Source organism: Eumetopias jubatus, unplaced genomic scaffold (genome assembly GCF_037043125.1).
Source record: "Eumetopias jubatus isolate StellerSeaLion01/CBP00866 unplaced genomic scaffold, mEumJub1_p1.0 scaffold_10, whole genome shotgun sequence".
Taxonomy (NCBI): domain Eukaryota; kingdom Metazoa; phylum Chordata; class Mammalia; order Carnivora; family Otariidae; genus Eumetopias; species Eumetopias jubatus.
Window position 1 is genome coordinate 47,684,641 of NW_028274816.1, and position 138,403 is coordinate 47,823,043.

The window sequence follows — 138,403 nt, forward strand, 5'->3', positions numbered from 1 at the left end:
CTTCCCATACAACCCAGGAATTTCACACCTTGGTATTTACCCAAAGGAGTTGAAAATTCTTAGGTCCATACAAAAACCTGCACACAGATGTTCATAGCAGCTTTCTTCGTAAGTGCCAACATGTGGAAGCAACCAAGATGTCCTTCAGTAGGTGAATGGATAAACAGTGGAAGAACCAGACAATGGAAGATGATTCAGCGCTAAAAAGAAACGAGGGAGCAAAAGCCATCAAAAGACATGGAGGAGCCTTACATGCATATGGTGACATGAGAGAAGCCAGCCTGAAAATGTGATATACCATACAATTCCAACTATATGACATTCTGGAAAAGGTAAAGTCTGGAGACGGTATAAAAATGAGTGGTTGCCAAGAGTTAGCCGGGAGACAGGGCTGAATGGCAGAGCACTTTAGGTCTTTAGGGCAGCGAAATGACTCTGTTTGATACTACAGTGATGCATATGTGAATCCAAATCCATAGAATGTACACCATCAAGAGTGAATACTAGTGTGAACTGTGGACTTCGGGTGATAATGATGTGCCAATGCAGGCTTATCACTTGTAAGGGACGTACGCTTCGGGTGGCATGTGTGGATGATGGCAGAGGCTGGGCATTCACCAGATGTTGATAATGAGGGGTGAGGGGCAATCTCTGTCCCAACCTCTCGATTTTTCTGTGAACTGCAAATTGCTCGGAAAAAAAAAGCAATGTCTTAAAATTGCCATATGACAAGGAGGGACGCCTGGGGGGCTCAGTCAGTTAAGCATCTGCTTTCGGTTCAGGTCATGACCCAAATCAGACCCATTCTGGACTTCTGACCTCCAGAACTGTAAAACCGTAAATTTGGGTTGTTTTAAGCTTTTCCGTTTGCAGTCATTTTTTATAGCAGCCGTAGGAACCCAATACCCACTGCCTCGAGACCCTTACTTATCTGGCTCTTTCTTGTTGTTCAAGGCTCATCCACAAAGGTGTGGATGCCAAGAGGTGAGAATCGCTTGGGATCACCTGAGGGTCTGACTGTTGCAGTGGGACACCGACCGCCTGGGTTGTGGGCTGTGATCTTTAGGGCTGTGCAGACAGGCCTGGGCTCAGCTCTTGAGAGAAGCTGTCCCTGAATGAATAATCGAAAACAGAAATGTCGATTTGACCCCAATAAAGGTTGAATCAAGAGCCCATAGACAAACACCTGTGGGCTGATGTGTTTTATTTGCCTGGGGCTATGTTTGAAAACTTTTTCGAGCCAATATTTATGGGTTAAAACAGTTTCGCTCAGACATCTCAATTTCCAGAAGCACGTGAAGCTTTCGGAGGAATGAGAGGCCTGCATTCGTGCCTGGCGGAAATCAGCTAGAATTTTCTGACATGGCCCCAGAGTCCCCCCCCCGCCCCAGTATAAAAACTCCTACACCTGCCACAGCCCCCACCATGCTTGCCCCTCGTGTATGGTCTCTGCTTGGCTCAGGCAGGCCACGGAGTTAGCAACCCTGGCATCTCAGCTAGGGTTCCCCTAAATGTAAATATGAAAATAGAAAATAGAAAGTGTCAACCAGGAGGCAGGAGTTAGGTATGAACCATCAGATAGAAATTCGAGAACCACAAAATACATTAACCCAAGTAAAAGGCTCACTGGACAGACTGAAGAGCAGAAGGGAGATGACACAGGAAGGTGTCAGCAAACTCGAGAGATCAATAGACATTCTCCGACCCGCACAGCAGAGAAGATGGGAGGAAAATCACCAGTCTTGGGGACCCGGGGGACAACAACAGCTCTGACATCCATGTCTTTGGCGTCCTGGGAGAGGAGAGGGAAGGTGGGGCAGAGAAAATATTTGAAGAATCTAATCTCGGGGAGCAGAAGTGAGGGAGAGCGAGGCCGGGAAGGAGCTAACCTGATCCACGGTGCCCTAATGAGCCACTCACTGCTGTACCCTCCGGAAGCTCAGTGCCACTGAGGACCCTTGGAGGGAATGTGTCGAATGTAGCCCAGACTTGTAGCTCCCCACTCCCATCCTTTCTGGGTTAGGGTTGCTCCCAGGGGCTCCAAGCGCCCAGCGGCCAGCCTGGCCCACACCTGGTGCAAGGGGCCATCCACGTAACTGCCAAAGCTATAGGGGACCTCAAGGAGGGCTGGGGGCAATGGGTGGGGGGAATGTATTTGTTGCCTACCACTGCATAACAAATTACCAGACATTAAGTGGCTTAAAACAACCCACATGCATGATACCCCGGTGTCTGTGGGTCAGGAGTCCCGTGGTGGCTTGATGGAGTCCTCTGCTCAGGGCCTCCCCAGGCTGCAATCAAAGTGTTGGTCAGGCTGTGTTCTCATCTGGATGCTTGACTGAAGAATCTGCTTCCGACCTTCTCCAAATTGTTGGCAGAGTTCCCTGCCTTGTCGTTGTGTGACCGGAGGCCTGGCGGTGGCCTCAGGTCCGAAAGACCACTTACAGCTCCCAGTCCCCGCCAAGCGGACTTCCTCAACACGGCGGCAGACCTCATCAGGCCAGCAGGCCTCTCTCACTCCAGTAGGCTAAGACAGAGTCTTGTGTGACGTACTCTAATCCAGGGCTGACATTCTGACACCTTCACAGTCGGAAGAGGGATATGGTTGGTAACAAGTCACAGGGGCCATCCACGCTGAAAGGGAAGGGGATTCACACAAAGGTGTGGATGCCAAGAGGCGAGAATCGCTTGGGATCACCTGCCTGTCGCAGTGGGACACCGACCGCCTGGGTTGTGGGCTGTGATCTTTAGGGCTGTGCAGACAGGCCTGGGCTCAGCTCTGGTTCCTCCACCCCGAGCTACCACACAATGTGCCCCTGTGGGTGCAGGACACTGGGGGTTCCTGGGGAGCTGGTCGGGAGGGGCCCAGAGGCCTCCTTCCAAGTTCACTGTGTGACCTCAGGCAGGGTGCTTGAAGCCCCTGGGCCTTGATGTTCTCAACTACAAAACGAGGTTCGTAGGAACCCCTGCCTCATGGGTGGCCGTGAGGACATAATATAATGTTCATGAAGGGTGTGAGTTCTGATCCTGCCAGGAAGTTCACAGGTATTTGCCATTCCTGTCATCGTGATTCTCTGCCTCTGCTTCCCGATGGACCCCATTTAGTTCTCCACGAATGTCCCCCCATTCTGTAGGAATCTTTGCGTTTTGGGCACCGTGTGAAGCCTTAAGGGTTTTGGCAACAGGGTCTGGTAAGTGAGGAGTGAGCTCTGCCCCCTCCTCAGGGGCAGAAGTTCTGTTCTGGAAGTTTCAGATCTGTCCTATCGTGGCTTCACAATGGAATATCAGGGCAATGCATTTTCCAAGGCATTAATATTTTATTTATCACTCTTGCACTCTGCGGAACAGTGTATATAATTTCTGGGAACAGCCAGGCTTGGTGATTCCCGGGGGCCAGCAGGGCCAGGCCTGGCGCCTTGTCCTGGTAGAGGGGGTCTGTCTCTCCTTCCCGGGGCCCGAGGGGGCTCTCTGCACTGCAGGAGCCAGGAAGGGTGACAAGTGTCCAGCAGTCCCGGGCCACCCCCCCGGCAGCACCGTCTGCCTTGGAGAGATGGCTAAGCCCGAAGGCCCTAGGCACCTTGGGCCAGGGTGTGGCAGGTGACAAGCACGGAAAGGCAGCACCCCAGAGCAGATCCACAGCGTCTGGGGGCTCCCCACCCTCATCCCGCCTCAGCCCTTGTCCTTGGGGGGAGTCCGGTCAGGAAGGGGGCAACAGTTTACCAAGTCCCAGGGCCTCACCCTGAAAATGGCCTCATTCCATCCCTCCCTCCTGGTGAGGAACACAAGACTTGAGCCAGGCAACCTGAGTTTGCACAGGAGGACACCCCCCCGCCCCCGCCCCCCCCCACCCCCTGCCAGTCTCTAGACAGTAGTCTTGCCTCAGCTTCCCCATCTCTGGGATGAGGATTGCTAACGAGTTAACAGAAAAGGACCTGGAACAGGGAAGACTCAGCCTCAGCTGTAGCCGTGGGTCCGTCTTGTGCCCCTGCCCGCACCCCACCCCCAAGTGCCGTGGGAAGGACAGCTCAGGGGATGAAGACAAGGGACACCAGGTGTCCTGGGCACCGAGGGCTCGCTTTATTTCACCAGCAGCACCTGGTCGCTTCTTTTGTCCTGGGAAGGATGGAAGAGCTTGAGCAGCTGTGCGAGCAGGCCCAGGACGATGCCCACCAGCAGCATCAGCTTGAGTCCCTTGAGGACGGACCTGGCCCTCCCCTTCCAGGCCTCCCCTGACTCCTGTTGTGGTCCAGCTTCCCTTTGCCTGAGGGTCTCTGGCACATCCGGAAAGGGCTTGGGGTTGAAGCAAGCCACGAGCTCCTGCTTCACGAAGCACTTGTAAATGGCTGGCTCAAAGACCCGAAGCTGCCTGCCACCGTTGGTGGGTTCCAGAATGGTGCTTAAGTCCTGGTTGGAGAGCTGGCCCTGCCAGGTCAGGGGGTTGTCGTTGACTTCCCAGAGGATGGGCCTGCAAAGGAGGACAAGGTGAGCTGCAGCAGCCTGGGGATGCATGGGAGGCGGAGGTCTGGAAGGAGGTGGAGACGGCGGCACCCGCCACCCTGGGGAGCAGCCAACAGGGCACCCCCTCCAAGAGTGCATGGGGAAGGCAGGGCCAGGCTGGCGGGGAGCTCGGAACCCCACCCCGCCCTAAATGGGCAAGGGGCATAGGCTTCTAGCTTTTTGAGCCTCCGCTCTGTCGCCTGAAAACTGGGGGTGTGAAGATTGTACCTGCCTCACAGGGCTATTTGAAGGAATGAGCGAGAGACACTGCCTACGTGATTGCCCCCCACCCCCCACCCCCCACCCCTGCTCTCCCTGCCTGGCCTCATTCTCTCCACTCTCCCTCACTCTCTCTGCCCCAGCCACAGTGCCTCTGAGGTGGTCCTCCAACAAGGCTGGGCCCCATCCTGCCTCAGGGCCTTTGCCCCTCCCTCCGCTGGGAGTGCTTTCCCTCAGCACACAGGGCGCCCTCACCTTTCAGTCTTGGCAACTTCTCAGATGGCTTCCCTGCCCTCTGTATTTAAACCGATCCTCTCCTCCACTCCCATCCCCCATCCCGGCTCCTATCACCATCTAGAATACCGTATGTTTTATTCATAGGCATTTGCCCCCTCAGACATCACACTGACCCCATGAGACCGGGGCCAGCAAGCCCGCCGTACTGAGTTGGATAGTGTCCTCGCCAAACGCATGTTCTAAACCTCGGAAGGTGACCTTTGGAAATGGGGTTGTTGGCGATGTAATTCGTTAAGTTGAGGTCTGACTGAAGTGTCCCCGGGCTCTAAATCCAATATGACCCGTGTCCTTTTAAGAAAAGGAGAGACACACACACAAACACACAGGAAAAAGACCAAGTGATGATGGGCAGATCGGGGGGACGCAGCTACAAGCCAAGGAAGGCCAAGGATTGCCCGCCACTCCCAGAAGGGAGGCGGAAGCAAGGACGGCTTCCACCCACCATCTCAGAGGGCACAGGGCCCTGGGGAAGCTTTGACTTTGGACTTCTGGCCTCCAAAACTATAAGAGACTGCATTTCAGTTGTTTGAAGCCACCCAGTGCATGGTATTTGGTGATGACAGCCCAAGGAAACTCACACAACCCCCATTCAACAGATGGGGAGACTGAGGCCCAGAGAGAAGCCACAGGCCCAAAGTTACACAGCTGGGAAGTGTGGAAACCAGGCCTGGCTGAATCCAGAGTCCAAGACATAAACCTCACATGGAATGCCACTCTACTCAGCTCCCTAGAGACGTGGCAACTCTTGAAGCCTCAGGGACCTCTCTTCTTCTTTTTTTTAAAGTAGGCTCTACACCCAGCATGGAGCCCAGTGCAGGGCTTGAACTCACGGCCCTGAGATCAAGACCTGAGCTGAGATCAAGAGTCGGATGCTTAACCGACTGAGCCGTCCAGGCGCCCCACCTCTCTTGATTCTTCTCTGGGGTTCCTGATGACTGGCACTCGGCAACTGCTTGTCTGGCAAATGACATGGAGCAGGTGTCCCAGGCTCACTAGCAGGGGCTCATGTACTTTCCTGAACTGTGGGGGCTTTGTAGAGACTATGTGCTACTTTTATACTTAAAGGAGGAGGAAAAAAGGAGGAAGGGAGACAAAAGAGATTGTGGGAAAGAGAAGAAGAGAAGTCACAGCGGGAATAAGGAAAAGAACACCAGACGGAGGTGGTGGGACCAGAATTGACAGAGGAGGTGGCTGCAGAGGCCCCAAGAGGTTGCTTGGGCTCCCCCTTTGCAAGGGAGGGGCTTACACAGGCCCATGGGGGAAGGAGGGCGAGGGGGACCCCACAGCCAAGTGGGTAGGATGTAGGGTCACCACGGCTCCCCCTGGACAAGGACTGTGCCCCTCCGAACTGTCGTTTCCCCATCTCTTAAATGGATGCCCGCAGAGTCACCTGTAGATAGATCCCATGGGGCAGGTGAGCCACACAGATCCTGAATCCTCATTGATCTCAAAGTTGTCAAAGGCGACGAAATCCAACGTGGATATTTTACATGGGACCTGGCAGGCCTCCACCTGCATCTCGGGCTGCAAGCGGCTAGACCACAGCTTCAGATGTCCCAGGTAGAGCCAGCAGGGCATGGGCTCCTGCAGGGGCTCCTCAATGTAGCAGTAGCCCAGGCGCTTCCGCTCTCCCGGCTCCCCACAGCGGTTACAGTCCTGCCAGGGATCCCACTGGGTAAAGATGAGCTCCTTACCACCCAGACTCAGGGTCTCGTTCGGCAGGGGCTTTTGGCCCAGGCCTTTGTGCGTAATATGCAGGGTGCTGACATCCTGGAAATCAATCTCATACTGCACCACTTGGACGCCATTCTTGTCCCGGCAATGGTAGAAGCCCGTCTGGGAGGGCAATGGGTTTCGGATGAGAATGCCGATTTCGGGTATTACTTCGATGTTGGAAACACTGGAGACTTTGTTGGACCAGCTGGTCTCGTCTTGCAGGAAGAAGAAGTACCACTGTGCCCCAGAAGAGTTGCAGGGCAAAAAGATGTCATTGTCTGAGAGGAGGGCTTTTTGGCACTGCTTCTTGTTGGGACAGCTGAAGGAAGCATGGGACCCCAGCAAAGGGACAGCGAGGCTGAGCAACAACCACAGGGCGGTGAGCATGATGGACTGGACTGTGGCAGTGGGCAGGGCACTACCCTGGCCATTGTGAAGTCACCCCTGAAACCCAGGCCCCAGTGAGGGTGAGGTGTCCTATGGGCCACCGCAGGGGTGTGTGAGGTCACAATCCCCATTTGACAATTTAACAACTCTATTTCATTTCTATTCCAAGTCCTCCACTCTGCTGGGATAGGAAGAAACTTAATTTGTCTCTTCAGGGTTTTCTCTACCATCCCCGGCTTTGGCATTCAAGCATCACATGTGAGCATTTGATACATTTTTCTCTGAACACTGACTATGTTCTAGGCACGATTCTTAGTGGTGGGCGTGGAGAGGTGAATAAATCCTCTCTGGTTACCATTCTGACTTCCTACCCCAGCCACACTGGCCTCCCTGCCAACTCCTGAAAACATCAGGCAAGCAAAAGGCTCCTCCTGCCTCAGGACCTTTGCACACACTGGCCCCAGACTCTTTCCACAGATAGCTGCATGATTTAATTCATTTTAAACAAATAAATATTTTTCTCAGGTGTCTCCTTCCTAAACCCTTTCCTAAACTTCTTCTCCGTCCTGAAATTAAAAATAATTATTGTGCAGGCTTGATCTGCCATCATTCACTCATTTCACAAATGTTTACTGAAGGCCTACCATGTGCTTGCTGGCTCTTCTTCTAATCAGAGCCCTGAGCAGATTAGATAAAGCCTCTTCCCCACTGGGATTTACCTTCTGGTGGAAGAGAGAGACAATAAGCAAATATATAATACATAATATCAGATACAGTAGATTCTCCTTATTCATAGCAGTTATAAAGGTTCTATAAAGTTGCTGAATTAGCAAATACTGAAACATTGTTCCTAGGAGAAATGCATGCTTAAGGTCCTACAAGCCTTTGGTCATAAGATTTTTGTCAACTGCTCAACACATAACCTTGCTTTATGTGTATTTTTCTTTAAAGACCTCTTATTTAATATATATTGTTCATTCATTAACATTGCCTGAACAAAGCTTATCTAATACACGCGTTTTCTTCGTAAGACACATCGCAGCCTTCTTGTGCTTAGGGACACTGGCCAGGACTTCAGCTCTGCTTGGGAGCCATTTTAAATAGCAGAATCAACAAAAAGTACAAAAATGCAACAACAACAAAAAATGGCCCTAAACAGACCATGAAAAGGATACTTGTTAATAGTAGGAGAGCTGAAACCAGAAGGCAGTGTCATGGTGTTGGACCTTAGCTGGGAATGTGCATTGTTAGGTGGCTCAATTTTTTCCACCACCCTGTCCATGTCTGCAGATGACTATGAAACCACTGTGGGTATTGACCTGGGGGCTACAAATAAATTTTAGCGAGTAGGTGAATTCACAAGTACGGAATCCTCAAATAATGAGGATTACCCAATAATTGCTAAAGATAAGAGCAGGGAAATGGGGATAGAAAGTGAAGGGTTGGTATGTGGGTGTGAGCTATTTGAGGGAGGATGATCAGGCCTGTCTGAGCACTCGCTGAGGAGGGGAAGTTTCACAAACACTTGAATAAAGTGAGATAAAGAGCCACGTGGATATTTGAAGGAAGAATATTCCCAAGAGATGGCTAGACCCTGATATGGCTGCCATATTTAAAGGGCATAGAGGCCAGAGTGACTAAGGAGTAGTGGACAAGGGGGAGAGTGGTGAGTGGGTGAGGTTAGAGGTTCACTTGGGTCTTTGCTAAGACATCCTGCCTTCCTCTCTCCCAGGCTCCTTATGGCTGGGGGCTCTGTTAGTCGTGTCCCTGTCCCACGTGGGGACCTCTACAGGCTGTGTTTGGCATAAGCTGTACGCTTAGACTCTGGAACTGCTGCTTCGATGGCATTTTGCTGCCACCTTCATCCCAGGAGTGGGCCACACATCCCCTCTGTTCTCACATCTATTAAAACCATCTAGAGTTTTTGTCTCTTCTCAGGACCTTATAAAGTCCCTCTACCTGAGACACATTAACATCTACACTTCTGTTGCCTCCCCTCCATCTCCCTGCCTCTCTCTCCTCTGCCCGCCCAGGAATCTTTTCTAAAAAGTAAGCAGGGCTATGCGGAAACTGTGCAATACCCCACTTCTGATTTTCACATTGTCTAGGTGAGAAGTAACAAACTGGCTGGATCCAGCCTGAATAAATGTTTTCATTGGTCTCCCTAGGACGTTTTTAGAATATTTAAATCAGTGACCAACATGTAAAATCCAAGAGATTTCATATGAGAATCCAGATTCCCTGCTATTCTTTAAATAGTGTGGGTGAGGTTTCCGCTTACTGCTACAATTGAGAAGCTTATATCAGACTAACACTCTTCCTAATAACAACTGTAGACTTTAAGATAACTGTGATTAATATGTCCAGGAGATGACAAGATGAGGATTTTGAACCTATATAGAAGAATCAAATGGAAATACTAGAACTAAAAAATAAAATGTCTGACATTGAGAATTCACTAGAAAGGGTAGCAAGCTATTAAACACAACAGAAAAGAGGATTAAGGAAATAAAAGATGGGCCCACAGAAAAATATCTGTACTGATACATGCAAAAAAAAAAAGATAAGAAAATACAGAAAAGAGTGTAAGAGACATATAAGACATGGTGGAAAGTTTTAACATTCATGTAAATGTAGACCCAGAAGCAAAGGAGAGACAGGAACATAAGTAATATTTTAAGACACTGAATGAAAACTTTCCAAAACTGATGAAAGACATCAAGCAACAAATTCAAGATGGCCTTCAAACCCCATGCAGGTTAAATATAAATGAAGCCACACCTAGGCCCGTTATAGGAAAATGCTGCTGAAAACCAAAGAGGAAATAATAAAAATGACCAGAGAGAAAAAGATACCTGCTTTCAAAGTAACAATCATAAGACCCTACACTGACTTTTTAAAATTATTATTATTATTATTAGGTAGGCTCTACACCCAGCATGGAGCCCAGTGCAGGGCTTGACAAAAAACAGGAAGAAGGCCTAAATAATGAATACTAGTAATGAAAAAAGAGACATTACTACAGATCTTACAGGCATAAAAAGATAATCAGATAATATTAAAAACAACTTTTGGCCAAAACTTATACAAATTTAGATAAAAAGGATAAATTCATTGAAAAACTTAACAGCACTGGCACAAGAAAAAATCTGAACTATTCTATATTTACAATGAAAGAAACTGAATCTGTAATTAAAAACCTATGCACAAAAAACCATCTAATGCCAGAAAGCTTTACCACTGAATTCTTCCAAATATTTCTTAACAATTAAGAAACAGCATCAATCTTTCAAAATCTTTCCAGAAATATAAAAAGATGAAACACTTCCAAACTTCTATGAGGCCTGCATCACCTTAATACCAAAACCATATAAGGTTATTACAACTAAGGAAAATATCAGGCCAATCTCTTTCATGAACAAGGACACAATATCCTAAACAAAATATTAGCAAATTTCCTCCAATGATAAACAAAAAGAATTAATATCATGACCACATTGGGTTTATCCCAGGAAGGCAAGGTTGGGTTTACATATGAACACAATAAATGTAATTCACCATATTATCATAATAAAGGAGAAAAACCATATTATCATCTCAGTAGATGTGGAAAATGCATTTGATACAATTCAACACCGGGCGCCTGGGTGGCTCAGTTGGTTAAGCGACTGCCTTCAGCTCAGGTCATGATCCTGGAGTCCCTGGATCGAGTCCCTCATTGGGCTCCCTGCTCAGCAGGGAGTCTGCTTCTCCCTCTGACCCTCCCCCCTCTCATGTGCTCTCTCTGTCAAGTAAATAAATAAAATCCTTAAAAAACAAGCAAACAAACAACAAAAATTCAACACTCATTCATGGATCAAAACTTTCGGAAAACTAGGAATAAAAGGGAATTTTATTAATCTAATAGTTTTTCTATTAAAAACCTAGAGCTGTATTATATTTACTAGTGAAATATTAAGAACAACATAAGCATGTCCGCCATCAGTTTCTCCACTCAGCATTTTACTGGAGGTAAGTGAATTTCGCAAAATAATTTGATACAAAGTCATATACAAATACCAAATACAGGGATGCCTGGGTGGCTCAGTTGGTTAAGCATCTGTCTTTGGCTTAGGTCATGATCCCAGGGTCCTGCGATCGAGTCCTGCATTGGGCTCCTTGCTCAGCGGGGAGCCTGCTTCTCCCTCTGCCTGCCGCTCCCCCTGCTTGTGTGCTCTCTCACTCTGACAAATAAGTAAATAAAATCTTTTATTTTATTTTTTTTAAAGATTTTATTTATTTATTAGAGAGAGAGAATGAGAGATAGCACGAGAGGGAAGAGGGTCAGAGGGAGAAGCAGACTCCCTGCTGAGCAGGGAGCCCGATGTGGGACTCGATCCCGGGACTCCAGGATCATGACCTGAGCCGAAGGCAGTCGCCTAACCAACTGAGCCACCCAGGTGCCCGTAAATAAAATCTTTTAAAAAAAAACCCCAAATACCAAATATATTTTTATAGACCAACAACAAACAATTAGAAGATAAAATATAAAAGATACAATTTGTCTCTCTAGTTGCCCCTCCAATGCTAACAGGCATGTGTCCCAGCCCCGCCCTCACCTGCAACCCTGCCAAATCTAATGGGTGCACCCAGTCCTGTGCTCTTCCCCTGCCCCATGAAAGTTAGCAGGTACACAGAGTTGACACAGGGGATTCCCCTTGATTGCCTGGTACTGGTGGCTGGTTGGGGTGTGTGTGTGTGAGAGAGAGTTTGTGTTTCTGGGTCCCATGGGACTGAAACAATTGGAGAGACAGTTCTTGGCAGGCTACTATCCCCAGGGCACTCCCCAGACAGCAAACACATCGCAGTCTTCCTGTGAAAAAGACCTATTTACTCATCCTAGAGTTTTAGCCTGAGGGCCAGGCTTCTAGCTGGCCACACATCTAGAGGTTGTGAAGGAGTGCTCAGGGCATGTAGGCCAAGGGACACCAACTATGTGCTCTCCCTTGGTCTCACTACAGTTCACGGTTACCTCCAAGAAAGGAGCTTATATACTCACCAGGAGCCCCAATTTTCACTACTCTCACCCAAGGGACACCAGTAGATCACTTAGTCCAGAGGTCAGCAGGGTTTACAACTGCGGTACCATAGGACTATATAAATTTGCATAAATTGAGACCTGCTTCCAGAGGGTCTCGTTTCCAATCAGCCAGAACCTAGGTGCTGATGGAGATTCTTCCCTTTGAAACTCTGACAAGTCTTGGCACACCCTCAACGACGGGGACCTATCGAGGATAAGTCAGGCTGCCTGGACAACCACGAAGGTCTGAGAGAAAACCAAGAACTAAGACAAGGTTGAATGATAAAGGTTCATGTCCTACACAAGGTCATTCCTTCAGGACTGGGACAGGTAACTGTTTCACCGAATACCTAGGAACAAACACAGATAGTTGAGCAAGATGAGGAAACAGAAGAGTTTGTTCCAAATGAAGGAACAAGATACAACTTCAGGGAAAAAAAAATAGAGATAATTAATTTACCTGAGAGAGTTAAGAGTTCAAAGTAATGGTCATAAAGATACTCAGGAGAAGAATGGATGACCACAGTGAGAACTTCAACCCCCACCCCCCAAAATTAATTAATAAAATCTAAGAAAGTACCAAATAGAAGCCACAGAAGTGTAAACAATAACTGAGCTGGAAATACACTACAGGGCCAGAAAGGTTCAACAGCAGACTCGATGAAACAGAAGAAAAGATCAGTGATCTGGAAGACAGGGCAGTGGAACTCACACACAGAGCAGGAAAAAGGGAAAACAAAAGAATTTCCAAAAGTATAAATAGCTTAAGGGACCTATAGGACAATATAAAACAGAATAACATTCACATTATAGGAGTCTCAGAAGGAGAAGAGAGAGAGAGAAGGGAGAACACTTATTTGAAGAAATAATGGCTGAAAACTTCCTTAAACATACATCCAGATCCAGGAATCCCAGAGAGTTCCAAAAAAAAAAAAAGATGAACCCAAAGAGATCCACACCAAGACACATTTATAACTACAATGTCAAAAGTTAAGAATAAAGAGAGAATCTTAAAAGCAGTGAGAGAAAAACAACTTGTTTCATACAAGGGGACCCCCCCAATAAGATTATCAGCAGATTTTTCAGCAGAAATGTTGCAGGACAGAAGGGAGTGGAAAAATATATTCAAAATGCTGAAATGAAAAGACTTCCAACCAAGAATACTCTACCTAGAAAGGTTATCATTTAGAACTGAAGAAAGAAAAAAGTTTTCCAGACAAGCAGAAGTTAAAGAAGTTCATTGCCACTGAACCAGCCTTATGAGAAATGTTAAAAGAACTTCCTAATGCTGAAAAGAAAGGGCACTAATTAGTGACAAGAAGCGAATGAAAGTAAAAATCTCACTGGTAAAGATAAATATACAGTAAAGGTAGTGGATTAATCACAAAGCTAGTGTGAAGGTTAAAAGGCAAAATTAGTAAAAATAACTATACTCATAATAATTAGTTAAGGGATACACAAAAATAAAAAGATGTAGAATGTGATGTCAGAAACATAAAATGGAAGTAAAAATGCAGGTTTTAGAATGTGTTCAACTGGGGCCCCTGGGTGGCTCAGTTGGTTGAGCATCTGCCTTTGGCTCAGGTCATGATCCCAGGGTCCTGGGATCGAATCCTGCATTAGGCTCCCTGCTCAGCGGGGTGTCTGCTTCTCCTCTCTCTCCATGTTCTCTCTCTCTCTCTCTCTCAAATAAATAAATCAATCGGAAAAATTAAAAAAAAAAAGAATGTGTTCAACTTATCTTGCTATCATCTTAAAACAGACTATTATATATATAAGCCATTATATGTGAAGTTCATGGTAACCACAAAACAAAAACCATATACTAGATACACAAAAGATGAGAAAGGAATCTAATCATAACACTAAAGAAAGTCATCAAACCACAAGGGAAGAGAGCAAGAGAAGAATAAAGAAACAGAGAGGAACTACAAAACAGCCAGGAAACAAAGAACAAAATGGGAATAAGTATATACCTATCAATAATTACTTTAAATCATTAAATGGACTAAATTCTCCAGTCACAAGACATAGGGGTGCCTGAGTGGCTCAGTCAGTTAAGCATCCGATTCTTGATTTCAGCTCAGGTCATGATCTCAGGGTTGTGAGATCAAACCCTGTGTTGGGCTCTGCACTGGGCGTGGAGCCTGCTTAAGATTCTCTCTCCTTCACCTTCTGCCCCGCCCCTGCTCTCTCTCTCTCTGTCTCTAAAAAAGAAAAAAAGACGTAGAGTGGCTGCATGGATTTAAAAAAAGAAAAAAAACCCAGACCCATTTATATGCTGCCTATAAGAGATTCACTTCAGGTGTAAAGTTACACACAAACTGAAAGTGAGGGAATAAAAAAAGATGTTTCATGCAAATGAAAATAAACAAACAAAGGGCTGGTAGCTATACTTATATTTATTTATTTGACACAGAGAGAGACAGCAAGAGAGGGAACACAAGCAGGGGGAGTGGGGGAGGGAGAAGCAGACTCCCCGTGGAGCAGGGAGCCCAATGTGGGGCTTGATCCCAGGATGCTGGGATCATGACCTGAGCCAAAGGCAGACACTTAATGACTGAGCCACCCAGGCGCCCAACAAAATAGATTTTAAAATAAAGACTGGGACACCTGGGTGGCTCATGATCCCAAGGTCCTAGGATAGAGCACTGTGCTGGGCTCCCTGCTCAGTGGGAAGTCTGCTTCTCCCTTTCCCTCTCCCCACCCCCATGTTTGTGCTTTCTCTCTCTCAAATAAATAAAATATTTTTTTAAAAAGACTGCAATAAAAGAGAAAGATGGGCATTACATAATGATAAAGAGTTCAATACAACAAGATATAACATCTGTAAATATTAATGCCCTCAATATAGGAGCACCTAAATATGTAAAGCAAATATTAACAGGGAGAAACTGACAGTAAAACAATAGTAGGGGACTTTAATATGCTACTTACATCAATGGATTGATCATCCGGACAGAAAATCAATAAGGAAACATCAGCATTAAGTGACACATTAGACAAGATGGACTTAATAGATATATAACAGAACATTCCATCCAAAGCAGTAGAATACACATTCTTCTTAAGTGCACATGGAACATTCTCTAGGATAGATTAAATGTTAGGTCACAAAACAAGTCTCAATAAATTAAAGAGGATTGAAATCATATCAGGCATCTTTTCCAACTACAATAGTATGAAACTAGAAATCGATTACAAGAAGAAAACTGGAAACAAAAATCACAAATATGTAGAGATTAAACAACATGCTCCTGAACAATCAATGTGTCAATGAAGAAATGAAAGGAGAAATCAAAAACACCTTGAGACAAATGAAAATGGAAACACAACATACCAAAATCTATGGGATATAGAAAGAGCAGTTCTAAGAGGGAAGTTCATAGTGATACAAGTCTACCTCAAGAAAAATCTCAAATAAGCAATCTAACTTTACACCTAAAGAAACTGAAAAAGAAGAACAAATGAAACCCAAAGTTAGTAGAAGGAAGGAACTAATAAGGTTCAGGGCAGAAAGCAATGAAACGGAAACTAAAAAGACAGTGGAAAAGATCAACATAATTAAGAGCTGGTTCTTTGAAAAGATAAACAAAACTGACAAACCTTTAGCTAGACTCACTAAAAAAAAAGTGAAAGGGCTCAAATAAATAAAATCAGAAATGTAAGAGGAGAAGTTACAACTGATACCACAAAAATATAGAGGATCACAGGGCGCCTGGGTGGTATAGTCAGTTAAGCGTCTCACTCTTGGTTTTGGCTCAGGTAATGACCTCAGCGTTGTGAGATTGAGCCCCACACGGTGCTCCACATCCAGCATGGAGTCTGCTGGAGATTCTCTGCCCCTCTCCCTCTGCCCCTCCCCGCTGTGCACACTCTAGCTCTCTAAAATAAATGAATAAATCTTTAAAATTTGTATATAAAGGATCATAAGAGACTATTGTGAACAATTATATGCCAACATATTGGACAACCAAGAAAAAACAGATAAACTTCTAGAAATATAAAATCTTCCAAGACTGGATCATAAAGAAACAGAAAATCCAAAAAGACTGATTACTAGTATGGAGATTGAATCAGGAATCTAAAACCTCCAAAAAAACAAAAGTCCAGGACCAGACAGTTTCGCTGGTGAATTCCACCAAACATTCAAAGAAGATTTAATACTTATCTTTCTCAAACTCTTGAAAATTCAAGAGTAAGAGATGCTTTCAAACTTATTTTTAGGAGAAGAAGAAGGAGGGGAGGGAGAAGGAGAGGGAGGAGGAAGTGGGTGGAGGAGAAGGAGAAGAGAAGGGAAGAGAAGAAGGAAGGAAGGAAGTGGAGAAAGAGAAAGAGGAAGAGGAAGAGGAAGAGGAAGAGGAAGAAAGAAAGAAAGAAAGAAAGAAAGAAAGAAAGAAAGAAAGAAAGAAAGAAAGAAAGAAGGGAGGGAGGGAGGGAGGGAGGAAGGAAGGAAGGAAGGAAAGAAAGAAAAGAAAGAAAGAAAAAGAGAAAGAAAGAAGGAAGGAAGAAAGGAAGAAAAGAAAAGAAAGAAAGAAGAAAGGAAGAAAAGAAAAGAAAGAAGAAAGAGAAAGAAAGAAGAATGGAAGAAAAGAAAAGAAAGAAGAAAGAGAAAGAAAGAAGAAAGGAAGAAAAGAAAAGAAAGAAGAAAGAGAAAGAAAGAGAGAGAAAGAAGAGAGAGAAAGAAAGAAAGAAAGAGAGAAAGAAAGAAAGAGAGAGAGAGAAAGAAAGAGAAAGAAAGAAAGAAAGAAAGAAAAAGAAAGAAAGAAAGAAAGAAAGAAAGAGAAAATAAATTACAGGCTAATCTGATGGACACAGGTGCAAAAATCCTCGACAAATTCAACAATACATTAAGAGGATCATAAACCATGATTGACTGAGATCTATTCCAGGGATGCAAAGATGATTCAACATCCACAAATCAACCAATGCAATATACCACATTAACAAAATGAAGGATAAAAGTCATATGATTATCTCAGTAGATACAGAAAAAGCATTTGACAAAATTCAACATCCATTTATAACAAAAATTCTCAGAGTGTGTATAGAGGGAATGTACCTCAACATAACAAAGACCAGGGCTGCCTGGGTGGCTCAGTCGTTGAACGTCTGCCTTCGGCTCAGGTCATGATCCCAGGGTCCTGGGATTGAGTCCCACATCGGGCTCCTTGCTCAGCAGGGAGCATGCTTCTCCCTCTGCCACTCCCTGCCACTCTGCCTGCTTGTGATTCCTCTCTCTCTCTCTCTCTCTGTGTGTGTCAAATAAATAAAATCTTTAAAAAAAAAAACATAACAAAGACCATATATGACAAACCCACAGTTAACATCATACTCAATGGTGAAAAGTTGAAAGCTTTTCCTCTAAGATCAGGAACAAGACAAAGATGCCCACTCTCACCACTTTTATTCAACATAGTATTGGAAATCCTAGACAGAGCAATTAGACAAGAAAAAAGAAATAAGACATCCGATTTGGAAAGGAAGAAGTAAAACTATCACTACTTGTGGATAATATGGTTTTACATATAGAAAACCCTAAGTACTCCACCAAAAAACTGCTAAAATAAACAAATCCAGTAAAGTTGTAGGATACAAAATCAATGTACAAAAATCAGTTGCCTTTCTATAGATTAACTATTATTAGAGAAATTAAGACGATGACCGTATTTACATTTGCATCAAAAAGAATAAAATATCTAGGAATAAATTTAACCCAGGAGGTGAAAAACTTGTACACTGAAAACTGTAAGTCACTGAAGGAGACACCAATAAATAGATATTCTGCGCTCATGGATTGGAAGAATTAATATCCTTAAAATGTCCATATTACCCAAAGCAATCTATAGATTCAAGGCAATCCCTATTAAAATTCCAATGGCATTTTTTACAGAAATAGAACAAATAATTCTAAAATTTGTGTGGAACCCCAAAGACCCCAAACAACCAAAGCAATCTTGAGAAAGAACAAAGCTGGCATCACACTCCCTGATTTCAAACTATATTACACAGCTATAGTAATCAAAACAGTGTGGTATTGACATAAAAATAGACACATAGATCAATAGAACAGAACAGAGAGCCCAGAAATAAACTCACATGTATATGATTAATTAATTTATGATAAAGGATCAAGAATATGCAATAAGGAGGGGTGCCTGGATGGCTCAGTCAGTTAGACATTTGCCTTTGGCTTGGGTCATGGTCCCAGGGTCCTGGGATCGAGCCCCTCTTTGGGCTCCTTGCTCAGTGGGGAGCCTGCTTCTCCCTCTCCCACTGCCTGCAGCTCCCTCTGCTTGTGCTCTCTCTCTCTGTCAAATAAATAAATAAAATCTTTAAAAAAAGGGGGGGAGCTGATAAACTGGACTTCATCAAAATAAAAAAAAACTTAAAAAAAGAATATACAATGAGGAAAGGACAATCTCTTTAATAAATGGTGTTGGAAAAAACTGGACAGCTACACACAAAAGAATGAAGCTAGACCCCTATGTTACACCATACACAAAAATTAACTCAAATGGATTAAAGACTTAAATATAAGACCTAAAACCATAAAACTCCTAAAAGAAAACATAGGCAGTTAGCTCTTTGACATTAGTCTTGGCAACAAATCTTTGGATTTGACTCCAAAAGCAAAGGCAACAAAAGTAAAAATAAACAAGTGGGATTACATTAAGCTAAAATGCTCTGCCCAGCAAAGAAAACCGTCAATGAGATGAAAAGGCAACCTAACGAATAGGAGCAAATATTTGAAAAATATTTTTTGGATAAGGGGTTAATATCCAAAATATATAAAGAACTTATACAACTCAATACCAAAAACAAAAACAAAAAATGCCAAATAATCCAATTTAAAAATGGACAGAGCATCTGAACAGACATTTTTCCAAAGAAGACATACATATGGCTAACAGGCACGTGAACATGCACAGGCTCGACATCACTATCACCAGGGAAATTCAAATCAAACCCACAATGAGATATCACATTACATCTGTTAGAATGGTTATTATTTAAAAGATAAGAAGTAAGTGTTGACGAGAATGTGGAGATAAAGCAACCCTCGTGCACTGTTGGTGGGAGTGTAAATTGGTGCAGCCACAATGTAAAACAGTATGAAGGTTCATCAAAAAATTAAAAATAGAACTACCATATGATCCAGAATTTCCACCACTGGGAACTTATCTGAAGAAAATGAAAACACTAATTTGAAAAGATGTATGTATCCTTATGGTCACTGCAGCATTATTTACAATGGCCAAGATACAGAAACACCCTAAATGCCCATCAGTGGATGAATGGATAAAGAAGACATAGTATATATGCACAGCAGACTACTATCAGCCATTAAAAAAGAATGAAATCTTACCGTTTGCGACACTATGGGTGGACCTTGACGGCATTATGCTAAGTGAAATAAATCAGAAAGACAAATACCATATGATTCCACCTACACATGGGATCTAAAAAACTAAACAAATGAACAAACAAAATAGATATGAAGAACAGACTGTTGGTTGCCAGAGGGGAGGAAGGTTGAGGGGTGGGTGGAATGGGTGAAGGGAGGCAAGAGGTACAAACTTATAAGTTTGTTATAAAATAAATAAACAGAGATGTAATGCACATGGAGATGTAATGGACAACATGGTGACAAAGGTCAATAATATTTTATTACGTATTTGAAAGTTTTTAAGAGAGTAAATCCTAAAAGTTCTTACGACAAGAAAAAAATTTTTGTGATTTTGTATGGAGATGGATGGTAATTAGACTTGTTGTGGTGATTATTTCAGTGTATAGAAACCTTGAATCATTACGCTGTACACCTGAAACTAATATAATGTCATATTTCAATTATGACATTCTCTCTGTATATGGTGGGGATGTATAATTGAAATATAAGATTATATTAGTTTCAGGTGTACAACATAATATATTTAATAATGTATAATAATATAATAGTATATATAATATATATTGTGTGTCATATTTATAATATATATCTGTGACTTGAATCAGATTTTAATATCAGGTATATTAAAATTTTGTCAATAGTCAAAACACTCTACAACCTTGGATTATTTTATTTCATGTACCAACTTATTAAACCATGCATTATAAATCCGTAAAAGAAGAGGCGCCTGGGTGGCTCAGTCATTAAGCGTCTGCCTTTGGCTCAGGTCATGATCCCAGGGTCCTGGGATCGAGCCCTGCATCGGGCTCCCTGCTCAGCGGGAAGCCTACTTTTCCCTCTCCCTCTCCCTCTGCTTGTGTTCCTGCTCTTGCTAGCTCTCTCTCTGTCAAATAAATAAATAAATAAATAAATAAATAAATAAATAAATAACATCTTTTTTAAAAAATCCATAAAAGAAGACACAATGTGTAATGGCATGAAAAAATCAAGTACTTAGGAATAAATATAATAAAATATATGTAAGATCTCTATATTAATAACTGTACATTCCTGGGAGAAATTAAACAAAGCCTAAATAATGGGAATATTTATGATGTTCATGGATTGGAAGTCTGAATATTGTAATATATTGATTCTACCCAAATTTATCTTTAGGTTCAATGAAGTCCCAGTTTATTAAAAAATAGGATTTGCGGGGGGACAGAAACTACAAGCTGACTCCAAAATATATATACAAACAGCCAAGAACAATCAAGACAATCTTGAAGAACAAAGCTGGAAAATCTATACTACCAGGTATCATGACTTATTATGAAGGTAGAGTAATAAAGAAACTATGGCATTGGTGCAAGGGTGGATAGACAAATTGTATTCGTCAGAGTCCGATGAGGATACAGAAACCACACTAGTGATGATGTTGGCATGAATAAAGACCAAAGTGTCTTCCTGGTCTCTAGGTTTTACATTTGGCCATTCCTGAATATCAGGAGCCTAGGAGGGCAGGGGTTAAGCCTTTTTGGTCACCACTGTGTCCCCAGCATCACCTGCCCAGGGTCTGGCTTGGGAAGGAGCAGAAAAAGTTCCTACCGAATAAACATCTAAACAAGCCAGTGAAGAGACCCCTTCCTAGACTGACCATGAAGGCTTACGGGCTGGGAGACAGAGCCTGCATTCCCACTGGAAGGCAAACCCCAGCCCCCCGTGGGCATAGGAAACAAAGCCTAGGCAAGGATCAAAGGCAGGGCTGATGCCCTGGTCCAGTCACCTGTAGATGGAGGCCAAGGGGCAGGTAAGCCACATGGTGTTGGTCATCTTGCCCAACTGATAAATGTCAAAGATGAAGTATGGCTGGTTGGTTTCCTTGACATGCTCGCAGGGTACAAGGCAGGCTTCCACCTGCAGTTCAGGCCGCAGACGGCTGGAGCGTGCCTTCTCTGCTCTCAGATAGAGCCAACAGGGCATGGCTTTTTCCAGGGGCTCTTCAACGTAGCAGTAGCCCAGGCGCTTCCGCTCCCCCGGCTCCCCACAGCGGTTACAGTCCTGCCAGGGCTCCCACTGGGTGAAGATGAGTACATGGCCACCCAGACTCAGGGTCTCATTCGGCAGGGGTTTTTGGCCCAGGCCTTTGTGTGTAATATGCAGGGTGCTGACATCTTGGAAATCAATCTCATACTCTACCACAAGGGCATTGTCACTGTCCTGGCAGTGATAGAGGCCTGACTGGGACGGCTGAGGGTTGGTCAGTTGAAGGCTGCCCCCAGGCAGTTTCTTTATGTTAGGCATTGAGGAGAGCAGGAAGGGATCTTCCCCCAGAATGGAAGAGAAGTACCAGAGTGACTTGGGATAGTCACACTGCAGGACAACATCGTTGCCCGAGACTAGGGCCTGCTGGCAGAGACTCTTATAGGCACACCTGATTAATATCTGGGCCCACAGAGTGGGGAGAGAAAGGCTAAGCAGCCAAAGGGGGGCCAACATGGTAGTCCGAGACTAAACAAGGATGCTGGGAACCATCCTGGGCATTATGAAGTCACCCACAGAACTCAGGCATCAGCCCCAAGTGGAATGAAACCTGGGCCTGCTGTACGTTCTGTAGTACACAGAAATCACTGGCCTGTGCCATTTCTACAATCACTGAGGAAATACTGCAAGGTCCTCCTGTCTCGTAACTGGGGAGGACTGCTTAATTAGATAGCACCAGATCAGATGATTGAGGTGGGCTGGGGGTGTTTTCTAAATCTTTGTTCCCTGTGGCTCATGTCTCCACTCTCCAGAGAGATGTCTCTTTTTCCATTATTAACCTTGGCTGCATCTGAGGTGGCATTGAAAGATGTGTGTTCTCAGCCTTTTCCCTGTCTTCCAAAGTTTGGGACCTGAGGATTCTTATAAGCCTCCAGCCAACTCCACGTGCAAAAAACCCACATCCACAGTTCTGTTCAAGGTGTTCCCCATCTCTCTGCCTCCCTGTCTCTCTCTCTCTCTCTCTGTCATGACAGAGGCACCGTATCAGGAGATAATGGAGAGCCATATTCTTCATCTCTCTTTCACTGAGCCCTTTTGTCTACCTGGGAGTATCTTAAGGATTTTCTGGGAGTATTTTAATTCATTCAGAGATTTTAACAATGGTTAATAATGATTTAATTAGGGCTGCACCCTTGATTTTATCCTTGGCAGAATCTGAGTGCTAATTGGATTTTGTTTCTCAAAGGTCTTCCCAATTTTTGGCCGACTTTAGTAAATTTTCACTCCTACTCTTCTGTATTTCAACTGCTTCCCCTAAAGCTGCAAGTTCATGAAGTATATTATCTGCCTTTAAAAGTATCTCAGGCAACAGTCTCCATCCCGCTGCTTTCAAATAAATTTTCTTGTTCCCTTTGCCCCGTGTCAAAGCCAATGCCATACATTTTTATTTTTAGTTACAGCAGCACCTCACTCCTGATACTGATTTCTGTATCACTCAAGATAGGCTATTTGCTTCTATAGTAAACTTACTCCGAATCTCAATGACTTACAAAAACAAAGGTTTACTTCTCACTCAAGCTCCATGTCCCTTGTGGGTTGGCATTATAATCACTCAGGGACCCAAGATAATGGAAAGCCATCTCACACATTTCTAGTTTCATGCCAGAGGAGGAAGAAAGAGAGCTCTGTAGGATTTCATGTCTACAATTAAATGCTCTGGCCTTAAATGACACCTGTCACTTGCTCACAAACCACTAGCCACAAACAGTTACATGGCACCACCAATCCATCAACCCAACAAAAGAAATGGAATTCTACTATGCCCAGGAAACACTTGGCAAAAGGAAATCAGTAATGATTACTGCAGTTGATGTTTACTACAAGGAGTGTTCTTTTATATCATAAAGTTGAAATCATTTCCAAAATCATCCCTATCATTCCAGATCTCCTAAGGTTTCATTGGCCAGGATTAGGTCCCATGTGCAGACACAAACCAATCCCTGAGAGACAAGAGAATTTCCATGATTGGCTTAACAATCAGAATGTGTTCTCTAGGACTGGGGAAGTATAACCTTCTCTGACTACAGGAGTCATCTAAGACAAACAAAATCAGGGCTTTGTATATAGGAGAGATGTGGAAGAGAATGCTTATTTGGTGAGAGTAATTCCATATTATCTAGAAGCTGAGAAGAACGCAGCGAAACTAGAGTAGTAGTCACTCATATGACCTGAGAGAGGATGTTTGGTATTTTGTGGCTTGGACAATGTTCTGTCTTGTCTTTTCAGACATGATTATAAATTGATCTCATTTTTGTCTTGGTTCACCATAGTCACAGAGAGGCTTTGTGTGATGTTGGTGTTCTGTGGAATTGTTTATGCTCAACAGCATACCATGATCTAGCTGTGAGTTCTAGGCCAGCTTCTAGTAACACCAACACTGTTATTAGTGTCAGGTCAGCTCCCAGCTATCAGAGGCTGCTTTTTCTCTTTCTCACACATTTAAAGAGCTGCAATGAATCTCTTTCTGCAATGGAAGCGTGATCAAATGGCTTTCTCTTTGGGAACCTGTTTCCTCATTTTCAGAATAGGGATTTTAATGGTTCTGGCTACAAAGGGCACTTATGAAGATTTGATAAGATTTTGTAAATAAAGTGCTCAGCCAGTGTTGTTATTGGAGAATGCACAATAAGGACCTTGTTCTCTAAATATCAGTTTTATATTCTGGTTGCAGATTACTACTTCTGATCACAAAAGTGCAGACACAGAAGCAGACCACCATTGTTTCGACCCTCACTGGCTGAAGCAGCTTCCAGGAGATTTAAAGGGACAGCCTCTGGGTTTTCTCCCTTTTGGAAGCCAGACATTTAGGGATTAGGACATTTGTAAGCAACAATACATACATAAGGTAGGGGAACTTAGAAAGTCATTGCAGAAGCCCAGGGAAAAATGCAAACTCAGAAAAGATCTGAGATGACCCTAAGCTTTCCCCTCAGGCTGATCCCCAGCATAGAGACACCCTACAACAACAACAATTGCTAGCAAGCCCTGGGGGGGTGGGGGTATATGATTTCCAGAGTTACCACATTATAAGATTCAAATGTCTGTTTTCAACAAAAAAATCATAAGGTATAAAGAAACAGAAAAGCATGGCCCATTCAAAGGAAAAAATATCCCCAAGGAAGCCCAGGTGGTAGACATACTAGACAAAGATTTAAACAACGGTCTTAAAATGTTCAAGGAGCTTGAGAAGACATGGTGAAAGACAGGAAAATGATGTATAAACAGAATGAAAATATCACTAGAGACATAGAAAATATAAAAAAGAACCAAAAAGAAATCCCGGAGCCGAAAAATACAATTACTGAGATGAAAAATTCATTCAAGGAGTTCAGAACAGACGTGAAGAGGCAGAAGACACCATCAGTGAACTTGAAGATAGGATAACTGAAAGTACTGAGTTTAAGGATCAGAAGGAAAAAAGATTGAAGAAGAGTGAACAGAACCTAAGGGACCTATGGAGCACGATCGTGCAGACCAACATACATATTGTTAGAGTCCTAGAAGAAGAGAGAAAAGAAAGCTGCTACAAAATTACATTTGAAGAAATATCGGCCAGAGACCGCTCAAATTTCATGAAATACATGAATCTACAAATCACAGAAGCTCACTGAACTTCAAGAGAATTAACCCCAAAAGATCCATACCAACACATACTGTAATCAGACTGGTTAAAGCCACAAAGAAAGAGACAAACTTGAAAGCAGGGAGAGAAGAAACTTGTCACATAAAGGGATCCCCAGTAAGGGTTTCAGCTGATTCCTCATCAGAAACCCTGGAGGCCTGAAGGCAACAGGTTGAAATTTTCAAAGTGCTGAAAGAAAAAAAAAATTCAACCAGGAATTCTATAACTAGCAAAAGCATCCTTCAACAATAAGGGGAAAATTAAACATGCCCAGATAAGCAAAAGCTGAGTTTGTTGCCACTAGACCAATCCTGAAAGAAATAATGAAGGGAGCCCTCCCGATAGCAAGGAAAGGATGTTTGACAGTAACCAGAAGCCATAGGAAGAACTAAAGATCTCCAGCAGAGGTAAATACATGGACGATTATAACAGCTAGTATTATTGTATTAAATTCCACTTTTAATTGTCTATGTGACTTATAAGAAAATCCATAAAAATAATTACTAATCTTTGCTATTGGGAAAATAGTGTATAAAGATGTAATCTGAGACACCAATAACAGAAAGGAGGTGATAGAGATGAACAGGAGCAGTTTTTATATGATACTGACATTAAGCTGGTATAAATTCAAATTGAAGTGTGATAACTTCAGGGGGTTTTACGTGTAATGTAATTCCCAGGGTTACCACAAAGAAAATTGCCGTAGACTACATACAATAGGAAATGAGAAGGGAATAAAAACATTTTATTATAGAAACATTAACTAAGGAGGCCTAGGTGGCTCAGTCGGTTAAGTGTCTGCCTTCAGCTCAGGTCAAAATCCCAGGGTCCTGGGATCGAGCCCCACATGGGGCTCCCTGCTCAGCGGGGAGCCTGCTTCTCCCTCTGCCTGCTGCTCCCCCTGCTTGTGCTCACTTTCTCTGTCAGATAAATAAATAAAATTTTAAAAAGAATAAAATAAAAGCATTAACTAAACACAAAAGAAGGCAGTAATGGAGTAAATGAGGGGCCAAAAAAAGCTATAAGGCATACAGAAAAGAAATAGCAAAGTGGCAAAAATAAGTCCCTCCTTATCAGTAATTTCTTTAAATCAAAAGACAAGAGATTGGTAGAATAGATAAAGAAAAGTTGATCCAACTATAGGCTGTGTACAAGAGACTCACTTTAGACTCAAAGACACAAATAAGTTGAAAGTGAAAGGACAGAAACACAGTAACCAAAGAGATTTGGAACGGCTATGCTAATATCAGACAAAACAGACTTTAAATTGAAATAGGTTTCAAGAGACAAAGAAGGACAGTATTTATTAATAAAATCTTCAACACAGGAAGAAGCTATACCCAAGACATTTATACACCTAATAACAGACCCTCAAAATATGAAGCAAATGTGGATAGAATTGCACAGAGAAATATAGTTCTACAATAACAGTTGGAGACTTCAATACTCCACTTTCAATAATGGATAGAACAAACAGGTAATAAGTAAGGAAATGAAAGACTTGAACAACACAATAAATCAACTAGCCCTGACAGACATATTCAGAACACTCTACCCAACAACAAAATTTAAGTGCACATGAGACATTTTCCAGGATATACCATGTGTTAGGCCACCAACTAAATCTCAGTAGATTTAAAAAATAGATATCATACAAACTATCTTCTCTGATCACAATGGGATTAAGTAAGAAATCAATAATAATAGAAGGAAAAATAGAAAATTTACAACTGTGGAAATTAAACACTCTTAAACAATAAGTCAAAAAAATCACAAGGAAAATTAGAAAATACTTAGAGATAAATGAAAATGCAACATACCAAACTTGTAGAATGCAGCAAAAGCATTGCTCAGAGAGAAATTTATAGCTTTTAATGCCTGTATTTAAAAAAAATCTTAAATTAGTAACCTGACTTTATACCTTAAGGAACTAGAAAAAGAAGAGCAAACTAAACTCACAACTAGCAGAAGGAAGGAAATAATGAAGAGTAGACCAGAGACAAATAAAATAGAGAATAGGGAAAAAGAGAATAGCAATGAAATCATATGTTGTTGGGTTTTTTTAAATATCAACAAAACTGACAAATCTTTGGCTACACTGACAAAGAACAAAGATAGAAGACACAAATAATGAAAATCAGAAATGAAAGTGGGGACATTTCTACTGACCCTACAGAAATAAAAAGGATTACAAGAGAAAACTAGGAGCAACTGGATGCCAAGAAATTAGGCAACCTAGGAGAAATGGACATATTCCTTGAAACATGTATTTACCTAAGCTAACTCAAAAAGAAATAGAAAATCTCACCAGACCTGTAACAAGAGATTGAAGCAGTAATTAAAAACCTCCCAGTGAAGAACAGCCAGGAACAGATGACTTCACAGATTAACCAAATATTTAAAGAAGAATTAACATCAATCCTTCTCAAATTCTTCCAAAAAACTGAAGAGGGGGGAAACCCTAACTGATTCTACGTAGCCCGCACTACCCTGATACCAAAGCCACATAAAAACATCACAAGAAAAGAAAATTACAGACCAATGTCCCTTATGAATATAGATGCAAAAATCACAACAAAATATTAGCAATGCAAATCCAACAGCATATTAAAAGACTACTCAGCATGACCAAGTGGGATTTATCCAAGAATGTAAGGGTGGTTCAACATAAGAAAACTAATCAACCTAATACATCACATTAATAGAATGAAAGGAAAAGAGGGCGCTTGGGTGGCTCAGTCGGTTAAGCATTTGCCTTCGGCTCAGGTCATGATCTCAGGGCTTGGGATCGAGCCCCACATCGGGCTCCCTGCTTGGAGGGGAGTCTGCTTCTCCGTCTCCCTCTGCCCCTCCCGCTCCCCCCACTCGTGCTCTCTTTCTCAAATAAACAAAATCTTTTTTAAAATTTTAAAAAGAATGAAAAGAAACACAACTATCTCAGTTGATGGAGAAAAGGCATTTGACAACATCCAATATCCTTTACCCCGACAAAAACTCTCTGAAAACCAAGAATAGAGGGAAAATTCTCAACCTGATAAAGGGTATTATGGAAAATCCACAGCTAATATCACACTCAATGGTGAAAGATTGAATACTTTCCCTCTAAAGTCAGGAACAAGACAAGGGTGCCTACTTTCACTGCGGCTACTCAACAGTGTACTAGAAATCCTAGGACAGCAATCAGACAAGAAAAAGAAGTAAAAAGCATCCAAATTGGAGAGAGGTAAAGTTAATAAACTTGAGTCCCATGTAGGGCTCCTTGTGCAGCGGGGAGCCTGCTTCTCCCTCTCCCTCTGCCCCTCTCTCTGGCTTGTGCTCTCTTTCTCGGGCATGTGAACTCTCACACTCCCTCTCAAATAAAATCCTTAAAACGACAATAACCACAACCAAAAGATGGAAACAACACAAGTGTCTAACAACAGATAAATGAATATAAAAAATGTGGCCTATACATACAATGAAATAATATTCAGCCATAAAACGGGAGGAAATTTTCATTGTGATATATCCTACAACGTGCATGAACCTCGAAAACATTACGCTTAGTGAATAAGCCAGTGTCTTGAGCACACTAAGAAGGTGCACACACGAGTTGTGTCCTTCCACAACGTCAGCTCTATTCGATCATAAAGCAAAGTTAAATCACAATTATAAAACAGGTGCAGGATTCCAAACTCAGTGACAATTCACCATGCAATTAAACTTGGCTTCTGACGCAGCACACAAAGCAGGACAGAAAACAAGCCTGCATAACGAACAAGGTACCAGAGGGGTGCAGGAAGTGAACAAACCAAATGCTAAGTCAGTGCGTGGGCGCGCAGCTGAGATAAGGCCTCGGTCTGGCCCAGGTCGGCTCTTGGCACTTATTGCTTCTGATGTTCAAGCCGTGAAGGGTCTCGGTTCTGTCTGGAGATCAATCCGGCAGAGCCTTCGGGGGCATTTGCCTTTTTTAAGTGGTCAGACATAGAGGGGTCAGGTCTGAAGAGTCTGAGAGTTTACTGGCCAAAAAATCCTTCCCTTTTTAAAGGGATTTAATCAGTTTTGGGTCTCTGCAGACCTTCTCTGGTTCTGCTCATTATCTCTTCTGGGGTGTCAGCTGACGTTGGTCCCGGGGCTGTCTCCCAGCTGCGGTACCTTACCTGCTCGCGTCATGGCTTGATACAGGCTCCTGCTTGACATGAGAGACTCCATTTTGCTCTCTACAGCCAGACATAACAAATGTTAGATGTTTCCATTAATATGAGGTACTCAGAAGAGGCAATTTGATAAAGTAGAAGAGAGGTCAGCAAGGGCTGTGGGGCAGGTAGGAATGGGGCGTTATTGTTGAATTGATACAGAGCTTACATTGGGGACAGGTAGGCAGCACTGTGAATGTAATTAATGCCACTGAATTGTACACTTACAAATGGCTAAAATGGTAAGTACTATGGTATATTTTACCACACATACACAAAAAATAAAGAGGTGAGGGAGGGACGTGAAAGGGTTGAAATTTTATAAGAAATGACCTTTACGTAAAGCCCTAAAGGAGATGGAAGGCCGCGTGGCCATCTGCAGGAAGGGTGTGCGAGCAGAGCGAGCAGTAGTAAGGGCAGTAGACCCGAGGTGGGAGCCTGAGAGACACATTCCAGAACGGGGCGGAGGGGCCGCCAGTGTGGCTGAAGTTGAATGAGCCAGGGGGAGAGGGGAAGGAGGGGAGGTCAGAGAGGGCTCGGGCCACTACAGTTTGGTTTCTTCTGGGAAGGGGAGCCACAGGAAGGTTTTGAGCAGATAGATGCACGTGATCCAACCAGAATTTTAACAGGATGCAGTCAAACAAAACACCCCTGGGCACTGCACCGGCCAGCCAGTGGCCAGTTCGCGACCTCTGGGGAGTCTCTCCGAGAAAGCGCCAATGCTTCCCAGGAGGCGCTTCCCCTAGCCGCCTTCGGGGGGCAGAAGAGCCGCGCTGAACGCCCCGCGTTCCGGAGCCTCGACACGCCTCGCACTAGGGCGCAGGTGGCTCAGGCCCTGGCGATCCTTAAGCGGAAACCTATCCCTACTTCCGCGCCTCCACTCGGCCCCTTTAAGAGCCAGAGTGTCCAGAGCGAGGGATGCCCGGGGGCTGAACCGCGACTGGGTCGGGGGGGGGGGGAGCGGGAGGAGGCGGGGAAGACTTCCGAAAGAGAATTCCAACTTTTCCTGGACCTGATTCCCCTCGGGCGTCCCTAAGAGGGCAGACCTTCCTTTCCAGAAACTTCAGTCGGTTCTTTAAGTCATCTAAGTGGAAGACACAAGAGGCTCGTAGTGCCCCGTGCCCCCTGGACCGGAGCCTCTCCCTGCCCAAAGCTCCTCGCTTAGACTCGTCCCTCCCCGCAGGGTGTACCTAGGCGGGTCCATCGCCAGCCGGGGAGAGGGGTGTGGGCAGAGCGGGGACAGGTGCAGGGAGGGACCCGCCCCCCTCAACAGGTGAATCACTCCAGCTGGGCCTCGGTTCCCGTGAGTTACACTCTGCTCGGCTCCGCCCGGGGAAGGAGAGGGCGGGACAGGATTCCCAGTCTGCAGGCGCCCTCCCGGCGGACTGGACACTTGGTTCCGACCCTCGGGGCCGGAGCGCACCTGGGTCAGCCCACTTCCGGGGAGGGAGGTGGAGGAGCCCCTCCCCGCCACCCACCCCCTGGCCCAGCCCTCTGTTCTCACCCAGTGTACCTGGGCCGATCCATTCCCTAGAGTGAGCAGGGGGTGGAATGGCTCGGAGAGCCAGAGTGGGTCAGGCAAGTTTCTCCCCGAAAGCTGGAAGCGTGCTCCTCATCCACGTTATTTCCGCTCATTAAAGTCCTGGAACAGGGCAGGGTGGGCTTGGAATAGGGACAAGGAACGGAAGCGGGAAGGGGAGGAGCACGCACCCCTCCCCGCCTTGGTGCGCGCCGCGCCCCCTACCCTCTCGGTACCAAGTAGGGGACGCGCGGGCCGGACGCGCCCAGACGGCCGCGATGGCGCCAATGGCCCGCGGGCTCCCCTGGGGCATGGGCCCCTACCCGGCCTTTCGAGGCTGGGGCGCGGCCGTCTTCGTGTGGCTCTTTCTCAGAACCTTGTGCACAGGTACGGAGAGCGGGGCCTCTGGTGCGGCGGAACCGCGGGAGGGCACTATTAGAAGGGGCATGGATGGAGTTCTACACCGCCGAACAGGCTGGAGAGCTGGGGGAGGGGAAGAGCCGAGACTAGGATCTCCTGATCCCCAGGGTCTCGGGAAATCCCTTGGGTGCCAGAGTGAGAGGAAGTCCCCATTGGAGTCAGGGAGCGCTCCCCCGCCCATGTTCAGAGATAGCAGGAAGTGAAACTCCCCGAACCGCGAGCCCTGGAGCGGCAAGGAGAATGAGACCCTTTGTGGTGTCGGGGTGAAGGACCACCCGATCACTGGGAAAGGCCGGGATGGGGACTTGGGCGCACCCCAAGATTTCTAAGTTTGGGGGTAACGGGGAGCGGGCACTCGAGGGACAGGATCAGACGCTTCCTGGAGAAAGAATTCAAGAAACCGTGCCCAGGCCTCGGGTGGGTGTCGGACTGGGGACTCCCCAGCCCCCAGTCCCACCCATGTCCCGAAGTATCTGCTTAAGAGTCTGGTGGGATGGACGTATGGACTTGGTATGAAATCATCTTCTGCTGGCAAGCTTTCACCTGGATCAGGTGTTTTTTGGGTGGAGGTGTGGAGAGGACTTTCTCTCTCTCCAAGCACTTTTGGTGTATTCCTTTGAGATGGCTTTGGGTAGGGTGAGGTGGGACGCTGATGGAGACATAGTGGGGGCTTTACCTACTCCATAGCAAAATAGCTCAGTGAAAGAACTCCAAAATTCCGTGCCCCCCCCACCTCATCCACAAAGCCCCGTGTTACTTGGCACATGTAGTGGTTGTTTTTGCGGTAGGGTCTTGAGTGTGGTGGCTTTATGGTGGTCATTTGCGCTTTCCTGTATGGGCCACAGAGAGAGGTCCTTTCCCTGAGAGAATGGCTAAGGGAAGAGGGAGCTGGGTTCAGAGGCCACACCCTGGAAAGAGGGATGGATGGGGATGTTCCAAGAAATCTGGCTGTGTGACCTTGTACTTGTCACTTTGGCCCCATGGGTCTAGAAAATGGGCACGATTATCGGAGCTTACCTCTCCGGTCCCGGGATTAAGAAACAATGTGTGCTAGGCACTCTGCAAAGCCATAACACTTGTAAATGTCAAGCGGGTGACAAGTGATGTTGCTCATTCCTGCAGCAGTACTTCCCCGAGTTCGCTCTCTCTGCTAACTCTCCTCTCGTCCTCAGCCCCAGTCAGCGCCATCCAGGTGACGGTGTCAGACCCCTACCACGTGGTGATCCTATTCCAGCCCGTGACCCTGCCCTGCACCTACCAATTGACCACGACCCCTACGGCACCCATCGTCATCTGGAAGTACAAGTCTTTCTGCCGGGACCGCATCGCCGATGCCTTCTCCCCGACCAGTGCTGACAACCAGCTCAATGCCCAGCTAGCAGTGGGTAACCCAGGCTACAACCCCTATGTGGAGTGCCAGGACAGTATGCGCACTGTCAGGGTTGTGGCCACCAAGCAGGGCAACGCTGTGACCCTGGGAGACTACTACCAGGGCCGAAGGATCACCATCACAGGAAGTATGTTGGGCGGGGCAGGGGGGCGGGGCAGGGCTTGCTGGGGTGGTGATGCCGGCTCCCTGTGCCCAGCCTGGTGTCCCCACCTGGCAGCCCTTGAGCACCAGTGCCTGAAATCGATCCTCCCATCCGTCCATCCGTTCATCCATCTATGCTTTATTTAACAACAAAGATTAATTGAGCACCTAAGATACGCAGGCGCTATTTGAAGCTGGAAATAGAGCAGTAAACACATTCATCAAATCCCTTCCTTCCTGGAGCTTGCATTCCAGGGAGGGAGGCGAACAAGATAACACATGCTGGCAAGTGCTTGGAACATAAAATTGGGTAATGAAGAGGAGCAGGGGTTCTTTTTTTTTTTTTTTTTAAGATTTTATTTATTTGACAGAGAGAGAGGCAGTGAGAGAGGGAACACAAGCGGGGGGAGTGGGAGAGGGAGAAGCAGGCCTCCCGCCGAGGAGCAGGGAGCCCGATGCGGGGACCCCGGGATCATGACCTGAGCCGAAGGCAGACGCTTAGGGCCTGAGCCACCCAGATGCCCCAGGTTTTCTATAATAATACAAATACCAGCAACAATAAGTAAAATTTATGTAAGTAACAACTTATAAAGGGCCTCTTATGTGCCAGGCTCAAATCCAGGTTTATATGGATTAACTCATTTAGACCACACAGTAATTGTGGGAGGAGATTCTATTGTTATTTTATAGAGGTCCAGAGAGGTCAAGCAACTTGTGCAGGGTCACAAAGCTGGGAACAGAGCTGGGATTCTAAGTCGGCCACTTTGGGTCTCGTCTCCAAGCTTGTAACCCCTTTACTTGCCTGGGGTGGTCAGCAAAGGGCTTGCCATGGGGGTAACTTGAGTAAACTGACTGGATGAGAGATTTTAATGGATAAAGCCTATGACTTGCCAGGCACCTTAAGCACACTTTATCCCGTGGGGTCCTCACGACCACATTGTACACGCACAGTATCTGGGGCACAGGGAGGTTAAGTGGCCGTCTAGGCACACACCTAGGAAGGGGCTGGAGCTGGGATTTGAACCCAGGCGGCCCTCAGAAGCCTTGTACTTAACCGTAAAGCTGCCAGCTAATAAGATGTGCCTATTGGGACTAAGTTAGGGGAAGGTAGAGAGCCGTTCGTTCATTCTTTTTGGTATTTATCGAGCATCTCCTAAGTGTCAGGCAGTGTTGTTGGTGCTGGGGGTGTAAGTGGTGATCAAGACAGCCAAGGTCCCTGCCCTCGAGAAGGTGACATTCTAGTGAGACAGGTGGTAAACAGGCAGATAAAGAGTAAGAGAATTTCAGGGAGTACTAAGTGCTACAAAGGAAGCCAGCTAGGACCAGGTGCTATATGGAATGACTCAGGGGTGCACACCTTAAAATCTTTTGCGAATGTGATCTTAGAAGGACCAGACCCTAGAGAATCTTGAGGAAGGTGATGGGCTGCAGTGGGCGAGGGATGAACACTCAACCCACTTAACGGATTTAGCCTTTCACTGTCTTAAACAGGGATTAGAGTTTTAATCTTGGGCATGGGGACAGAGCGGGGAAGGGAGCGTCCCTTTGCAGACCCCAAGAGACCAGGCAGGCACACTCAGTCTGTCTAGGGACCCAGCCTTTCAGGCGTATTTGGGGGAGGGACTGGGCCTGCTTGCCCTGAATTTTCCTGAGCAGCTTGGCCTGAAGCATCCTGCTTTTCTGGCGGTGGGAGAGCTTCTTGGGTTCAACCTGCACAGGCCCCTCCCCTATTACCCTGCGCCCTCTCGGGCCCGGACCAGGCATGACGGCCCAGCAGCTCCGTCAGGACAACCCAAAAAACTGAGGGTGCCCTTGAAGGCTGGCTAGAATCATGCTTCCTCTGCTGAGTCTAAAATTCCAGAGTGACCCTCAGGCTCTCCTGGGGGTAGACTCTTCATGTTCCAGAGGCCCCCAGGCTTTGGGTGTTTCAAGCTGCCTTGACGTGCTGTTGTGTTTAATACAGGCCATAATTTGTAAATATCCATTGTGTGTATGTCCTCTCAGGAAGCCCGCGAGCTGCAGGAGCTTCCTCCATTTCAGCTTTGAGGATGGAGAAAAGTGGACCTCCTTCTGGTGCTCTTGGGGTCACCAGCTGTCCAGGTTTTAACCGAAAGTTGTCCTAGGCAAACTATAATGGTGCGCACCCTTGGGGTCCGGCAGCCCGGGGTGGCTCCCACTACCCCTCCATCCATCTCTGCTCTGGCTGATAAAGAGCATCAGGATAGGAGCCTTGTTTCTACCTCGCCAGGCTGCTTGGGCCTCCTGAGACCCCTGAAAAGAGAGCTGCCTCTGCTCTGTGCGGATAAGGAAGCAGAGGCCCAGGGGTATGGAGAAGGCCCGGCTTCTGTTCTCAGCGGAAGACCCAGCATCTTCTCCTGGTACCTGAAACAATGAGGGCAATGCCTAGCCCAGCTGGTGTCAGGACCAGACTCAGAGCGGGAACAGGGTGTGCCTTGCAGGAAGGAGGTGGGCCCAGGCCTTAGAATTGATCAAAAGAAGCTGGAAGGCCTTATTTTTTTGTGGGTTTTGAAAACATTATGCAGGCCAAACAAAACACATTGAGGCCAGGATCTGGCCCCCTGGAGCCCAGATTTCAACTCCCGGCCTGTGAACTTTTGCAGGAGCAGGGGGTTCCCGTCCAGTTCCTCAGCATTGTGCAGGGACCTGCCCCTGAGCTCTGACTGGGGAGAGATGTGGTTGGAGTCTGACTGAAGGATATAGGTGGAAAATCGATGGGCCGACGGGGTGTTACAGAGAATCAGTAAGATTGGGGAGCATGTAGTTCAGCGTTGTATGAGGATTCGATGAAAGCACAGAGAGAGCTCAATACTCTGTGGCTAGATGCGTGACCGCGGAGGGGAGTCATGTCCTCCACCCCTTTCACGGCTCCTCAGAAGGTTACCTTACATGAAGGCCTTCCCCCAGTCCCCCCTGAAATTTGCACAACTCCTGCCTCCACTCTGGTACTTTCCCTGATTGGTTTTCTCCATATTGCTTATCACCATCTGATATGTGATCTATTTACAGTTTTTATTTGTCTTTCTTTCCCAGTTAGGATCTGAGCTCCGTAGGAGCAGGGATTTATATCTGCTCTCTGTCACAGTGCTTCTTAAATGTGTCGGTTGGAGAGCCTCTAGGGTCCTTTTTTTTTTTCCCCTCTTAAATTCTTCCAGGAACCTTGTTTTTATAACTAGCAAGCTGAGAGAAGTTTAAAAAATACTCAAGATGACAATAACAAACTCATTAGCGGTTAACATAAATAACATGCTTTTTATGAAAAATGACCGTATTTTCCAAAACACAGCAAAAAACTTTAATGAAAAGTATGGCATTGCTTTAGCTTTATATTTTTGCACGTCTCCTTCAAGTCTGCCTGAATAGAAGAAGCTGGATTCTCAAAGCTGCTTCTGTATTCAATTTATTATGACAGTACATGGCCGGTAGCCTCTGGAGGACTTCAGGGCACACTCTTGAGAGTTTCCGTGAAAAAGGCAAATAACATCTTAGTATTATTATGATAATAACTTTGACCTCAAGGCTGCCCTGAAAAGATCTGGGGAAACCCCGGGGTTCATAGATCAGACTTCGAGAACATTCGTTCTTTAGTACACCAGGTGCCTCAGATACTGCTGGGAACATAGGGTGCATTCGGGAATTACAGTGTTGAATATTGAAACAGTGTATCAGGTGCCTATTTGAATATAGCCATGTGTCCAGAATGCTGGAATAGATGACAAGAGCTAAGGAAGCGGAGCATGAAGAGGGAAGGGGTTCATTTCCAGGTCCTGGCCAAGGCCCCCGTGTCAAGCACTGGGGACTTGGCAGTGGCCGAGACAAGCCAGATTCTGCGTGCATGGAGCCCCCGTTCTCCTGGGCGTGGGGTCATGGACGGTCAGCCCCTAAGCTGGCTGGCACAGTCCAGCAGTCAGGTGGGGGTTATGCTTGCAGGACAGAACCCGCCCTGTGAGCATCTGGGAGCCCAGTGCCAGCCAGAGGGAGTAGCAGGAGCCCTGGCAGTTAATGGGCCCAGCATCTTGGGGGACAGCGAGGAGGCCAATGTGTCTGGAGTCTGGTGAGCAAAGGAGAACCGCAGGGTTGAGGCTGATGTGGTAATAACCAGTAGCCAGATCTTGCCAGGGGCCTTACAGGCTGGGGTTAGGTGCTTGGAATGGCGTAGGAAGACATCAGCAGGAGAGTTTTTCTTTTTTCTTTTCTTTCTTTTTTTAAGGAAGAGAGCGGGAGTGTGGGGGAGGGGCAGAGGGAGGGAGAGAGAGAATCTCCAGCAGACTCCCTGCTGAGCACGCAGCCTGATCTCAATCTCACGACCCTGAGATCACAACCTGAGTCGAAGTCAGGAGCCCCAGGAGGGTTTTTCTGTAGACATGGGGTCTTCTGAAGAGGGAAGAAGGCTCCCGTTCTTTCATTCCCTCAGCAATGGACTGGTTCCCTGGTGGGTGCCTGGTGGTGTAGCCACCATGGAGCCGCCATGGAGAAGGGCAGTGGGTACGTGGGGCAGGGAGGTAGGCAGGTCGGCAAGAGCCACAGGGGAGCTCTGGGGGTGCTCACCTTGCCTGTTCCGGTCTGCCATCCTCCACGAGTCGCCCGTGGTCTCGCCCTGTCCCACGGGAGTGAATGGCCGAAGGGATTTAACTAATTAGGGCCTGAGGAGCAGAGAGGAAACCGGATGTGCTGAAAGACTTTCATTACTGCCCTAATTGACGGGCTCCTCGCCCGCCTGAGCGTCCCAAGCCCTGGGCCTGACCTGGAATGTGGGGCTGACGACTCAGGAACCGGGGGCGGCCCTCGGCTCTGTCTCACAGCCACCCTTTCTCATGCCTGGGTGGCACCTGATTCTTGAAGCCTGGCCTGTTTGTCTCTGCCTCGCCACCCAGGCCCCTTGCCCCTGGGGCTACACCAGGCCCTGGGCTGGTTCGTGTTGGGGGAGTTACCTTTGCTGTGAGGAGGGGTACCAGGATGGCTGGAGGTCTGCAGCCCAGGCTCCAGAGTCGGCCCGTCCGGCTCCAGCACTGATGACTGTGACAGGGCGGAGTGGGTAATCTTGCCAGGCCTCTTTTCTCATCCACAAGACAGGAAAGGTAACAGGACCCACCTCACAGACTTGTTGAAATAGCCTGTGTTAAGTGTTTACAACAGACCCTAAACAGTAGCACACCCTTGGTACGAATTATCTGATGTTCCCTTGGTCCATCTGCAGCCCTGAGCTCCTGACGTGTGCGTGGGAAGGCTCCGGTCACCCCCCGACGTGTCTTCATCCCTCTCCTGTTGCAGATGCTGACCTGACCTTTGAGCAGACGGGCTGGGGGGACAGTGGCGTGTATTACTGCTCCGTGGTCTCGGCCCAGGACCTCCAGGGGAACAACGAGGCCTATGCAGAGCTCATCGTCCTGGGTGAGTGGGTTGGGCCCTGAGGGCCTGGGAAGGGGTCGGGAACCGGGATCAGGACCTCTTCTTCAGCTGCTTCTGTATGTCTGCCCTCTGCCCTTCAGCTCACTCTCTGGACTCTGTCGCTGCTTCATTCTCTTCTCATGGCACCGCCAGTCACTGGGGCTTCTCTGTGCCCTGCACCCCAGGCAGGGGCCCCTCCCCCCAACATTTCAGATACGCCAGAGCCAAACTTGAGAGTGGAGAGAATTGGGGACTCTACCTCTTCCCGGTCTTTTTTTTAAATCCCCAAGTTTTCAGAGTTAACTGGCAGGGAATGAGGAGGGAAGATGGTGTGTCTCACTGAGGCGAGACTGGACCCACCCCTTGCCACGTCCCCAGGGCCGCCGCTCACCCCGCTTCCCTGGCCAAAGCTCAGGAACCTCACCCTCTGCCCCGCAGGGATGGTGCTGTGTGGCTGACACAGTGAGGCCGCCGCCCCATGCTCAAGGCCAGGGTAGGGTTATCCATCAGCAGCCCTCGTCTGGCCGCGAGGCCCCCCTGCCATGTGTGGAAGGGATGCTGCCATTAGCCGGATGCCCTGTTCTTAGCCAGCACATTCGGGCTCGGGAGGCGTGTGCTGTATGTGTGGCGCTGCCGGACTGAACATTGCCATCATCACCCGCATGATGCAAGGAAACGCATGTGTGAATGAGCACACATGATGGGGGCGTGCCCCAGGGTGTTCCGATCACGACAGCTCGCATGTGGGTGACAGAACGCACGCAGCAGGGACCCGGAGAACTCCGGGTGTCCGTGGGCCAAACGCACAGCCTACATCAGCATTTCTCAAAACGCAGTGTCAGGACCTGCTTAACACCGTAAAAAAAACCCTAGAGGATCTCAAAGAGTTTGTGTGTAAGTTTTTGTGGATGATGATAGTTGCTTAACGTGACAGATTGAGAGCAGGAAGTTTTTAAAGCGCAAGGCACGTGAGCACGCCATCTACTATCACCAGGGCGATGAGGCCACCACTCATCACGGAGCCTCTGGAACACCTGTGGGAGAGCACCTGCCTCGCGAAAAAGGCAAACGAGACTTGGTGTTACTCCGAAAGCGGTCTTGGCCTCATGGGCAGGACCACGCTTTGGGAGCCCCTGCTTTGCATGCTAGAACCTACTTGCGGGGGCAGGTGGCGCAGAGTTTTGCGGACGTAGAGCCGGGTGTGTGGGTGCCCCCGCGATCCGACGCTCGTGGGGCGCAGAGAACCGGCGGCACTTAAGGGGAGTGGGCCTCGGAGTTTGTACAGGGGACAGAATGTGCGAAGTGAGCTGGAACTCTGGGCCATTCTGTGATTTTTATGGGCTGTGGGCACTTCTGCCTTCATGGGCCTCTTCCTTCGTATTAAAAAATTAGACGTCTTATGATTGCATTGCTGTAAAGACAGTTCATTATTATAGATTGGGTGTTACTATTTTTTTTTTCTTCAGATTGTAAAATAAAATGAAAACATCTAGGGCACTGTGCCTACCTTGCCTGATGGAACAGGACTATCCGTCTCGCCAGGAGATGGAACCCTTGGGGGTGATAGGACCCGTGTATGTGGAGCAGATGGGGGACCCACGTTTGAGGTTGAACCTTCAGAACCCATGGGATGTGTTCTGGAACACTTTGGGGCAACAGAATTCCCCATGGCATGCGAGAGTGGGTGAATTATGGGGTGGAAGCCTTCTGGAAAACACTCACATGGTCTGGGGTGGGGGGTTGCAGGAGCCATGGGCTAGGACCCTCCTAGGCCACCAGCCCCTCTGCTGCAGGACATACCTTCACCCCGAAGAGCCTAGAGCGTGGCTTCAGGGTAGGGGCGGGCTGGGCTGGCCCCTGCCAGCATAATCTGTCTCTCTTTTGTCCCTCCAGGCAGGACCTCGGGGGTGGCAGAGCTCTTACCTGGTTTTCAGGCGGGGCCCATGGAAGGTACGGGGTGGAGCCCCCCCATCCTAAACACTGCTCGCTGTGGACCCCCACTAACCCCACCTGACTCCCAACTCCGTGGTGTCTAGTGACCTGGCTCTGGGGTTTGGGGTGGGCCGGGCTGGCTGAGGAGGGGCCTGGGGTGTAGGCAGGGGGCTCTTGTTGACTGGCGCCTGCAGGGATCTTCTAGAGGGTGGCATCCGGGCAGCTGGCTCTCTGTCCCTCCTCTGCAGCTATGTCCTGTTCTTGCTCCGGCCAGGTCACCTCTGGTTTTCTGCCTTGCCAGAGGAGCCCAGTGCAAGTTCCCTGGGGAATTCGGGGCTGGCCCGGGGTGGTAGAGGATGGGCGCCCCTCTGCTGCTGGGGCCCCTGTGTGTGGCTGGAGAATCCAGCAGGGGTCGCAGCTTCCCCAGGAAGCTTCACGAATAGCCTCGCCCTCCCCCTGACTCTGCATCGCCCCCACTGTGCCTGTGTTCCTGTATCCCCGTGTCCCCGTGTCCCCCCCCCCCCCGGGCCTCCTGCTCACGGCCTGTTCTCCTCTCTCTGCAGACTGGCTGTTCGTGGTCATGGTCTGCTTGGCTGCCTTCCTTGTCTTCCTCCTCCTGGGCATCTGCTGGTGTCAGTGCTGTCCGCACACCTGCTGCTGTTATGTCCGGTGCCCCTGCTGCCCGGACAGGTGCTGTTGCCCGGAGGCGCGTAAGTACCCCTCACGTGCCCACCCCTGCACGCCTCCCTCCTGGCTCGCGGGGTGGGAGGTGGCCGTCCGCTGGCTTCCCAGGACAGCGCCGTGGCCTGGAGGGTGGGAGGTGAGCAGTCTGGGAGAAGGTGGGCCAAGGAGGTTCTGCTGTTTGAGATGGCCGGTTACGTGCACTTCCAACTTTGCATTCATTTTAAACTTTCACTTAGAGTTGTTTTGAAAGCATCATTTATGCGCATGGTAAAAAAAAAAGTCAGATAGTACAAAACATCATTCACTGGGAAGTACAGCTTCCTTTTTTTTTTCAAAGATTTTATTTATTTGAGAGCGAGGGAGAAAGAAAGAAAACGGGGGGTGGGGGTGGGGGCGGGGGCGGGATGGGCAGAGGGAGAAGGAGCAGCAGACTCCCTGCTCGGCAGGAGACCTGAGGCCAGGGGGACCGCAACCCAGGACCCTGAGATCATGACCTGAGCCGAAGGCAGGTGCTTAACCGACTGAGCCACCCAAGTGCCCCAGTAAAGCTCCCTTTAAAAATAAAATCTTAAATGAAAAAGGTAAGAAACCAAACAAGGTTTACAGCACTAATATAATTTACACAATTAAAAAAACCCACATCCACACTAGCACACTGGGTTTCACGCAGATACTATGTTTAAGGACATCTAGCACATCCAAGTAGGTACCTGGGGAGCTGGGGGGGGAGTGGGGCCAGAGATGAAGGGGGAAAGAGCAAACAAAACCGGGAAGGGGAAGCAAAGGAGAAGGCGGGGTCTCCCTCTTGCCACCGCCCCATTTCCCCTCCTCAGGGATGGCATTGTTGCCAGTTCCTTCCAGAGTGCCAGGGGATGGCCGCACCTCTGCTCAGTCCAAGAGGCTTTCACGGTGAAATCACCGGCAGTCCTTGTTGGCTTAGGCAGGTGGAGGTTGGAGGCCTGGCTGGATGTGTTACCTGCTCGGAGGCCTAAGGAGTGACTTCCCCTTGTGTGTCCGGCACTTAGTGCAGGGCTCAGCCTACATAAAATGCTCCTTGCCCACTAGCTGTTGGCCATGTTGCTGTCAACACTGGTAACGACCGAGGGCCAGGAAGCACATTGGAGCCGTGCCACGGCCACTGTGACCTCGGACAAGCAGCGCTCACTCTCTGATCTGGTTTCCTTCTTTATAAGGTTCCCATGAGGTGTTGCGAGCATTAAGGGAAGAGTGGGTGTGAGCACCCAGCACAGGGCCGCTGCTCAATCCTTACTGGCTGACTTCCTGATCCTTGAACTCACCAGTGGACAACCTGGACCCTCAAAGTATTGCTGCCCTGAGACAAATCCACTGCTCTCTGGGGGCTGATGCTGGCCGTCCTGTGTCTCTTGTCCTTTCTAGCTGAGGGCCTCAGCCTCAGGCAGTGGGTGTTAGTCCCAATCACAGGTGTGGGGGAACCCCCCCCGGGGGCTGCAACCAAGTTTGCAGTTACTACCCCATTGATTAAGGCTGGGGCCAGGAAGGCCAGTGTCTGTCCCGAGGCCATGCTCCTCCCATCCCGAGTCGCTGATACCTCAAACAGGATCCATTAACTCACTGCCGTGGGCTGCCACTGTGTTACTTTTGCCAGGGCCACAACCCTGCCGAGGCGGCTGGGAACAGCAACTCCCACAGCGAGTTATAAAATGCCCGCTCCCCCGAGCTACTGAGGGGCCTCTCCTGGGGCTGCTGAGCGCTGAGTCTCCTGCTTCCAAACTGAAGCAGAGGAGGGAGCTTGCTGAGCCTCCCATTTCCCTGTCACAATCCCAGGGAGGAAGCGACTTGCTCAGTCAGGCCCAGTGACTTTGAGCAAGCCATCTGAACCCTGCCTCTTGCTTGGGGAGGAAGGCAGCAGGGAGGATTTGCCCTTGAGCTGTCAAGCCTAGCACCAGGCGGGGGCTGGCTGGGGGTGGGTGTGGCCCTGGGGTTGGAAACACTAGAGGTACTTTGAGGAGTTACTTGGCTGCTTGGCCGAGGCAAGTGAACGCTGAGGCTCCCACGCATTTGCCTCAGCATGATTCTCATTGCATCTGGGCCTGCAGAACCCAGCAGCCATGAGAGGGGAGTGGGCATGGGATTCCCCCCCCCACCATGGTGGCTCAGCGGCCAAAGGGGAACACTTGAATCCTGCTAGAGGGTCTGGCACATGGGCCTTATCTAAAGGGGCATCTTTGCCCCCTGTTGCTCTGTAAGAACCCAGGCCCAGGGTGGCCTCATCTCCTGATGAGGCAGCTAGAGAGCTGGGATTTTCAGTAAAACCCCATCAAATGTGGGCAAACCATCATATAGTCAAACAAATGCATTGCCTAGCCAGACGGGGGCTGTGGGCTGCCAGTGTGCACCCCCTCCCCAAAAACCTGTGTGAGGAAACACAAAGGAGGTGTGGATTCAATGAAGCTGATGGCCCGAGTCTCAGGAACCCTGCAGAAACCAATCCAAGTATCTAGGGAAGCCCCACAGCTCGGGGGTTGGGAAGAAGGTCCAGGCACATGTCCCTCCAGACCCTCCAAGCCTGAAGGACAGCCTGGCTCCTGGCTGCCTTCTCATACTGTGTGTCCTCCCCAGTGTATGCTGCAGGCAAAGCAGCCACCTCAGGCGTCCCAAGCATCTACGCCCCCAGCACCTATGCTCACCTCTCCCCTGCCAAGACCCCGCCCCCACCAGCCATGATTCCCATGGGCCCCATCTACAATGGGTACCCTGGAGACTTCGACAGGAATAGCTCAGGTGAGGCCTGGGGGAGCTGGGACCAGCTGGGGCAGGGGTAGGCTGGGCATTTGGGCACTAAGGGGTCTGGGGCTGGAAGAAAGGGGACTGGAGGCTGGGCCTGGAGGGCTTTGTTCCAGGTGGGCGGCCACTGACAGTCGCATCTCCCTCAGTTGGCGGCCACAGCTCCCAGGTACCCCTGCTTCGTGACACAGACAGCAGTATGACCTCTGGTGAGAACCAATTGTTACAAGGTTGGACGTGTCTTTACGGGAGGGGGTGGGGTCAGTGTCTGTTCTCCTAAACTGATCGCCTCCATTTCCTGTCCTTAGAAGTCCGCAGTGGCTACAGGATTCAGGCCAGCCAGCAGGATGACTCCATGCGGGTCCTATACTACATGGAGAAAGAGCTGGCCAACTTTGACCCTTCTCGACCTGGTGCCCCCAATGGCCGTGTAGAGCGGGGTGAGTGGGATCCTTGCAGTTTGAGGGGTGCCTGAGTGGGGAGGGAGAAGCCCCAGGTATGCTTGCTGCAAATCCCGGACATAGTACCGCCTTCCCTACCATGGCTGCAGTGAGAAGTCTAGGGCCCCCTAGAAAGTGTATGAGCCAAGTGGGTGACTCTGCTGGGCCCTGGAGTTCCGGACTTCCCAGCAGTCAGTGACACGCCCCTTCTCTACAGCCATGAGTGAAGTTACCTCCCTCCACGAGGACGACTTGAGATCCCGGCCTTCCCGAGGTCCTGCCCTTACCCCAATCCGGGATGAGGAATGGGGTCGCCACTCCCCTCGAAGTCCCAGACGGTGGGAGCAAGAGCCCCCGGTAGAGCGGCCAGGGAGTGGCTGGGGGGCCGGGCGGCCCCGTGCCCGATCTGTGGATGCTCTGGATGACCTCACCCGGCCGAGCTCCGCCGAATCTGGGAGGAGGTCTCCCCCAAGTAGGGGGAGGAGAGGTCAAGCCTATAGACCGCCCAGAAGCCGAAGCCGAGATGACCTCTATGATCAAGATGACCCAAGGGAATTTCCACACTCCCGGGATTCCCACTACGATGACATCAGATCTAGAGACCGCCCTCATGCTGACCCTAGGTCCCGCCACCACCGCTCCCGGGACCCTCGGGAGGATGGCTCCAGGTCTGAGGACCCCCAATATGATGGGCGGCTACTGGAAGAGGCCTTGAGGAAAAAGGGGCCAACTGAGAGAAGGAGACCTTACAGAGAGGAAGATGAGGAGGAGGCCTACTATCCTCCAGCGCCTCCCCCTTACTCTGAGACGGACTCCCAGGCCTCACGCGAGCGGAGGCTTAAGAAGGTGAGTGAACAATCCTTCCGGGCTTTAAGACCCTTCCTGGACCCTCTCCTCCACTCGTCCCCAGCTCACACCCTTTTTCTTTCTCCCTTGCAGAACTTGGCCCTGAGTCGGGAAAGTTTAATCGTCTGATCTCACTTTTTCTATGTACCTTTTGTACTTTTTTTTTTTTTTTAATTTGAGGGACTTATTGATGATCTTGCCCTCCTAAGTCTAATAAAACGATCACAAGGCCTATGTCTTGAGGGAGGCGTTTCTTTTGCTGCGTGAGGTGGGTAGCCCGGGCAGCTGCTGTGTCTGTGTGTGCGTGCCTGCGAGTCTGCAAAAGACCGCGCGTCCAGCTTTCTCCCAGGACTCGCATCCTGGGCCAGGAAGAAAGCACCGGCTCTGCCTTCCTCCCCGGGCCAGGAGTACGTGCCCCACGCTGACTCCGCCCGGCCCTGCGTGCGCGCCCCGGCCCCGCCCAGTCGTGCGCATGCGCCCCGGACCTCCGCCTTCGCGCACCTCCGACCAGCCGCCGGGAGCGCGCGTGCGCGCTCCTCTCCCCTTCAACCCCGTTCACCTCCCCAACTCCGACCTACTTTACTGTTTCCAAACCCCGCGGCCTGCCTCGTCCCCGGCGACCAGAGTCCCTCCTCCGGGTCCCCCGGCGTTCTATCCGGGGCCGCGTTCCACTCGGGCGGCCTGCCGGCGAGTGCCAGGCGGCCGCCGAGGCGACAACGGCGACCTTGCGCCCCGCCGAGACCCGGCCTCGCGCGCGCCCGCCCGCCATCGGAGACACACAGCGCGCGCGCTCCCCGGGGGCTACCCTCCCCCCGCGCGCGTCGGCCCCGGGCTCGCGCCGCTGCCGCCGCCGCCGCCGCCGCCGCCGCCGCCGCGCGCGCGCAGCTCAAGTAAAGGAGGAAAAAAAAGGGGGAAAAAATAGAAAGCAGCGGCGGCTGCAGCAGTGATCCGCCGCCGAACTGGGCCAGGCCGGGCGGCGGACGCGCGAGCCGGCGATCCAGGGGAGAGGCGGCAGCCACCCAGGGCGGGCCGGGTTAAAAAAAAAGTCGCGGCGGCGGCGGCCGCTGCTCAGGGAAGGAGGCCCGAGGGCCGCGTGCAGCGGGTGGGGGGCGGCCGCGCTGCGTCCCGGAGCCGAGAGCCGCCGGGAGCCGGCGGGCGGGCGGGCGGAGGCGGCGGCGGCGGCTGCAGGAGCAGCAGCGGCGGCGGCGGCGGCGGCGGCATCTCCTCCTCACATGACCCCACTGTTTGTCCCCGTGATCAGCGCGAGCGGCTCCCGTGTCTCCTCCGTCCCCTCCTGCCGCGCGGCGTGAGCGCCGGGCTCGGGGCCCCCCCGGCCGCCCGCCCCCTCCCCTCCCTCCCCTCCCCTCCCCTCCCCCCCCCGGGCCCCGCGCCCCCCCCACCCCCACCCCCCCCATGGACATGCTGGACCCGGGTCTGGATCCCGCTGCCTCGGCCACCGCTGCTGCCGCTGCCAGGTAAGAGTACCCGACCGGCCCGTGCCCCCGCGCGCCCTGGCCCCGGCCCTTCGGCCTGGCGGCCGGGCGGCGGGGCCGCCATGATCCCGAGCGGCCGCTGGGCCCGGCTCAAAATGGAGGCTGCGAGGGAGGGGGGACCCGCGCTAATACCCTCGGCCCCGGGTCCTCGCGGTGCCCCAGCTCCAGACTGGGCCGGGCGGGACGGGGGCCGTGCACCTGGGCAAAGGGGCGGGGGCGCGGGCGGCCCTGACCCCCCTCTTCCCGTCCTCCCCGCAGTCACGACAAGGGACCCGAGGCAGAGGAGGGCGTCGAGCTGCAGGAAGGTGAGTGCTCGCGGGGCTTACCGGGGCCGCGGCCTGCGCCCGGGGAGGGGACTGGGGGCGCCTTGGCCGCGTGACCACTGACCATTCCCACCGCCCCCCCTCCTCCGACCGCAGGCGGGGACGGCCCTGGGGCGGAGGAGCAGACGGCGGTGGCCATCGCCAGCGTCCAGCAGGCGGCGTTTGGCGACCACAACATCCAGTACCAGTTCCGCACAGAGAATAATGGAGGACAGGTGAAGCTGCGGGCCGGGAGCCCGCGGGCAAGTGGAGGGTTGAGCCGAGGGTCGAGCGGGCGGGCTGGGAGGGGCTCAGACCTGGTCCCGGCCGGGACCCCAGAGCCGATCTCGCTGCTCTGCCGCCCCCTGCAGGTGACGTACCGCGTAGTCCAGGTGACTGATGGTCAGCTGGATGGCCAGGGCGACGCGGCTGGCGCCGTCAGCGTTGTGTCTACGGCCGCTTTCGCGGGGGGGCAGCAGGCTGTGACCCAGGTGGGTGTGGACGGGGCAGCCCAGCGTCCTGGCCCCACTGCTGCCTCTGTGCCCCCAGGTCCCGCAGCGCCCTTCCCACTGGTAGGTGCCCACCACCCCTGGGGGGGGGATGGAGAGGGGACTCTGACGCTGCTCTTGGGAATCCCCAGGGGGTGGGGCCGGTGGGAAACCGATGCTGCCTTCAGACCATCGGGCGGTGTGGGTCAGATCCCTGTTCTGCACGGTAAAACCTGGGTCAAGAGCTTTTCTTTCTTTCTTTCTGTCAAATGGGGATGATGGTAGCAGGAAAGGCTCTCAGAGGTGAAAGTGGATCAGCTCATCAGGTGATTGCTGGGCATCTGCTGAGTCCTCGGGCTAGGAGACAGGGCAGAGCGGCACACACGCAGGGGTTTCCCGTCCTCCAGAGGGCGGCGAACGGTCTCCCGGCGAGAAGGGGATGGGTTGGCGAGCCGAGGTGGCTAAGGGTGGCCTCTGTGTCCTACTTCCCAGGCCGTAATCCAAAATCCCTTCAGCAATGGCGGCAGCCCGGCAGCTGAGGCTGTCAGTGGGGAGGCACGGTTTGCCTATTTCCCAGCATCCAGTGTGGGAGATACCACGGCCGTGTCCGTACAGACCACAGACCAGAGCTTGCAGGCCGGAGGTAAAGGGAGGAAGGGGCCAGGGCGGAAGGCAGGGGAGGCAGCAGGCCTAGCAGGGAGGGAAGCCCCCCCCCAACCGGTTCTGATCGTCCCCTTCCCCCCCCCCCAGTTTTTCCACTAACCCCCGCTTTTGCTGCAGGCCAGTTCTATGTCATGATGACACCACAAGATGTGCTTCAGACAGGAACACAGAGGACGATTGCACCCCGGACGCACCCCTACTCCCCGTACGTGTGGGAGACCTGGTCCCGGGAGCAGGGGACCCGGGGAGGGGCTGGTGTGAGGGGGCCGAAGGCAAGGGAAGTTTTTCTGGAATGGGAGCCAGACAGTTGAGCACACAGCAGGCAGTCAGTGTATTTTTTTGGTCTGTTGCTGCTTTTTGGGTATAAGCAAGGGAATTAGTGTGTTTTCTCTTTTTGCGCGGGAGTTTATTTTGCAGAGGTAACTTCCAAGTCTGATTCCTTAATAGGCGTTTATAGACAAGTGGGACCCGAGAGAACACGTGCCCGTCTTTTTCGTCTTCTAGGAAAATTGATGGAACCAGAACACCACGGGATGAAAGAAGGAGGGCCCAACACAATGAAGGTAAGGTCCGGCTGGAGTTTCTGGGCCCCACGGGCACCGCCAGGCCTGGTGCTTGGTGTCGCGGCCCACTGGCTCACCATGAGTGCACAAGAGGTGTCTGGCGAACGCTGGAAAAGTAAAAACAGGTAGAAGTCCGCTGTCAGGAGCAGATAGGCAGGAGCTGTGAACTGGAAGGTGTGTTGTCATGCTGGCTGGTGATCTTGAGTTCATGGTCAACATCTGAAATGGCAAATTTCACTTTCGCATAGGGCTATCCTGCTTCTCTTGAAAATTCGGTTTGATTGGGTTTCCCTAGGACTGCTTTCCATGTGGCAACTGTTAGCACTCTTGGCTCTCATTTCCCCCATTCCCCCGCCCACCTCACTTCTAGAAGCAGCCCTGGTCTGCTGGGGAACGCATCTGAGATTGAAACTCCCTGAAGCTGTGCCCCTGGCTGGCCAAGGTCGAGCGTCGTGCCCTTGCGTTAAACAACAGATTCCACCCTGAGGTCATCTTGGCCCTTAATGCTGTCCCTTAGTCCTCCACCGCATCCCCCCCACCCCCCCCACCGCCCTGGTCATGGTAGCATGCAAGTCCAGGGGGGCGTTTACACCTAGACCGTCCTCTCTCAGCAGATGTTTCCTGAAGGTGGATTCTAGGCTGGGCAGCGTGCGCCCTGGGCCTGGTCTGGAGCCTGGTCTGCGGTGTCAAGGAGGCGGAGTTGAGGCTGGTGTCTTCCCCGGAGAGCTGGCCTTTGGGAGGGCCTGTCAGGTGGAGGGGAGCTCAAGCTGGAGGGGGCCGAGGTTGCTTCGGGCAGTGCTGATGGGGTCGAAGCAGAGGTTCCACGCGGCGTGCTTGGGGGTGGGGGACCAGGGAGGACTAAGGAAGGCGTTGAATGTCGGGGTGAGGCCCTGAGAGTTCTGAAGGTGTTCGGCTGGGTTTGGGCCTTTGCAGCGGTGACCCGAGCGGCTCACTGAGCTCAGCCTTTAGTATATCCATACCCCATGTCTGCCTGGCTTTTAGGCCCTCGGGTCCAGGGGCTGCTAGGACGGACGAGGTCTTGGCTCTCTCAGTGTCCCTTCTGGTGGGAGAGACAGATTACACAAAGCTGCGGTGTGATGTGAGGAGGAGAGAAAGCTTCATGAGAGGCTAGGGAGTCATGGCGGCGGTGTGCTCTGTAGGCCTGTCTGAGGTGATGCTGGAGCAGAGGCCTGAACGGGCTGGCCAGGTCCCCAAAGAAGAGTTCCAGGCAGGGGGCTGAGCAAGTGCAAACACCCAGGCCGGAGCCAGAACAGACTTGGTGTGTCTGAAGAAGAGCAGAATTCAGAGGAGGAAAGAGGAAGTTGGTGGCGTTGTGGGAGGGCTGGCTGGGGCACACGAGGCCTTGTGAGAACAGCATCCCTGCTCCGGGGTTTTTATTCTAGTCAGAGGGGAAGCCGGCAGAGGGCTTCTGTATGGAGGAAATGGGACACCAGAGGCTGGGAACATCGCGGGTGACTGCAAATGTCGGCGTGAGACAGGACAGGGCATGAAGCAGGGGAGCGCCTGGGGGAGAAGATTGCAAGGCTGGAGAATCAGGGTTTCCTGGTGGCGTCAGGTTGGTTTGAAGGGAGGGGGAGAGGCTGAACTTGGTTTGGGGGTGTGGTGTGTTTGAGGGGCCTCCAGTAGGCTACCCAGGCAGTCCCGGCCCTGCTGCTTACTGGCTCTGTGACATCGGGCTGCTTCTCCGTCTCTGCACCTGTTTAGTCGTGTGTGAAATGGCGTTAGCTCGACTACCCTGGTGCAGACGCACGAGCCCCCAGCCGTGCAGTGCGCCACCTGGTAAGGCTGCAGCCCGTGACTCGGGGATACCATCCAGCCACCCTCCACCGTACTCTGCACTCTCCGCCTCTCACCTGCAGAGTCTCGGCTCTTGCTCACCCTGCGGAGAGCAGTCAGCAGTCTTTCTCATAGCCTCGTCCTCACGCTCCGGTGCATCCTGCCCTCCGTCTCCCAACCTGCACAGTCTTTGACCCACGCTCTGCCCACCCTCCCTGTACCCTTTTGCCAGTCTGGCTCATTTCTCTACCAAAGGAGGTCCGTCTGAGGTCACCCATGATGACCTCATTGCCAGATCCACTGGCTTCCTTTCCTGTCTGTGCTCCCAAGCATCTGACCCTGCCTGGTCCCCTTTCGGGAATGTTCTTTTCTGCTCTACGCGCTCCGGTTTTCCTGCACTCTGCTTTTCCTTCCCAGCCTACTCCTCAGAGCAGAGCTTCCCAGTAGCTTTGGGAAGCTTGTTAACAGTCACGATCTCCGGGGCTGTCCTCTCAGGGTTCAGAATGAGTAGGTCAGCGGGAGGCCCAGGAGCCTGTACTTAACTTCAACAAGTTAGCCCCGTGATTCTTCCCATTGGGCAAGGCTGGAAACTGCTTTGACTGTTGGTGTTCCTTAAAGTCTGGCCTGTCTTCCGTTGGCCTCAGGGGAGTTGAAGCCTTCAGCTTAGGGATATTCAATATCCCCCAAACCCTATCCCCAATTGTAGGTATTCATCATTGCTCCAGAAAAGCGTATGTGATTCGGACAAGGTGAGAACCGCTCCTCAGTGTCCTCCCAGGGCTCCCCCCTCCCCCCGGACCCTGGCTGCCTCCAAAGCTGTTTCTATTCCATTCTCTCTTGAACTCCAGAGCCATAGTTTGAACTGTCCCTTCAGAATCTTCATTTCTGGATGTCCTTACTCGACTTGTCCAAAACAGGCTCCCCGCTACCCCTCCCCAAAGGCTCCCATGCAACATTTCCTTTCCCACAGGGCAAAAGGCACCCCTCTTAGAATTACCCAAGCCAGAACCGAAAGCCACGGCCACCCTCGACTCTGCCCCTTCTTCCCTCACGTCCGCGAACCCTGAGATTCTGTGCTGAATTAGACCTCATATCAGCTTCTCTTTCTCCTTTTTCCCTCTTTCCCACCTTTTCTTGGGACTGCGGGAGCCCATCTCCAGGCCGCACGGGGGACTGAAGCCTGCGGGGCCAGCCCATTGCAGCCGGGTCAGAATTTGGGCCCACTGTTACCGGGAACCTCTGAGGAGCCAGAAATCCAGAAATCTTGATTTTTAAATGCCGGATGAGATTGCTTTTTCTATTTCATTAGTTTCTACTCTTAATGTTGTTAATTCATTCCATCTGTTTACTTTGGGTTTAATTAGTTTGGGGGTGTTTCCTGGCCTTTCAAGATGATTTAAACCTTTCTTTTTTCCCAACACAAGCCTTTCTAGGTGCACATTTCATTCCAGTGCTGCTTTAGCTGCATCCCATTTGGATATATTGGTTTTTGTTATCATTCAGTTTAAAATACTTTCCAGTTTTCCTAATGATATCTTCTTTGACCCATGGGTTATTTACAAGTGCATTGCTTAATTTCCAAACATTTGTGTTTTTTGGATTTTTGTTAACTCACTTTTAATTTAGTTCTGTTCTGATCAGAAACATATTGTTAAGTATATAACGTCAGTTCTTTGAAATTTGTTGAGGCTTATTTTATGGCCCTGAATACGGTCTGTCTTGTGGAAGGTTCCACGTGCGCTTAGAATGTGTGTCTCTGCTGCGGTGTGGAGAGTTCCCTCGGGGTCGGCTAGCTCAAGTTGGTTGATGTTCTTCAGGTTTTCTATCCTGACTTTCTTGTCTACGTCTTCTATCGGTTACTGAGAGGAACGTTAACGTCTCCAAGCATGTCTGTGAGTTTGTCCGTTTCTCCCTTCAGTCCTGGCAGATTTTGCTTCTGGATTGTTTTCAGTGTTGTATGGGTGTAACTGAAGCTCTGCTGCGGAGTAGACGTGGCCTTGGTCTTGACCGGGCGTCCTCCCTTTCACATGTGCCAGGATGGTCTTCCTGAGCCACAGGCTTCACCACCTCCCCACCTGCTTGGTGAAAGGGCCTGGGCGCATCAACAAGGCATTCAAGACCTTCACAACCTGGCCTTTCCCTCCACCACCTGCCCCCCCAGAGTATTTCCATGTCCCCATTTCAGCATTTTCCACACCTGTCTGCCTGATGCCCCTCCCCTCAGAAAGCAGCCCAAATGTTCCCTCTCCAAGTCTTTGCCTGAAGGCCCACCGCACCCAGCACCATGCCGAAATCATTGGCCCACCCCGGCATTGCCCAGGCACCTGGTACAACCTTCAGTCATAGCACCTCTACGGGTGTCCATGTCCCCCGTTTGCGCACATCGCACAGAGGTGCCACGCACACCAGCAGGGCAGAGATCGAGTCCTCCACAGACTCTGGACTTGCACGGTGCCCCCCCCCCCACCCCGCACACAGTAGGGCAGGCACTAAGGCTTTTTGGTTTGGGGGCTTTTTTAAATTTTATTTATTTATTTGAGAGCGAGAGCATGAGTGAGCAGGAGGCAGGGCAGAGGGAGAGAATCTCAGGCAGACTCCCTGCTGAGTTCAGAGTTTGACCTGGGGCTCAATCCCATGACCCTTAGATCGTGACCTGATCCGAAACCAAGAGTCGGATGCTCAACCGGCTGAGCCACGCAGGTGCCCCGGGCCGGCAATAAATAAGTTTTAAGTAAACGCAAACTGGAAAAGATGTGCCCGGCGCCCCCATCCCTGCCCTCTGGTGGCTGGAAGGGAGGAGTCCGAGGTAGATCTGGCTGCAGCCCGGTGCCGGGGCTTGAGAATGCCAGACTGCGTGAGGGGAGAGCAGGAAGTGGAGAAGCTGTCTGCTGTTGAGTTCCTCTGCTGAAATCTTGGGAATAGAGCGCACTGCTGGAGGACAGGGTGGCCCGCGCTGCCAGGCCTGGACTAGACTTGGTTCCACTGCAGTTTTTAGCCACAGAGTTTCCAGGTGGTAGGACGTGGCCATCCCCAGTGGGGAGGTGCAGCCCTCCCCGGCAGTAATGAGACCCTGGTGCGCCCTCATCCCAGGGCGACGGGTGGGTAAAGTGCAGTCCTGGAGAGCAAGGGAGGAGGAGAGTCCCAGGAGGAGGGTGTCATAACCCAGGCCAGAGCAGGGGGCACCTGGACGTGGGGAAGGACGGTGGGCAGTGAGCAGACGGAGCCAAGTGCCAGGAGCCAGCAGTGGGTTTGACGATTGGTGGCCAGGCATGTTGTTGGTGAGAGCAGCACGGTCAATGGGAGGTGCCAGCCTCAGAGGCCATGAGGAGTGAGGACTGTGATTCCGGCCCACCTTCCGTTTTCACTCTCACCCAGACCCCTTCTGACAACCGCCATCAGAACTGCCCAGCCCAGAGGAAATACTCCTTTGCCCCACTTTCCAAATCCCACCTATAGGCTTCGTCTTCTCCACAAATGCTGCCTACATCTGCCCATGAGCTGTCCTGGCAGGAGGGATGAGGGCGTGTGTCGGTTGGGCAAGGTGACGGGGCTTTCTTGTGTGTGTCCACACCGATCCCTAGTACTGTGCTTGGAAGGTAAGGAAGATTCTGGCATAGATTTGCTTCCATAGGCCCTGAACCCTGGTCTTGGGCTCCCGTGCAGGCAGACCCCAAGCGGCTGTCATTAGGCCATGGCATGAGCCCGATGAGAAGCCACAGGGGATGGCATAGCCGCCACTCAGGTCAGCGGACAGAGTTTGGGTGAGATTGCTGAGTGTTACGGGAGTAAATCACAAATCTGGAGTTTTCAAGCAAAGTCTTCCATTAGCCTGCCAGCCCTGGCCTTCCAGGTAGGGTTCATGTTGCCCTTGGGTGACCGCCCCCGTGCCTGGTGGGGCCAGGCCCCTGAGAGCCACAAGCGTCAGCCTTGGCAGCTTGGGGACTCGCTGCCCGGGCTCTGGAGAAGGATTTTAACCAGGGGTGAGACATGGTCAGACTGTGATTTTAAAGTTGAATTAAAAAATTTGTGGAGCCCGAACCCCGGGGGGAGGCCTGAGGACTGTGGAAAATCAGAGGCAGCAGCTGTGGAGAACTAGACAGGGGTGCCGGGGTCCTGGGGAAAGGGGGCTCTGGCCCATTTTTGCCTCCCAAGAACACAAGCCACAACTCCCCATTTTTCAGAAGATGCCAATTATTACGTGAAATTTCCTAATTTAAAAGTTGGCTCAGATTTTTAAAAAAATACGCCAGGCAGGTAAACAAAATGAACCCGCCATCCCCAGCTGCTGATTCTGCCCGAAAGGTGTGTGCGTGCGGCCCTTGAGGCCGAGACCTTGTTCCTCTTGAGAAGCAGCGTGAAGCGGGGCGCAGAAGCCGGGTGCCCACATCTGGGCGCTGCCCTCGCGGGCGGCCCCGGTCCCGCGGCGGGTGGGCGCGCCGCGCGGGCGGCTCTGTGCACACGGCGGCCACACGGCTCTTCCTCTTGCAGTGGAGAGGAGGCGGAGGGACAAGATCAACAACTGGATCGTCCAGCTTTCAAAAATCATTCCAGATTGTAACGCAGACAACAGCAAGACGGGAGCGGTAAGTGCCCCCCGGCCACCCCTTCGAGAAAGTCGGCCTGGCGGGGCGGGGGGCGGGCACCGTCCTGGGCGAGCCGGCGGGCAGCGCTCACTGGCACTGTTGCCCACCCCCCCCCAGAGTAAAGGAGGGATCCTGTCAAAGGCCTGTGACTACATCCGGGAGCTGCGCCAGACCAACCAGCGCATGCAGGAGACCTTCAAGGAGGCCGAGCGGCTGCAGATGGACAACGAGCTGCTGAGGCAGCAGGTGAGGGGCGGGGCGGGCTGGGGCCGGGGCGGGGGGAGCCGGCGCAGGTGCGGGCAGCCAGCCCCTGGCTCCTCGTCCCCTGTCGGGTCCCCCTGTCGTGTCGTGTGTGCCAGATCGAGGAGCTGAAGAACGAGAACGCCGTGCTTCGCGCCCAGCTGCAGCAGCACAACCTGGAGATGGTGGGCGAGAGCGCGCGGCAGTGACGCCCACCCCACTGAGCGGCGGGGGCTCCTCCGGCCTCAGCTGCCCCTTCCCCAGCCCTTAGCACAGAGAGGGACAGACGCCCCTCCCCCAGCTGCGTTTTTTTATAGTAGATTTTTAACAAAACGGGGAGAAATAATGCATTTCTGTGGATAAGCGCCCGCCGCTCTCCTCAACTTGGGAAGCGATATCCTCCCCCCCTTTTGTCCGTGCCCCTTCTCCCGGCCCCCACGAAGCCCCGGCACTTCTAGTGGTCTCGCCCGGAGGCAGGAGGGAGGAGCACAGAGGCCCTGCCATATCCCGCTGCCTCCTTGGTCTCTAGAGGTACTGAGACAGGGTGCTTTCGGGAAGGAGGGGAGCCTTTAGGGGGGCCATCCCCGGGGCCTGGACCTAAGCAGGGAGGCCATGTCCCACCCCACCTCTTGTTTCTGGATCCCTGCTCCCCTTTGAGTGTGTGTGTGTGTTTTAATTTTCTTTATGGAAAAGTGGACGAAAAAAATAGAGAAGAGAGAGAGGTATTTAACTGCAATAAACTGGCCCCATGTGGCCCCGCCTTGTCTGTTTGTGTCTCTGTCCATCTCGGGGGTGGGGAGGGGGCCCGGGGACCGTGGGGAGCTCCACGAGGGCAGTGCCTCGGCCGCGGTGTGTGTGGCTGTGTGCCAGTCCCTGCCATCCTTCCTGTACCTCCCGGACCCCGGTCTGTTGGTCGGTCGGATGGGCGGAGAGATTAAGGACTGAATATCCCCTCTGAGGCTCCAGGTGTGCCTATGTGGTGTGAGGGCGTGGGGAGCTGGGGTCAAGGACGTGTCCCATGTTTTCGGAAGAGAGGCTGGGGTCTCTCCTGTCATCTGTTACTAAAAACAGCACTGGCTCCTGACCCTGCCCTTGAGGGTTGAAGCCCTCCCCTCTGCACCAGCCAATGGTGGAGCCTGGCCTTGAGCCCCCCACCCCCAGGAAGGGCAGACAGCCAGGAAGCCGGGCTTGGCCCGTCAGCCTGTCGCCTCACCCCGTGGCCCTGGCGCCTGCACTGTGACCCCTGCCCCGGCTGGTGACGAAACCCGGCCTGAGCTGCGATGCAGTGCTGCCTGGCGGTGCTGGGGGCCGCCGCCGTGTCTCCCTGGGGCTGAGCGCGCGGCCGGCGGCCCCATGCAACTCCCAGGACCGGGGCCTGCCCGCCTGCTCACCTGGCCGAGCTCTCCACCCGGTCCCATCCCAAATGCTCCCAACTGGGCTGCCCTCTGACGGCCCCGTGTCCCTCTCCCCCTCAGTGTGAGGCCGTCTTAGAGCAAAGGTGTGTGCAGCAGGGAGCGGCCTGCACTTCCCGGACCCCACAGCCCCCATTTTTGTGGTTTCGAGTGGGCCTTGGCAGCAGCTCACAGCCAGGAAGAGTGTTCATCCCTTGGCAGCATCGTCCACAGGCCCTTGGGCCGGAGCTGACCCTGCCTGGGTGGTCCGCCAGAGTCAGGGAGGAAACACGGCCAAAGGCCTGTCTGTGGAATCAGGGTTTGTGGTTCCCCGGGCCGTGTGCACCCAAAGATGGCCCAGAGTAGGTGGGAGTGGGGTCACCACGGTCAGGTCACCTGTTTCGTGTCTCTACCCAGTGACCTGCTGGAGAACCAGCCCTCAAGAAAAAAGGCCCAGGTTTGTAGAGTCAGCCGATGTCCGGTTTAAATGCTCCCACCACTGCCGGATTCCAGGTGCCAGTGCGGGCCCAGTCCAGTGCGCTCCCCTGCGGCCTCCTGTGCTTGTGGGGAGACGGGAAAGCCCAGTGGTGCGAACACAGGCCCCAGAGTCTGGTTGCTCGGGCTGGAACCCTAGCTCTTGCCTCTGGGTGAGCTTGGGCAGTGCCCCAATCTCTCCCTGCAGTTGCTCCTATAAAATGAAGAAAAGAAGTCTTGGGGTGGGTGCGGTGCTAAAAGGGAGCAGGGCCTGAGCAGCCAGGCCCCAGGGATTGGGGCGAAGAAGGCAGCCAAGGGCCCCTGAATCCAGAGCAGAGCCCAGCACAGGGCCGGCAGGAGCTGCTCGGACAAGTGGCACGGATGTGGGTCCGTACATCCGGCATAGAAGAGGCAGGCCTCCGGGGTTAGCAGTTACGAACACTGTGGGCTTCAATGGGCAAGAATTCCAGAGACCTTTTCCGATAACTCAGAAAACCACCCGAACTCTGGGGGCTTGTGCCGACGCAAACCCGTGCGTCTGGCTGCACGGACGTTTCCTGCCCGGATCTGTGGCCTGTGTGAAGGGAGCCTGAAGCGAGAGGAATGATGCTGGGCACCCCCGGTGGGGGGGGGGGGGGCGGCGTAAGGGACGGCCAGTCTCCCTGGGGATGAGAACATCAGGAAAGGGTGGGGAATAGGAGGTCACCTCGCTCCTGCTCGTCGACCCGTTCAACTTATGCGGCAAAAAGGGGAATTTTTTTCCAAGGTCAACAGGGTGATGCCATGTCAGGGAAAGTGTTCCCAGGTGGCTGGCTAGAGGCGCGTGTCTGTGGCCCTGACTGCCCCACCCCCTGGACACACCTCTGCTAAGGGTGACATAACACTGTTCCCTGTCACTCTGTTCCCGCTTATCTCCCGTCTTGTCGGCGCCACCACCTTCTTGGAAATGAGTTAGGACAAAGGGGAGGGGGCTTAGCACCCCCGCCTCCTCCAGAAGGACCCATAAAAGCAACTGAAACGGGGCCCCAGACACCACAGCCAGTCCTGAACCCAACAGGACAGCAGGACAGCCAGACAGACGGCACGATGGCAGTGAGCACGCGGATCCAGGCTGCAGGCCTCCTGTCCCTCCTCCTGGCCGGCCTGGCCAGTGGCTGGGTTCTTCCGCACCAGGTGAGAGCCCACAGGGCCTGGGCCCGGCTCGGCGGCCGAGGCCACCGGAGAGCCGGTGTCTGGGAGGGGAGTGCTGAGGGCAGCCGCAGACCCCTTAGCACGGGACAGAGCTCAGGGCGGAGAAGAGGGGCGTACAGAGCCGGGGGCCTGAGTACCAGGGACTGGAGGCCCCGAACGAATTGCACAGTGAGTGGTGCGTCTGCTCCGTGTTCAGTCCTAGTCTGGACAGTGGGGAGCCCACAGGGAGCAAGGTAGATGAGAGGAGTTCCGCTCTCACGGACCTTACATCCCAGTCAGGGAATTCGTCCGGGAAGCCATTAAAACAGAAATAAGATCATCGTGTTTTCGTAAATGCTCTTCATGAACAACGGAAAATGACGATGATACTCGAGGGGCCTCGAGGGCCGGCGGGAGGGCTTCAGATGGGATCAGGAGTTTGGTGAGGGAATGAAATCTGACCTGTAGGAGCCGGAGGGTGAGAGAAGGGGACAGCGAGCAAAGGCCCGGGAGACGGCAAGTGTGGCGAACGTCCCCAAGGATCAGGAGGTGTCGTGAGTGCAGGGGACGGTACTTGGAGAGGAGATTGAGGGGCGGCCGTGCCAAGTCTTGAGGACAACTGTGGAAATACTGATTTTCCTCCACGTGCAAGGGGAGCCCCGCAAGCTTTCAATCCGACTGCTAAGGCACAGGGAACAGAACGGTTGGGGCAAGACGCAGGGAGACGTGTTCCAGGCGGGGGTGGCAGCAGGCTGGGGAGGGCGCTGTCCCCAAGAAGAGTAGCTGTGGAGAGAGAAGGAGACAGATCTGGGATGCCGATGGGAAGAGCTGCGTGAGTGGAGGGGAGAAAAGGCCGGACTGCAGGGCGGCTCCCAGGATCGCCACGGAGCCCCAGGACACCGACCCTTAGGGAGGAGCTGGTGGGTGGGGGCAAGCCTGAGAGCTCCCCTGGGCCCTGGCCTTCCTCACCACCCCTTCTGCTCCCGCAGACAGGACAGCTCGCAGCCCTGCAAGCCCAGGACGCAGCTGGAGCCGAGGCTGGCTTGATGGTGAGAGCACCAGCGACTCCCTCCTGAGCCTGCCCAGCCCTCGCCGGGGCCGAGCTCCGCTCACTCTCCCTTCCTCCCCACAGCCCACGCTCCCGAGGCTGAGGAGGCGAGACGCCCACTTCCCCATCTGCCTGTTCTGCTGTGGCTGCTGTGATAAATCAAGGTGTGGGATATGCTGCAAGACCTAGAGCCTCCCCGGCCTGCCCCCCCACCCCTGCCCCGACGCGGTCCTCCCCGCCCCTTGTATTTATTCCTGCCCTGCCCTCCAACCCTCTGTGACCAGACGCGGAATAAAATGGTTCTGTCTGTTGTTTTCCATATTAGAGTGTCTGTTGCCCTTTCTTCCTGCCCGAGGCCTATGCCAGAGGCTTGTTCTGGCCCCTGTCTGGTACGGGTGTGCGGGGTTGGTACCCACCTGGGTACCCACCAGGGCTGGCACGGAGGTTTGGTGAAGGAAATCTGTTTCCTGCTCTTCCCTTCTTCCTTCCCCTCTTCAGAAGACCTAGAACCTATGTTGCAACAGCAGGCGCTGGAAGTGAAACCGAGTTTCCTCTCCTTGAAGCCTTCTTAAAACAAGGGTAACAAACGCAGAGTCCTCACAAGGGTCTCAAAGCAAGGTCCGGGAACCCCTGGCAGGGCTCCACCAGGCTCATTTGCCTCCCAACGCGGGTGCACAGGCTCTGTGACGTCGGGTCAACCTCATCGCTCCGACGGGAACGGCTTGTGTGTGCTGGTGTGCCTTGGGCTTTCAAAATGTCCCGGTCTCAGTTTCTAAGACATGGAGCAGCTAGAGATGGAACCCACGTAAACAAGTTTTTTTGGGGAGTCCTCGATGATTTTGCAGAGTAGAAAGGGATCCTGCCACCAAAATGTCTGAGAACCACTGGCCTTCCAGGCAGGCACAGTGACCGAGTGAGGGGTGGTGGCTGGGTTTCAGAGAGCACCATAAGTGGTATCCTCTGAGTAAGGACACACTGCCCGGGAGACACGTGGGAGGAGACCGCTCACCTCCACAAGGAGTTAAGTTCCCTCCCATTCTTCTTGAAACTGTGTCCCTCTCACTGTGTCCCATTTCCCCACTTTTTTTTAAATAAAGATTTTTATTTATTTATTTGACAGAGAGAGAGAGCGAGTGAGAGAGGGAACACAAGCAGGGGGAGCGGGAGGGGGAGAAGCAGGCTTCCCGCGGAGCAGGGAGCCCGATGCGGGGCTCAGTCCCAGGACCCCGGGACCATGACCTGAGCCGAAGGCAGACACTTAACCACTGAGCCACCCAGGCACCCCCCCCCATTTCCCCACTTTTGACAGAAACAGAAAAGATGCATTTCAACATCTTCTTAGCCCCTAAGAAAACATCGGCACTAGCACGGTGATAAATGGCCTGGGCTATTTGGCCTCAATGTTGCATATGGATGGGAGGCCTGGGTTAGATCGTTAGGGGGACCGGGAGATGGCTTGTCATGCCCAAAGGCAAGCCAAACATGGCTAGAGCTCCTTTTCAATAGAAGGCGGCCATGCTTATTTTGATGTGAGATTTCCTGGCTTTTAAAATATTGGCAACTGATTAAAGGTATTTTGTTTTTTAAACCAACACTCTGGTAGCCAGAGTGAACTCATCTGGGACCCAGATCAGTCCCGTACACCACCACCTTCCACCTTCTGTCTTGGAAGCCATGAGAGGCTCATCCTCTGGGAGAGGTTTCCCTGAATGGAGGCTGAAGGGTGGGAAGGGGAAGGCAGGCGGACAGCTTGGGCTCCCATGAGCTGTGGGACCTTGCCGTCATGCTCTCTCTGCTCTGCAAGCCCACAGAGTGTAGCTGCTTATGAGTTATGAGTTGAACTGTGTGTGCCCCCACCCTCCCAAATTTAAATGTTGAGGTCCTAACTCACAGAACCTCAGATTGTGACCTGATTTGGAAATAGGGTCTTCCTAGAGATAGTCAAGTTAAAATGAGGTCAGTAGGTTGGACCCTAATCCAAGAGGGCTGGTGTCCTTGTAAAAAGTGAGAATGTGGACACAGAAGCCTGTATGCAGGGAGAAGGCCATGTGAACGTGAAGACCATCATCTAGAAGCCAAGAAGAGAGGCCTAGAACAGATCCTTCCCCCACCCCCCCCACCACCCTGGCGCTCAAAAGGACCAACCCCGCCAACCCCTTGATGTCAGACTGTGGCCTCCAGCACCGTGAGACAATAAATTCTGTTTTTTTAAGCCACCCAGTTTGTGGTGCTCTGTCACAGCAGCCCTATCACACCTGCCTGATTTCAAAGGCTTGGCTGGATCGGAGTGGTGGCTCCCCGTTTGGACAGGCACAGGCTCTCCAGTGCCCTATCCTCCTGTGGCCTGGGGACCCGGGATTGCAGATTTCAGCGATGATTGCCAGTGCCCTCTGTGGACACACTGGCCTGTGCGTCCTGCCCCCCAGGATAGCCTTCAGTTCACACCTAGAGAGGGGATGGACCCCCAAACTGCACAGACACATGACCCCAAGGGGATTGGCGTTGAGGTTGAAGGCTGTGACACAGGAGTACCCCAGGATCTCAGCATCGTCCTCCAAAACCCAGGCACCAGGGCCCTCTCCTCTCTAGGACCCAGGCGTTCAAGACCCACCCCGCTCTCAATGGGCTTTTGTCCCTGTCTGGGAAAGGCACGGGCAGAGTCTGACATCATGAAGCCTGAGGTGGGGGTGGGACTCCCCCTCCCCCTCCATCAGCCTTCTCTGACTCCACACGCCTGGGGCTGAGGGATTTCCCTGCCCCTCACCCTCCCCACCCCAGATGGGTTCTCCCTTGGGAGAAAGGACCCCCCCCCACCCTCACTCTGCTCTGGCCTAAAGGAAGATAGAAGATGCTCCACTGTGACTGAACAGCTCATGGTCAAACCATTACTACACTTAGTCACAGTACCATCAGCTCCCTCCACTGCCCCCCCACACAAGCACCTTGCAAAAGTCATGACCAATGGGCGGGGTTGGGCTGGGAGGAGGGTCACTGTGGAGTCTGGAATCTGCACACAGTGGATCCTCACCCAGCTCAAAGAGTAAGCATGGCGCTAGATAAGCCCCGCTGTGCACCAGGCACTGTTCTAGGGGACAGAGGGCGAAGCGGACAGACAGGCAGAAACCCTGCCCTCTGGGAGCTCCCGTGCTGGTGGGGAAGGAGGCCCCCCCAGAGTGCAGTCGGCAAACGCGCTGAGGGCCATGGAAGGATGGGGCAGCATTTGAATGGAGGGGCTTGGCATGGTGAGAGGGGCAGGGCAGGCTTCCAGAGGAAGTGGCATCCAGGCTGGAAGCCTACAGGATGTGCAGGCTGTGGCCCATGGCACTGGGTAACCAGTGCTACGGGATGGGGTGGGGAGGCCTGTCCAGGAGGAAGGAATGAGTGCAAAGGTCTCTGGTCAGAAGGTGCCGCTGGGTATTTGAGGAACAATGCGTGCACCCACTCCGTGGTTATGAAGCGTAACTCTGTGCCAGGAGCCATTCTACAAACGGGATAGATTAGAAATCAGCGGGCAAAGCCCTTATCTTCCTGGAGATCACGTTCTCCTGAAAGGAGACAATCAATGCATAACGTCATTTCTGACGGCAAGACGAGTCTGGAAAATAGACCAGGATGTGGGCACCAAACGTGACCCAGGGAAGTGATTCAAGAGAAGGTGGAGGTGACGCTGAAGCCAAGAGTGGGCAGGTCCCGTCTCCTGCTCACCCCCTCTGTGGCCTCTTGGGACCGAGGTTATACCTGTCCTGGCCACCAAGATTCCCTAGACACTGAGAACAACGCCTTCTGTTTCTTAGCCTGAGACTTCCAGAGACATTGGAAGACCCTCCCAGGGACCGAGAACCAGGGTGCACAGTTATGGAGGAGGGGGGAGCAAGTGAGGCTGCCTCCCCCCATCCCCTCCAGGAAGGAGCTAGTAGAACCCAGGCGTCAGGCTGCCCAGTTCCAGCAGTGGTGACAAGGGCCCCTTTGTGCCCCCCTCCCTCGGGGGCAGGGAGGAGCTGGGCCCTGGAGGCAGGCGGCCCCTGGCACCCGGGGGGAGGGGACGGGCTGGCAAGTGGGGGCCTGGACCCTGGGAGGCCAGGGGACTGTGAGCAGGGCCGGTGGAGCAGAGGGTGCAGAAGCAAGAGCGTCCAAGTGAGTACTGCAGCCAAGAGGGGCCAGTGATGAGGCGGAGAGCCGAGGACCGGGGCTGAGAGGGTGCAGCAAAGGGTGCCGAGAAGCACGTGCAAGACAAGGTGCTCTGGGCCATGGATGGTCACCGGGAACTGCCCCTCGTTTAGGATGGGGCAGGGTGCTGCTCAGGACGGTTTGGGGAATGGGCTGGGACCGTGGCAGGGACAGTGACTGGGCTTAGGGAAGGAACCACAGAGAGGAAGAACGCAGGGCTCTTCTCAGCATCCCTATGGTGGAAAGTCTGGCAGTAACAGCTGCCCTGGGGCCCCTAAGTTTGGGCCAGACGGCAGGGGTGGGGGTGAGGGAGGCTGGATGAAGAGCAGAGGGATGGGCAGGTGATCAGCCACCTGCATCCTGCCATCTGTGAGGGGTTGGGGGCAGTGAACTGTGTGTGAGTGAGACAGTGTCAGCACCTGGGTGCATGACAGGTGTGTGTGCGTGTGCGCGCACGCGCCTGTGCACACACACACCTCCCCTGGGTGAGCCTCAATCTACATCAGTGCTCCTCAACCTTGTTTTCATTATACCCTGCTAAGGAACCATTTTAGAGCTATTTTTCCTAATCCCATTCCCACCATGAAATTTTACGACCATAGACATACAGTATATATGTTTATGTACTGTGGCCCTGTAGAGAGTCACAGCTCACTGTAACAGCTAAGACTTTCCTGGCCCCCACCCTAAGAACCAATCTCAGCCCCCATTACGAACAGGTGGTCTACCTGCTTGTGTCACAAGTCTGTCAGGGCCCTGTAACCAGCCCTCGCCTGTGTCCCGTACCTTCTTGTTGCAGTGTGTCCATCAGCCCGTGTCTGGGTGGGTCTGTTCTTGGCTACCTCCCAGTGTGTGTATATGCAGGTCCGTGTGTCTTTGTGAGCATGGCCTGCAGGGGGGTCCACGTGTGTGCCTGCATGCCCGTGTCAGCCCTGGGGTGTGGTGGGCGGGAGGCAGAGCAGTGCAGGGACGCTTCTGTGACTGTGTGTGTGTGTGTGTGTGTGTGTGTGTGTGGAGGGTATCCGCAGGTGCAGGGGGCTCGCTGCCCTGCCCAGGTGTGCGCCTGCATCGCTATTGTGTGAGCCTGTTCCTTCTGGTTGGGTCTAGATCTGTCACATTTCAGACCAGCATTTGCATGTGTCTGACTGCATGCGCCCGTGTCCGTGGGAAGAGGGCGGCCAAGGCCAGGGAAGTCAGCCACTTGAAACCCTGGCTTCGACTCTGACGCGACCCACAGAGCAGCCGGGTGCCAGGGACTCACGAACTCCCAACCCCGGGCTCCTTCCTGGCCCCACTCCGGGCCCAGCCAAGAGCGCCCGACTCTTCTTTCATCCCACCTACCCTGAGAAGCCCCCCAGGCTGAGGCACCCTCACCCTGAGGGAACAGGGCTCTTTTGTCCCGGGCCCTGGGCTCTGTTGAGGGTGGGGACAGCAGGGGCTGTCTGTGGGGTGGGAGAGGGCGGCAGGAATTCCCGCGGCATGTTGGGAATGCTGATGCTGTGAAACCCAGTCATTGATGGGCTGGGTCCCTGCCCGCCACCCCCAGGCCTCAGCCGTGGGACATCTGCTCCCTCACCCCACTCACCATACCTCCCCCCACCCCACCCCAATGCTCCGCGGTTCCCCTTTCCTCCCCAAAGTTCTTCGCCATCACGGCTCGGGGCGGGCAGGCTGTGACTGCAGAGTAGCTTCCAGGCTGTGTGGGAGGGTCCCAAGCATCCCCGGGCAGCGGAGACCACGTGGGCAGCCCTACAGCGGGCCACCACTCAGAGCGGACACGGAGAGAGGGCGGCCGGCGCTGCACCTGTCTGGCTCTCATTCCAGGTTGGCTGGCTGACAGCTTCAAGTGAGACCCGAAGGCATTCCCAACTCAGGGAGACTGAGGTGAGGGGCAGGGTTCCAACTTCTCTTTCCCTCTGGCTTCCCCTGCTTCTTGCGGCGGGTCCAGCCCTGGCTCTGTCCTTACTTTCTGGAAACGCCCAGGGGCACGATGGTGATGAAGATAATTATCAGCATGTCACTACGATGTAGAGACAGGGCATTCTGGTGGTTAAGCCTGCAGATGCGGAGCTAGGCAGACTGGCGATGAGCTGTGTGGCCTGGGGCAAATTACTTAATCACTCTGGACTGCAGCTATAACATGTGGGTTCTAACTGCCCCTACCTCAAGGAGACCAAATGAATTAATACAGTGGAGTCAAGTACTGGGGCCTGATGCATGGTCAATGCATTAGAAATGTTTGTAATTCCCAATAATGATACCGGCAGCAGCCAGCCTCTGAACAGGCCCCTTCGGAAGCCTTACCAGAGGCCCCCTTCACCTCTTCCCTGGCCTTTAGTGCTCTCCTCTCCCCTCTCCAGCTGTCACTCACTTGCTGGACAAAATGATATTCCTCACGACACTGCCTCTGTTTTGGATTATGATTTCAGGTAAGGGCTAGGGGTGCGGGGGGATCCTGGCGCCTTGGCCCCCGAGTGGGCTGGGGCTGTTTCTGTGGGTCCCTGCAGCCCCCAGGGGCACGGTGGAAGGTGATGGGAGTGTGTGTGTTGGGGGGGCGTGGTGATCGGGGAAGGACATGCCCCTCCCCTCAGCGGTCCTGCTTGCCCACAGCCTCTCGAGGGGGTCACTGGGGTGCCTGGATGCCCTCCTCCATCTCCGCCTTCGAGGGCACGTGCGTCTCCATCCCCTGCCGCTTCGACTTCCCCGATGAGCTGCGGCCAGCCGTGGTGCATGGCGTCTGGTACTTCAACAGCCCCTACCCGAAAAACTATCCCCCGGTGGTCTTCAAGTCTCGAACCCAAGTCGTGCACGAGAGCTTTCAGGGCCGCAGCCGCCTCCTGGGGGACCTGGGCCTGCGTAACTGCACCCTCCTGCTCAGCAGCCTCAGCCCCGAGCTGGGTGGCAAGTACTACTTCCGCGGGGACCTAGGGGGCTACAACCAGTACACCTTCTCGGAGCACAGTGTCCTGGATATCATCAGTGAGTCCCCAGAGGGCGCGCGCATGCAGTGGGTGGGGGGTTTGGGTGGGGGCGCCAAGTCCTCCCCGGAGCCTTTCCAGGGAGGTCTGGGATGGCCGGGCCAGGGGTTTCTCAGTCTGGCTGGGGGGTGCAAACTCCCATGCCCTCACGGACCAGGCAGATGACAGAAATAGGCAAAGCAGGGCCCCAAACAGGAGGAAAAACGAGGGCTCTTCCTCTTCTAGAAATAACTGGAAGAAAAGCAGTGGGGCCCAGGGGTTAGGGGTAAGGCCTCAGGATCCCTGAGTTAGCTGGGTGACTGTGGGCATGTTACTTAACGTCTCTGGGCCTTGTTTTCCTCTTCTGTAAGATGGGGATAAGAATAGCACTTACAGTTCAAGGAGTGAATCCTTGTGGAGTGTTCAGAGCAATGCCTGGTGCTGGGTAACCAGTGCTGGTGGAGAATGTGGAGATACTGCTCTCAGACAGCCTGAATTTTTAAGAGAAACCAGAACTGTGTCTTTTTCTGTGTAATCTCCTAATTCCTAAACATAGGCTGCTGATTCAGATTTTTAAAAACAAATCCTAAGTTTAGGCCAAATAACACGCAGTTCTGGGCCAGATTTGGCTATCAGAGAGGGGCATGGCGCCTAATTCCTGAGAGGCCCCATAGCATGGAGCCCCTAGATTCGGGTTCCCCATCAGCACGGAGTCCAAATGAGCCAGATTACAGCCCCGATGCAGAAAGAGACCCCAATGGCACAGCTAGACATTTATCTCCAGGGCATACCACACACACACACACACACACACACACACACGTGGAAAATAAACCAAAGCAGACAGGGGAAAGAAGTTTCTTAAGGGTTACAGTGCAGTATCCAGAGCACAGATGATGAAGCCGGAGTGACAGAGTTTGAAGCTCAGTTTTACTCCACATGAGCTGTGGTCTCAGTTTCTTCATCTAAAACATGAGCAAAATAACATTACCCACCTTCTGGCATGGCGGGAAGGACCGGCAAGGGAAACACTGTAAAGTACTCAGCCCATTCTATTGTTATTTTCATTATTACACATCTGAGGTCGGATGGTGGAGGGCCTCTGGGTGAAGGGTAACCAGGAGGAGAGAAGGTTGTAGGGAATTCTGTATGCAAGGATGGGGAGGGGACCAGGAGCCAAGAATGCTTCCTCAACCCTCCTGCTCCCCCCTCTCATCTAGACACTCCCAACATCGTGGTCCCCCCGGAGGTGGTGGTAGGCTCGGAAGTGGAGGTGAGCTGCATGGTGCCTGACAACTGCCCAGAGCTGCGCCCGGAGCTCAGCTGGCTGGGCCACGAAGGGCTGGGGGAGCCCTCCGTGCTGGGTCGGCTGCGCGAGGACGAGGGCACCTGGGTGCAGGTGTCGCTGCTACACTTCGTGCCCACTAGGGAGGCCAACGGCCACCGGCTGGGCTGCCAGGCCTCCTTCCCCAACACCACCCTGCAGTTCGAGGGCTACGCCAGCCTGGACGTCAAGTGTGAGCCTGGGGGCGGGGCGAGGTGGGGGCGGGGTCGGGGCCGGGGGCGGGGTCTGCGGTCCCAGCCCGCTGACCCCCACCCCCCTCCTTGTGTCGCGGACCTCAGACCCCCCCGTGATCGTGGAGATGAACGCCTCGGTGGAAGCCATCGAGGGCTCGCACGTCAGCCTGCTCTGCGGGGCGGACAGCAACCCGCTGCCGCTGCTGACCTGGATGCGGGACGGCACGGTGCTCCGGGAGGCCGTGGCCGAGAGCCTGTTCTTGGATCTGGAAGAGGTGACCCCCGCGGAGGACGGCGTCTACGCCTGCCTGGCAGAGAACGCCTACGGCCAGGACAACCGCACCGTGGGGCTCAGCGTCATGTGTGAGTGGCGCCCGCGCTCCGCACCGGCCCCAGGCGGACAGAGGAGGGGAGACAGGCGGCGGAGCCAGGGAGCTGGCGGAGCTGGGCGGGGGGCGGGCCACCCAGGCCACAAACGAGGTGGAGGCCACGGTGGAGCGGAGGGCTGCGGGTCAAGGCGTTCCTTCCTGCGTCCCACAAGTATCTGATGAACACCTACTGCGCACCACTCTCATCCCCCGAACGAGGTGCGAAGACAGATGGGTCCCTGCCACCCAGGGGAGCCGGTGAAACTCCGTCTCCTCCAGACCAGCCTTGGCTGGTCTAGGAGTAGATCTGGGCCCTGGAAATCCGCATTTCCCAATGAGCCCCAGTGCAGCTGTAGGGGGAGGGACGAAGGGACCCCAGACTTCACCCAGCCCCTTGCGCCCTGTGTACATTCTGGAGTCCCCGGGAGGGGGGGCGACGAGCTGGTCAGATAAGGTTCTTTGTTAGGAACCAAGGAGAGGTCATTCATTCATTCACAAATATTTATTGAGGCAAAATGCCCAGGGCTGTGGATAATAATAATGAGAACTGCGGCCAACATTTACTCAGCAGTTTCCGAGAGCTTTCCACAAATACGCTTCCCCCGGACATCCCCACGGCTGGCCCCGACCCACCTCTTCTCTTCTCAGGGAAGCCTTTCCTCACCATCCTAGTTAACATTCCAACTACCCTGATTTCCCATCACCAGGTTTCCTTTTCTACAAAGCCCTTATCCCCATCTTGCCAACTACATTTATTTACTAACACAGTGTCCACTCAGGTGGTTGGGAATCTTCATCTTACTTTGTTCAGGCTAAAACAGCGCCTGTCCCTTAGGTTCTCAGTGGCTCCTGTGCGGTTGGGACTATAATTAAGCTCACTTTCCAGATATGAGAAATGAGGCACCGAGGGGTTAGGACATGGGTCCACACCCAGCTGGGAAGGGGTAGAGCTGGGATTTGAGCACAAGCGCTCTGACTGCAGAGCTCCTGTTCTTGTAAACAGGATAGCCAGACAGGGGTTACCTGAACCATCCGGAGCCGGTGTGCTCAGATTGGGGTATATGGGGTCACATTGGGGGTGGGAGTTGGCTGGCAGAAGAGGCACCCTTGGCTTCTGACCATTGGCGCCCCCTGTCCTGCCCCCCCCAGATGCACCCCGGAAGCCGATGGTGAACGGGACAATGGTGGCCGTGGAGGGGGAGATGGTCTCCATCTTGTGCTCCACACAGAGCAACCCGGATCCTATTCTCACCATCTTCAAGGAGAAGCAGATTCTGGCCACGGTCATCTACGAGAGCGAGCTGCAGCTTGAGTTGCCTGCCGTCACTCCCGAGGATGACGGAGAGTATTGGTGTGTGGCTGAGAACCAGTATGGCCAGAGGGCCACCACCTTCAACCTATCCGTGGAATGTGAGTACCCCCCACCCCACCCCACCCCGCTCCTCTCCCATTGTCCTGCTGAGAGCCAGCTAGACTTGATCTCCTTCCACATTCCCTATCTCAGTGGATGGTTCAGTGGGGGCACCTGGGTTACTGGGAAGCATTCATTCATCCCAACCAAGGGTCAGCTTTGCACCAGCAGATGAGAATGAGCAAGGGAGGGAAGCTGAATCCACAGCAAGAAATTGGGAGTCCCACCTGAGAGTACTGTGTTCCCACATCCTGGGGTGTGCTTTTGACCAAGGAGATTTCTGGGTCCTGTGGCCTCTGACCCCTTTGCATTCACCAATAACCACGACATCTAACCCTTGAGTTGCATTGCTATGTACCAGGCATTGCTGGAAGCTTTGTACGGGGATCCACTCAATTGATCCACATGACATTCCCAGGAGGGAGGTTCTATTACTGTCTCCAGTTTCCCGAGAAGCAAACTGAGGCCCAGAGAGGTTATGCCATTTACCCAAGGTCACACAGCTAGAGAACAGTTCAAATCCAGAACAGTCTGGCTCCACTGTTCTGTACTGCCATGGCTGACCTCATCCTATGTTATTACCTCAGAATACATTGATCAAGCAGTTGGTCTGTGCCAAGGGCAGGGTGACTCTGGGCGACGTGGGGGAGAGGACCAAGAGGGCACCAAGCTTACTAACAGATGCAGTATAGCCAGATCAGTGGGATGGATGCACATAGAAAGCCTGGAAGTCTTGGAAATGAAGCTCATCCTTCCGCTGGCAACCAGCACCTGTCCCGACCTCCCCACCGGATGACACCGCCAACACCCCCACCCCCATCTCGACCCCAGCCCGGGCGGGGGGCTGTAGCTCCCAGCTCGCGGTTTCCATTCCCTCTCCTGCAGCAACTCCCTTTGGAATGTCACCTCCATGTTGCCATCTCCTCTGCCTCCTCTTCAGCTCCCGCCCGGCCTCTGGCACTAGTCTCCATACTTTACCACTCCCCCGCCTCCATTACTCCACCTACAATACTGTCCCCAGACAGTATTGAGCACCACCTGTACTCAGTACTTTGGATGTGGTAATAATCACTATGTGGTAGGTACAGACTATTTCTGGAGTGCCACCTTGCAAGGCAAAGGGGGGGGGTCATGCATGCTGTGCTAACCTTTCGCCTTGGGGCACATTCCCTCCCAGCCTCTGCTTGCTCGCAGTACCCATGGTGATCATGAGTTGGGGGGCGTTCTGCTTTCTCCATCCTCGCCCTCCTGGGCCCAGCTTCCTCCTTCTGCTACACACCTTTTCCCTGTCACACCCCAAGCCAGTGGCCTCTTAAGACAGAGGGTCAGAGAGTCCCCTGAGAATCGGATGGAAGCCCCCGAGCACACACACCGCAGCGTCTCACGTCCATGGGCAGTCACAGGCTCTCCTGTGCAGCCAAAGGTCGTTCATGGTCGGCTCCAGGCAGGACCCCGAGCTCTGCAGGTGTTCTTCTGCGGAGCCTGTGTGGTCATCCTTTGAGGCAGATATGCATCATCATCATCCCGGCCTCAGGCTGCTGGGCACGGCATCCCTCAGGCTCCTCTCTGTCCCTGAAGTCTGTGTCCCCTCGCTGACAACGGCAGGTGCCCCTAGTGTGGGGCTTCCTTCTTACTCGCTGAACCATCGCTGAGCCAGGGCCCAGCTTGGCGAGGGACATGCAGCAAGGTACTCACCTCTACTGAGTGCTCGTGCGCAGGGGACTAGTCTGAGCCCTTGGCGCATCCTGACCTAGTTTGGTTTCGCCACAACATGACTGTGAGGGACTGTTCTTCACCCCAGTTTAAGAGAAGGAAACTGAAGTGTGAGCTGATGTCCAGCACCAGACAGAGCTGAACTGCCCTGGGTCAGAATCCCCACTCTGTCTTCCATCTTGTTGCATGATCCCAGACAAGCGACTTCACTTTTGCTGAGCCTCTCCACTGACAAATGGGTATATGATAACCATAGCTTACCCCAGAGAAGGTTGTGAAGAGTCTGGACGTTATGCTGAGCACCCACAGCACCTGACCTGTCCTCTGTGCTCCGTAAATAATTTCCCACTAATCTCTCCCTTGGACTCCAGGCTCGGTGCCGGTCCTGAGTGCCTGCGGCCAAGGCTTTGCTCACGTGCTCCCCCTGCTGGAATGGTTTCATTTATCTCATCCTGAATCCTTGGGAGGAATGTTAAGCCTCTATATCACACTTGGTGAGCCTAGCTTCAGAGTTCCCATAAGGCCCTTGCGAGAAAGGACCAATACTCCTGTTTGCACAGATGAAAACTCCACCTTGGAGGCCCAGGGAAGCCTAATGGCCTGATCGGGGCCAGTAAATGACAGAGCTGGACTTCAAGCCAAAGCTGTCCCACCCCAAACTCCCCATTCTTTGTGGGACTGGGGGTTTGTAAAGGGTCAGTTCCCCAGGTCTCCCAGGCCACCTGCAAAGCTGCGGAGATACTAAGCACATGCAGGCAGGGTGGCGGCAAGGGGTCGAGGGCGGACGATCTCACCAGAGCAGTAGGGGTGCAGTCTTGAATGAAAGGGTTTCTAAAAAATATGTTCACAGCTGTTGGTTCGGGCTTGTCATTATTCACTTACTCTGTGGGGTGTTAATTCACTAACACTACAACAAGCCTAGTGCATGTTTGCCTGAACAGATTTCGGGCTATATATTTTTAATTTACTAAATTTAGACGCAAGTACAAATTGAGGTTCCAGTTGGAACCATCTCGAGGTCGAATCTGGCCACGTGACTCCCTGGCTCGTCACTGTTACCTGCATATTCTTTTTTTTTTTTTTTTTTTGCCGGAAATTGAAAGTAAGTGGGGGTAGATGGCCCAAGGAGTCCTTTGGCCGTGTGTAAGTAGGGTTCTGGTCAGAACTGAGAACCAGGGCTCAGTCTAGAGAGAGCAGACTCTGGTGCTGGATTCTTCAGGAGGGAAAGAGAGTCTAGTTTTAAAAACAACATTCGATGTTCTACTATATCATATTTTAGAAAATGAAAGGAACAAACAAAAAAACCCCACAAAGACCAGGCCAGTAGCATTTTTGTAATACAAATGGCAGCAAAGGAGAGCTCAACACAATGATCTTGGGTGGAGGGCGGGGGTTGGTGCCAGCGGCAGTGGAGGATCCCATGAAGGGGGGACAGTCAGGGTGCAAGGGGGCTCGAGGGAGTCAGCAGGGGCATCTGCAGGTGGCCAGTGAGGGGAGCCGGCAGGACTCAATAGCCCATATCAGTCTTCGCAGAGCTCCGCTATGTGAAAGGCGAGTTCTAAGCGTGGGGACAGAGTGGAGGCTGAGCGAGAGCCTGCCTTGACGGAGGCAAGGGCCCAGCCGTATGGGTATCTCACATGGGTAGGGTAAGTGCTGGGAGCAAAACCCAAGCGAGACGGGGAGCGAATGGTTGGTGAAGCGAGGTGCGATTTCCGTGAGTGTTCAGAGAAAGAGATGTCATCTGAATAGAACCAGAGATAGTGCAAAGGGGGAAATGCAGCTCATCTCTGAGAGAGCTACCACCTGCTCCGCCAAGGAGTCCCCTGAGGCTCAGCCTCCAGTTGGCGCCAGTCCCCTGAGTCCTGGTTCTTCTTGCCCGTGCAGTTGCCCCCTTGATCCTCCTGGAGTCCCACTGCGCAGCAGCCCGGGACACAGTGCAGTGCCTGTGCGTGGTGAAATCCAACCCGGAGCCGTCCGTGGCCTTCGAGCTGCCCTCACGCAACGTGACCGTGAATGAGACGGAACGGGAGTTCGTGTACTCGGAGCGCAGCGGCCTCCTGCTCACCAGCATCCTCACGCTGCGGGGCCAGGCCCAGGCCCCGCCCCGGGTCATCTGCACAGCCCACAACCTCTACGGCACCAAGAGCCTGGAGCTGCCCTTCCAGGGAGCCCGTGAGTGCTGTGATCGGGGGCTGGGAGCCACGGGGGTGGAGGGGGCTTCTCTTGCATCCAGGCTTCCCTCCCCGAGGCTGAGCATCAGCCACCAAGCACGGGTCAGGCGACGCAGGTGGATCAAGCAGTAAAGATGCCCTTTCCAGTTGGTAAGGAGAGGCTGCCCTGGGTTGCCTGCGCTTTAATGTTTGCCTGGACGCTCTGGCCACTAAGCACTCCAGGCCAGTCAGGCAGTGCAAGGCCATGCCAGCTATGGAAATGTTTTCACCATCACCTCTGCCCCAGCCCGTCTCCCAAGACCCCGGGGTGTCCTCACTACCACCAGCATTCCTGAGGGTGCCTGGGTCTTCTGTCCTCAGACCGCCTGATGTGGGCCAAGATCGGCCCCGTGGGAGCCGTGGTAGCCTTTGCCATCCTAATTGCCATCGTCTGCTACATTACCCAGACACGCAGAAAGTGAGTGGCCTGTCAGGGCTCGTCGGGGGGGGGGGGGCAGGGAGTCTCCCAGGGCTGGGGAGGCAGGGAGGTCAGTTAGAGGCAGCGGGTGGGTGAGGGAGGGCAACCTGCATGTGTGTGGGAGGGCGATTCTGCTCTGTGGATGTTTGGCTGCATGGAGGAGAGAGGCTCCTGCTAACATGTAAGGGTGGGCCTGTGGCCGGGCCCAGCACTTTCCCCTGTTGGCCACCTTGTCTCCACGTTCTGTGGCCATAGCCTCCTGGCCTCTAGGAACCCTCCTGCACACGCTGCGGTGCAATGCGGGAAAGCCAGCTACCCCTGGCTCGTAGCCACAGGGTCGGTCACAGTCGGTTCCAGGGCCCAGGTCATTACACACACACACACACACACCCACACCATCCCCGGCAACAAACATACTCCCCAGCCCCAAACCACAGCCACCTACCACACCTCTACTATTTTTCCCCCTTGTGGCACACACACATCAGCTGCCCTGAAAACGAATTCATCTTTCTGCTCCACATCCTGGCAGCAAGAGGGGCTGACAGAGCCAGAGCACGTGGAAAGAACCCCAAGAAGCCAGGCTGGGTTCCCCAAAAGTGGCAGAGACCAGGGACTAGATGGAGGGATGGGCAGTGGGGGACAGGAAGAGCCTGGTCATTTTGAAGAGGCCATCTACCCCGTCTTAGAGAGATGGGTGGGAACAGCCCTGGAGTCCCTTGAGCCAAACTCCTACAGTAGATGGGGTGCAGAAAGGGAGCGGAGAGGAAGGCCTGGGACTCCTGCTGGAGCTGACACATCCTACTCTGCAGAAAGAACGTGACAGAGAGCCCCAGCTTCTCGGCGGGGGACAACCCCCCGGTCCTGTTCAGCAGCGACTTCCGCATCTCTGGGGCGCCAGAGAAGTATGAGGTGAGGGCCAGAGGCCTGTGGTTCCAGACTAGCTGGAGAAACTGGGTGCCAAGGACCCGGGGGGCCTGGGAGGGCCTGGAAGGCCAAGGGGCAGACGGGAGGCTGGCCCCTTCAGAAGGGAAAGGGAGGAGGTGCAGAGGGCTGGGAGGGGTGCTCAGGCTGAGGCTGCAAAGGGGGCTGAGGGACTCAGTGGAGGGCAGCCCCCATCCTCTCCACCCGGGTCTATGACTGCATTTCCTTCTCCAATAGTCCAGAGAGGTCTCTACCCTGGAATGAGCGCCCCAGGAGGTAGGTTCCAGGGGCCTCAGTGTGCCCACCTCTGGGCCCTTGTCGGGCCTCGGGGTTGGCGTGCATGTGTGTGCGTTCTCGTCAGGCATCCAGGATGTTCCCTGGTTAAGTCTGACCCTGCCCGGCCCTCCTGGCCTTGTCTATTCTGTGCTGTTGCTGCTCCCTTCTATCTGTGGCCACTGTCCTGTGTCTGTGTCCAAAGGCCCCCTGTAGGGGTGGGGGCGGGGTGGCACACAGGACGGGAAAGCTGAAGGCACCCCTGAAGGATCTCCCAGATTGAGGAGGGGAGCCACCCCAGACCCAAACATAGGGGAAGGCCGTCCAGAGCCAGGCACTTACACACATTTGGAAAGGCCGGGATCCTGACCGGGTGGCTTTAATCTGCAAAGATGCTATGGGTTGAATCGTGTGCTCCCCCAAATTCCTATGTTGAAGAGGGCTTCCTGGACACATTGAATTTGTAGATGACTCTCAGGCTGAGCAAGGAAGAGGCTGTTGTGCATGGGGCACCAGCGAGGACAAAGGCCCCAGGCTGCGCCGGCGTGCCCTGAGAAAGGAGGTTACACGGACAGGGCTTTGGGACTCAACTCTGGAGCTGTGGGGGTGCAAGCAACTGCAGGCTTTGCCCCTGAAAAGGGTGGCACAAGACCCTTCTAATGGGCTGGTTCTGTTCGTAGAGTGAGAGGCGACTGGGATCTGAGAGGAGGCTGCTGGGCCTTCGGGGGGAACCCCCAGAGCTGGACCTGAGCTATTCTCACTCGGACCTGGGAAAACGACCCACCAAGGACAGCTACACCCTGACAGAGGAGCTGGCCGAGTATGCTGAAATCCGTGTCAAGTGAGGGAGCTGGGGGCAGCCTGTGTGGCCATCCCTCCCTCAGGACCCTCACTGGCCCCTACTGGCTATGGGCTCCCTTGCTCCTCAGAGTGGTGGGGGCTGGGGCAGGAAAGGGAGGGGGCAGGTGACAGTGAGGTCTTGGGGGCCTGGCCTCCCCTCCTTCCCAGCTGCCCCCGGCCCTACCAGCACCCACCCCACCCTGTGGCTCCTCTCTAACCTCCTTTAACCTCATCTGTCCGGAGGGGAGCTCCATCTGTCCATCCATGTTATTTATTGCCACCCCCTGCCTGGTCTCCTGCCCCCACACCCAGCCCCAGGACCTGTACAGAGGGACTGAAATAAAGGCCATGAAGCCATGTACCTGTCTAGATCCTGATGATTTCTGATCCATCCTAGGGGAGCCTGCCACCCCCCTCCTTGCCCTCTGCAAGGTCCTGTGTGGGGACAAGGGCCCAGGAATTCTAGCCCCGAGCCCAAGGCCATCGCCCTGAAGCCGCCCCCACTCTGAGCTGGCAGCTGTGGGCTGAGTCTGGCCCCTTCACTCACTCACATCCCCTCCTGTCCTCTGCAGGTCGGGGTGTTTTGTGAGCCTATGTTGCTTTGACCGCCATCCCTCACATTCATGCCATACTCTGCAGCTCCAGCCTTTCCAACTTTACTTTTTTCGTTCAAGAAACATTAAGTAGGCACCAGCTGTGTATGGAGCCCCTTCAGGAAGCTCAGGCCATCCTGGGAAGGGACAGGACAATGCTGTGAAGATTAACACCGGGGCTCAGAGAAGCTAGGTGATTTTCCTAGGGTCCCAGAGCTAGGAAACAGAGTGGCCAGGCCCTGGACTCAGTTCTTTTTTTCCATAACCCCCGTTGGCAATTTGAAGAGGGCCAGACTCTCCGGTACGAATGGTACTAATAACTAAGAGTTGTTGAGCACTTGCTATGTGCCCCATGGTTCTACCTGATCTACATTAATTAATCTCCACTTACCTTCCCTAACTAGTATGACAATGGCTCTCGAAGTGGGGTCCCGCACCAGCAGCATCCGCATCACCTGGGAACTTGTTAGAAAGGTACATTCTCGGGGTGCCTGGGTGACTCAGATGGTTAAGCATCTGCCTTCGGCTCAGGTCATGATCTCGGGGTCCTGGAATCGAGCCCCACACCAGGCTCCCTGCTCAGTGGGGAGTCTGCTTCTCCCTCTTCCTCTACCCTCCACCTCGCTCGTGTGCGCTCTTTCTCAAATAAATAAATAAAATCTTAAGAAAAGAAAGAAAAGAAAAGGAAAGAAAAGAAAAAAGATAAGATTCTCAGGTCCCCACGCCACGCTGCAGGAACCAGAAACTCTGGGGTGGGGCCCCTCCAGGTGATTCTGATGCATTGACATTTGCAAACCCAGAGGAGCTGAGGCACAGAGGTTAAATCACTTCCTTGAGGTCCCCCAGCTGGTAACTGCACAGCCCCAACTTGAGCCCAGAGCCCAGAGCTCTCACCACGGTGCGCTCCGCCATCTTGGTGAGAAGCACCGGGAGCTCACGGGCCCGAGGGTGCTGAGGGAACCCTAAGAATAGAGCTGACGTGTGGGTATAGCTCCTGAACAGAGCTGATTTTTGAAGAAGGCAGAGGATACTACAGAGGCCACAGTCAAGACTGAGAGGCAGGACTAACCAAACCACGTTGGGAGGGAAGGCGATGAGGCCGCCTCGGCTGGACTGGGAATCCCCTTGCAAGAGCAAGGCAGAGCTGAGGCTGGTAGTGGGGCTAGGAGGGGGCCAACCCCGAGGCCTGCCTGAGCCCTTTCCTCGCGGGGCTCTCTCAGTCTTGTAGAGAGGAGGACATTGAATCAACGGCTTCATGCATAATGCCCGACTGCAACCTGTGATACCTGCTCCCGAGACCAGTGCAAGGGGGGCTTCTAGAGAGCAGAATGGAGGTGTGTCTTGGGGTCTCAGGGGTCAGGGGAGGCATCCCACTGACAGGAAAGCCCCACAGGGACACCGTGTATGAAGGCCCCAAGTGGGAACATATGTGGCAAAATTCCAGGAGCTGAAAACAAGGCCGGAGAATGGTTGGGGATGGGGAAGAGGCTAGTAGGGGCTTCACAGCAGATCTGGGAGCCATCTCCACCGGATCCCTGGCACATGCATAGGGACCCCGCCCTGACACACCTGTCCTCTGACAACAGACCCTGGCTCCAGCAGGTCTGGCCTGGGAGGAATGCCCCTAAGGACTTCGCCCTGAAGAGCACAGCAATGTCAATAATGAGGGACTGGAGTAACCCTGTGCTGCCCAAAGCACCACCTGAGCACCACGCTGATGAGCCAGCTGATCCCAGGAGGAAGGGAGAGCAACTTTTACGCTAATATGTATGTTTCATTTAGCACGTATCAGAAAAAAAGGGCACCAGCATACCAAACTGGTGATTTTTTTTTTTTTTAAATAAAAGCTTAGGAGGAGGCTAAGCTTAAAAAAAAAAAAATCAATCAAGTGAATTGATTTAAAGAGATGTATGAAATAAAGGTTCACAGACAGGACAGAAGGCCTGAAAGTTATAGGTAAAACTCTGAAGTTCAGGAAAAATGAAGTGATCTGATGCAAAGACCCATCTCATAGGAGGGACCAGCATTCAGTTGATGACACACAAGTAGGACCAAAATTCAGGATGTCACACTCCACTCCTCTCCTGGACTCCCCCAGAATTCATCTGTTCCATCAACACACATTTACTGAGCACCTCCTACGTGCCAGTTCTATGCTGGGCTCTAGGGATACCACAGTGACCAAGAAGAAACACTCTCTGACCTCACAGAGCTGACATTCTGTGGAATAGACAGATGATAATCAGATAAGCAACTGTTGGTCAGATAGTGATCGTGCTAAGAAGGAAATTAAGCAGAATAGGCCAGAATGTGCTGGGCCAGAATGTGCCGTTTTAGAAAGAGTAGAGAGCATTTGAGTAGAGAGCAGAAGGAAGCAAGGGAGGGAATTCTGTCCATTTCTGGGGAACGTAGATGCAGGGAAAAGCCAAGATCAGGTGCAAAGGCCCACGGGGGGAATGCACTTGTTATGTCAGGAACAAGAAAGAAACCAGCATGCCTGGAGGGGGCTGGTGAGCCAGAGCAGTTGCCCACAGAAGGCCTTATAGGCCATGGTTAGGGCTCAGGCTTTTACTCAGAGGGAATTGGGTTGTCGTTGGAGGATGACACACGGAGGAATGTTTCGGAGGGGCTGAGGTTTCTAAGACCCCGCTGACAGCTGTGGGGACCATGAGCCCAGGTGCTCAGCAGATGCAGGCAAAGGGCTCAGGAGGCCAAGGGAGAGGAAGTGGAGTTGACGAGAGGGGACAGGTCAGGACCTCTTTCATAAGAGGAGTTGATGGAGCTTGCTAAAAGCTGGAGGGAAGGGAAAGAGAGGAATCCAAGATAGCCACTTCCTCAGCTGCTGAAGATGGTGGAAGGAACAAGTTTGCGAAGAACACAAGTGTGCTCTACTCGGGCCCCGTCAACAGGAACAGGCTGCTGGCACCCCTCCCTTGGGAAATGACAAGCTGAGGAAGAGTCAGAACCCATTGCACGGTGGCTCAGAGAGACCGGGACGGATGCAGGAGATGACGTCTGGCTAGGCTTGCGTAGACCGGAGCTGGTCTCGTGTTGGCAGGGGCAGACCACCCCGTGTAGGAAGGAGGACGCCCAGGCACCAGGCCAGGGTCATGACAACATGGATCTCCTTTCCCTCTTCTCCCGCCAACCTCCCAGGTGCCCCCTGGCTGAGACAAGCCATCCCTGGTGGCTCCCAATCCTGTCCTGAGGACAGTGCCTGCAGTAGGCAGCTCTGTTATCCTCATCGATGAAAGGGCTCCAGGCCAGGGCGGGCTACTCCCAAGCTTCCTCCCCTGGGCCAGGATTGGGGATGCATAGCATGGCTCAGGAGTAGCCAAGCCTCTCTCTTCCCCACCCTCCTGGCTTCCAACTCTGGCCTGCTCCCTGGACAGGAGGAGACAAGCTCAGCCTCACGGGCCTCACGGGCCTCATGGGCAGGGCAGCAGCCAAACAGAAGACACCCCCCACCCCCATCCCAGAGTCTGGTCTGCCCAGAATATCTTCCCTGGATAATGGGAGGGAAACAATAGGGTCTCTCTGTCAAGCCCAGGCTAGGGCTAAGCAGCCAGAGGTGTGTGACTCAATGTCACCAAGGAGTGTTGGTCAAGCAGAGCAAGTGACCGTGTCCATAGTACTAACAGCTCACTGTGACAGAGCACTCATTCTATGACAGCCACTGTGCGAAGTGCTTGCTGCGCTCATGATTTCTCATGGCACACCTACCAGGTCAGTCCTGCCAATATCCAATCCCATCATCTCCCTTAGAAGGGAAACTGAGGGATGTCACCACTGACAATTGGCAGGACTGGGATTTGAACCCAGGTCTATTTATCACATGCTTGTCATAAGCTGTGCCTGCAGCTGAGTGCATCACATGTGTAGCTGCAATAACCCTGTGAGGAAGGCACTATTACTCTTCTCATTTTATAGTCCTGGGGAGGAGGCTCAGAGGGGGCACATGACTCACAAGGGGCACCTAGTTGCCTGGTTCCACTGCCTCCCCGGTTGGGGGGGCAAGGGATGTCACCCAAAATAGTGGTCACCCACCATAGAAGAGGAGGCGTACCACCCAATGTCAGTTCGAGGAAGAATTGTCAATTCCAGGCCCCAGTGGAAGAATCATCAACAGGACGGAATCTTCGATTGCAGAAAGTATTTAGAAGACTTGGTCACCCAATATGGAGACCATCTACCTCTTTGGAGGAAAAGATGGAAGGACGAGTAAAGGCACCAAAGTCACAGAGTCCTGCTTCCACCCTGGCCTCTTCCATAAGCCCTTGGCCTCCAGAAGTCGAGGCACGTCCATGAGCCTATTGCCCAGTTTCCTCTTGTTAGAAGACTGTAAGCAATGCCTGGAGTTGTGCCTCAGGCACTCCTAGGTGATGATCAGGGATTTAAGTCCCCAGTGGGTCTCTTGTCAGAGACCTTTGGGACCCTGTCCCCCAGCTAGAGTCCCCACTGGGATTGCTGGGGATTTTAACTTTTGATTTTGAAATAGTTACAGAATCACAGGAAGTTGCAAAAATAGAACTTTTTATTTTGAAATAATTATACATTCACAGGAAGTTGCACAGACAGCATAGAGTGTCTAGTGTGCCCATACCTTATGCAAAGATGGCACAGTATCAAAACCAGGAGTGTGGCATTAGTACAGTGTGTGTACAGTTCCAAGTCCTTTGATCACATGTCTAGATGTATGTGGCTATCACTACCAGCAAGATCCAGAATTAGTCCCTTACCACAAGGCTCTCCCTTATAGTCAAGCCCACTTCCCTTTGCCACTGGCAACCAGCAATCTGTTTTCCATCTCTATCATTTTGTCATTTCAAGAATGTTATATAAAAGGAATCATGTGTTATGCAACCATCTGAGGTTGACTTTTTTTTTTCTTACTCAGTATAATGCCCTTCAGAATCATTATCAATATTGTGCCCTGCCCTTGCTACTACATGGTATGGATGGATCACAATTTAACTGTTCACATGCTGGTTGCTGCCAGTTTTTGGCTATTACAAATAAAGCTGCTGTGAACAATTGTGTAAAGGTTTGTGTGTGGACATAAGTTTTCATTTTGGGGGGATAAACACCTAGGAATGCAATTGATGAGTCACGTGGTAGGTGTATTTTTTTGTTTTGTTTTTTAAGAAACTCACAAACGATGTTCCCGAGTGGCTGTACCATTTTATATTCTTACCAGCAAATGTATGAATGATCCAGTTTCACTGTATCTGTCACCGACATGTGGTATTGTCATTAGTTTTTATTTTGGCTGTTCTAATAGTTATGTAGTGATATCTTATCATGGTCTTGATTTGCATTTCACTGATGGCTAGTGATGTTAAACATCTCTTTATGTACTTATTAGCCATCCGTGTATCCGCTTTGGTGAAATGTCTCTTCATGACTTTTGCCCATTTTCTAATTGCCCATACAATCCACTTACTTAAAGTGTACCCTTCAGGGGCACCTGGGTGGCTCAGTTGTTAAGCGTCTGCCTTCAGCTCAGGTCATGATCCTGGGGTCCTGGGATCAAGCCCCACATCAGGCTCCCTGCTCTGCGGGAAGCCTTTTTCTCCTTCACCCTCTGCTTGCCTCTCTGCCTACTTGTGCTCTCCCTCTCTCTCTCTTTGTCAAATAAATAAAGAAAATCTTAAAAAAAAAAAGTGTACACTTCAGTGGTTTTATGTTCACAGCGGTTTATATTCACAGAGTTGTGCAACCATCACCACAATCAATTTTAAAATGTTTTATTTTAAATAAACTGCACGCCACACCTGGGGCTCAAACTCATGACCTGGGGATCAAGTTTCATCTTCTGCTGACTGAGCGAGCCAGGCACTCTCAACCACAATCAATTTTAGAACATTTCATCACCTGCAAAGTAAACCCATGCCCATTAGCAGTCAGCTCCCATTTCCTCTCAGCACCCCCACCCAGCTCTAGGCAACCATTAAATCTACTTTGCATCTCTATAGATTTTCTTTTTCTAGACATTTCATATAAATAGAATCATAAAATATGTGGTCTTTTGTGATCAGCTTCTTTCACTTAATGTTTCTATGTTCAGCTGTGTGGTAGCATCTATCAGTACTTTATTTCTTTTTATTGCCAAATATTTTATTGTATGGATATACCGTATTTTCTTTATCCATTCATCACTTGAAGGACACCTGGGCTGTTCCTACTTTTTGACTTTTATGAATAATGTTATTATGCACATTTGTGTTCAAATTTCTCGGTGGTTATGTTTTTCTCTTAGGTATATACCTAGGAGTGGAAGTGCAGAGTTATATGGTAATTCTACATTTAACCTTCTGAGGAACTGTTTTGAGATTGTTTTCCAAAGTGGGTGGAGAATTTTACATTCCTACCAGCAATATATAAAAGATTCAGTTACTGCACATCCTTTCCAGCATTTGATATTGCCACTGTTTTTAATTTTAGCTGTCTAACAATAATAGGTGTGGTGGAAGTATTACCTCTTTGTGATCTTAATTTGCATTTCTCTAAAGGCTAGTGATTGTTGAACATCTTTTTATTATTTTATTCATTTTTTATTATTAGTTTCAGGGGTAGAATTCAGTGATTCATCAGTTGCATACAACACCCAGTGTGAACATCTTTTTATATGATTATTTTCCATCCATATATGTCATCTTCAGGGAAATGTCTCCTCATGTCTTTTGCCCATTGTGAAAATTAATGAAGAAAAACCTCACTAAAATGGAGCAGGGAGGTTAGAAGGGAAGCTAAAAGGGGGAGCCATTCCGCCCAATGTCAATTACAGGAAGAATGGTTAACAACAGACTCCAAAAGAAGAATTCTCAACAGGTAAGTATCCTGTGTACAGTCCCCAACGGTAAAAAAGAGGCACATTGCACCTCCTACAAGAAATCAAGTACCCCTGCAACTCAGCCAATGAGAAACTGTTATCACTCTGGACTTGTGTTTTTCTCCAACAGACTTTCATTGCAAACAACCCCTTTTAACTTCTTCCTTGTCCATAAAATAGCGTTCTTCTCCTTTGTTTGTTGGACTATGCCTTTTACCATAGCTTGTTCGTCCCGCATTGCAATTCTGTTATTCCCGAATAAACTAATTTTTGCTGGTAAAATAACTTACCGGCTTATTTTTAGGCTTAACACCATCATCTAATTTTATTTTTTTAATGTTGAGTTTTGAGAGTTCTTTATATATATGCATTCTAGATATGCAAATATTCTCTTCCAGTCTGTAGTTGGTCTTTTCATTGTCTTAACAAGGCCTTTCACAGAGCAAGACAAAACAAAACCCACAAATTTTTAATTTTAATTAATTTCAATTTATAGATTTTTAGGAGTTATGCTTTTGGTCTCATGTCTAAGAATGCTTCATCAGGCCCTATGTCCCAAAGATTTTCCCCCATGTTACCTTCTAAAAGTTTTATAGTTTAATGTTTTGCAAACAAATCTATGATCCCCACTTTGAGTTCATTTTTGTATAAAGTGTGAGGTTTGGGTTGAGGTTCATGTTTTGCTTATGGATATAGCCCATTGCTCCAGCACCATTTGTTGAAAAGACTTATATTTCTTCCATTGGATTGCTTTTGCTTCTTTATGAAAAATTAGTTGGCCACATTTATTTGGGATCATTTCTGGGTTCTTTAGTTCACTCAGTTGAACTATGTATTTATTCCCCCCACCAATAACAGACAGTTTTGGTTACTGTATATTACTTTATAATAAGCTGTGAAATAAGTAGAGTGACCACCCCTTTATTCTTCTTCAGAAATGTTCTATCTAGGGGCACTTGGGTGGCTCAGTCAGTTGAGTGACTGACTCTTGATTTCAGCTCAAGTCATGGGATCAAGCCCCCCATCAGGCTCCATGCTCAGCAGGGAGTCTACTTGAAGATTCTCTCCCTCTCCCTCTGCCTCTCCCCTTGCTCACACACATGCTCTCTTTCTCTAAACTAACTAACTAACTAAATAAATAAATACATCTTTAAAAAAGAAATGTTCTATTCTAGTTCTCTGTCTTTCTATATAGACTTTAGAATAATCTTGTCTATAGCTACACAAATTTTTGCTGGGATCTTGAAAGTAGTTGCATGAAATTTGCTTGTCAACCTGGGGAGAATTGACATCTTTATTGTATTTAGTCTTCCAGTTCATGAATGTGGTATTTATTTAGGTCTTCTTTTATTTTTTCAGCACTGTTTTGTCATTTTCTTGTATATGTTTTGTTATATTTATTACATCTAATTACTTTTTTAAAAAGCCATTATAGGTGGAATTGTATTTTACATTTCAGTTTCCACATGCAGATTGTCAATATAAAAAAAGTGACTAATTTTTGTATTGATCCTGTATTCTGCAACCTTGCTGAACTTCCAGTACTACACTGAGCAGAGTGGTGACAGTGGGCATCTTTGCCTTGTTCCCAATCTGAAAGGGGAATGTATTCAGTCTTTTGGTACTGATATATTAGCTTCGGGGTTTTTTAGGTTCGTTATAGATTGTCAGGTTGAGGAATTTCCTCTCTATTCCTGGTCTTCAGAGAGTTTTTGTCACAAATGGGTGTTGAATTTTGTCAAATGTTTTTTTCTACAACAATTTATATGATCATCTGATTTTTCTTCTTTATCCCATTAATATGATTACATTGTTTGATTTTCAGATATTGAATCAGCCTTGCATCCCTGGAATAATAGCTACTTGGTCATAGTGTATAATTCTTTTTATATATTGCTGAATCCTATCTGCTAATATTTTGGTAAAATTTTTTGCCCCCATATTCATGAGGAATATTGGTCTGTAGTTTTCCTTTATGCTGTTTTGTCTTTTTTATTTGTTTGTTTGTTTTAGGGTTAATCCTGGCTTCAAAGAATGAGTTAAGAAGTGTTCCCTCCACTATTTTCTGGAAGAGATTATGTTGCATTGGTGTTACTTCTTCAAACATTGGCTTGAATTCTCCAGTAAAGCCATATGTGCCCGGAGATTTTTTTCCTCATGTTTTAAATTATCTCAGTAGTTATAAGGCTATTCAAATTACCTGACGGCTCCCTACTCAGCCAGGAGTCTGCTTGTTCCTCTCCCTGTGCCCTGCTTGTGCTCTCTCTCAATCTCTCTCTCAAATAAATAAATAAAACCTCAAAAAAACCCAAATTACCTAATTGACATTTGGTGAGTTGTGGTAGTTTGTAGTTTTTGAGGAATTGATCCATTTAATCTAAATTTTGAAATTTATGTGCAAGAGTTGTTAATAGTATTCCCTCACTACCTTTTTTTTTAAATTTTTTATTGTTATGTTAATCACCATATATTACATCATTAGTTTTTGGTGCAGTGTTCCATGATTCATTGTTTGTGCATAACACCCAGTGCTCCATGCAGAACGTGCCCTCCTCAATACCCATCACCAGGCTAACCCATCCCCCTACCCCCCTCCCCTCTAGAACCCTCAGTTTGTTTTTCAGAGTCCATCATCTCTCATGGTTCGTCTCCCCCTCTGACATACTCCCCTTTTCTTCCTCTCCTGTTATCTTCTTCTTTTTCTTTTTTCTTAAAATATGTTGCGTTATTTGTTTCAGAAGTACAGATCTGTGATTCAACAGTCTTGCACAATTCACAGCGCTCACCGTAGCACATACCCTCCCCAATATCTATCACCCAGCCACCCCATCCCTCCCACCCCCAACCACTCCAGTAACACTCAGTTTCTTTCCTGAGATTAAGAATTCCTCATATCAGTGAGGTCATGTGATACATGTCTTTCTCTGATTGACTTATTTCACTCAGCATAACACCCTCCAGTTCCATCCACGTCGTTGCAAATGGCAAGATCTCATTCCTTTTGATGGCTGCATAATATTCCATTGTGTATATATACCACTTCTTCTTTATCCATTCATCTGTCGATGGGCATCTTGGCTCTTTCCACAGTTTGGCTATGGTGGACATTGCTGCTATAAACATTGGGATACACGTACCCCTTCGGGTCCCTACATTTGTATCTTTGTGGTAAATACCCAGTAGTGCAATTGCTGGATCGAACGGTAGCTCTAATTTCAACTGTTTGAAGAACCTCCATACTGTTTTCCAGAGGGGTTGCACCAGCTTGCGTTCCCACCAACAGTGTAGGAGGGATCCCCTTTCTCCACATCCCCGCCAACATCTGTCGTTCCCTGACTTGTTAATTTTAGCCATTCTGACGGGTGTGAGGTGGTATCTCATTGAGGTTTTGATTTGGATTTCCCTGATGCCAAGCGATGTTGAGCACTTTTTCATGTGCCTGTTGGCCATTTGGATGTCTTCTTTGGAGAAATGTCTGTTCATGTCTTCTGCCCATTTCTTGATTGGATTATTTGTTCTTTGGGTGTTGAGTTTGATAAGTTCTTTATAGATTTTGGATACTAGCCCTTTATCTGATATGTCATTTGCAAATATTTTCTCCCATTCTGTCGGTTGTCTTTTGGTTTTGTGGACTGTTTCTTTTGCTGTGCAGAAGCTTTTTATCTTGATGAAATCCCAATAGTTCATTTTTGCCGTGGCTTCCCGTGCCTTTGGCGATGTTTCTAGGAAGAAGTTGCTGCAGCTAAGGTCGAAAAGGTTGCTACCTGTGTTCTCCTTTAGGATTTGGATGGACTCCTGTCTCACATTTAGGTCTTTCAACCATTTGGAGTCTATTTTTGTGTGTGGTGTAAGGAAATGGTCCAGTTTCATTCTTCTGCATGTGGCTGTCCAATTTTCCCAACACCATTTGTTGAAGAGACTGTCTTTTTGCCATTGGACATTCTTTCCTGCTTTGTCAAAAATAAGTTGACCATAGAGTTGAGGGTCCATTTCTGGGCTCTCAATTCTGTTCCATTGATCTATGTGTCTGTTTTTGTGCCAGTACCATACTGTCTTGATGATGACAGCTTTGTAATAGAGCTGGAAGTCCGGAATTGTGATGCCGCCAGCTTTGCTTTTCTTTTTCAGTATTCCTCTGGCTATTCTGGGTCTCTTCTGGTTCCATACAAATTTTAGGATTATTTGTTCCATTTCCTTGAAAAAAGTGGATGGTATTTTGATGGGGATTGCATTGAATGTGTAGATTGCTCTAGGTAGCATTGACATCTTCACAATGTTGATTCTCCCAATCCATGAGCATGGAACGTTTTTCCATTTCTTTGTGTCTTCTTCAATTTCTTTCCTGAGTATTTTATAGTTTTCTGAGTACAGATCCTTTGCCTCTTTGGTTAGATTTATTCCTAGGTATCTAATGGTTTTGGGTGCAATTGTAAATGGGATCGACTCCTTGATTTGTCTCTCTTCTGTCTTGTTGTTGGTGTATAGGAATGCCACTGATTTCTGTGCATTGATTTTATATCCTGCTACTTTACTGAATTCCTGTATGAGTTCTAGCAGTTTTGGGGTGGAGTCTTTTGGGTTTTCCACATACAGTATCATATCATCTGCAAAGAGTGAGAGTTTGACTTCCTCTTTGCCGATTTGGATGCCTTGGATTTCTTTTTGTTGTCTGATTGCTGTGGCTAGGACTTCTAATACTATGTTGAATAGCAGTGGTGAGAGTGGACATCCCTGCCGCGTTCCTGACCTTAGGGGAAAAGCTCTCAGCCTTTCCCCATTGAGAATGATATTCGCTGTAGGTTTTTCATAGATGGCTTTTATGATATTGAGGTATGTACCCTCTATCCCTATACTCTGAAGAGTTTTGATCAAGAAAGGATGTTGTACTTTGTCAAATGCTTTTTCTGCATCTATTGAGAGGATCATATGATTCTTGTTCTTTCTTTTGTTAATGTATTGTATCACGTTGATTGATTTGCGGATGTTGAACCAGCCTTGCAGCCCAGGAATAAATCCCACTTGGTCGTGGTGAATAATCCTTTTAATGTACTGTTGGATCCTGTTGGCTAGTATTTTGGTGAGAATTTTTGCATCCATGTTCATCAAGGATATTGGTCTGTAATTCTCTTTTTTGATGGGGTCTTTGTCTGGTTTTGGGATCAAGGTAATGCTGGCCTCATAAAATGAGTTTGGAAGTTTCCCTTCCATTTCTATTTTTTGGAACAGTTTCAGGAGAATAGGTATTAATTCTTCTTGAAATGTCTGATAGAATTCCCCTGGGAAGCCATCTGGCCCTGGGCTTTTGTTTCTTGGGAGATTTTTGATGACTGTTTCAATTTCCTTAGTGGTTATAGGTCTGTTCAGGTTTTCTATTTCTTCCTGGTTCAATTTTGGTAGTTGATACATCTCTAGGAATGCACCCATTTCTTCCAGGTTATCTAATTTGCTGGCATAGAGTTGCTCATAATATGTTCTTATAATTGTTTGTATTTCTTTGGTGTTGCTTGTGATCTCTCCTCTTTCATTCATGATTTTGTTGATTTGGGTCATTTCTCTTTTCTTTTTGATCAGTCTGGCCAGGGGTTTATCAATCTTGTTAATTCTTTCAAAGAACCAGCTCCTAGTTTCGTTGATCTGTTCTACTGTTCTTTTGGTTTCTAGTTCATTGATTTCTGCTCTGATCTTTATGATTTCTCTTCTCCTGCTGGGTTTAGGCTTTCTTTGTTGTTCTTTCTCCAGCTCCTTTAGGTGTAGGGTTAGGTTGTGTATTTGAGACCTTTCTTGTTTCTTGAGAAAGGCTTGTATTGCTATATACTTTCCTCTCAGGACTGCCTTTGCTGTATCCCAAAGATTTTGAACAGTTGTGTTTTCATTTTCATTGGTTTCCATGAATTTTTTTAATTCTTCTTTAATTTCTTGGTTGACCCATTCATTCTTTAGTAGGATGCTCTTTAGCCTCCATGTATTTGAGTTCTTTCCGACTTTCCTCTTGTGGTTGAGTTCTAGTTTCAAAGCATTGTGGTCTGAAAATATGCAGGGAATGATCCCAATCTTTTGGTACCGATTGAGACCTGATTTGTGACCTAGGATGTGATCAATTCTGGAGAATGTTCCATGGGCACTAGAGAAGAATGTGTATTCCGTTGCGTTGGGATGGAATGTTCTGAATATGTCTGTGAAGTCCATTTGGTCCAGTGTGTCATTTAAAGTCTTTATTTCCTTGTTGATCTTTTGCTTAGATGATCTGTCCATTTCAGTCAGGGGGTTGTTAAAGTCCCCCACTATTATTGTATTGTTGTCAATGTGTTTCTTTGCTTTTGTTATTAATTGCCTTATATAATTGGCTGCTCCCATGTTCGGGGCATAGATATTTACAATTGTTAGATCTTCTTGTTGGATAGACCCTTTAAGTAGGATATAGTGTCCTTCCTCATCTCTTATTACAGTCTTTGTTTTAAAATCTAGTTTGTCTGATATAAGGATTGCCACCCCAGCTTTCTTTTGGTGTCCATTAGCATGGTAAATGGTTTTCCACCCCCTCACTTTCAATCTGGGGGTGTCTTTGGGTGTAAAATGAGTCTCTTGCAGACAGCATATTGATGGGTCTTGTTTTTTAATCCAATCTGATAGCCTGTGTCTTTTGATTGGGGCATTTAGCCCATTTACATTCAGGGTAACTATTGAAAGGTATGAATTTAGTGCCATTGTATTACCTGTAAGGTGACTGTTAACTGTCTGTTGTCTGTGTTCGTTTCTGCTCTTTGCTGCTTTTAGGTTCTCTCTTTGCTTAGAGGACCCCTTTCAATATTTCTTGGAGGGCTGGTTTCGTGTTTGCATATTCCTTTAGTTTTTGTTTGTTCTGGAAGCTTTTTATCTCTCCTTCTATTTTCAATGATAGCCTAGCTGGATATAGTATTCTTGGCTGCATATTTTTCTCGTTTAGTGCTCTGAAGATATCTTGCCAGTCCTTTCTGGCCTGCCAGGTCTCTGTGGATAGGTCTGTTGCCAATCTAATGTTTCTACCATTGTAGGTTACATATCTCTTCTCCCGAGCTGCTTTCAGGATTTTCTCTTTGTCTCTGAGACTCGTAAGTTTTACTATTAGATGTCGGGGTGTTGACCTATTTTTATTGATTTTGAGAGGGGTTCTCTGTGCCTCCTGGATTTTGATGCCTGTTTCCTTCCTCACATTAGGGAAGTTCTCTGCTATAATTTGCTCCAATATACCTTCTGCCCCTCTCTCTCTCTCTTCTTCTTCTGGGATCCCAATTATTCTAATGTTGTTTCGTCTTATCGTATCACTTATCTCTCGAATTCTGCCCTCGTGATCCTGTAGTTGTTTCTCTCTCTTTTTCTCAGCCTCTTTATTTTCCATCATTTGGTCTTCTATATCGCTGATTCTCTCTTCTGCCTCATTTATCCTAGCATTTAGTGCCCCCATTTTTGATTGCACCTCATCAATAGCCTCTTTGATTTCGATTTGGTTAGATTTTAGTTCTTTTATTTCTCCAGAAACGGTTTCTCTAATAACTTCCACGCTTTTTTCAAGCCCAGCTAGTATCTTTAAAGTCATGATTCTGAACTCTAGGTCCGACATCGTACTAATGTCCGTATTGAGTAGGTCCCTGGCAGACGGTACTACCTCTTGTTCTTTTTGCTGAGGTGATTTCTTTCGTCTTGTCATTTTGTCCAGAGGAGAATAGATGAATGAGAGAACAAAAGGCTAACAGGTTTACAACGTCCCCAGCAAATATACTGTATACAAATCAGAAAAGACCTGAAACCAGGGGAAAAGAAAGGGAAAGAAAGAAAAAAGAAAGAGAAAAAGAAAAAAAAAAGAAAAAAAGATAAAACAAAAACAAAACAATTCAAAAAAGGCAGAATATGATCAAATATGTTCAGGCTAGTGCATAGATCAGTGCCACACACTAGATTTTGGGCGTATTTTGGTCTGTTAGAAAAAAGTGCCTCCTAAAATTTTAAAGGAAGAAAGACATATATGTACAAAATAAGGGTTGATACAATGAAGGGATGGAAGATGACTGTAAAGATGAAAATTATAAAAGATTTTATAAAAGGACTTGGTAAGATAAGTTGTTTGAAAAAAGAAAGAAGATTTAAGGAAAAAAAAAAGGAAAAAGGGAGAGAATGTGATCAGGCAGGAGACTAGAACAAAGCCATACACTAGTGGTTTAGGGTATATTTTGATCTGTTAGAAGAAACTGTACCTCAAAATTTTAAAGAGAGAACAACTTATATATATATGCCAAAAACAAGGATAACTACTATGAAGGGATAAAATATGACTCTAAAAATGAAAAAAAAATAAAAAATGTTTTTTTTTTAAAAAAAGGGATTTATAAGATGTTGGTTGAAAAAGGGAAAAAGAAAAATAAAAAAAAGTCAACAAAAATTAACTTTGATGAAATAATGAATCATGGTAAAAAAAAAAAAAAAAAGAAGCCATGAATCTATGTGCAGTATTCCCCTAGCGCTGGAGTTCTCCTATTCTCCTTGATCGATCAACTTGGTCTTGGCTTGCTGGCTGTTTGTGCTGATCTTCTGGGGGAGGGGCCTGTTGCTGTGGTTTCCAAATGTCTTTGCGGGAGGCGGAATTGCCCCGCCCTTGTCGGTCCGGGCTAAGGAAGCTGCTCCAGTTTGCTCTCAGGAGCTTTTGTTCCCTGCAAGCTCTCGGTACAGCTTTGGAGGACCAGGGCGAAAATGGCGGCCTCCCAGTCTCCGCCTGGAGGAGCCGAGAACTCGGGGCCCCACTCCTCAGTGCGCCCCCAGAGAAAAGCAGTCACTTCCGTGTCCCCGGTCTCCGGCCGCACTCCGTGCTCACCCGGCCTGTGATCGAGAGTTGCTATCTCTGGCACCCGACCCCGCTCGGAGTCTCCAAACCCAGCAGATCCCTGCAGTGCGTTCCCGCACCGCTCCTCCCCGGGAAGGAAGGGGAGTCTCCCCGGATCTGCTGCTTGTTGGGTCCCTGCTGGGGGAGCCGTGCCCCGACTGGGCCGCAGATCACAGTTTGTGGCAACCCCGAGCTGAGAGCCCGCGACTCTGCTCCGTCTCTGCAGCCGGCTTCCCTGCTCTGATACCTGGGAGCTCTGCCGCACTCAGGCACCCCCGGTCTCTCTCTGACCCCAAGGGTCCTGAGACCACACTGTCCCGCGAGGGTTCCACCCCCCGCTTAGCCACTGGAGCGACGTCCCTCCACCGAGCCAACTTCTAAAAGGTCCGATTTTGTGCTCCGCGGCTCTAGCACTTGCCAGCAGCGGCCGGTGGAGGCCCCTCCCCCGCCGTCTATCCTCCCGAATATCACCTCGGATTCACTTCTCCGCACGTCCTACCTTCCAGTAAGTGGTCGCTTCTCTGTTCAGAGAGTTGTTGCTACTCTCCTGTTCGATCTCCTGTTGAGTTCGTAGGTGTTCAGAATGGTTTGATCCCTATCCAGCTGAATTCCTGAGACCAGACAAAATCTAGGTCTCCTACTCCTCCGCCATCTTGCTCCGCCCCCCCCCACTACCTTTTTGATGTCTGCAGGACCTTTAGCAATATACCATTTCATTCTTGATGTTAGCAATTTGTCTTCTCTCTTTTGTCAGCCTTGCTAGAGATTTGTCAGTTTTATTGGTCTTTTCATGAACTAGATATTTAATTTTCTCTATTATTTCTCTGTTTTCAGTTTCATTGATTTCTGTCTTTGTATTTATTATTTCCTTCCTTATGCTTGTTTGGGTTTATTTTTCTCTTATTTTCTAGCTTCTAGAGATGGAAACTTATATTGTTCATTTAAGGCCTGTCTTCCTTTTTTTTAAAGATTTACTTATTTTAGAGAGCTTGAGAGAGTGCGAGCTGGAGGAGGTACAAAGGGAGAGGGAGAGAGGGAATCTCAAGCAGATTCCCTGCTGAGTGTGGAGCTTGACGTGGGCTCGATGCCATGACCCTGAGATCATGACCTGAGCTGAAATCAAGAGTCAGTTGCTTAACTTACTGAGCCTACTTAACTGGGTGCCCCCAAAGCTTTTTTCTTTTAATGTAAGCATTCAATGTTATAAATTTCCTTCCTGTACTTAGCTGTCTCCCACAAAATTTGGTAAGTTCTATTTTCTTTTTTTTTCAGTTCAATGTATTTTTTTTTACATTTCCCTTAAGATTTTTCTCTTTGACCCATAGATTATTTTACCACCTCCCAACCTCTGTCTCTGAACCAATCTGTGCCTCGTATCTGTGAGTTCATTTTGTTTGTTTGTTTTTTAGATTCCACATAATAAGTGAGGTCAGACAGTGTTTGTCTTTCTGTTTGGCTTATTTCACTTAGCATAATGCCCTTAAAGTCTATCCATGTTGTCACAAATGGCAAGATTTCCTTCTTTCTTATGGCTGAATAATATTTCATTGTATATGCACACCACATTTTCCTTATCCATTCATCCACTGATGCACACTTAGGTTGCTTCTATGTCTTGGCTATTGTAAATAATGTTGCAGTGAACTTGGAGGTGCCATAGTTTTTGAATTAGTGCTTTCACTTTGTTTTGGTAAATACCCAGAAGTGAAATTCCTGGACCATATATTAGTTCTATTTTTAATATTTTGAGGAACTGGCATGGTTTTTGAGTTAACATTCTTCAGATAAATACCCAGAAGTGGAACTGCTCAGACATACGGTACTTCTATTTTTTAATTTTTTGGAAGAAATCAAATTTCTTTTGATTAATGTTGGTATAGTATATCCTTTTACATTATTTTATTTTCAACTTACCTATCTAATTATATTTGAAGTTATTTTCTTATGGACAGCATATAGTTGGGTCATGTTTTTTATTCACTCTGTCAATCTCTTTTTTCATTTGTGTATTTACACTACTTACATTTAATGTAATACTTACATGGTAAGGCTTAAACTTGTCATTTTGTTCTTGTTTTCTCTTTGTTCTCTCTGTTTTTAATTTGTTTTTCTCCTCCCTTCCTGTGGGTCTCTTGAACTATTTTATTTTATTTATTTTTTAAGATTTTATATAATTAATAGAGAGAGCACGAGAGAGCAAGCAAGGGGGATCAGCAGGCAGAGAGGGAGAGGGAGAAGCAGGCTCCCCACTGAGCAGGGAGCCTGATGCGGGACTCAGTCCCAGGACTCTGGGATCATGACTTGAGCTGAAGGCAGATGCTCAACTGCTTGAGCCACCCGGGTGTCCCTCTCTTGAACAATTTTAAAATTCCATTTTGATTTACCTATAGTGTTTTTGAGTATATCACTTTGTATAGCTTTTTTAGTGATGGATCTAAGTATTACATTATATAGAACTTACCAAAATCTACTGTTTTCAACATTTTACCAGTTCAAGTATAGAAACCTCCTTCCACATCCCTTTACCCTCTCCTGTTTATAATTGTCTTAAATACTTCCTCTACATAAAGAACAGCATTACACAGTGTTATGGTTTTTACTTTGATTGCCAAGCATAATTTAGAAAACTCAAGAAGAGAAGGAAAGTCTATTGTATTTACCCATAGGTTTGCTCTTTCCATGTTCTTTCTTCCTTTTTGGTGTTCCAAGATTTCTTCTTTTTTTTAAATTATTTTCTTTCTGTTTAGAGAATTCCCTTTAGCCATTCTTTTTGGGTTTCTGTTGGTTAAAAATTCCTTTAGCTTTCCTTCATCTGAGGATGTCTTGATTTCCTCTTCATTCCTGAAGGATATTTTTCACTAGACATAAGTTTCCAGATTGATAGTTCTTTTCTTTCAGTAGCTGAGAAATGTTGTTTCAGTTCCTTAGTCCTCCATGGTTTTTGATATGAAATCTACTGTCATTTGAATGGGTTTTCTCCCTATAGGTAATGTGTCATTTCTCTGTGGTTGTTTTCAAGATTTTTTCTTTGTCTTTAGTTTTTAGAAGTTTGACTATTATGTGTCTTGCCATGGATTTCTTTGGGTTTATCTTGTTTGGGATTCACTCAGCTTCTTGAATCTGATGTATGGGTTTTGTTTGTTTGTTTTGTCAAATGAGGGACATTATTTCTTCAAATGTTTTCTAAGCCTCACCATCTTCCTCCTCTCTTCCGAGGCGCCAATGACTTTAATGTTAGATCTTTTGTCATATAGCCACACGTGCCCCTGAGGCTCTGTTCATTTATTTTTTCAGTTTCTTTTCTCTCTGCTGTTCAAATTGGTTAAATTCTATTGTTCTATGTTCCATTTCACTGATCGTTATTTCTATAATCCCCATTCTGCTGTTGAGCCCATTCATTAAGGTTTTTATTTCAGTTATTGTATTTTTTTAGTTCTAAAATTTCCTTTTGATTCTTCTTTATAGCTTCTTTCTTTAATGACACGCTCTATTTTTTTCATTTGTTTCAAGCATGTTTGTAATTGCTCACTGAAGCATTTTTATGATGGCTGCTTTAAAATCTTTGTCAGATAATTCCAACATCTGTGTCATCTTTGTGTTTGTGTCTGTTGATTATCTTCTCACATTCAGTTTGAGAACTTCTTGGTTCTTAGTATGCCAAGTGATTTATAATTGAAACCTCGGCTTTTGGGGTATTATTTATGGGACTGGATCTTATTCAAATCTGTGCTTTAGAAAGCCTCCTGTGACAGTGCTCCAGTGAAATGAATGGGGGCACTGCCTCATTATTGCCAAGTGGGGTAGAAGTTCAGGTTCTCCACTCAGCCTCTCCTGACACCTGGTGTGTGTGTGTGTGTGTGTGTGTGTGTGTGTGTGTGTGTGTGTGTGTGTGAAGTTTTCTTATTATTGCTAGGCAGGGATAGAAGATCACGTTCCCCATTATGCATCGACTAATACCACCCTGGCTGTGAGAGGGAGGGGTACTTCATTACTGTTCTCCACACCACTTCATGTAGATTCCACAGTAGGAGGTGGGCTTATGACCACTGAGTGAGGTGAAAGTCCTGACCCTCCCCTAGACCTCCTCTTACACCACTTTAGTGAGGAGAATGATGCCTCATCACCACTGGGTGGGGGTGGATGTTCGGGCTCCCCAAGTGGTCTCCACTAACACTGTGGGGAGGAATAGTCCAGTGGGGATGGAGGGCCCAGCTCCACATTCAGCCTCCTCTGGCACCACTCAGATGTGGTAGGGGGTAGTGGCCTGGACTCTTCTTTACGGCCTAGCAAGGGCCCCACTCAGCCTTTGCTGTCAGGGGTGGGAGTGAAGCAGCAGGTTTTTCTGTGATATTTAGCTGGAGCAGAGCAGTTATTGCCTGAAAGATTTGTCTTTCTGGGTTGCCCCTTTCTTGGTTCTTTGGCTAGAAGAGCAGAGTTTTGCTGAACTTTTTTTCTGAGCCCATTGGCATTTCCAGTTGCTTGTTTCTTCAGTATCCAGTGAAACCCAGGGAATTCACCATCATATCATTCCTCAGGTCCCAAGGTCCCTAACAGTGTGTCTTCTCTCAACCTTTCAGTGTCTTCTTATGCTTGTTTTATAACATCCAGGGATCCAGGGTTTTTAGTTGTTCTTAGCAAAAGAAATAGGGAAGAATACACCTTCCCAGAACATCACTGTTTTTTTGAACAAGCTGTTCTTTCCCTTTTCTGTTTCCTTCTCAATGGCTGGCAGTCAGTAGAGTTTGGTGATGCCAGGGTACAGATTTCTCAGAGACTTCCCTGTTCAAACCCCTGTAGGATTTGAATGGCTTTAGCTGATGTCTGGTTCCGGTCTCAAGACACTCACCGACTAGAAGCCTGACCAAGTGGTAAGTTTCCAGTCTCATGACTTGCCCATTCAATAACACTTCACGTTAAGTTATCGTTTTTCTTCCTGATATCTGTGTGCTCTTCCCTTGACCCTTGGGAGCTGCTGAAGCATCAGTGTAACTGACCAGACTCCCTACCATTCTTGCCTTTGGAGGAAAAGTATGGGAATGAGAATAACTGGATGGTAGCACTAAACTACAAATACTTTCAGATTGCCTTCTGGCTTTTTCAGCAGGCTGGCAGTTCTAAACTGCTTGGCTTGAATTATCAGCATTTCCTGAGAGCTGGATAGAGGGGAAGTTGTGGAGGAACTACGTCTAACTATCTGATGTATAAATCCATATACTGAAACTAAAAACTGACCGTGGGTACTCGAGCGTTCCCTCCAATCTGCCTCTGAGCCCACATCGTCCTTGTTCCCTCTTTTCCCAACTCTCCACTTTGCCATGCCTCTTGGTTGCCCTGTGAGTCACTGAGGGGCAGGGGGTGTGGCCGAGGAGGGTGAAAATCCTTCGCTGTGCTTCCCCTTTCACTCTCAGATGCTGCCAGGGTCCCCGAAGAAGGAAGACACGAGGAAACAGGTAAAAACTATTTTGCTCTCTTTTGCATCCGGCGAGCTAGCATGGAGCAACTGCTGTGTGCCAGGCACAATTCTTGGGCCTGGGAGCACAGTGGGAAGCCCCCCACCGCTCTTGCCTATGTTATAACAGGATACAGACCCCTGTCTTTGAGCATGCCCCTTGATGGGCTTGATGAGTCTTCTGAGAGTAAGATGGGTCACCAGATGCCCAAGAGGGAAGAATGGACTCAGGGAGGCTGGCTCTGAGGTCTTGTAAGGCCCTCAATGGGCCTGTGTTGAGCAGGCCACAGGTCTGGATAGCGTGGCCTTGTCCTGAGCCTTTGTGCCCAATGCCTATTGTTCCCCACCTCTACGCCCTACCCTGTCTCAGCAGCCTTCCAATTCCAGGCCCGTGGTCCCACTTCTTATGTCCTGGAGACTGCCTGGAGCTGCTGGGGGTGAGCACACAGCCCTGCTCTAAGAAGTGCCCTTTCCCACTCGTCCTGGCGTCCCCAAGCCATTCCCCCATGAGGGCGGCTGGTGGCAGAGGGGGCACAAGGGTCCAGCTGCTGGAGGCTAGTCTTTACCACAAAAAATGGAATCTAGCCCTTGCCACAGCTCTTATAGAAACTCAAAGGGGACCCACAGCACATCCCTCAAAACACTGACCTGCAACCCTGCCAAGTTTTTCACGGGAAATGTAAAATCGGTTCCATGGCTAAAGAAGTGTGAACAATGGACTATACTTTAGCCCCCATGCTGGGAGATGTCTGATGCGCACCCAGCTGATTAAAGGGATCAAAAAGACTCACAGTTGGGAATCTATTTACCTTTTCTAAAAATATTTTGTTTATTTGACAGAGAGAGACACAGTGAGAGAGGGAACACAAGCAGGGGGAGTAGGAGAGGGAGAAGCAGGCTTCCCGCCGAGCAGGGAGCCCAATGTGGGGCTCGATCCCAGGACCCCGAGCCAAAGGCAGACGTTTAACGACTGAGCCACCCAGGCGCCCCTCTATTCACCTTTTTTAACCCAGCTTTTCTCAAGTGGATGTGGCCTTGAAGACGTTTTTGTGTGTAGCACTATTAGCACCTGCAGAGCTGGTGTCGGTTCTGCCTGGAAATTCTGTCCCCATTCAGAGCTCTCATCCCTAACCCAGGCCCAGCCCAGGCCAGCACAGGCACTACTCCTGGGGACCGACCCCCTTCCTGCTCAGCAAGCAGCCTAGCTTTCCCCACGCTGGGTACTGGACACCCAACAGCATTTGGCATGAGCCACGCAGCCTGAGGAGAGAAAGAGCCCGAGGGGCTGAGGGGCCCTTGTTGGTGGAAATTTTGGCTGGGCAGGTGGGAGGGGTGCAGGTCTGTGCTGAGACCGGAGACACACTCTGTCACACATCCTGCTAACTCTAGAGGGACCAGCACAAAGAGGCCCAGCCATGCAAATTGGGACTTAAATTTAACTCTCTGTAAAGGTAACTCTATGTAAAATCTAGTAAGGTGGCAGATAAGCTCACTGATGTCTCCAAGAGAGACAGATGGGTCGTGGCTGCACACTGGGGGCCCTTGGACTGCCTCCAGCCTGTAGACAGGTTTGGTTTGGCCAGCACCATGTTTGTTGGTTTGTTCGTTTCCAAAAGCAGGGCATTTCACATGAAAATCTGGCTTCTTACTTCTCCAAAAGCAGTGGAAGGTCAGGCAGTGCTGAGCTCATGTTCCCAACTGGCAACAATTGGCTGGGACTGAGAGCATCATTGCCTTTACCTAAGACATGACCTCTGTCCCCACCTGGCCAATTTGTGTTTTCTTCCCAACCCCCGGGCTTCTCTAAGTGGGATCATTGGACCACATTCTGCTAAGTTCTTCTAGACCCCTCTAAATGCTCTCCTAGAATCACACTTAATTATTAGTTTTAGAGTAATTTTGTTCCTGGTCTTTAAAATCAAGTTTTGACCATGGCTCTGCCCTACATAAAACCCTTCACTAGTTGCCTCAAGGTGAGCTTCAAGTTACCCTGGACCTGGGATTCATGGCACTCAGTGGTCTGGTGCCACTCAAAACCTGAGAGGTGGGCAGGAAGTTTGTAAAATTATGGATGGATGGATGGATGGATGGATGGATGGAAGGAAGAATGGAATGAAGGGTGGATGGGTGGATGGATGGATGGATGGTTGGATGGATGGATGGAAGGAAGGAAGGATGGGATGGATGGAAGGATGGATGGATGGATGGATGGATGGATGGATGGAATGAAGGGTGGATGGGTGGATAGATGGATGGATGGTTGGTTGGATGGATGGAAGGATGGAATGAAGGATGGATGGGTGGGTGGATGGATGGATGGATGGATGGAAGGAAGAATGGATGGATGGATGATGGATGGATGGATGGATGGAAGGATGGAATGAAGGGTGGATGGGTGGATGGATGGATGGTTGAAGGAAGAATGAATGGATGGATGGATGGAAGGAAGGATGGATGGAAGAAAGGAAGAAGGGCTAGGAAGAGAGGCAGGTTCACTGTACAGAGTTCTTAGGCTGACAGAATAGACATGGCATTCCCACAAAAGGCCCATGAACATCCAGAATTCACATCTTGCAATGCAACCAGATGTGGTCCTCCTAAGATCAAGGAAGAGGGGTTGGAGCTTGGTGGGTGAGCAAGAAAAGCCATCTGAAAGAAGTAAGCGACCAGATGGCTCAAAGACAAATTCTTCCCAGCCCAGGCTCCTGCCTAGACACAGCACCATGCAGCTCCTCGGCCCCTCGCTCCTGCTCCTTGGTAAGAACTGTGGTCTAGGCTTGGGTTCTGGGATGTCTGTGGGAGCTGGAGGAGGAGGAGAGCTCTGGAGCAAAGAGTAAGTGTTGGGGAGGGTGGGGACAAGCAGGGTATATGTGTGTGCGTATACACACATATACGTATACACCTCTCTTTGTGTACCTTCCTCTCTCCCTCTATCTTCAGAGGGGATTCTTTATTCATTTGAAAGCTCTTTATGTCCTTCAATAATGTTTTTTGATCAGTGTGGTGGGTTCCAGAATACTTGGCCTTCTCTGACTCAACTAAATGGAGATTTGAGCATCCCCACACTCTCTACAGCTGGGATGGGGCCTGCGTCTGGATTCCCTGTCAATACACAACTCCACTGCGTAGAGATCAGCTGGACAACCTGATCTTGTACAGCAACTATGAATATGACGACACCACCAAGAACTTCAAGGGGCCCATTCTCTATGAGAAAACAAAGTCTTTGAGGGATGACCATACCCCAGAGAGGGTTCAGTTCCTGGGAGACCAAAAATCCAACTGCACCATAAGCATCAACCCTGTGTTTGAAAAAGACAATGGCTGGCTGGGGCTGAGGTTGACAACGAAGGCTGGCAAATGGATGGAGAAAATAGACCTCAACGTCTCTAGTAAGGCCCTGGGGGATGGGGTCCTCTGCCTCAGTTTCGGGCAAGGAGGAAGGTGGGAAACCCCCAACTCCCGGGACAGGGGTCGCAAACCAGACTACTTGTAGAGGCCAGGCAGGAGGTGCCAGTAAGTGACCGGGGCATAACGAGACAATGGGGCCTGCTGCCCGAGTACTTGTCTCTCCTCAACCATTGCACCTGCCCCTCAGCTTCCACCCATGCAGGAATCTGGGTTCCAGGTTGCCTGATTTTTCTTTTCTTTTCTTTTGAAGATTTTATTTATTTATTAGAGAGAGAGAGAGAGAGAGCACAAGCACAGGGAGTGGCAGGCAGAGGGAGAAGGAGAAGCAGGTTTCCCACCGAGCAGGGAGCCTGATGAGGAGCTGATCCCAGGATCCTGGGATCATGACCTGAGCCGACTGAGCCACCCAGGTGCCCTGGGTTGCCTGATTTTTCAAAAGAAGTTGGAAATCTTTGATTTGAGTGAAATCTCGCAATGCCTTAATGTTGTCGATTGATTCTAATTAGGCCTTCATGTCTAAGAGAGACACAGGTAGGGGATGAATGAAACCTAGGCCTGGGACCTCCACCCCACAGCCTGTTTCTTCAGTGCAGGGGTTGGAGGGGTCTAAGCTAAGCAGCCCTACACTGCAATGAGAGATGTAGCTTCAGACCTGCAGTCGTAGGGTGGCCCAGCCCCAGGGATCCCTAAAGGAATGCCGTGCTGGATGGCTCCCAGTATTGAGGCCATTACAAACGCAGGTTTGTCATCAAAGCCAAGAAAGGCATGGTGACCTAACCTGGTAAAATTCCCTCGGGGTCGGGGAGCGATCTTGAAAATGTTTAGAGAGCAAACATCAGGAAAGGAGAACGAGGTAAGTATAAAATATAAAATCTGATTCCTAAGGAGCATCAGCATTCACTAGACCTTTTAGAGAATGTTTCGGCGGAGCAAAAGTGATTCAAGGCGGAGAAAGACAGGCCCAGAGAGAGGTGGAAGGGACTGGAGAGGGGCTCCTGAGGGCTTCTTCGGGGGCGGGGCATCTACAGCCAGGTGTGAGAGGCTGGCACAGGCCTCCCAGGCCTCCAGCTTGGCCCCTACTCTTTTGCAGAGACGCCCCTGTCACCTCACATTCAGCTCCCTCCAGAAATCCAGGAGTCCCAGGAAGTCACTCTGACTTGCTTGCTGAATTTCTCCTGCCCTGGGTACCAGATCCAGCTGCAGTGGTCCCTGGAGGAGCCTGCCGTCACCTCGACCTCCCTGACCACCAAGACTGTCTCCACCCAGAGCAAGCTCACCTTCCAGCCGCAGTGGACGCACCACGGCAAGAATCTGACCTGCCAACTCTGGGACCCCAAAGCAAAGCGGATCCTCTCCGAGGAAACGGTGTTGCTGGATGTGAAGCGTGAGTGTCCGCGAGTGCCAGGGATGAGGGTTTTGTCTCTTCTCCTCAACCCCTCAGAGCGCACCAAGGGTAGCAGGCACCTCCACGGAAGGACACATAATCGGTCCATGAACACCCACGGCTGGGAAAGGTCCAGCCAGGGCTGCATCCCTCCACCACCCCTGTTGTCAGCCCCAGTGTTTCAGGGAACAGATTCATCTTAGCATCTGCTTTGGTCTAGAAGAATAACAGAATTTAATATCCTCGAGCCATGATGTGAATTTGAGATCATGTGGTGGTTTTTTTTTTTTTTCCCCTGGGTAGGGGGTGTGGGGTAAGAAATGTTTTCGCATCATTGTTTGTGCCCCATTCATTCATTCAGTAAATATTTACTACGAGCCTCCTAGGTGCCAGGCCTGTTCTTGCCCACTGAGGAGCTGGCACTGCCGCTGGGGAAGACAAACAATGACTGGATTAACAAAGAAATACTGAACTTAAGGGTAGGCAGTGATAAGTGTATTAGGAGGACGTAAAGCCGGGCTCAGACAGAGGGAGGGAGGGAAGGATGGAGGCTTCTCTGAGGACAGTGAACTTGGGTGAAAGGAAAGATTGAGGCAGGCAGCTATTTGCCAGAAGATCCCAGGAAAAGAAAAGAGCAAGGACAAAGGCCTGGGGGTAGGAGCTTTGTGCGCCTGCACCAGAGCAAGGGGCCAGAGAGCCTCAGCCCTGCATCTGAGGGGCCCAATGATAGGAAAGGAGGGCCAAGGCCAGACCTCATGGGTGGCAGCAGGGTTTTGGATTTTATTCTGGGTGTGGAATCCACTAAACGGTTTCAAGCAGGGGAGTGGCAAAGGCTGATTGACGGTATCAGGAAGACAGCTGACTGCTGGTGGAGACCAGAACTCTGGGAACGGGTGGGGGGTGGTGTGCAGAGCAAAGAGACAAGTTAGGAGTCTGTGACCATCACCCAGGTGCTTGGACCAGCCCACCCTTGTTGATAAGGGGGACAGCGAGTGGCTGCCCACACTCCCACGCTATGTGTAGGCCGCTGCTTTATCTGAATCAAAGCCCAGCGACTTCCCCCCACGTGACACCCCCTGAGAAGTCCCTACCCCCTCTCCTGCTGCCCCTCTGCTCCTCTAGATGTCCCAAAGTTGAAGATTGAGGTCAGCCCCGAAGGAGCCAATGTAACAGAGGGAGAATCTGTGACCATGACCTGCCAGGTCATCAGCAGCAACCCAGAGTTCCGGAGTATAGCCTGGCTCAAGGATGGGACCCAGCTGAGGGAGCAGGAGACACTCACGTTAACTCTGTCCTCTGTGACCAGGAAGATGAGTGGAGAGTACCATTGTGAGGCCTTCAATGATCTAGGCTCAGGACAGTCGGATGAAGTGTTCCTCCAAGTGTACTGTGAGCCTCCTGGGAGCTGGGAGGGGGGCAGGTAGGGAGTTAGCAGGGGGTGGAACCAAGACCCTTGAGAGGTGAACAGCAGAGGCCTCTGTTCACCTTCCTCCTCTGCCTCTGCACCTTTGTCCAGATGCTCCGGAACCTTCCAGGGTTGAGATCGTCTCCTCGCCAGCTAAGGAGGGAAATCAAGTAGAGATGACTTGTATGTCACGGGCCAATCCTCTTCCAACCAATTACACCTGGTATCACAATAAATTAGAAGTGCCAGGAAGGACAAACAAGACCTTCCAGATCCCGGCGGTCCTCCTCAGCCATGCGGGGCAGTATTCCTGCTTGGCCAAAAACAGACTTGGTGCTGGACCAATTGGCCAGGAGACTGAGCTAGATGTCCAATGTGAGTAGTCACAGGGCCTCTGGGTTCCAGCGGGTGCAGGAGATTCCTGGGTCCTAGCATGGACGGCAAGCAGGGGGGTCTCCCAACATGTATGCTCCCTGGGCGGATGCTTTGCTGCTGTTTCCCGTTGTATACCCAGCACCAGAACAGGGTCTGGCTCGTGGCAGGTGCTCAGTAGATGTTTGTTGAATGAATGAACTGCAAGCCGCCAGGGCCCCGTGAGGGACGCAGAGAACTTGGTGTCACTAGGCAGTGGCTGAGTTCCAGAAGGGGGCCTGAAGTTTTCGAGAACTGGAGCGAAATGTCTCACTGCCTCTCCATCAGAGGTCGGACCCTGTTTAACATAGTGAATCTTGTCTGTCAGTCGAGCCCAGGGCCAAGAGAATCCCTAAGCTTGAGCCTTGGACCCTGGGATATCAGAGTCTCCTAACAGAGCCAGATACTCTGATGGGGATGCTTGAATCCCGAACATCTAGACAGTGGGTGTGTGATGCAGCAGCAGCAGCAGCAGGAATGTTTCTGGAGTGTTTACTCCACTCTGAGTGCTTCATCTCATTTCCTCCTGGCATTGAATCTACCAGGTTAGGTGCTCTTAGGACCCCATCTGATGGTGAAGCAAACTGAGTCCCATGGTCCACGATCACTCAGCTCTCAGCCCGTCTTGCTCCAGAGCTGTGCTTTTCCCTCCCCCCGCCCCTTAATGCCTGCACTACAGCAAACTAGCTCTGCGCCCCAGGCCCCTGCGGAGACCCACAGACAGGGTGCCTCTGCCTTGCATACACCACGCATTCTCTGCTTGAGCTCTGCTCTGACCTGTCGCCTCCTCCTGCCCCAAACCACAGCCATGGCTCCTGTCCTCGCACAGATGCGAGAGGAAAGCCCGGGCCTTCCTTTGGTTAATTTAGGAATTAATCAGGGGATAGATTGGGGTGGGGGGCGGGGGGCGGGGTGGGTGGGGGTGGGTGGAGGAGTAAGCACTGGGAAAGGTAGTCTGGACAGCTGACTTTCCCTCACCCATCTGTCTGGTTTCCTCCCAGATGCACCCAAGGAGGTAACCACAGTGATTCAAAACCCCACACGGATTCGAGAAGGAGACACTGTGACCCTGTTCTGTAACTACAGTTCCAGTAATCCCAGAGTTACCCGATATGAATGGAACCTCCAAGGCTCCTGGAAGGAACAATCACCCGGGGTGCTGATAATTCAAAAAGTTGCCTGGGACGCCAGGCCGATCACCTGTGCGGCCTGTAACCAGTGGTGCTCATGGGCTCCCTCTGTCAACTTGGATGTCCAGCGTGAGTGACCGGGCAAGGGGAACCAAGAGGTAGCCCAGCTGGGATATGGGCTCTCAGGGTGAGGGGACTGGGGCCTGGGCTGGAACCTTCACAGAGAATTGAGGGCTGAGAGTCTATCCTTAGGGCCAGGAAGAGGGAAAGGGACCCAAGAGGTCAGCCTGAGGCCCTTGCTCTCCAGATGCCCCCAAGGATGTCAGGGTCCAGCAGATCAGCCCCCCTTCTGAGATTCACTCCGGGCACCGAGTCCTCCTTGGATGTAACTTCTCAAGTAGCCGCCCCAGAGATGTCCGCTTCTTCTGGAAGAGAAATGGAATCTTTCTGAAGGAAGGAAAGGAACTGAGCTTTGACTCCATCTCTCCAGAAGATGCCGGCAATTACAACTGCTTCATCAACAACTCCATAGGACAGACCATGTCTGAGGCCAGGAGGCTCCAAGTGCTGTGTGAGTGAGTGGCTGGAGCTGGAGACAGACAGAAGAGCCCGTGACCAGCTACCTGGATCCCGATTTTGCTTCTCCTTGTAGATGCACCAAGGATGCTGCGTGTGGCCATCAGCCCAAAGGACCAAGTGATGGAGGGGAAGAAGGCAGTCCTGACATGTGAGAGCGATGCAAACCCTCCCATCTTCCAGTACACCTGGTTTGACTGGAATAACCAGAACCTCCATCATTATGATCAGATGCTGAGATTGGATCCCGTGAAGATCCAGCACTCAGGCGCCTATTGGTGTGAGGCGACCAACCAGCTGGGCAGGGTCCAGTCGCCCCCCAGCACCCTCACTGTCTACTGTAAGGCCCCTTCCCTCTCCTTCTCTGGCCCCTCCTTCTCCTTCCCTCCCTCCCCTGTCCTGTGGGGCAGCCCAGCCAGTCACTCCCAGGCACAGTGCCTGCTCCACACAGGCTCACCTGTCTTCCTCCTTCTCGAAGTCTCTCCGGACTCTCTCTAGGGCAGTTCTCTCTCAGGCCTCCCTGCCTGCCAGACATCCTGAGCTCCTGCTGGGTCCCTCTCTGTCTCACCCTTGGTAGCCCGCTTAGCTTTATCTGTTGAGATTTCTGTATTTTTTTTTTAAACTTTTTCTTTATTTATTCATGAGAGACAGAGAGAGAGAGAGAGAGAGAGGCAGAGGGAGAAGCAGGCTCCCAAGGAGCAGGGAGCCTGATGTGGGACTCGATCCCAGGACCCCGGGATCATGACCTGAGCCGAAGGCAGACGCCTAACCATCTGAGCCACCCAGGTGCCCTGTATTTTTTTTTTTAAGACAAGGCAAAATAAAATAGCACGAAAGGGTAAATAGTAGAAAGACACCTCTCCTTTCTTTCTCCCTGAGGACTCTTCCCCTCCCTGAAGGCCTTCACCGCCGGCAGCTGTCTGCATCTCTTTACAGAGCTATTCTGCACGCGCACAATACAATAAGTAGGCCTAGTCTGCACTCTCGTCATCACGCAAATCGCAGGAGAGCTCACACGTTGTCCTGGACGTTCTTTTCTCCCACATAACAATACCACTCAGAGATTGTTCTATATCCGTGCATGCAAGGGTCTGGAAACAATGGGGAAGTTATTTAATTGATTTATTGTACTTTTTCAGATCAAACTTGGAGGCATGGCTTTAGGTTTAGAGGATCATGGCCTGCAAAGCTGGATGCCTGAACGGGTTATTTGGAAATGCAACATATTGTATAAAAACCTGTGTCTGGGGTCTCCACTTTTGCAGATACCCTGGCAACCTGCCCCTTTCCCTCAGGGCTGCACTGTTGTTGTCTTCCCATGCGTGGAAGCGGCAAACCCTATCTACCCCGCGCTTTCCCCACAGCCCTGCGCTGTCTCTGGCTCTGGTACCCCTGAAGGACAGCTGCAGGATAAATTCCTACATGGAATTGCTGTATCAAAAGACAAGTGATTTTAAGTTCTGATAAGTATGGCCAAGCAGCCTCTAAGGAAGCTGCAGCTTTTACTGCATGTGCTGTGTGTGCCTGTGTCTGTCACAAAACAGGTGCTTTCCTGAGAGTTAGCCCTTTCCTCCCAACGGGGCCCCAGTGGACAGGGGCCGGCTTCTCCCTTTCTGTGCATCACGGCCCCTACGTGTGGAGAAGTTGCCCAGGCAAGGAGAGCGGCCGTGCAGAGAAGTTGAGGATGCCTCCCGGGAAAATGCTGCAAGGCAATGCTGGCCCGTGATCTGAGAGAGGCAGTATCCCCAACTCATGGTCGCTCCTTCCCCCACCAGACAGCCCCGAGACCATCGGCAGGCGAGTGGCTGTGGGAGTGGGGTTCTGCCTGGCCACCGTACTCCTGGTGTTCTGGGGAGTCAAACTTCAGCGAAGGTGAGCTCCTCCCAAGGCTCATGTCCCTTGGCTCTCCCTGATTCCTTCCCCGGAGTGACTCCAGTCGACCATCCTGGAGACCCCAGCATGTCCACTGCACAGGGTCCTGTTCCCACTCCCCTGATCCTCACGAGTGGGGCTTTATTTCTTAGCTGGAAGAGGATACGGAGCCAGCAGGGGCTCCAGGAAAGTTCCAGTGGGCAGAGCTTCTTTGTGAGGAAGCAAAAGGTAGGATGGAAAAAGACCCGGAGGCAGACCCAGAAGTCAAGGGGGGACCAAGGGGGGTGCAGAGCACTTGGGGGGGGAGGTCGGAGGTCAGAGACCAGGGGAGGGGGACTCAGGTGGAGAAAGGAGTGGCAAGAACTGAGGCCTTGTCTCTCTCCCAGGTCAGAAGGGCCCCGCTCTCCGAAGACCCCCACTCCCTGGGGTGCTACAATCCGGTGATGGAAGATGCCATCAGTTACGCCACCTTGCGCTTTCCTTTCGGCGAGACTGACACACCAAGACTTGGGTACCCAGTGAGGGTCCTGTGAGGGTGACGCGTGCACCCGGGGAGGGCTGTGGGAGGAAGGGCTCGGCTCCTGTCCCGCCTGCCCTCTTTGTGACAGGCCTGTGAGCCAGCCTCCGCTCTGGGGTGCTCTCGGGGGCTGGGGGAGTTGGAAATAGGAGGAGAGTTCACGCGAAAGGCTTCATCTGCGGTCAGCCATCTGCCCTCCCTCAGAGATGCAGGGACCCTGGAGACAGAGAGGCCTTCTCCAAACAGGGACGACACCGTCACTTACTCTGTCTTGCAGAAGTGTCGAGAGGTAATAGGGCAGGGCTGTGGAAGGAGGGGTTGCGGGGGACCTGGCCTCAGTTGTGAGTCCAGATGGGAAGGATTTGGCGGCCTCCGTGGTGGCAAGGGCTGGTGGGGGCGTTTTGCTCAGACACGGGTGTGGTCGGAGCCAGGGCAGCACAGCCCAGTCCGAGACGCTGACTGCAGCCAGCGTGGGGACAAGAAGACTCCTGCTCGGGCTCTTGGCCCCCCGGGAGGAGCCAGGGAGGGAACAGGCAGGGAACGCAGACCGGGAGGCCCGTGGCCTCACACAACGTGGCTTTCTCAGGGCGACTATGAGAACGTGCTTCCAGACAGTCCAGAAGATGAGGGGATACATTACTCAGAGCTGGTTCATCTTGGGTTGGGGAAGCGGCCTGTGGCCCAGGAAGCCGTGGAATACGTGACCCTCAAGCACTGACAGGCCAAACCTGCTGGAGCAGAGGCACCAAGGGAGGGACTGCAGGGGCCGGGTGGTCGTGGAGACCGCCCCACCCACTCCTGCTCAGTCGCAAAGCCACTCGGCCTCCCCTCCACATGCAGGCACATGCACGCATGCCCATCACCAGTGATGCCTCAGTCAGCGCCCAGAACGTCGGTATGTGGCCCAGAGGCAGGCTTCCTTCTCAACGATGGTAACCCTGACCCTCCCAAAGGCCTGCTCCCCGTCTGCTCTCTTTCCCACGGGGAAGGTTGTCTAAACACTGACCCTGCACTGCACACATCCCCCTGCCCCTCCCCGACCACCTGCCACCGCCCACCCCCTCAAACCCCGTCCCCAGCAGGCCAGCGTCCCTGCTGGGATCAGCTTGTTACTGTATTTTTTTTCTTTCCCTCTCCATTCCTATGGCCCCCTCATCCCTGCTCTGAAAGCCCCACTCACTCGTCCTGTGCCTAATTTCTGCCTCTGGGGCAAAGCTCAGGGAGAAGAGGGGCTGTCCTGGGCTGGGTTCTCCTCCACGCATCAGTGAGGCATTCCATTACGCTGCTGCAGCCCCTGCCCTCGGGGGTCTTGTGGGCTGAGACACACACTGGTGTGGACAGACGTGTTAACACACACAGAACTGCATAATAAAAATGGCTCAGATACCACTTCAAAGTGAACAACTTCCAGTTTGTGAGGTCAGAGTAACAACGGGGAGATTTAGGAGGGCCTCGTGGGGCTTGGGGAGAAGAGAAAGGGGTTGGGGCAACCTCAGGGTCAAATCAGCAGACCGGGGAGTCCATTGTCTTGTTGCAAAGGGTGCACTGGCCCTACAGGTGGACCAGCGCAAGTCTGAGTCCTGACCCTTCTGCTAATGAGCTCAGTGACCAGCTCATCTGAGCCTCAGTTTCTTCATCTGCAAAATGGAGGTGCCACCACCTACGGTGCAGGCGGCTCAAGATAAGAAGTGAGGGACGGGGCGCCTGGGTGGCTCAGTTGGTTGGGCATCTGCCTTCGGCTCAGGTCATGATCCCAGAGTCCTGGGATCGAGCCCCGCGTCGGGCTCCCTGCTCTGCGGGGGGGCCTGCTTCTCCCTCTCCCACTCCCCCTGCTTGTGTTCCCTCTCTCACTGTGTCTCTGTCAAATAAATAAATAAATAAATACAATATTTTCTTAAAAAAGAAGAAAAAATAAAAAAATAAAAAAAAGAAGAAGTGAGGGACAGTAGTACATATGTTGGAGTCACATTATCAGAAACCTGACATAACAGCCAAAAGTCCCTAAAAACCAGACCGCCATCTGGTCTGCCACTCTTGAAGAATATAAGAAGGGGAAGCCGATGCGTCACTCTCAGCTGTTCTCAAAAGTCCCGCTGCCAAGGTCGGTCACAACCCACAGTTGCCCAAGAACTTCTTGAAAGAACTTCCCGCAAAGAACTTCTCTGCCTTGAGAAACCTCACCACTTTTCTCTCCCCTACCCTCACATCACCCGTTCCCTGTCATGTTCGCTAACTCAGACTTTCCAGCCAGGTCCTCCCAGCTTCCCCTCCACGTCTCAGGTTTGACCTTTCTCCACCTATTCTTAGAAGAAGAAACACGTAGGTAGTCCATCAGCAAGCGGATGTAAGTTCCTGGCCCGCGGTGGGCGCGCCACACGTGCCACCTTCCTTCCCTCCCTCCCTTCCCATCTGCTTGAGACCGGAATCTGCTTTCTGAGAAGACGATGTTCTGGTCATCCTTGGGATTACGGCAGACCGAGGCACTCATTTCCCCACCAACCCACTTTGTCCCCGGTGTGAAGTTAGCACTTCTGGAGGAAGGGAGGACAGCAAGAACTGTCTCATTGAGGGTAAGGGTTTGGGCTTTCTGTCTCAAGAATGAGGTCCAGGATCATTCACCCATTCAACTGTTTATTCAGCAAACATTTACCAAGCACACGTCAATGCATCCAGCATAGAACATGTGTTGGGGTACAAAAAAGGAATGACATCATCCTCATCTTGGTGATCTCTAGTCTAGGGTGCCCAAAAGGTTTTAGGGCAGGGTCCCCTCTAAAGAGCTGAAGGCAGCCCTGAACCTGGTGAGGCCTGGCCCGGGCTCCGCGGCAACCAGCAGGGGCCCTGCCATCCTGTCCGAGCCCAGCTGCTGACATAAACCTACTTCGTGACCAATTGACCGAGAGATGTGACTGTTAACAGGCCAAGAGAGTTCAAACAACTCTAAAGCCAGGGCCTCCAGAATCCAGGCAGCCCTCTATGCAGCCCCGGATCTCACGGTCCTCCCATGGCCCAGACATCCAGCGGTTCATTCAATTATTGAGCCCCTACTGTGGATGCAACAAGCAGAGGATAAAGCAGACAGAAATCTTGGGCCTCACTGACCAACATTCTAGCAGAGGGGCCAGCAAATCTGATGTCACAGGCTCGTGAGTGCTAGGAATAAACACCATGCAAGATGAAGGCAGACTGGAGCAGGGGAGGGGCCCATTTGGAGAGGGTTCGAGGAAGGCCCTCGGCAGAGATGACACTGGGCAGAGACCTGAACCGCCAGAGGCATGGGCCAAAGCAGGGATCTTGGAGATCCAACGTCTCCCTTCACGCCCTGCTTTTCTCCTCTTCCAAATGCTGGTTACAGGAGGTGAAATGGCCCTCCTTTTAACTTTTCTTCGGTTCTGTCAGTTTCTCAAAGATAAAATACTAAACAACAGATGGCAAGTTCTTCTACACCCCAAGGGAGCTGCTGGATGACATAGGTAGGACAGGGAGGCAACCAAGAATTAGTTGAGTGACTGAAGTAGAAAAAGGGGATCCGATTATTTCTTTGGAGGCAATGGTTGATATGCTGAGAATCCCATGCTGCCCTCACCGGAAGCCTGGTGGGGAGCACTTCCGGGAAACCACCAGTGAAGCTTGTTTGGGGTGACTTGTTTAGGGATTTGGAAGGATGTAGCGGCCTGATGACCGACACACGCACCCCAAAACAGAGAAGTCTGAAGTCCAGAGAGAGGCTGTGTTGTCTGTTTGAGGCAGAGACAGGCAGACAGAGAGACCCAGCCATAGTCAGAGAGAGAGAGAGAGACAGAATCACAGAGACAGCCTGTGGCCATTTTAAATCTCACTTAGGTCTTCCTAGAGGGGCAGGGTGACCCCAGCAGGGAGGTAAACGGCTGACTTCTCAGAGGCCGAGAAGAAAGCTAAGCAGCCAGTTGGAGTCTTGCACCATCTGTGCTTTAGTAAGAGCCGCTCAGTGTCCCTCCAAGTGCCCCAGAGAGAAGCCCAGCACTTCAGTGCCACCAAAGGAGACCCATCCCTTGTCTGTCCTCCTCTGCACTTCTGCCAGCACCAGAAGGTAGGGTCAGAAATTATTGTCTTCGAGCCAGAGGGGAAAGGAGAGGGAAAACCTTCTCCTCCCAAAACGTGCCCACAGCCTGTTGCAGAGACAACACCTTGAAATGATGACTCCATCATCCCACATATATCAGTCACCAAATGGACGTGGTGTGGGCCACCATAGTGTGTTATCTATGAGCGAGCGCGTAAAGCCGGGGCCTGTCCACAGGCTCATCCAGGAGGAGAGAAGACAGTGCCCAGAGCAAGTCTGAACAGGCTGGGGTGGGGTGGGACTGAGCTGTGATCTGGTTGTCCCCCGACAACCCTGCTCCTTTAAGGGACTAGCTGCACACTCCTCACGCTGCCTAGGAAAAAACCCTCAGTGCTACCCTGTCCCCTTCCTGTGTTTGCATCATCTGTTTGGACCCTCACCTCCTGGCCTCAGCTCCTGCTCGAGATGCCCCATTAGCTGCTCACCCAGGCTGCTGATGGCTCAGGCTAATGGCCCTGCCACCCCGCCCTCTCTTCCAGCTCACTGCCCAACCCGGACACCCTCCCTCAGCCCAGCCAGGGGGACTCCTGAGCCTCAGAGACAGCAGGCAGCGCCAAGAGGTGAGTCCCTCTTTCTGTGGCTCCTCTCTTCCGGCCCCACTCTGTCCTTCCCACAGACTCCTCAGCTTACCCGCTTAGCGTGCCCCCTGGAGTTGGTTAAGGTCATTCCCTATGGCACTGATGGGACCCGGCTTACCCCTGGGCTCTGCCCTGGCACCCCCTCCCTTCACCTGCCCTTGGCCACAGTCTCCACCTTACCCAAATTCTGACATCCCCCTCCCCCCGCCCGGGTAGGAGTTGCCACCCACCCTCCACCAGCTGCTCTGCAGGCTTTCTGCTGTCCCTGTTGGGGGGAGGGGGGCAGCTGCTTCCCTTCCAGGCAATTGGGGGAGGGGAGTGGATGCAGGACTCTAACTTCCAGGCCTAGGAAAAACACACACACCGTGGGGCCCAACTCTTGCTAATTTTCTACCCTTTCTCTCCCTAGTCTCAGAAATCAGGAGGTCTTTCCTCTAACGGGACGTGACCGCTTCCGTTGTGTTCTAAGAGAGGATACGGTGGAAAGAAAGCAAAGGACGGAGGGCGGGCCATCCTCACTCCGAACCCAGACTCACCTGCTCACTGGCACCACCTCCCTAGTGGGCCTCTCTGGTTGAGATAGTTGGTATCTCACTAGATGGCTTCTAATACCCTGAGCAGTCTGTGACCCCAGGGGCCCCTGACCCCCTCCCCCACGCCCCGCCCCAGGCCGACCCAAGGGTGGGGAGCAAGGGGAGCTCAGGAGCGCGGAGGCCAACCCCCGCCCCATGGACCTGCCCCCGCAGCTCTCCTTCGCTCTCTACGCGGCCGCCTTTGCGCTGGGCTTCCCGCTCAACGCCCTGGCCATTGGGGGCGCCGTGTCCCATGCCCGGCTCCGCCTCACCCCCAGCCTTGTCTATGCCCTCCACCTGGGCTGCTCTGACCTCCTGCTGGCAGCCTCTCTGCCCCTGAAGGCAGTGGAGGCCCTGGCCTTGGGCGCCTGGCCTCTGCCGGCCCCACTCTGTCCTGCCTTTGCCCTGGCCCACTTCGCTCCGCTCTATGCTGGCGGGGGCTTCCTGGCTGCCCTGAGCGTCGGCCGCTACCTAGGGGCTGCCTTCCCCTTGGGCTACCAAGCGGCCCGGAGGCCGCGCTATTCCTGGGGGGTGTGTGCGGCCATATGGGCCCTTGTCCTCTGTCACCTGGGGCTGGTGTTTGGGCTGGAGGCTCCGGGAGGCTGGATGGACAATACCACCAGCTCCCTGGGTATCAACACACCAGTCAACGGCTCTCCAGTCTGCCTGGAGGCCTGGGACCCAGCCTCAGCGGGCCCTGCTCGCCTCAGCCTCTCTCTCCTGCTCTTCTTCCTGCCCCTGAGCATTACAGTGTTCTGCTACGTGGGCTGCCTCCGGGCACTGGTCCGCTCAGGCCTGAGCCACAGACGGAAGCTAAGGGCAGCCTGGGTGGCTGGCGGGGCTCTGCTCACGCTGCTGCTCTGCTTAGGACCTTACAATGCCTCCAATGTGGCTGGCTTCCTGCACCCCGACATGGGAGGCTACTGGCGGAAACTGGGGCTCATCACAGGGGCTTGGAGTGTGGTGCTCAACCCGCTGGTGACTGGCTACTTGGGAGGGGGTGCTGGGCGGGTAACAAGTGTGGCAAGAACGAAAGGAGGGACATCCCAGAAGTAGTAGCCACTGCTGGGGTGAAGGGGCATGGAGCAGGAGAGCCTGGCTTCTTGTCCGGGCCCCTGGAGCCCGGAGCCAAAGGAACTGCAGGGCAGCCTGGCCTGGGAGCATCCTTGGACCTGCTATGGAAAGAACTGAGCCTGGCAGAAGACTGCATCCCAGCTGGAGGGAAGAACGGAGGCCAGGGGCTAGGTCACAGAAGGAAGGTAAGCTTGCCTCTGTGCGTATCAGCACGACTCCCCACCTCTGCCTGTCCCTCTTCTCCTCCTGCCCCACCTGCCAGGGCTATGGAAGTTTTCTTCCAATCTAGAGGAAATGCCACTCTGATGATACACTTTGGGGGATGCTACTCCCAAAATGCTTCCTAGGAAAGAACAGTTTAATTTCTGAGTAAGAGAAGAGGCAGGAGGCAAGATATTGATGCTGTTATACCATGTGGAACTCACAAGAGGGCAGCATTGGAACTGTGAACAGGAAGTTGGTAGGAAAAGCTGCTTCAGCACGGAGAAAAAATACCAGCAACACCAGAAATAGTCACAAACAAATACAGAGTCTCTAAGATGTGACAGTCACCACATCAAGCGCTTTAAAAGTGTGGTCCCATTTCACACAATCCTTTGATTTGGCCATGCAGCTGCTGTACAGATGGGCAGGTGGTTCACTGCACAAGTGTGCCAGGCAGACGGGCAAACTGACTAAATTCTAACCTGTGTTTGCTCGCCAAGCCATGTGCCTGGCATGAGGCTGCTTCCATCCAGAGGAAGGAACATGTTATCCTAATTTGAACAAAGATACCACGCACTCCTCGAGCAGTGCATCCTGGCGGAGGGTGCTGCCACCTGGGGGGGGGTGTGCCTTTTCCTAATTTGTACAGAGGCACAGCATAAGTCAGCTACAGTCCCTGACCAAGTATTATCACCGTCTTTGCAGGTTAAGAAATTTTCCCGAGGCTCTACAGCAAGGAAGGGGTGGGATGTGGGATGCAATCCTTCAAGGCAAGACCCCCAAGGGTTAGGGGGCATTTGAAACACTTGGGGTATCAGGGTGAATGCCCGTCCTTGTGGTCCACTTTGCAAAGGTGAATGGTGGCACCCTGAACCCCAAGAGAGTGGGTAGAGGAGAGTGGCCATGGAGGAGACAAACATCTGGGTATCTGCTCTGATGAAGCAACTTGTTCCTCTAAAGACGTTAATGCCACGAACACGTAAGACACAGAAAGGCTGGCTACGTGCCTGGCGTGCACGAACCGGTTTATACAAGCTATCTCTTTCTATGCATAAATGTCTACGAGGGCAAGGAATTTTATTTGCTGATATATTCCCAGCACCTAGAGGGGAGCTTGGCACATAGTAGGCTCTCAACAAATGTTTGCTACAGGAATGAATGTTCACAATAGCCTTCCAAGGAAAATGTTATTTCCTGTTTTATAATTAAATGATAACAGACCAGAGAAGTTACGTAACTTGCCTGAGGCTCCGCAGAAGCGAGAAACAAGTTTATTCCCTGCACAGTGGTGAGAGCAGAGAACTTCAGGGTAAGCCGACCTCCAGCCCAAGTGGCCTCACTGCCCCCCTCCCAGAAAGCCAGGGACCGCTCTCTCTCCCACTGCTTGGGAGCACCTGCTGCTGCTGGACCACTTCTTCCGGTGAATTGTGCCTGCTCCTAGGGGTGGAATTTAGTTCCACTCGGGGTCCCTGAAGCCCCACACTATCTGCCGCCAGCACCCTCATGACGCTTGCCCCTTAAGCCCAAAGCCTTCTACAAGGGTCCCCCCAGCAGGTCAGCCTGTGCACCTGCCATTCTTTTGCCTTAAGTGCTTCCCCAGTGGTTCTCTGCCTCTGTGCTGAGGCCTTATTACCCTCTGACCACTCCATCCCCCGAGACCTCACTCCACCAAACCCATGATGGCAAAAACTGTTTTTAACAACTAATTTGAGATAAAATAGATATCTCATAAAATTCACCCATTTTAAGTGTACAAGTCAATGCTTTTTAGCAAATTTACTAAGGTATGCAACTGTCACTATCATCCAGTTTAGGACATATTCATCAGCCCAGTAAGACCCCGTCCTGCTCATTTACAGTTAATCCCCCTAAGTCCCTGGGGCAACCAGTAATTTACTTTCTGTAGATACAAATTGGCCTGTTCTGGATATTTCATATAAATGGAAACATAGAGTGTATGGCCTTTTATGTCTGGCTTGTTTCACTTGGCATGTTTTTGAGGTTCTAGTAGTCATAGGTATTTCATTCCATTTTACTGGCAAATAGTAATCCATCGTATGGACATGCCACACGATCCATCCATTCACCAGCTGATGGACCACTGGGGGTCTGGTGGGTTTCTACTTTTTGGCTATTATGAATAATGCTATTATGAACATTGCTGAAGTAGATACCTATGTGGAGCTGGATCACATGGTAAATTGATATTAACTGTTTTAAGAAACTGCTTTCAAAGTCACTCTACCACTTTATATTCTTACCAGCAATGTCTGAGAGGAGTCCCATTCCTTCACCTCCTGCCCACCATTTGGCATTGTCCAATTTTTTGCCCATAGCCATTCCAGCGGATATAAAATTGTTATCTCACTGTGCTCCATAAATATTTGAATGAATAAATCCATAATCTCTGAAGTCAGACAGAACTGGGGTTTGAACCCTGGTGGTGATTCTTAATGAGCTGCATTGCCCGGAGTGAGTCACCTCCCCACAGGGAAGCCCGAGGACAGAGTGGCGATGCCCTCAGAGGCAGAGGGTCTGCTATGGATTATGCGCCCCCTAAATAGTCATTGTCATCATTAGTCTTATTATTACCATCACCCCGGAGACAAGCCCACACTAGTGAGGACTGGGATGATGGCAGCTGACATCTGTTAAGTACTCACCGCAACACGCCAGGTTCCTTTCTCAGCCCTTGACAGGTATTAATGCTTTCATCTAATGACAACCCCATGAAATTGGTACTGTGATGGTCCCTGCTTTGCAGATGAGGAAGCGGAGATAGAGAGTTTAGGTCACTTGCCCAGATCACAGAGTCAGTGATAGAGCCAGCAGCGTACCCAGACCACTGGCCCCAGATTCCAGGCTCTCCATTACTGCCGCATGCTTCCTGCCCTTACAAGGCAAATTGGATGACTGCCATCCCGGAGGAGCAGATAAAAATCAAGTGGAGGATCCGGAAGGGGAAGGTGAAGTCGGCGCAGGGCTGGCTCGAGCATCCCCTCCGAGACAGCCCAAGAGCCAGGCACATAGTCATTGGAATTTGCTCCTTATTTTGCATACTGGCACAGTGCTGGTAAAGGAGCTAAAGGCATCTTTTGTGCAATTGCTCAACAGTGAATGATGTCATGGGTCTTTATCAGTTCTGCCAGATAAATAGCTAACTTACACTGTTCTGCAGAAGTCGGCAAAGTGCTGGGGACAGAGCAGTTGGGTTCTCAAATAAACAGGTGAGCATGGGGCCATGAGGGACTTGGAAGGGGGCCCCTTGGTGGGAAGGGACAGGGGACAGGGCATGACCAGGAAGACAGGCAGGCTGACCCTGCTGGAGAAAGCATCAGGTGGCATGCGGTGGTCGGGGGTGGGGGGTGACGGTTCCCTGTCAATGGTTGAGATGCTGCTGGCATGGGGAACGAAGGTCCCCCCCCCCACCAGACTGCCCCCTCCATCTAGCTGTCTCTTTCTCCAGTGGCCAGCACCATGGGCACAAGCCCGAACTTATCCTTCTTCCCCGGCGATCACTGGCTCTACTTCTCCGTGTACCTCTTCACCTTCCTCGTGGGGCTCCCCCTCAACGTGATGGCCCTGGTGATCTTCGTGGGCAAGCTGCGGCGGCGCCCAGTGGCCGTGGACGTGCTCTTGCTCAACCTCACCCTCTCAGACCTGCTCCTGCTGCTCTTCCTGCCGTTCCGCATGGTGGAGGCTGCCAATGACATGCGCTGGCCCCTGCCCTTCATCTTCTGTCCCCTCTCCGGATTCCTCTTCTTCACCACCATCTATCTGACCTCCCTCTTCCTGGCAGCTGTAAGCATCGAGCGCTTTCTGAGCGTGGCCTATCCGCTATGGTACAAGGCCCGGCCCAGGCCTGGACAGGCCGGCCTGGTCAGCGGGGCCTGCTGGCTCCTGGCCAGCGCTCACTGCAGTGTGGTCTACGTCATCGAATTCTCAGGGAACTCCTCCTACAGCCAGACTATCAATAGCACTTGCTACTTGGAATTCCAGGAGAACCAGCTGGCTATTCTCCTGCCTGTCAGGCTGGAGATGGCTGTGGTCCTTTTTGGGGTGCCCCTGCTCATCACCAGCTACTGCTATGGCCACCTGATATGGGTGCTCAGCAAGGGAGCCAGCTACCAGAGGTGGAGGAGGGTGGTTGGGCTTGTGGCAGCCACCCTGCTCAACTTCCTCGTCTGCTTTGGGCCCTACAACGTGTCTCATGTCGTGGGCTACATCCAGGGTAAAAGCCCGGCGTGGAGAAGTTATGTGCTGCTTCTTAGCACCCTGAATTCCTGTGTTGACCCCCTTGTCTACTACTTCTCATCATCCGGATTCCAGGCTGACTTTCACGGGCTGCTGAGAAGGCTGACTGGGGGCTGGGGCCCTTGGAGGCAGGAGGGCAGCGTGAAGCTGAAGGAGAAGAATGAGGAGGGGGGCAGCCACAGGAGCTGTCCGACATAGAGAACAAGTAGTGGACTCCAGGAGGGCTTTGGAGCCAGCAGCCGAATGACTGGGCAGTTCCTAGCTCGAGTCAGGCAGGACCGGGGAGTGGGGGGCTGGGGGCTGATGCAGCCGGGGCGGAGCAGGCACCCAGACTTCCCAAGGACATGCTCGCCCAAGCCCAGCTCTCGATCTTACCCAACTGCCCTCCTTTCCCATCTCCCTCTGCCCCTGGCCCCCCCAACGCCGTGGATTCGGCCCTGGGAGATAGTCAGGATGAGAGCATGCGCTGGAGAAAAATGAGCTCCCATGGCAGCAGGCCGGCTGCTGTGCTTTTTGGAAGGGAAAGGAGGAGCTGAGAGCAGTGACCAGGGACTGAGGGAGCTGCCTGGTGGCCTGGGACAGGAGGGGGAAGAAGCCATCCTTCAGAGCCTCTCCTACCCAGCAGGTCAAGAGTGGGTACACAGGACCCCAGGCCTGAGGGAGCATCCTGCTTTCATGTGGATTTTTCCAAAAAGTTTCCATTGTTCAGTAAATTCAGACTTTCAGGGACATAAATGAAAAATGACAGAAGAAAAATTACCTAAATAAATCTGGTAGCAAGTAAAAGAGAACGGTCTTTCCTTATTCTCTGTGGGGTTTTTTGTTTGTTTCGTTTCGTTTTGTTTTGTTTTGTTTTAGAGAGAGAGCACGCACACGTGCGAGTGAGGTGGGGCGGTGCAGAGGCAGAGGGAGAGAGAATCCCAAGCAGGCTCCACACCCAGCACAGAGCCCAACGCAGGGCTCCATCTCACGACCCTGAGAGATCATGACCTGAGCTGAAATCAAGAAATCAAGAGTTGGATGCTCAACTGACTGAGCCACCCAGGTGCCCCTGTCTTTTTCTTATGCTATATCTGGGCCAAATGGGATTGGTGGATGGAAGGATAAAACACCTAGACTCCGAAGGAAAAGGGCTAAAATGCCTAGATGTCGGGAGAGGATCTGGATTGGAGGAATAAAAGTACCAGCTAACCTACGTGAAGGACTTGGCCTCACCCACTGTCTTCTTCGATCCTCTCAGTAACCGTGTGGCAGGCACTATCATTATTCTCGCTTTGCAGATGAGGGGATGGGCCCAGAAGGTGAAGGCTTCTACCTGAGATCCTCTGTCAGTAAGTGACTACAGCAGGATTGGAGGCCGGAATTAGCTGACTCCTAATCCCATGCCTCTGCTCCACTCTGCTCTTCTGCCTCCAGCTGTGTATCATCCACAGAGAGGGGGCCAAGTCTGGCTCCCAGAGCCAGCGAGACAGTCTGGCCAGGACAGATGTAAACAGGCCACGAGGACAACTGGAACGGCATGCAAAGCAGCTCGACTCTCGGTGTTGCTAAGTCCTCTTCCCTTGTTATTAGAAACCCGCTCGAAAAAACAAAGCTCATCAGTCAACACAGTTGACTTCAAAGATAGTCTTAAGAGCTATTTTTTTCAAGATGTGATCATTGAGTAAGCTTTCCTTTCCTACGCAAGGGTGGTGCATGAGAAAGCATGGGTTAGAGCCTCCACTCCCAGCAAGGCAACCACAGAAATGCGGGCACCTGTCTGTATTCACTCAGCTTTAGTTCAAAAACATTTGTTGTGCACCTACTGTGTGCAGGTGGCTGGGCTGAGAACTGCAAAGACTTTTAATATGAACGTGTTTAGCATCGGCTTTCTTCCTGGGGTGAGGGTCACTGGAGAACCAAGGGCTGGCAGTGGGTGGGGGATTGGATTTCAGATGGAAGGGGAGAGACATCATCTCGGTAAAGAGATGGAAGCATGAGCTGTCTCTCTGACCTATGACTCATCTTCTGTCCCAAGGCACTCAGCCCTGGTGACAGCTAAGAAGTTAATATAAACATGAGACTACATGGTTCAGAAAGGGAACAAAGGTGACATTGAGTCTTGTGACTCCAGAATTGGTAACAAGGGCCCAACTCAGAAAAAAAGGAGTTGCAAACCCCACATTCTAGAGAGAGCCATGAAGGACAGGAGCCTGACTCCTCTCCCAGGGTTTATAATGAGGGAGAAGAGGTGGCTCAGAGGGCTTTGCTGCTTCCAACTATCAGCCAGCACTACCCCCTCCCCGGTCTGTATAAGCAAAAGGCTAGGGGTGGGGAGGTGAAAAGTCATCAGAGGCTGGACCTTTGTCTGGGCCGTGGTGAGGGGACTGTGGCAGCATTTTCCATACCTTGCGGAAGCCAAGGGAAAGGGGTGCTCAGGGAATGGCAGGTGTATTCTGCGACCACTGCCCTGTGCCCATCTAGGCAGAGAAATGAGACCGGCAGACAGGTGGCGTGGGAGCGTCTATGTGCGTGACGAGCAACATGCTCTCTCACCAGTTGGCCGAGCAAGCAGGTGGGAGTTCCCCATGGGTGAGGTGGAAATTCTAGATGCTGGAAGAGGTCAAACCAGGTTGGCTCTCCCAAGACAGAGGTCAGAAGAACTCAATTCTAGCTGCAACAGAGAGCCAATAAGTGGGCATCTGACGCATAATGGACACCAAAAGCTACTCAATATTTAGCTAAAGCAGTGTTCTTCAAACTTTTTCGTGTCTCTGTCCCCTCAAGGAGCCTTTTTGGGTATTTTTTTTTCCTATTCATCACCTTCTTCTCCCCTGCCCGTGAAATTTTAATACAACAGACACACTAGATACCTGTTTATGGGTACAGCCCTTTGGAAGACCACAAACCATCACTCCCCTGCAACTCATTTCACCTCTTTGAGGGGCAATGTTGGCCCTGCTGAGAATGCATGAGCTAGAGAAGTAGTCTTGCATCACAGAGTGATAAAGCCCATCTCACACAACAGCAGCCCAGCGAAGTGATGTTTATTAGGCTGCTGGAGCAAAGGAGACCACATTCCAAAGGAAGCATGGGTGTCTCACGAGAGAAGAGACAGGGTTATTTTAGGATTTGGGGTGAGGGGAATGTCTGGGTGAACTTTCAGCAAAGCAGTGCTTGACCGGCTCAGAGCAAAGAGACCTGTATGCAAAGAGGTCAATGTCAGGCCCAGGCTGAGAAGTGGACTTGGGGTCCTGTTCCTTTGGAAAATACGAAGAGAAGATAAAGGCAGAATTCAGGGTCTGAAAACTCTTTTTCTGAAGCTCTGGGGGTTGAAAAGCTAGGCTGCTTCTCGGTGTCACATGCTCCCACTCAGATCATCTGAGCAGCAGCGGGATGTTCCATTCTTCACTGACCAGATTTCAAACAGCCGAGTTTCTGACAGCGGGATTTTAGAAAGCAAGGGTTCTCAGCAATATAATTTTGTTAAGTAACAAAACAAGTTTTTCAAGATTTACAAAAGGAACTCATCGATGGCCATTATGGAGGAGGAGATTTTTCCCTCCTAGAAGGAAGGGTCCCCCTTTCAGCAAGCCCGAAGGCAGCACAACCCAGAAGGACGGGAGGCAGGGCAGACGTGACCCATCCCTGCCGCAGGTACCCTGGGCTGGAAGTCAGGTTTCAGCGTATAAGGAACAGAGAGGAGGCCAGAAGTTTTAAATCTCCACGTGTGACCAGAAACTGAGGGAGGCTACTCACAAAGTCATTAAGAAACTGACAGAGAGGGGCACCGGGGTGGCTCAGTCGGTTAAGTGGTCGCCTTCAGCTCGGGTCATGATCCCAGGGTCCTGGGATCGAGCCCCACATCAGGCTCCCTGCTCAACGGACGGGGAGCCTGCTTTTCCCTCTCCCTCTGCCTGCCGCACCCCCTGCTTGTGCTTGTGCTCCCTCTCTCTCTCCCTGTCAAATACATAAATAAATAAATAATCTTTAAAAAAAAGAAACTGGCAGAGACTGTTCGCTACGGCTTGACCAATAGCAGTGACTGTCGCAGGCTTGTGCAGCAATAAGTTCAAAGTATTTGTATACCAGTGCCCACCAGAGGAGGGCAGAGGGGCAGGCAGGAAAGCAGCAAGAAAACTGGCTACGGTGAGGCAGGCTGACTTGCTGACTTTTCCCGAGTTGAATACACCACCTGTGACCAGAGCCTTTGGCTGTTTTAGCAAGTGGCCTCTCAGCCTGGGAATGTGCCTGGCAGGGCAAAGAAGCTGTGATGCAGAGCAGGAGAGGTCAGTCTGCCTCGACTGGATGCTGGGGAGGGGGGCGAAAACTAGACCAGGTCAGGGTTGGGGGAGCAGGAAGGAAGATGAAGAACAGATGCAGGTGAGCAAGAAGCCTGGGACTTTGCAAAATTAGTTGCAACAATCACCCCAAAGCAGGAAGCAGAGCGGCAATAAAGGTGAAAGAATGTGGAAAACGTTAGGCCATAGATTCTGGGAGAGGGGAATTGTAAGTGGAACACAGAGTCTGCCGTGGAGGAAAAAATAAAGTGAAATAGTGTGCGAAAGTGCTCAACTTTTTACCTTCCTCTCTCTGACATGACCTCTTTGGTTAAAAAAAAAAAAAAAGAACCCAAGGCAATATAGGTAGTTGTGGCCCCTAAAACCCTGCAGCGTCTGTGAGAAGCCTGCTGACTTCCCTTTAAGGCCAGTTCTGAAAAACCATCCGAACAGAGGGAGATCAAGGCACCAAGATGGCGGCCTGAGATCTAGCAAAAGGATGCTGGGATCACATTCCAGAAAAGAATGGGAGAGAAGAAATGAAGTTTGAGGAACCTGGTGGGCGTGGGATGGTGCACAGAGCTCACAACCCCCCCACCCACCCATGGAAGCGTGGAGTGAGTGGAGAGGAAAATGTTGCAGAAGAGGAAATGGGTCAGAAATGTTTTTGGAAGGGAGGTGACTTTACCGAATTTAGACTCATTTCACTGAATTTAGACAACCAAATCAATCATCCCCTCATGCAAACCCCCTAGTCCCAGGGTCAAATTGTAATTGGCACTAACCACAACAATATCGTTCCCCTTTATTGGTGACTGCTCTCAGAATGTACACACAATGACCCAAGTCCAGACAATAAAAGGTAAGAAATCTGCTGGGGGAGGGGGACGTCTGGGAAAGATTTTTCTCCATACTGAAAGAGACAGATGTGTGAGGAGCTGCCCTCTCCCTTCCTGGTTTGGAAACTTTTACATGAGGATGTGATACTTGGAGCTGTAGCAGACACTTGGGGGCCATAAGGCCACAAACTTGAGGAAGGAAGCTAATAAGCTCAGGAAGCCAGAGAAGAAGGATAAAAAAGGCCTTGCTGAGCTGGGATCCCCACCTGCACACTCACTGTCGATAAACATTCCTATAACTGACTCACTATTAGCCAGAGAGTCTCTAACTTGTAGCAAAGGCATCTTAACTGTAAAGATAAACCTCTATCTAAACAAGCCTCTATCTAAGCATCCTATATCCTACTAGAATCCACTCGGTGACATCTTCTCATCTTCTAACTAATTTTATGATCCTGGAATTTCTTTCTTTTTTTTTTTTTAAAGATTTTATTTATTTATTTGAGAGGGAGAGAATGAGAGATAGAGAGCACGACGAGAGGGAAGAGGGTCAGAGGGAGAAGCAGACCCCCCGCTGAGCAGGGAGCCCGATGCGGGACTCGATCCCGGGACTCCAGGATCATGACCTGAGCCGAAGGCAGTCGCTTAACCGACTGAGCCGCCCAGGCGCCCCGTGATCCTGGAATTTCTAAATTCTGACTATGTGCTTTGGAGGAACTATGAAACCCTAGTGTATATCCTACCTATCACAGCTAGACTCAAGGAAGATTTCTTATGAGTCCCGTCAAGTAGCTCTGGCACCAAGATGTCAGGACTCCCCTCATTCGAAGGCTTTTGAGAGCTGACTGGCTGGGTCCCTGCATGGACACAGCATTACAAGACAAAAACAAAACAAAACAAAAGAACAAAACCTACTGGATGGGACCCTCTTTGAGGTTGAATATCATCTGACTGACAGTGTGTGCTGCAGGCGCCTCTCCTTTTATTGATAAAAATTCCCATGCTTATCACGGGACACAGATTGTCATGGAAACAAGAGAAGGTTGAACGAGTGGCGATCATGAACGATGTCCTCAGTGTTCTTAGAAACAGGAGAGCTACGCAGTCTTCTTGCCTGTGGAGTCACCGTCAGATGCCTAAATGGCTAGCTACATGAAGATGACAAGATGTGTTCCTGGATGCCTAATTCACCACTTAACAGTGTGTGTGCACAATTAGGGGCTTGTGGCTTACCTTGTCCCTGCCCCCCCACCCTTTCTAGTAATCGCTGCCTAGTGGTTCTCAGCACTCAAAGCACAACCCTCATCTTTCTGACACCCTAGAGACCTCCTTCAGAATAACTCCTTGTTTGCTTATCCCTTGGAAAACAATCAAATTACATGCTGTGAATCAAAAGGTCAGCCACAAAAGACATACACAGGAAAGTTCACTGCGGAGTGGACTGAACAAACAGGCCCGCAAGCTTGGGCCCTGGTTGAGGGTGCTGACAGTGTTCCTGCTGTTGCACGCGTGCCCGCCGTACCCCAGCCAGCCTTGGTGAGGTATCGGGCCAGGCTCTGGGACAAGAGAAACACACGAGGGCTTGGGAGGCATCCCTTCTGACCTCACAACGCAGCAATGCCCTCCTAGGTGTTACTCGGGAGGATGAGAGCAACCCTGAACACACAGATCGTACATAAATATTCACAGCGGCTTTAATCACCATAGCCCCAAACGGGAAATGGTACAGGTGTCCATCGAGAGAGAATGGATTTAAAAACCGTGATGTAGCCATGCAACAGAATACCGCCAGGCAATAAAAGTAGCGAACTGCTGACCTAGGTAACCATATCCTCTGACTCTGATACCGTGATTTATAATAACAAATATATTTGGACTTCAGCCAAGGGTCTTAGTTGCTCCTCAGCCCATTCCTGCCATAGAGCTCCTAAAACCCTTGGGATTTCCTAAGTGATGAGAGCAACAAAGAAGTCTTTTGTTATGCTGAGGTCACTCTTGGACCTCCACCTAAGGATGGGGCTGGCTGGTTGCCAAGGGAACCAACTGAGGGATCAGAGGGTTGGAGAGGGGACAGGGGCTGGAGGCTGAATCAATCCTGATGGTCAGTGATTTAATCAACCTTGCCTGGGTGATGAAGCCTCCATATAAACTCAAAAGGGTGGGGAGCAGAATGTTTCCAGTTGGTGAACACGTGGAGATTTGGGGGACAGCAGTGAGCCAGGAGAGGGTATGGAAGCTCCACACCCCTTCCCCATCCTGTACCTTGCCCTGTGTGTCTCTTCTATCCTGCTGTCCCTGAGTTGTAGCGTTTTACAATAGATGAGTAATCTAGCAAGTAAAATTTTTCGGTGAGTTCTGCGAGCCGCTCTAGCAAATTAACCGAACCCGAGAAGGGGGTCATGGGAACCTCCAATATGGAGCCATTGGGTCAGAAGCACAGGTGGACAAACTGGACCAAGTGTCTCAAGTGATGGTGGGGCGTGAGTGTGGGGTGGGGGGCTGAGGGGAGGGGGAGGGTAGTCTTGTAGGGCTGAGCCCCGTAACCTGTGGAACGTGACACTATCTCTAGGGAGAGAGCGTCAGAATTAAGTTGAATCACAAGACACCCAGCTAGTGTCCAGAGAATTGCTTGGTGATGTGGGGGGAGCCAGCCCTGCCCCTGGTTAGAATTGGTACCAGAACCCCTACACTGGCAGAAAGCAGATGAGTGGTTGCCAGGAGCCAGGGACGAGAAGGGGAGGGGACTGACGGGGAAGATGCCAGAGGGGCACCTGAGGGGGATAGAAGTATTCTATAACTTGATTGGGGCGGGGGTGACACAGATTTCTACATTTGCCAAAACTAATCCAACTCTAGGCTTAAAATGGATGCATTTTATTGTGTGTAAATTTAGCCTTTCTAAAAACAGTTGATTACAAAAGTCACGTCACCTTGCCTCTCTGGGTCACCTCATATTATGTGTGTACAGAATGTCGGCCGTTCATCTTCCCCCGTTTCGACAAGCCACGCAGGTCTCTGCCTTCGCTGTGCCACTCTGCAGACGTGACAGCTGCAGGACGACCCAGGTTGCCGGAAAGGACCGACAACACGGTGCAACCAGGTGAGAAATGGCAACCGGCTTTTATCTGGGTGCTGGAGACCCACGGGGCATAGCGGGGATGAGGCCAACGGGGGAATGCGCAGCTCGTCACAACACAACTGTCTTGTTGCTGAGGGCTGTGGGTTTGCGGCTGCCCTATCTTCCAATTCTTCTAGTTGAAAACCCAGCTGTTGCTGCTGGCTTTGAAATCTTGCCTTTTTTTTAAGCGGATACAATGTTAATGTTACTGTTGTGTGTGGTGAACACGAGACAGGCCTGCGGGTTGTGGTCTGGTGCCCAGGCCTGGATCCAGTGTGTGGTCTCTGCAGCAGCAGAGGCTGAGGAGGGTTCAGCTACTGGGAATGGGTGGGGAAAGAAGCGGGAGGAAGTGTCGTTTTGCTACAAGTGCAGCTCTGAGATAACTTTGCCCAGATCAGCTGGCAAACAGTTGCAGAGATCTGCTGACTTTCTAAAATCATTCTTAGCATTTCCAAGTTCCCGCCTGCCCCAGCAGCCCGGGTCTGAGAGCTGTGCCCCCTCCCCCTACCCCCGACCCCCGCCCTTGAGGGAGGTCTCTGGAGAACATAGGCAGAGGGAGCAGAGGAGCCCCATGGAGGAGCTCCCACAATCTCCAGGGCCCTCTATCTCGACCCTGGCCCCTCCTTCTGCCCCTAAGCTCTGGAAGCCATTGTTCTGGAAGGCTGTCCCCTTTTGCTCTTGCTCTCCACCCGCTCTCCTCAGGTGTTCTCATCCATGACCACAGCCTTAGTCATGGATGGCTCCCAAATTTCCATCGCCAGCCCAACTCTCGTGTACTCAACTGTGAACATCTCAACTTCACACGTCCCAACCGAGCTCTTCATTCCCTCCCCCAGAGCTGTCCCCCGTCTGAGCCTAGGCCACGCCAGTGAGTAGTGGCAACACCATCTACCTATCCGCCCATGCCAGAAACCCAGGAATGGTTTTGGTTTTTTTAATTAAAGGTTTAATTCTTTTTTTTTAAAGATTTTATTTATTTATTTGAGAGAGAGAGAGAACACGAGACGGGGGGAGGGTCAGAAGGAGAAGCAGACTGCCCGCTGAGCAGGGAGCCCGATGCAGGGCTCGATCCCGGGACTCCAGGATCATGACCTGAGCCGAAGGCAGTCGCCCAACCAACTGAGCCACCCAGGCGCCCTTAAAGGTTTAATTCTTATGTTTAAAATGATCATACAATAAAAAGGAACTTTTTCAGGGAGGACTATACAGTTCTGTGAATTTTAACACTCATGGATTCCTGTAACCACCACCGTAATCAAGATAAAGAACAGTTCTAGTCACATCCTCCCCTGGCTCCTAACCACTGGACAACCACAGATCTATCGCAGTTTTTATCTTTTAAAATGCCACCTAAATGGAATCAAACAGTCGCTAACCTTTTGACACTGGCTTCTCTCACTGGGCACAATGTCCTTGAAATTCACCTCAGTTGCTGTGAGCATCATGGTTTGTTCCATTATCTGGCTCTGCCACAACGTGCCCATCTACACACCTGTAGGTTGGGCAGTTGTGGACAGAGCTGCTCGAAACATTCATGTACAGGTGTCTGTGTGGACTCAAGTTTTCATTTCTCTAGGTTAAATATCCAGGAGAGGCATGGCTGCGTCATCTGGTAACTGTATGTTTAACTTTTAAAGAGACCTTCCGCCTGTATGTTGGTGGTGGTACCGTTCTGCATTCCTTCCAGCAATATGAGAGATTCGGTTGCTGCACAACTTTGCAGCACATGGTGGGGTGGCGTTTCTATTTTGGCCATTCGGACAGGTGTCTCGTGGGCAGAAAGCCATTCTTGAAGCCTGCTCCTTTACGGCCCACAGGCAATTTATCATCAAGTCCTACTGCTTCTATCTCCAAATTATGTCTTGCATGAATCTGCTTCTCGGTAGAATGCACGGCAACCATTATCTGTCACCTGGACTACAGAAGCTGCTAACCTGCTTTTTCTTCTTGTCCTTAACCCCGTAAGTCCACGCCACAGCCAGAGGCACCGCTGAAGAACACTAACTGGATCAGGTCATTGTCCACTGTCCATTCCTCTCCCCTCTTCCCGGCCTCCCGGGCCCTGTGCCATCTGGCCCCACCTCTCAGAGTTTCTAAGCTCCTGGGGGGCCAACCCACCTTCACTGACATCACTGTGCTGGCCCAGCCTCAAGCAGGCCAAGCTCTCGATCTCCACACACAGTCTCTTCCATGCTTGACCTGGCTGACTCACCTCTTCCTTCAGGTTTTCTCCCCAATGTCACTCTTCAGCGAGGTCTTCCCTGAGCACTCAATCTCAAATAGCCCTCCCCCACCTTGACATTATCTCACACTGTGCTATGACAGTTTGGTTTATGTATTTGTCTGTTCATTTGCTTAATATGTGATTTCTCCCTATAGATTGGGAAGCCCTTGACCGCAAGTCACCGTGTCTATTTTACTCATTACTGCATACCCAGGTGCCTAAAACAGTACCTAGCACAGAGTAGGCATTTGGTATTTGATAAATGAATGAATAATAAAAAGTATCTCTGATTTTCCACTCTTATAAATAATGCTACAAGGAATATCCTCTTCTATAAATGCTAGTGCATTTATACATTTCCTAAAAGGGGTACTGCAATATTACATGGTATATATATTTAATTTTTTTTATAAATATTGACAAATTATCCTCCCCAGCTGAATCAACTCTCTGTTCCCTAACCATCTGTAGGAGACTTCATAACCTTGCCAACAGGGGAAATAGCATATTTTAATTTTTTTAAGTTGACATTTAATTTTTTTTTTTTAAGTAGGCTCCACACCCAGGGTGGAGCCCAACACAGGGGCTCAAATTCATAACCCCAAGATCAAGACCTGAACTGAGATTCAGAGTCGGACGCTTAAACAACTGAGCTACCCAGGTGCCCCTTTTAAATTGACATTTAAAATTTAGTAACTCAGTGTATTAGGGTGCTCCAGAGAAAGAGCTAATAGGATGTGTGTATACATAGAAAGAGATTTATTTCAGAAATTGGCTCATGTGATTGTAGTGATTTGTGAGCCCAAAATCTGATGGAGGAGGCTGGCAGGCTGGAGACTCAGGTCCAAAGGGTTGCAGTTCAAGTCCAAAGGCAGTCTTGGCTGGGAGACAGGAGTCAATGTTGCAACTGAAATCTGAAGGCAGTCTGCTGGAGAATTCCCTCTGGCTCAGGGAAGGTCAGCTTTCCATTCAGGTCAACTGATTGGATGAGACCTACCCACGTTAGGGAGAGAAATCTGCTTTACTCAGTCTACCAATTGAAATGTAAATATCATCCAAAAACATCCTCACAGAAACATCGGGAATAACAGTTGACCAAATATATGGGCACTGTGGCCCAGCCAAGCTGATGCATAAAATTAAACATCCATTCAGTACTATTTTAACTTTAAGTTCTCTGATAAAAAGTGAGGTAGCCAATATTTGCCTATTGAATATAGTCATTTATGTTTCTTCCTATAGTTGCCTTTTTCTTATTTAGTTTGCAGGATATTTGCATATCTTTGAATAGATATTCAAACAAACCCTTTATCAGTTATAGATGTAGAAAGAGGGTCTTTTAGTTTGTTAATAACTTTTTCCATAGCTTTATATTTTTTTAAGATTTACTTATTTATTTGAGAGAGAGAGAGAGAGAGAGAGAGAGAGAGAGAGAGAGCATGCGCACGGGGCGCAAACAGTGGGAGGGGCAGAGAGAGAGAGAAAATTCTGAAGCAGACTCCCCGCTGAGCACGGAGCCCGATGTGGGACTTGAGCATGACCTGAGCGGAAATCAAGAGTCGGCCGCTTAACCAACTGAGCCACCCAGGCACCCCCATAGCTTTATATTTTTATGTGCTAAAATTTATCATTTCTTCTAAGACTTCTACATTTATGTCATGCTAGAAAAAAGTCTTCTCATTTACAGGGCTTAAAAATGATCTCATATAATACCTATACAACTTCTATAGTCTTTGAAGACATATTTGATCTTTGATACACCTGGGTTTTACTTTTGTTGTCTAATTGCAACTCTTCCAAACTCTTCCAACACTCCCAACGTCATTTACTGAATAGCAGCCCCTCCTTTCCCACTGATTTGAAATGGGTTTCGATCACTTAATCAGAAAGAATCCTCCACCTCTAATCAATGCAATACATTACACTGCAATCAATTCCAGTCCATTATAAGCAGCAAGATATCATCATTTTTACCCATCTTATTAGCAAAAAATATTAAAGATTCAAAATATCCAGAGTTGGAGAAGGTACACAGAAATGGATACCCTCATACCCAGTTGGTAGGAATGTAAATTGCTGAACATTTTCAGGAAGTTAATACAGAAATATCTATAAAAAATTTTAAAGAACATCTCTTTGACCCAGTAATGACATCAATTACATATCAAAAAATCCATCTAACCCAAATATTCACACGTATTTACATAGATAGACAGAGAGATAGATATTCACTGAAGCACTTTGTCATAACAAAAGCACTGGAAACTATGATGACATGGAAGGTCACCAGGTGTATTAAATAGTGAAAAATGAAGTTTCAGAGCAATATGTATAGTATTATTCCATCTATGCACTTTTTAAAACTATACGTTTATGTATGTACATAATGGGTATAAACCAATGAGAGATTGCCTCCGGAAAGGAAGAAGTATCAGGGAGAAGTGAAGTTGCACTTCACATTTCACTTCTGTATTGTTGAATTCTCTTACAGTAAGGATACATATACTTATATATATTTATATATATTTTACTATTATATAAAAATATATTACTTAAAAATGTTTTTTAAGATTTTATTTATTTATTTGACAGAGAGAGACACAGAGAGAGAGGGAACACAAGCAGGAGGAGTGGGGGAGGGAGAAGCGGGCTTCCCGCGGAGCAGGGAGCCCGACGCGGGGCTCGATCCCAGGACCCTGGGATCATGACGCGAGCCGAAGGCCGACACTTAACGACTGAGCCACCCAGGCGCCCCATATTCTCACATTATTACTCCATTTTTTAAATTAAAAAAAAAATAATAGTGGAAAAACAGTCACTACCTTGATTGTGACCAAGGTAGAAGAGAGAATAGGGCACAGAAATTCCAGTTACCGAAAAGTCACAAGGCCACTGTGAGGTTAGCTAACAGGGATAAATCATTTCACACAGTCAGGCCTCCCTGTCACTACCCCCGGGAGCTGGGGAGGGGTTAAATTTCTCTCAAACCTCAGGCATTAAAAATAGGTGGAAGGTTTTCTCTAAGAAAACTGAGTGTGCTGCCCCTGAGAACTGCAGAAATGTGAAGACAGGCCATCCAGAAATGACCCGGGAGACACGTGTGGGAGTCTCAGTACCTACCCTCCGTGTGGGGCCAGCATGTGCCCTTGGACACTACCACTTCTCCCACTGATATGATGTAGACAAGGTACCAGCAGCAGTGGAATCAGCTGCTGTGGAATCAGCAGCAGTGAATTTAAGAAGTAATCAGATTGCTCTGTATCTCCCCAGACCAGTCTCCAGACACCCCCTCCAAAAGTAGGCATGGGATTTCCCCAAAATTAGAGGGCTCCTGGGAGCTCTTGGAACACTCAGCAACAGCCTCTGAGGTACAAACAGTGCCACACCCTTTTGGGAAAAGCCTCCAATCCCACCAGCTAGAGAGAGGAACTTAAAAATGGTAACTTGGGGGGGGGAGGGTGGGCAAAATGGGTGAAGGGGAGGAGATACAAGCTTCCAATTAGGGAATGAATAAGTCGTAAGGATAAAAAGCACAGCATAGGGAATATAGCCAATGACATTATAACAGTGATGTAGAGTCAATGACATTGTAACAGCGACATATTGAGGTATTGACATATCAGAACAGGAGAGACAGTAGCTATGCGTGTAGTGAACAGAGCATAACGTATAAACTTGTGGAATTACCATGCTGTACACCTGAAACTAATATCATACTGTGTGTCAACTATCCTCAAACAACATAAATAATAAAATAAAAATTAAAAGGGCAACTTAGAAAAAAGATCAACAGACACCAAGTGCCACCACATCCTGACCTCATATGGGAGGTGTTAGACCATCCATACAGACTCTGAAACCTGGTTTTATCAGCACTGGCTCAAGACCCACCTCTAGGCCAAATCTGAGGAGCTGGGAAGTAGAAGAGGAGACACTGAGGACTGCTCTGGAGCACCAAAACCCCACTGGGAAGAAAATGGGGAGCTTATCGCTCACAGATAATGCACAATAGAGGGACTTGAAGACAGCCGCCAGCAGGGCTGGGCATGTCCCTAAAGTTTAAAGGGCCAAGGGCTGGTGCCAGAAGCTTGCTGGGAGAAATCAAAATGCGACAAGGGAGAGCTGCTGTCCCACCGACAATGGTATTAATAAGGTCCACGGCCTCTACTGACAAGCCAGCCTAGAGTTATTTCATGAATGACTCCACCCAGGAGTCAGCCTGGAGGCGTAGCGGGATCCCACAGAGAGGAGGCCCAGGGACAGAGACTGGACTGAGTGACCAGGCCGAGGAGGCATTCCACATCCAAAGGTTCAAGCTGAGGAGGTTCAAGAACCTGCAAAAGGTCCCCTTGGGAGAATGAGTCAGCACTAGATGTGTCCCACCCAGAGGGCATCAAACCCTAGGTCATAACTGTACCAGGCCAGCTAGACATTCCTGGCCCCTCATGCATCCCCTCTGTCCACACGGCAGGGCTGAAAGCCATGGCTAATGAGTGGGAGAGCACGGGAGACAAGGTGGAACAAAGAAAGAGAAAGGGTACGGTGCGCACCCTGCCATGCGCTCCACCCACCCACCCACCCCCACCCCCGCCCCCGCCCCCGCCCCCGCCCCCGCCCCCAGGCCGGGAGTCCCAGGCATTGCAGAGCTGGGAGGGAGAAGTGCTCCTTGGAACAGAATTGGGAATTTTGGTATTACACTGGGCTGGAGTGATATGTGATCATTACACTGACTGGACTTTTATTATCTAAGAGTACCCAAAGAGGCCATGCGCTACCATAGGAAGAAGAAACGGGGTTTACCTGTATCTGCCAAATCCAGTTCATTCCGTAACATAGTTATATTCCATCCTAGGTGGCCTAAGGGTGTAGTAATTTACCTTCCTGGCATTCAGTCTTGGCACAACGTTTAGGGCAATTCTTGGCTCTTGTATAAGCAGATTTTTTTTTTTTTTCCTGTGCAGGGCGGGCCTGCTGCCCAGGGCAGATCCTGACTCAGAGCAAAGCAGCCTTGGACCATCTGCTCACACCAGGCTCACCCCAGTGCCTGCCTGCAGGGCATGTGGCCCAGGCCTCACATTTACTCTCAGGACCCGATCCCCAGATGAGGTCACAGAGAGATCCTTTTTTTTTTTTTTTTTTTAAGATTTTATTTATCTATTTGACAGAGAGAGAGCACAAGCAGGCTGAGCAACAGGCAGAGGGAGAGGGAGAAGCAGGGTCCCCACTGAGCAGAGAGCCGGGACCCCCCCGGGATCATGACCTGAGCCAAAGGCAGACGCTCAACCGACTGAGTCACCCAGGCGCCCCTCATACAGGTATCTGGACAGGACCTAACTTTCAAACCCATGGCTCATTTCTGGTTCTACACTTCAGTGAATTCTGCCAAAAAGCAAATATCAAATAAATAAATAAAATCTTTAAAAAAAAAAAAAAAGGACACCTGGGTGGCTCAGTTGGTTAAGCGACTACCTTCAGCTCAGGTCATGATCCTGGAGTCCCAGGATCGAGTCCCACATCGGGCTCCCTGCTCAGCAGGGAGTCTTCTTCTCCCTCTGACCCTCTTCCCTCTCGTGCTCTCTATCTCTCATTTGCTCTCTCTCAAATAAATAAATAAAATCTTTAAAAAAATAAAATCAAATAAACAACATCCTAAAACTATTTTGTGAACGGTACAATTACATGTCTTATTTCATGCTAAGATGCTGCTCTACCATTACAATCCCACTTGGGCATGTCATCCCTATTTTTTTTCATATACTGGGAACCTCAAAAAATGGAAGTGGTCTGGTCCTGTCCTGACGCTGAGGGGTCCTGCCATAAGAATACGGGATATCCTTCCATTTCCTAGCATCTGAACCCCTTCCCATGCTTAGAGAACTGCCCATGTACGAATCTTTAATCTGGGTGGGAAGCAGAGGCTCCCACCAGAGAAGCTGATAATGCTGGGCCTTGTCTTCTGCGCATCCTTCCCATGTTTAGCTAATCAGGTTCGCCTGCCCAAATTCAGAATCAGGGGCTCCATATACAAAGAAGGAGGACAGCAGGAATTACTTCTGGTGGTGCCAACAGTCGTGGCAAACAGAACATGGCTCTTGGGTCCAGGGTTGAGGGGTTTGCAGGGAGGGGCTCCCCTCACTGGACTGGGTCAGTGGCATGACTTTTAACGTGGTCCTGGCTGCACGGCTCCCTTTCTTCTCCAAGCCTGGTTCCCCAGCCTTCCTGGGAGATCTCTGAGCTACCCATGTTATCATATAATCCCTAAATTAGCAGAGCTGGCCTCTGGTACTGCAGTTAAGAGCCATCACTGAGACACTGTCCAGCACAGTGATTATCGGCTAAGAAAGCCCGCCTTCTGTTGAGAGATGCAAAATCCATTAGTAATCCGTAAAATGCGGCTGCATTAAAACAGCAAAGAGACACTCCTTGATATCCATTCGACTGGCAAAAACCCAGAGGGAAGCTGGATAATGGACAAGCATGGGTGGGGACGTGGCTCAGAGATCTAATGGCTGTGAGACCTGTAGCTCTGTCCTTTCTCTTACGTCTACTTTGTTCCTATCCATTCTCCCAGCTGGGGCGGCCCCACAGAAGAGAAGGCTGAGGCTGGGTGGGGTTGGGTGGGCTGCTCTCTGGACCCACCTCTGCTTAATCACGGGTGTTCACGGGATGCGCAGCATGGCTCATGATGAATGCTCAATGAACGTTAGCAGCGAATGTTTTTTCTTGCTTTTAAATTACTTTTTGAGTAAGATTCCACACGCTCAGAAAAAGGTTGTTTTTGTTTTTTTTTTTTAACAGCACAAAAGGATACATGGAGAAAGCTAAGTCTCCCTCCCACCAGAACACCCAGCTCTCCCTCCCAGAGACAGACCACTGCTACCAGTCTCATGGGTGTCCTATCCCCAATCCACTCCTCACCCAGCATCCAGAGGGATCCTTTAGAAATGTGAAACAGATTCCATCACGCCTTTGCCCATCATACTTCAGATGTCACTCCACATCCTGACCACAGCCGCAGGGCCCCACGTGGTCGGGGCGGGGGGCGGGAGGGAGGTGGGCCTGCTGACCGCCTGACCTCATTATCACAGCTCTGCCCTCACGAGGTCCCCTCGCTGCCACTCTGGCCTCCCTGACCTCTTCCAACACACTGGCTCACCTCGGGGCTTGCTGTCCCTGTGTCTGGAACACCACAATGGTCTCGCACCTCCTTCTCTTCACTCCTGCATGTCTCTGCTCAAACATCACCTCCTCAAGAGGCCTTCGCAGACTACCCTCGCACTCTGCCCCTTACTCTGCTTTTCCAGTCTCTGCCTGCCTTCTGAACCCCAGCCTAGCCCCTGGCTTGCTGTTATCAGTCTGCTGCCTGTCCTACCGCAGCAGAACGTCAGCTTTACGAAGCAAGGCCCGTTCACTGCTGATTCTTCCCCGGCACCTGCAAGTGCTGGACCGTGGGGGCTGCTCAAGAAATCCTCACTGAGCGAATGTGTGGCTGTATGTTCCCTTTTCTAGTACAACTTGCTATTCTTATAACATGCTTTTTTCTTTTGACAATACACCTCAGAGTCTGATCTACACTGGCCTATGTAGATCTGCTTCATTATTTATCACAGACGTGTACTATTTCTACGGACTGGATGCCCCATAGTTTTTATTTAACCAGATCCTTACTGGAGGACATAGATTGTCCCAGTCTTTTATTATCACAGAACAAACAAACAAAAAACACTGTGAGGAATATACTTCTTCGTGCACATGGGAAAGTATATCCACATAATAAACTCATAAGCGTCAGCTTGTTGGACAAGACGGTATGGGATTTTTAATGTTGAAAAGTACTGTCAAACTGCACACCCCAGAGAAGTGTCCCAAGTAACGAGGCAGGAGAGAGGAGCAGGGGACGAGGCCAGAGAGTGACAGGGACAGGAAGCCAACGCAGGAGAGCTTGTAGGCCACTGTAAGGACTGTGGTCTCGAAAAGAGATGGGAAGACCACGGGGTTTTGCAGAGGGGGATGTGACCTACTCAGGTTTTAAAAGGACCACTCTGGCTGCTGTGTGGAGAACAGACTGAAAGGGGCATCAAGAGAGGCAGGGGGGCAGGGAGGACACTGCTCAGGAACACAGCCTGAACCCGGATGGCGGCAGTGGATGTGGTGAGACGTGGTGGTCGGGGATGTATTTTGAAAATAGAGCGGAAGACATTTGGCAATGGAATAAATGTCAGAGTAAGAGAAGAGTGAAGGCTCTCTCTCTCTTGGGGTTTTGGCTTGAGCAACTGGAAGGATGCAGTGGCAAAGTCTGTGTAACCTGGGTCCGACCCTTAAGAGGTGGGGAGCCAAGGCTGCAGCGGCAGCAGCTAGTGGAGGGGAGGTGGCTGGAAAACTGTAATTTCCTAACAAGTGAGGTTTCTCAATCTTACGCTGTGCGGTGTCAAGGGGTACAGCTGAACTGCGGTGGGCTGAGCTGTACAGCGGTCTAGTTAAGGGCAAGCGAGAGCAGTCGCTACCCTGAGCCCCACTCCCTGGATGGGCCCGTGCTCCGTCTCTTCACTTCCTCTGGTGGTGCATGCCGCTGTGTGTGTGGCTGGGCACCTCTGTTCCCTCACCTCTTACAATGTTTCCCAGTGACTCCATGTTCAGCCTATCTGACCTTTCCCCCATCAGTGATTGCTGGATGCCGTAGAGGACAGTGGCCTGTGTTGTCAAGATGGCAGGAAGGCTCTGAACCAGAAGGGGGCTGTCAGATTCTGCCGGGCACAGCAGCTTAGCGAGACATGCCAAAGAGCAGGGG

General features: G+C 50.6%; 9 protein-coding genes and 1 long non-coding RNA gene across 22 annotated transcripts in view; 7 read left to right on the plus strand and 3 right to left on the minus strand.

Moving 5' to 3' along the window:
• Positions 1-4,077: 4,077 nt before the first annotated feature.
• Positions 4,078-7,166, minus strand: LOC114224389 (protein FAM187B-like). Its single transcript, XM_028123597.2, has 2 exons — positions 6,404-7,166; positions 4,078-4,465 (listed from the first exon to the last, which is right to left on the minus strand). The coding sequence occupies exons 1-2, from the start codon at positions 7,114-7,116 to the stop codon at positions 4,078-4,080; spliced, it is 1,101 nt and encodes a 366-aa protein (XP_027979398.1). The 5' UTR covers positions 7,117-7,166.
• Positions 7,167-21,347: 14,181 nt separating this feature from the next.
• LOC114224402 (protein FAM187B-like) lies at positions 21,348-22,064 on the minus strand. Its single transcript, XM_028123628.1, has one exon. The coding sequence runs from the start codon at positions 22,062-22,064 to the stop codon at positions 21,348-21,350; it is 717 nt and encodes a 238-aa protein (XP_027979429.1).
• Positions 22,065-31,148: 9,084 nt separating this feature from the next.
• On the plus strand, positions 31,149-45,183 carry LSR (lipolysis stimulated lipoprotein receptor). Of its 4 annotated transcripts, XM_088028438.1 has the most exons (10): positions 31,149-31,311; positions 32,517-32,861; positions 38,165-38,284; positions 40,175-40,231; positions 40,777-40,923; positions 43,499-43,660; positions 43,813-43,872; positions 43,972-44,103; positions 44,321-44,949; positions 45,043-45,183. In XM_088028438.1, the coding sequence occupies exons 1-10, from the start codon at positions 31,203-31,205 to the stop codon at positions 45,076-45,078; spliced, it is 1,797 nt and encodes a 598-aa protein (XP_087884564.1). In that variant the 5' UTR covers positions 31,149-31,202; the 3' UTR covers positions 45,079-45,183. The 4 variants fall into 4 exon arrangements, with proteins under 4 accessions (XP_087884564.1, XP_087884563.1, XP_027979384.1 ...); XM_088028437.1 differs by having other exon boundaries at positions 31,156-31,311; positions 44,321-45,183; XM_028123583.2 differs by lacking the exon at positions 40,175-40,231 and having other exon boundaries at positions 31,156-31,311.
• A 1,172-nt stretch (positions 45,184-46,355) lies between these two features.
• USF2 (upstream transcription factor 2, c-fos interacting) lies at positions 46,356-55,844 on the plus strand. Its single transcript, XM_028123599.2, has 10 exons — positions 46,356-46,424; positions 46,701-46,747; positions 46,862-46,980; positions 47,116-47,316; positions 47,725-47,875; positions 48,013-48,100; positions 48,400-48,458; positions 54,744-54,838; positions 54,956-55,084; positions 55,198-55,844. Exons 1-10 carry the CDS (start codon positions 46,363-46,365, stop codon positions 55,285-55,287), a joined length of 1,041 nt encoding a protein of 346 aa, XP_027979400.1. The 5' UTR covers positions 46,356-46,362; the 3' UTR covers positions 55,288-55,844.
• A 2,185-nt stretch (positions 55,845-58,029) lies between these two features.
• HAMP (hepcidin antimicrobial peptide) lies at positions 58,030-59,350 on the plus strand. Its single transcript, XM_028123654.2, has 3 exons — positions 58,030-58,116; positions 59,103-59,162; positions 59,246-59,350. Exons 1-3 carry the CDS (start codon positions 58,030-58,032, stop codon positions 59,348-59,350), a joined length of 252 nt encoding a protein of 83 aa, XP_027979455.1.
• Positions 59,351-65,696: 6,346 nt separating this feature from the next.
• MAG (myelin associated glycoprotein) lies at positions 65,697-76,275 on the plus strand. Its single transcript, XM_028123567.2, has 9 exons — positions 65,697-65,757; positions 65,939-66,307; positions 67,506-67,802; positions 67,909-68,166; positions 69,321-69,581; positions 73,180-73,467; positions 73,827-73,923; positions 74,736-74,835; positions 75,801-76,275. The coding sequence occupies exons 1-9, from the start codon at positions 65,712-65,714 to the stop codon at positions 75,963-75,965; spliced, it is 1,881 nt and encodes a 626-aa protein (XP_027979368.1). The 5' UTR covers positions 65,697-65,711; the 3' UTR covers positions 75,966-76,275.
• A 16,447-nt stretch (positions 76,276-92,722) lies between these two features.
• CD22 (CD22 molecule) lies at positions 92,723-110,270 on the plus strand. 9 transcript variants are annotated; one of them, XM_028123545.2, is made up of 16 exons: positions 92,723-92,741; positions 97,034-97,104; positions 97,645-97,686; positions 100,382-100,442; positions 100,685-101,077; positions 102,187-102,480; positions 103,603-103,869; positions 103,997-104,260; positions 105,298-105,555; positions 105,734-105,997; positions 106,079-106,342; positions 107,778-107,874; positions 108,027-108,102; positions 108,261-108,385; positions 108,596-108,680; positions 108,978-109,780. In XM_028123545.2, the coding sequence occupies exons 3-16, from the start codon at positions 97,645-97,647 to the stop codon at positions 109,107-109,109; spliced, it is 2,622 nt and encodes an 873-aa protein (XP_027979346.2). In that variant the 5' UTR covers positions 92,723-92,741; positions 97,034-97,104; the 3' UTR covers positions 109,110-109,780. The 9 variants fall into 9 exon arrangements, 8 of the variants coding, with proteins under 8 accessions (XP_027979346.2, XP_027979348.2, XP_027979351.2 ...); XM_028123547.2 differs by lacking the exons at positions 92,723-92,741; positions 97,034-97,104 and having other exon boundaries at positions 97,656-97,686; positions 100,387-100,442; XR_015769369.1 differs by lacking the exons at positions 92,723-92,741; positions 97,034-97,104; positions 97,645-97,686 and adding an exon at positions 109,949-110,270 and having other exon boundaries at positions 100,366-100,442; positions 108,978-109,286.
• A 3,529-nt stretch (positions 110,271-113,799) lies between these two features.
• On the plus strand, positions 113,800-114,713 carry FFAR1 (free fatty acid receptor 1). The gene has a single exon (XM_028123608.2). It carries the CDS (start codon positions 113,800-113,802, stop codon positions 114,697-114,699), a length of 900 nt encoding a protein of 299 aa, XP_027979409.1. The 3' UTR covers positions 114,700-114,713.
• A 3,368-nt stretch (positions 114,714-118,081) lies between these two features.
• Positions 118,082-119,977, plus strand: FFAR3 (free fatty acid receptor 3). Its single transcript, XM_028123607.2, is given in 3 exon segments — positions 118,082-118,148; positions 118,388-119,343; positions 119,346-119,977. Coding segments are annotated over 2 exon segments (984 nt in total). The 5' UTR covers positions 118,082-118,148; positions 118,388-118,398; the 3' UTR covers positions 119,385-119,977.
• Positions 119,978-130,357: 10,380 nt separating this feature from the next.
• LOC114224434 (uncharacterized) overlaps positions 130,358-138,403 on the minus strand; it is a 31,724-nt gene continuing 23,678 nt past the window's right edge. For both annotated transcript variants that reach the window (XR_003612369.2, XR_003612368.2), the window contains one exon: positions 130,358-130,608. This is a non-coding gene — a long non-coding RNA (uncharacterized LOC114224434). The remainder of the gene's footprint in view (positions 130,609-138,403) is intronic.

Coding starts and splice junctions, on each gene's coding strand:
- HAMP (XM_028123654.2), top strand. CDS start 58,030: ATGGCAGTGAGCACGCGGATCCAGGCTGCAGGCCTCCTGTCCCTCCTC. Junction 58,117..59,102: donor GCTGGGTTCTTCCGCACCAG/GTGAGAGCCCAC, acceptor CTGCTCCCGCAG/ACAGGACAGCTCGCAGCCCT. Junction 59,163..59,245: donor GAGCCGAGGCTGGCTTGATG/GTGAGAGCACCA, acceptor TCCTCCCCACAG/CCCACGCTCCCGAGGCTGAG.
- LOC114224389 (XM_028123597.2), bottom strand. CDS start 7,116: ATGCTCACCGCCCTGTGGTTGTTGCTCAGCCTCGCTGTCCCTTTGCTG. Junction 4,466..6,403: donor CCCATGGGATCTATCTACAG/GTGACTCTGCGG, acceptor CCTCCTTTGCAG/GCCCATCCTCTGGGAAGTCA.
- LOC114224402 (XM_028123628.1), bottom strand. CDS start 22,064: ATGTTGGCCCCCCTTTGGCTGCTTAGCCTTTCTCTCCCCACTCTGTGG.
- FFAR1 (XM_028123608.2), top strand. CDS start 113,800: ATGGACCTGCCCCCGCAGCTCTCCTTCGCTCTCTACGCGGCCGCCTTT.
- MAG (XM_028123567.2), top strand. CDS start 65,712: ATGATATTCCTCACGACACTGCCTCTGTTTTGGATTATGATTTCAG. Junction 66,308..67,505: donor CAGTGTCCTGGATATCATCA/GTGAGTCCCCAG, acceptor CCTCTCATCTAG/ACACTCCCAACATCGTGGTC. Junction 68,167..69,320: donor CGTGGGGCTCAGCGTCATGT/GTGAGTGGCGCC, acceptor TGCCCCCCCCAG/ATGCACCCCGGAAGCCGATG.
- USF2 (XM_028123599.2), top strand. CDS start 46,363: ATGGACATGCTGGACCCGGGTCTGGATCCCGCTGCCTCGGCCACCGCT. Junction 46,981..47,115: donor CAGAGAATAATGGAGGACAG/GTGAAGCTGCGG, acceptor CGCCCCCTGCAG/GTGACGTACCGCGTAGTCCA. Junction 54,839..54,955: donor ACAACAGCAAGACGGGAGCG/GTAAGTGCCCCC, acceptor ACCCCCCCCCAG/AGTAAAGGAGGGATCCTGTC.
- LSR (XM_088028437.1), top strand. CDS start 31,203: ATGGCGCCAATGGCCCGCGGGCTCCCCTGGGGCATGGGCCCCTACCCG. Junction 32,862..38,164: donor AAGGATCACCATCACAGGAA/GTATGTTGGGCG, acceptor CTCCTGTTGCAG/ATGCTGACCTGACCTTTGAG. Junction 38,285..40,174: donor TGCAGAGCTCATCGTCCTGG/GTGAGTGGGTTG, acceptor TTGTCCCTCCAG/GCAGGACCTCGGGGGTGGCA.
- CD22 (XM_028123545.2), top strand. CDS start 97,645: ATGCTGCCAGGGTCCCCGAAGAAGGAAGACACGAGGAAACAG. Junction 97,687..100,381: donor AGGAAGACACGAGGAAACAG/GTAAAAACTATT, acceptor AATTCTTCCCAG/CCCAGGCTCCTGCCTAGACA. Junction 103,870..103,996: donor AGTGTTCCTCCAAGTGTACT/GTGAGCCTCCTG, acceptor ACCTTTGTCCAG/ATGCTCCGGAACCTTCCAGG.